A 140,117-nucleotide genomic window follows, 5' to 3' on the forward strand; every position below is an offset into this window, starting at 1 on the left:
TTCTATTGTTCAGATTCAAAGTCTTATTTCTTATTATTCAAAATCATATTATAACCAATAAGATTCAGTTCAGTAGTGAGAAAAATATAGGCAAGAAAAACCAAATACAGGAATAGAACAGGCTAAACAGCAGTAATTGTGAGAGGGATCTAAGATTCCTAGTCAGTGGATCACTGCTTAAGTAGAAGCCAGCAGTGTGTTGCAGCCACCAAGAAAGCCAATGCAGTCCTAGGCTGCATCCACAGAGGGTTAGTATCAAGATGATAGGAAGTGATAATATTACTCTTTCCATCTCAGAGTTTTGAAGGAGCTGGCAGATCTCAGAAACATTAAATCATATCTTTCAAAGTTCTTGGAGCATCAGGTAATTTCTAGAGGACTGGAAAAGAGCTGAGGGAGTCCTCCTAGATCCACAGCTATCGTTTGACCATCACTTGACGGCTGTGGCTAGGGGGGCATTCGCCCAGGTTCGCCTGGTGCGCCAGTTGCGACCCTACCTGAATCGGAAGGCACTCACAACAGTCACTCGGGCCCTTGTGACCTCTAGGCTGGAATACTGCAATGTGCTCTACATGGGGCTGCCCTTGAAGAGCATCCGGCGTCTTCAGCTGGTACAGAACGCGGCCGCGCGAGCGATTGTGGGTGCACCGCGGTTCACCCACATTACACCTATCCTCCGCGAGCTGCGCTGGCTACCTGTCGATTTCCGGATGCGCTTCAAGGTGCTATTAGTCACCCATAAAGCCCTGCATGGTAGTGGATCTGGATACTTGAGAGACCGCCTTCTGCCAATTACCTCCCTGAGACCAATTAGATCACACAGATTGGGCCTCCTCCGTATTCCATCGGCCAGCCAGTGTCGGCTGGCAACCACAAGGAGGAGGGCCTTCTCAGTAGTAGCCCCGACCCTTTGGAACGAACTCCCCGTGGAGATTCGTACCCTCACCACCGTCCAGGCCTTCCGCACAGCCTTGAAGAACTGGCTAGCCCGTCAGGCCTGGGGATAAAGATAGTTGCCCCTCCCGAATGATGAATGCATGTTGCCTATTGTTTTTATTATATGTGTCTATGTTACTGTTTGCACTTCCCCTTCCCTGATTTTATGTGAGCCGCCCTGAGTCCCCTCAGGGAAAAGGGCGGCCTACAAATTTCAATAAAATAAAAAAATAAATAAAAATAAATGATGTGGTTCCCATCTTCAAAAAAAGGAGGGGGAAACAGATCCAGGAAACTACAGACTGATCAGCATGACATCAATACCAGGGAAGATCTTGGAAAAGATAAATGTGGGCTAAGCAGCATCCCCACCACATGAATTTGTGACTGGCCGACAAACCATACTCAATGTGTAGTCATTAATCATGTGAAGTATTAATACCGCTTTATAAAGTCGTAATAAAGCCACACTTAGAACACTGCAGCCAGTTTTGCTCACCATATTATAAAAAATATATTGAGTCTCTGGAAAGAGTGCAGAAAAGAGCACAACAATGATTAGGGGCTGGAGACTAAAACATACTGTATGAAGAATGGTTGCAGGAATTGGGTACATCTAATCTGGTGAAAATAAGGGACTAGGGGAGACATGATGACAGTCTTCCAGTATTTGAGGGGCTGTCCCAAAGAAATGAGGGTCAACCTATTATCCAAAGCACCAGAAGTAAAGAAACAATGTATAGAAACTAATCAAGGAGAGAAGCAACCTAGAACTAAGGAGAAACTTCCTGACAGTGAGAACAACTAATCATTGCTTGCCTTCAGAAGTTGTGGGTGCTCCATCACTGGAGGTTTTTAAGAAGAGGCTGGACAGCCATTTGTCTGAAATGGTATAGATTCCCTGCCTGAGCAGGGGGGTGAATTAGAAAACCTAATCCAACCCCCTCCAAGGTCCCTTCCAGCTCTATTCTGTTACTCTGATAATTGCTTATCTCAATGACTCACCTGACAGTAGCAGGATTCAGTCCACGTTTGCTGCTGTGACATGAGGCAGAACTAAAATAGGACCTGTCACTTCTGAGGAGCTGCCTTTCAGCTAAGAGAAGGTTCTCCGGGTGGCATTTTCACTGCCGTTGCCACTTCAGATGCAATGTGGGAGAAAGCGCCCCTCCCGCCAGCTGCCTTGCTCAGCATCTCCCAAGAAGCTGTACAGCAAAATGACATTCATCTGCTTGGACAGCTTCTAAAAGCAGCTCTTGCTAATGTGGAAATGAGACTCCCACTCAGCAGAGTTCACGTTCTCTCTGCTGGGGAAGGGGAGGGGGCAAAAGAGGGAGGGAAAGGGAGCCATTCTTGGATCCATGTCAAATGTTGGGGATACATTGAATGTGTGTTAGCAGCAGGTTCCAGTCAGAGCCTGCCCGAGGGTAGAAGAAAATCTCTCATAGAAATACGCAACGTCAAATATACAGCTCGCTTCTTTAAAGCACAACAGCTAATGCGATCAAAAGGAGGGTGCAGAATCCCCGCACAAGGCAGGCAGGCATGCTTCTGAGATGCCACCCGCAGTCACAGATTGCTGCTTTGCACAGCGGAATGGGTGGTTCTGAGGACGATCACATTCCCCCCCCCCTCTCCAATGGCCACCAGGGGCCACTGAGGAGGGAGGAGGAGGAGGGAGCGGTAGCAGTTGTAGGACACCCTCAATTCCAATGGTCCCCTGGTCTTTTCTGCCTGACAGACGACTACATTCCCCCTCTGCCCATAGACCCTCGGCCTTACAGAAGGAACCCCCATTGGGTGTTGGCCCAGAGAGGAGGCCCAAGAGGAGAGCCCAGCCTAGAGCAGAGGCTACAAGCCTTGGGGATGAGTTCCGGAGGGGTTCAACTCCCATGTTCTTGAAGAGCCGAATCGGTTTAGAAAAGAAACCAACTGCTCCACAGCCAGTTGCAGCCGTGGACAGCAGCCCCAGGTTTCAGGCAGAGCTACCAGTGGCCACCTGGTTGAATCTCACCCTGGTTTCTCCTCCGGAGCTGGATTCCAGAATAGTTTGTCAGGGTTATTGTGGGGGGAGGGAGGGAGGTTGCTGGGCAAGGACTGCCTCAGAGACTCAGGGGCAGCTGGCCAGGATTTGGCTAGCCAGCATTCCTCAGCAACTGTTCTGGAACAGCCTGGCCAAAGGATGTGAAAGCGCCACTGCGCCACCCAGTGCTCAAAGAGGTCAGGTTCCACCCAGGATGTTGGCAGAAGTGTGACATCTATTTAGCAACGGGAGGTGTTGATGGTGGCATAAACCCCAGACCACTTCAAGCATTGCCAGGCCCTGGGATCTTCTGCTCCGCTTATTCCTCCTCTTTGAGCTTTTTCCAAAATCTCAGCATCTTTTTTGTAACGTGACGACCAAAACTGGATGCAGGATTCCAGATGTGGCCAAAGCTTCAAAAATGGTACCAATACTTCATGGGATTTTGATTCTATGCCTGTTTATACAATCAAGGATTGTATTGGCATTTTTGGCTGCTGCCGCCCATGGCTGGCTCGTCTTTAAGGGATCGGCCACCTGGACTCCAAGGTTCCCCTCACATGAGAAGGAAGTTGTCTCCACAGTGGAATAAGGAGCCCTCGGAGACACACACACACCTTTACATGTGTATATGTAGTTCTTTATAGGTTTTTTTCTATACTTTATTATTTGTAGTTTGCGTTAGTTTTTGTTTTCTAATTCTAATCTTTAATAAAAATTATATTTTTTTAGAGAAACTATTTTGATGGTGCAACTTTTTGTGCCCCTCCCCTTTTCAACCCTACCCCTCACTATGCCCATTTCCAACACACAGCCGGTTTTTATGATTTGATTGATTGATTGATTGATTGATTGATTTGATTGATTTGATTTATTTCATTTATATGCCGCCCTTTTCCCCGAAGGGGACTCAGGGCGGCTCACAATTCGGTCAGGGAAGGGGGTACAGACAGGAGATAAAAAGACGAACATAACAATACACAATTTAAAAACACACAACAACCATACCATTCGAGGAGGGGGGCAAAAGCTCTTTAGCCCCAGGCCTGTCGGAACAGCCAGGTTTTAAGGGCTTTGCAGAAGGCCTGGAGGGTGGTGAGGGTTCGAATCTCCACGGGGAGCTCGTTCCAGAGGGTCGGAGCAGCCACAGAGAAGGCTCTCCTCCGGGTAGTCGCCAGTCGGCATTGGCCGGCGGATGGAATTTGGAGGAGGCCTAATCTGTGGGATCTGATCGGTCTATTGGAGGCAATTGGCAGCAGGCAGTCTCTCAAGTACCCAGGTCCAATACCATGAAGGGCTTTATAAGTGACGACTAGCGCCTTGAAGCGTATCCGAAGACCAATAGGCAGCCAGTGCAGTTCGCGGAGGATAGATGTTACATGGGTGAACTGAGGTACACCCACGATCGCTCGCGCGGCTGCATTCTGGACAAGCTGAAGTCTCCGAATGCTCTTCAAGGGCTGCCCCATGTAGAGCACGTTGCAGTAGTCCAGTCTAGAGGTCACAAGGGCACGAGTGACTGTTGTGAGGGCCTCCCGGTTCAGGCAGGGACGCAACTGGTGCACCAGGCGAACCTGGGCAAATGCCCCCCGGTCACAGCCGACAGGTGGTGTTCGAAAGTCAGCTGTGGGTCCAGGAGGACTCCCAAATTGCGAACCCTGTCTGAAGGACGTACTGTTTGACCCCCCAGCCTGAGAGATGGAAAACTTGGCCAATTAGTAGGAGGGAAACACACCAGCCACTCGGTGTTATCCGGATTGAATACAAGCTTGTTAACCCCCATCCAGGCCCTAACAGCCTCGAGGCCCTGGCACATCACGTCAACCGCTTCACCGAGTTGGCACGGGGTGGACAGATACAACTGTGTATCGTCCGCATACTGGTGGTATTTTATCCCGTGCCGTCAAATGATCTCACCCAGCGGCTTCATGTAGATATTAAACAGGAGGGGGGACAGGACCGAACCCTGCAGCACCCCATAATTCAGGGGCCTAGGGGTCGATCTCTGCCCTCCGACCAACACCGACTGCGACCTGTCTGAGAGGTAAGAGGAGAACCACTGTAGAACAGTGCCTCCCACCCCCACCTCCCGCAGTCGTTGCAGAAGGATACCATGGTCGATGGTATCGAAGGCCGCTGAGAGGTCAAGGAGCATTAGGACGGAGGCATAACCTCCATCCCTGGCTCTCCAGAGATCATCGGTCAGCGCGACCAAAGCGGTTTCCGTGCTGTAGCCAGGCTTAAATCCCGACTGGAAGGGATCTAGATTTGCTAATCATTTTACTTCACTGCTTCTCCTCACCCCACCCCCAATGCCTGCCACAGCCCCCACCTCCAATTGCCTGGCCAGGCTTCCTTGGGCTCCATGGAAGAGCTGGAGGAGCCACAGCCGGGTGCTGGTCTGAAAGCCACCCCTAGCAGGGGGCCCAGGAGAGCAGCTCACTCGAGACCCTTCATGCACAAGGCAGACAGACAGACTCAGAGTTCCCACTCAAGACTGAAAACCTGACTATACTGTTTGAACTGTCCTGTCTCTTTCTTTGTTTAGGAGTCTCAAGTGACTAATAAATAATAATTCTAAATAACACAAAAGCAATAACATAAAATTGTGAGAATCAGAAGCCTACTATTACGTCCCAGCTCAGGGCTCTGCCAATGGATTCACCCACCACCATTACCATTACTGCCTTCCCAAGGCTGCCCCGGGGCCTCCCTGCAACCCACCTTCTGACGGCAGCAAACCCAAGTCTGACAAAAGAGGTTTTATTTCTAAGTCTTTCTTTCAAGTTAACAATCTTATTAAGCAAAAGGTGCTGTTCTCTAAACCCAGCACACTACTAAGAAAATACAAAGTATTTCTACATTCTCGACAATCTCATGAATGTAAATTCCATAGAAAAATACATATATAGGGAATTACTTTCTCTGTAATTACAGTAGATCAAATATTGTTTTCAATCATTTCGGCAGAGAGGTATTATTTGCAGTAAAGTCTCCACAAAAAGGTTTGGCATTAGATTATTCCTTTTGTTTTCCCTTGTATAAAAATAGATAAACTTAATATTTGTCCCATCACAAATTTTCATTTGGTCTTTTCCACACAGGATGATTGGAACGGTTCCTCTTTATTGCAAGATTGAAGCTTTCCTAAAATAGTCAATCATTTTAAATGCTTAAAAGAGGAATAGGAGTGTATTTTTAAATGGAATATTTTCTTGAACGTTTCCATTTCAGTTAACCAAGCCATAAATATAAATACATACATAGAGAGATAAAAAAATAGAATAATTTCTCTTCAAAATGACCACCAAAATTGTACTGGGTGTCCCAAGCAAAGTCTGACTCTGGTGAAACAGGTCTTCCGCCGTAAAGAGAGGTTTTGGGTCGTTGGCTCTTTGCCACTCGTGGTCTCTGAGGAAAGCAGCAGCGTTGTTTCCCTCTTCGCAACTGCCCATCCCGTGCCTGGATTCAGAACTGGAAGGGGAGCTTGTCATCTGCAGGAGGCCATGGAAGGGCAAGAGGGGACTCTGCCATCCCAGCTGCCCGCCTGGCTTTTCGGAGGCTGCTTCCCTGCAGTGGCCTCTCTCGGAGGCCCACGGTTCACGTCTGGAGGGGGCTTTCTCCTCCTCCTCCCGCTTCGCCCTCAAAACTTCAAAATGCACTTCAGCTTCCCCAAGAAAGAGGTGAGGAAGAGGCTTCCCTCCCCCCACCCCCGAAGGACCGGGGATGGGGAGAGAGGGGGGGGTTGCAGCCCCAAACCTGGCAGAGATGAAAACTCAAGAAAGAAGCTGATTCAGAAAGAAGCTGCAAACTAAGGTGCTGGCTTATAAGTTGTGAGGGAAAATAAAAGCGGAGCTCCTCAAGGGCCCAGGGAGCGTCTCCCTCCCTCCCTCCCAGATGGGGCCACAACGTTCCTTTGCCAGCTTTGGGGTGGAAGGAGCCTTCAGAGTGACTGGGGGGAGGGGGATTTGTTTGCAGCAGAAAGGGGCATCCAGGCCACAGGCAGCCCATGTGCTGGATGGCATGGCAGCTTCCCAGAGGAAGATCAACAGGCAGCCTCTTGTGGCCCTGGATGTCCGGGCCTCTGCTCCCCCAAAAGCTCCCCCTAAGCTTTTCTCAAAAGTCATGATTGGAGAACCTCCCAGCTCTCCTCACACTGATGCTTGCTATCCTACTACAAATGTTGAAGTCACAGTATAAGCAGATTCCCTGCCTTCAGTAGAAAAGGCTGTGGTTCTGCTATGCTATGCTCCACTCTGGACGTGGCTCTGGATGTTAGACAGCCACAGGGGGATCAGAGGTGGCTGAAGGAAACCAAACAGCTCTTAGAGGTCAACTGGAAGAAGAAGCCCGTATCCTACAGGAGGGCTTGCTATCTATGTGCAAAGAGGCCTGGGTGGGCTCTATCAGGAGCAATTTTGGAAGACACAAGGATTCTACCCGGAATGGTCTGGAGACCTGGCAGGGAGGAAGTGGTGGCCCCAGCTGCGTATTTGGGGGCCCTTCTCAATGCTGTCCAGCCTCCCGCAACCGGCATGCCACTGCAGCGATAAGGGCCGCCCCCTTCCCGCTGCCGTCCTCAGACTGGAGGAAGGACACCTCGCACTTCGGCGAAAGTTGCTTGACGGTTTCCTGCATCACCTTGGAGAAGCTGCAGAGAGAGCAGAAAGGAAGAGGAGGTCATCTGGCTTTCTCCCCCCCCCCCCCCCCCCCGGTTGGGCCTTTTTTTGCTTTCATTTTTCTTTCTTGGCCTTGCAAAAAAAATGCCAGCAGTCCTCCACTTTGAACTGTTTCTACAAATCACTTCTGGGTCTGCTTTAGAGATGTCTCCCCAAATATCTGAGTAAACAGAGATTCGGTAATCTCTTGTTATGGCAAATCACGTGCAATCACACTGCAGAACGACACAACACCAGGTTACACTGCGCAGGACCAAGTTTCCAAAGAGATAAAGGATGCCTCCGTGCAAATGGTGGAAGGCGCTGGGGCCAACTGGTGCAGCAGAAAGCCACCTTCTGCCCCCCATCCCGCCTTCTACCTTCCACCTCATGCAGTTCTTGTCTTAGGCCAGCGTTGCTCATCTTTGGCAACTTTAAGAAGCTTTAACTCCCAGGATTCCCCCGCTAGTATTCTGAGAACTGAAGTCTGCAGGTGCTGGCTGGGAAATTGGCCAATGCATCTTAAAGATGCCAAGTGTGAGAAATGCAGCTGTAGAGCACCAAACCAACCTCCCTCCCTCCCTCCCTCCCTCTCTCTCTCTCTCTCTCTCTCTCTCTCTCTCTCTCACACACACACACACACACACAAACAAACAAACACACACACACACCAAGCAAAGGGACCTACTGTGGATGCAGTTTGTAGAGGGTGCCATCCACACCAACGGTGACCTTAAGGGAGTCCAAATGTCGGTTCTCTCGGATCTTGTCTACCACCGCGGCCACTCCTGCCCCACAGAGCTGAGCGGCACGTCGAGCGATCACAGTGCACACCTCCTTCACAATGATGCTGTCGTCACAGGTGCTCTTCAGACCAAGGTCCTGGAGGATGTGACGGACCTGAAGCAGCGCCAGGCAATCACTGGGGGCACAAGATGGGGCACAGAGGTTTAGGAATTGGATGGGGAGAAGGAGAGGCGAGTCTTGCCTATCCTGCTGGAAAGCCAGAACGAGGACTTTGGTGGAGATGTGCAGGAGTCATCACCTAGAGATTGGACAACCATGTGTCTGAAGTGGTATAGGCAGGGTTTCCTGCCTAAGCAGGGGGTGGACTAGAAGACCTCCAAGGTCCCCTCCAACTCTGTTATTCTATTTTATAACCTGGACAGGTAAGAAGAGGCTGAATACACTTTCAGTTCCATTCAGTGAGAGAACATCTGGAAGGGGCTCAAACAGCTCCCTGATCCATAGGAATGGAAGAAGCGAGAAATGGCCCAGCACAAGCAGACTTGCAAAAGTGGTTTTGGTTTTCCTGTTCTGGCCTGCCTGGGCTCAGGCTCCCATCGTCATTCTGACACAAAACAACCCCTGGGTTCAGAAGGATCCTCTCCTGCCCTGGCTTCAACTCTCAGCTTGTGGCCAAAATGAAGCCCAATGGAAATGCCAAGGGTGACCAAGATGAGCGCAATCTTAGGTCACTTCACAGTTTCGAAAGTTTGAGCGGGGCGAAAGAAAGGGTGTATGGAGGGTCAAAGAGGTACATTGGGTTTCTATTTTGGGGGGTATTGTCGACAAGAGGAATGGCTGTGTTTAATGTTTAATGTTATATGGCCCCGGTTATGCACAGTATATATATGACTGTACGAAAATGAAATGGAAAATAAAAACACATTTACAGGGGAAAAAAATCCAATCACAGTTTCCAATTCACTGATGATGAACCTGAAAGCTCAGCATCTCAGCAGCCACTAAGGATATTGCATTGCCCATCCACCTGCCTTTCTTTCAAAGAACTGCTCTGACCTTCCACTTGGTCAATGACTTATTTCCACAGGAAATAATCCATTTGATGCTCTGGTAAAACATGTGTGTGTGATGCGTATATCTATGATATATATGTGCACTTATCTTTTTGTGTGTTTGCTTTACACTAAGAATATATAGCAGAAAAAAATCACTGCCTTTTCCACCTCATGTTGGAAGAAAATAGCAATAAGTATCATGCGTGTTCATTGCATGATTCAAATACTACATAACATAAAGGGAAGGGGGGAAAATACCCTTAGCTCTGCTACAATTCTACTCCAACTTTAGGACCAGAATACAACTGCTCCCATGGAAATATTGCACCAACCTTCTCCAACTTGGCTTGGTCAGATGTTATGGGATTTGTAGTCCTAGAAACTACCTGGTGATTGGGAAAGGCTGTAGAAGGGTAAGTAAACCTGGCCACTAGGAGGCAGCAGTCCCTCTGAAGGAAGCAGCTCACCCATCCTTTTGCTCATCCCATAATAAATAAGAATTTTGCCCCTCCAGGGAAACCCAAGGAAAATCCAAGAAGGGGAAGAGGCCACCAGCCATTTCCGCCACACTCGTCTCTGCTTGTGGCCAGTGGAGATTCTGGGCCCAGATCCCGATCAGGTCTGACTGGCTCTCACCTCTCAATCTGAGACAGGAACTTGGTCTTAAAGATCCCTTTGGTTTTTAGCCGTTCAGAGATTCTCCCACGGAAGAGAAGTCCTTTCTTGGTGAAATCAATCAGGATATTGCGGACAATTTCTCCCAGGTACATCCCACTGATCATCTTCTCAAATCTGAAATGTTGGGAGGGAGAATGAGCTTGTGAATGCTGAAGGACACCAACTCGCATGCTAAACTTCGGTTAATAAAACCTCATTACTGCTCAACACGTAAGGCTCAACTAAATAAACCACATTATAGCCTAGAATAGGACCCTGTTTGCATCATGCGCTCTGACAGTGGCTGCCCCCCCCCCCAAATGTGGAACCAACCAATCCTGTTTCAGTAGAATATAGACATCTTGTGGGAATCTAGCAAGGAAGGTCCAGGTAGATCAGGGAGAGTGGATCCCCTCCCTCATGCACTCCTTTGTGTGCCTGCTAAGCCTGGAGGAAAATAATGGCCCCAAGTTCACCCACCGTTGCTTCCCAGGGTTGAGGGAGTTCTCATCCACGGTGGCATCAAACTCTGTCCAGAGGTAATCCAGACAGCCGTTGTCCCCAAAGGCCCCCCACTCCATATTGACACACATCCTGCCTTGGTCCCCAGCCACCAGCTCCACGTTCCTCAGCTCCTCCATGTAGCAGGCATTGGTGCCAGTTCCTGGAAAAGCAACAGGAGAGAATCTCAGAGGCCAAAGGAACAGTTGCCGCTTTAGGACAAAGAGGTAGAAGGTAGAAAAGGTGACATGGACCATATGGCCAAATGTGCCAATGTGGCAGGGAATGCCCAGGTGCGAGGCTCCGTCACCAAGAAGAACTCCTATCCCTCCAAGCGTCAACCGCAGAGGTAGATCAGCTCAGCAAGAAGCCAAGCCCTTGCCCTCAGATGCCATGAACAGACAAGCTGCAAAGACCAGGAGCAGCTTCCCCAAGACACACGTTGCGCGAACTCTGGGTTAACTGGCATAGGATCTAATACAGGATCTCGAAAGCCAGACCATATTTCCCCTCCACTCCCCCTTATGCCAAAAGTAACAAAAGGGGAGCTTTTCTTTTGTTCACACGCCTCTGTTTTCCCAGGCTAACCTCAGGTTCTATTAATAGGTGCCACATATTTTGTATAAGGTCATCTCTGTACCAGAGGTGGGTTGCAAATCCCGGGGCTACTGGCTCGCTCATGCTCGCAATGCTTCTGTACATGCAGAGAAGTGTCCGGGCTGGTGGGCGGAGCCTCCCTGCGCCACCACCACCATTTTGCCTGATCTGAGTCGAACTGGGAGCAACCCACATCTGCTCTGTAGTCCTTTTTATAGGGCCACCAAGCAGCTTCAGAGAATTCCAGGAGGAGGGACTACTTAATATATTTTGTATTTTATGAAATATATTCCATTTTGAAATATTAACCCATTTGTGTTTCTTTACACTGGTATGGTTTTCTCTTGTTGTATGAAGCACATGACACATCCTAACCACACAGTTGAGGGTCTACAGTTCCTGGGAGGAAGGGAAAAATGAGGACAGGAGACTCCAAGGGGAGCATCTTCATCCCAGCCTTCAGCGGGCAACAACTCCAGCAAGTTTAGAATTCAGAGAGTTGGATTTTGTTCTATTGTTTGGTATATTCATTTGATTCTCCCTAAATGAGATGGCTCTGAAGCCTACGAACCCCTGGATCCAGGACCCAGAGCGGGGCCGAGCATGACCGCCAACCAGAGAAGAGCTCAGCCTCTCACCCACAGCCACTTTCATCCAAACGGAAGGACAAAATGGATCTCCATCTGGTTGGCTTCCTTCGTGAAGAAGGTGCCCATGGACGATGTTCTTGGTATGGAAGAGGGCAGAATCCCCTCCCTCAATTAAATCACTGCTTTAACAACCAAGGTTTGGTACTTACCAACAATGAGCCCCACTTCACAAAGAGGGTCTTCATACCCACAACTCATCATGGTGCCCACTGTATCATTCACCAAAGCTGCCACATCTAGTTCACACTCCTAAGGAGAATAAAGAAAAAGGGAGTCCGGAAGCTTTGAAGAAGCTTGTCAGAAATGACTGAGTAGGGGGCTGGACTAGATGTCCTATAAGGTCCCTTCCAATTCTGAAATTCTATGAAGGAACATGAAACTACCCTGATGTAAAAAGGAATTAGAAATCAAAATTAGTCAACCACATGAAGAATATTCCAAATATCACTCCTTTGGTTTTGTTTCTTTCCAAAATGGATCAATTTTGATCTAATGGATCTAAGAGAGCGTGCATAAGCACACCAGAGTGCCCCCCCTCCTTGTCCTACTGTCCCCGTTTATATGTAGTCTTTTTATGTGTTTATGGCTATGTTTTGCTTATTTATGTCCATTTATGTGTGCCATTTTTTCATGTTTCATACTTGTTTCCTTGTACTTGTTGACAAATAAATAAATAAATTTTGTGATTGGAAAGACCCATCTGGAGATGTACCTTTCTTCTGAGGATAGCTTCCTTCAGTAGCCCCACAACGTCTTCTCCTTCGCAGCCAGAAGCGCTGAAGCCCTTGGTCCATTGCAGGAGAATGCCCTGAGAGGGAGAGGGGGGGGAGAGAGAGAGGGAGAGAGGGAAAGGGAGAGTGGGAGAGGGAGAGAAATAAGGAGGCAAGGAACACAGAAATCAGCTCCCATCTCGAGATCATCTACCAACAACTTTATCTGCCTGGCCTCAGGTTAGGCTCAAATCTACCCAGCTGATTTTTAAGCTGCTCTAAACAGCTGCAACTGTAATAAGCAACCAAACTGGGCATGTTTCCAGCTGCTGCATCCAGAGGCTTCCCTGCTTGACTCAGCAGAGCTCCTGCACTGGCCAAAGGAGGCAGCCCATCCACACGTGCAAAGTCTCTCCTCTGGGTAATCCAGGTGTTTGGAAAGACGTAATACACAAGGTGGATGGAAAACATCCCTGCTCAGGGCCGGATCTCCCTCCTTGCTCCCGTCCCTCAGAAATCCAAGGCTTGCCTAAGACTGATCTACGGCCAGTTGACCAGACTGCCTTGGCCGGCTGGGCTAATGCTATCCTGAAATCCAACCAAAGAGCAGCCCCAGCCCCACCCTGCCCCATTCTCAACAGGCTCCTTCCCTGCTGGTTTTAGGAAAATTATGGAGAAAGGCTTCTTCCAACAGCCCTCAGGACTTTGGGTTCTCCTTCCCTCGGGCAACTGGGGGGGCCAGGGAGGTATCTGAATCAATTAACTAACTAACCTTCCTGGTCCTTTCTTGACCAATTCTAATGATCTTATTGATACTTTTTGCTTTCATTGCCTTTTAACCCAACTTAATACCTTGGGCTGCCTGGTCCTGTTTCGTCATTGGAGCTGCCCACAAGCAACACACAGACACACAGACACACACTTTGGAAGCAGCAGGAGAAGACGTACCTCATCCAGTCTCTTTTGCTGACAAGGGAAGGAGAAGGTAAATCCCAAGGGAAGGGAAGCCCCCTTCATCCCCATGTACTCCAGGAAGTCCGAAATGCAACTGACGATGTGATCGAAGAGCTGCCAGGAGAAACAAGGGGCAGAGCTGAGAGTTGCAGCTTTTTTGGCAGCAGCTTCTGCAGACAGCTGGCTCATTGAATTACCCACTAGGACTCCAAGATCCCCCTCAAAGTTACTGCTCTTGAACCAGGTTTAACCTAATCTGTAGCTGTAGCTTTGGCTTTTCTTGTCTATGTGCAAAATCTTTCTCACCACTGAACTTCATCCAATCATGTGGCCACAGGTAAGATGCTTTATAACCCTCTGCAAGAGTCAGGAGTGCTTTATCGATTGTAAAGCACCCTCCGAGGCCATCGTAATTTCCAACATTGCTTAAACCAAAGATCAAGAACTATTTGCTTGATTTTGGCAATGCCTCCCAGAGCGACCCCTGGCAGTAGGCTGCTTCTCCTAGTGCCTCCCAGCCCTTCCAGAGACCCTGAAGCCAAGATTCTTTGAGCTGCCAGGGAGGCCCCTCTGGACTTCTTCATCTGTTGAAACCCCCTCCCACTCTTCCAAGGATCCCATACTTCCTCTCCTGTGCCCTGCATAACATCTTCTGAAATTGTGTAGATCTTGTTGTGCATCTCCACGCTGCGCCGCATCCCATTTCGTATGCGCACCAGAAGCACCCGGAAGTTGGTGCCGCCCAGGTCCAAGGCCAGGAAGTCTCCTTTTTCTGAAACCAAAATCCAGGTCCTTTTACAACCATCACTGCTCCACCCAGACATTCCAAAACATCAGGAGAACTCCTAAGCCTCGTTCTGCAAAGCCCAAAAGTTGCCACAACAGTGGGAGGTGGAGGAGGAGACCCATGGCATCCTTAGATGTTGGTCTCCACGACGGCCTCCAGATGCACCGACAGCAGCACCTTGCAAAACTCTAAAAGAGGATGGCACTTGGGGCTGCTGCTGGGAATGAGACCTGGAAGGCACCTGTGTAGGCGGTGTACTTTGTTCCAGGTCATGCGCAAAACCATTCAGAGGGCAAGCGAGAAAACTCACTCCCTCCCGTCGGAAGGGCCACTAAGGGGCTCCAGCAGAGGCCAACACAGGTTGGCCTCTGCCCCAGCGATGCTTTGAGGGAACAAATAAAATCTGTTCCAAGGACACAGTCCACAAGGAAATCTCTGGCAAGAGCAGATATCCAGGAAGCCACGATGAGAGAGAGGAAGCAGCTTCAGTTCTTCAAACTTATCCAACAGGGTCACAGCATTCCGATAGCTGTGTAGGCTAAACCTGGCTTGGGTGGGGTTTTTTTTGTGATTTGTTACATGGGCACCTGGAGGCATCAGGAGGATCACGGCCTCATCATGGAAGTTAGGTGTGTCCTGCCATTTGCATCACTCACAAGCGGGCTATGGGATCCTGGCCATACCTCCCCCCTGCTCCAGCGGGACTCCCCGGGGCCTCCTTACCCGTCCCATCCGGAGTGGCACACACATAGGTGGGCAGCATCTTCACGGTGGCCTCGGTGTGCGTCTTCTGGGCAAGGCCCAGCTCCATCTCTCGCTGCATCCTCCTCTTCACCTCCAGCAGCTGCTGCTGGCTGAGCCGGAGAGGGTGGAGGATCTTCTGGCGGGCCTTATGCTGGGCAGCCAGCCGATACGCCACTGCCGTCACCATGGCGGCCCCCTTGCCACTGCCATCTTCTGACCGGACGAATCGGATTTCATGGCCAGACAGGAGGTGACGTACCACTTTGTGAAGGCGGCGGGCAAAACTGTGCGGGAGAAAGATGGAGAAGAGGGTTGTTGCAGCACTCCCTGCCGAAGCCTCCCCTTGCCACGGGCTGGAGCAAAGGGGAGATTTGACTTGGAGGGCGCCGTGAAGGCAGCTGCTGCTCAGGGAGACCCTTTCCAGTCTTGCACACTTGGGTTTAAAAGCAGACGGCCGCCTCTCTAAAACAGCCTCTCTAACAGGAACGTCAGCTACCCCCCAATGCAGACCAGAACAGCCCTGCAAACATCTGCCTTCTGGCTGCCACTTCTCTCCCAGGGCATCTTGGAGGGCACCAGGATCAGGGTGAGGATGGTGACGCTCCACTGCGGTCTCTGAGCTCACCCGAGATTGTGAGATATGGATATGACACCCATACCGTTCATTTCTGCCTGTAATTACATGGGTCACTTTGGCCCTCCAAACTCAGTAAGTGAGCCAAGGAACTACAGAGTCCAGGACAGGAGAAAAAGGAAAGGAAGGAAGGAAGGAATTTGGCTTGCTCCTTCAACAATACCCTCTCCCTCTGGACCTCAAATGGAGTCCCCAGCGAGGATGCTGCCTAGCTACGACCCGCTACCTTCACCCACTCGGAGTCTCCCCAGCTGGGTCTCCAGGGCCCACTTACTGGGGGTGCTTTTTGTAGACAGTGCCATCGACCCCGACGGTGGTGCGCAGCCAGTTGACCCCCCTGTTCTCCTTCAGGCGCTGGAGCACGGCGGCCAGAGCAGCCCCACAGAGGCTGGCCGAACGGGTGGAGACAATCTCGCAGACTCGCTGGGTGGCCACGCACTCCTCGTGGGAAGGCTCCAGGCCCAGCTGCTGCAGGATGGTGCGGGCTTTTGAGATGCCTTCTTTCTCCCTGAGAGGTCAGAGAAGGAACCGGGCTAAGTCCTGGCCAGCCCAAAAGGCCTCTCCCTGGCGCGCTGCCTGCCTCCGTCTCTGCCCAAATCCTCTCCTGGATGGCCAAATCCTGCAGCCCCCCCCCCCCCCCCCCGATCTATCCTTCATGACATTTTCAGCCCTGCTCGGCTAAAATGCTAGACAGACACCGGTCGGGATGAATGGGGGATTCCTGCCCTAAGTAGGGATGAGCTGCAGGGTCCTTCCTAACCCTCCTTTGGCACCCATGGAAGGGCCATCCATCTGCACTTCCTTTTCACAGCCACAGCTCCTTGGCATGTGAGGCTCAGAGAGCCCAGGGGATTCCTACCCATCTAGTTATTTGCCTGGAGGTGGGCTTCTATCCCGGCCTTCATTTAGGAATTCCAGGAAAGCTTACACAACACTCCTATCGCTTTGTTTTCCCCACAACAACCCTGTGAAGTAGGCCAGCCTGGGGAGGAACCATTGGCTTAATCCTCAGGGACCTTCAGGGCCTTAGCTCACCCCCTGAGCTCTGTGTGCCTGGGCCAAGGTCCAAACCTGCCGAAGACACGCAGGAGACCAAGCCGACAGGACGAATCCAAGGCTGCCTTCCATGCAGATCACCATTAAAATGCTGCTAGAAGAAAACCAGTGAGATACCAGCAGACCAGCCTCCTAACTAATATATTCTTATTTCATATCCTAAATAAGATATTTCACTGAGTGTTGCATCTCATGACTTGTGAAGACTTATGATCATGATTGATCACTTGCTGTTTGTTGCTGTTTGTTGTGTATGTACACTGACAGCTTCTGCACCGGAAACAAATTCCTTGTGTTCCCACTTGGCCAATAAAGACTATTCTTTCTCTTCCATACAAGAATCTCTCTCTTTGGATGGGGGGCGGTTGGTTGCCCTCAGGGTCTACAGCCAGGACGCTCAATGGTCTGGGCCTCATTTCCAGGCATTCCTGGGGTCAGCCAAGGACGTGCTTGCCTCAGCGCCTCCCTGTCTGATGGGTTCTTGGAGGACAAAGGGCTCCTGGCCCTGACTTTCCACTCACTTTTCGATGGCAGAGACGTATCTGGTCTCAAAGCAGCCTTTCTTCCTCAGATTGTCGGGGACCTTCCCATTGAAGAGCAGCTTCTCCTTGGCCATCTTCACCAGGATGAGCCTGACCAGCTCTCCCATGTAGAGGCCGCTGATCATCTTCTCAAACCTGTCATGAGAGAGGGAAGGAGCACAATCAGCCTCAAGGAGATTGGCAGGTTTCAGATGGCGGATCGCTCAGCATGTCACACATGGTGGAGCCTACTGGCCAGGCACGGAGAATCTGTGTGTAAATCATCATCTCCAGGGAAATGCAGTGAGAATCATCTTTCATAAAAACAGATGTTCCCATCCCATCCTAAAGAGTTCCAGGAAGGTGCAATCATACAATCTCCCAAGTTCCTTTTAATCACTGAGGGCCGCAGAAGGGAAACGGACCCTCCGTTTCAGCCTTGTAAGTCCATCTGGGGCCTGGAAAAGCTCACAAGGCCTGAGCTGCCTGGCCTCCTCAGACTGGAGGAGCCCCACATCTGGGAACACCTTCTGGCTGGGGCCAAGACCTTCCACTTACAGCTGCTTGCCAGGATTCAGGGAGCCCATGTCAATCTCTTGGTCAAACTCTGTCCGGATGTCCTTGAGGGATCCATCATCTCCGAAAGCTCCCCACTCCATGTTGATGCACATGCGGCCCTCATCGCCCTCCACCGTCTCTATGTGGCGCATCTCCTCCATGTAGCAAGCATTTGACCCGGTTCCTATGGGGGAGAAGGCAAGTCGGAAGACAAGAGGACTTCAGGGCCAGAGCGACGGGCAACAGAAAAGCTCTCGTCATAAAGCAGATGCCCGGAGCTGAGCAGATGAAGTCTAAGGGGGATTTGTTTATTACTTAGCATATAGCAAATACATGAACCTATAGTAGTTCAAATGTTAATGTCCAGTCCAGCCAGCCATTCAAGGACAGGGTGGTCTATGTTGCAAAAATCAGACACTGGGCCGGTAGAAGCTCTTGATGGACATTCGGACACATGTGGTGGATCTTTTGTCGAGAAGCACCAGTCACACTGATGGGTAGAGACAAGACCCCACTTAAACCAGGAGTCCTGGCAGACACCATGTGGGGTACGAATCTAAGGGGGAGGGAGCCTCTAATGGGGCCAAAATTGGTTTCTGCTTCTCGACTGGCACAGGCTTGCCACAGAAGTGGGAAAGGGGATCTGCTTGGCCTCCTTATGCCTAAATAGACTCCCTTACCAATAATAAGTCCAACTTCACAGTTCTGGTCGTCATAGCCACAGGTCATCATTGTCCCAACGGTGTCATTCACCACAGCTACAACATCAATTTCAAAGTCCTGTAACGCAGGAATTGGGAAAAGGAAGCGCTGAGTGAGAGCTACACAATCCAGTTGCCACCCAGGGCTCCTCCCAGGCCTTGGAAGCAGGAGCAGCACAAGATGGAGCAGGCCAGTGGGGCCCAGTTGGCTTTGTGCTGGGACTTAATGGTAAAGCAGCAAAGTTCTGGAGATCAAGGAGTCCGTGGCAGATGCTGTGGAAGGACCCTGCTCTCCTTCTCTCCGTGCAATAGCTGCCTTCCCTTCCAACCACTCCCAGGGGACTTTCCTTGCATGAAGCACAGGGCAGGTGCCGCTGCCGCTGCCGCTGCTGCTGCAGAGAGAGCTCCTGGCCACCCCCACATGCAGCCGATGCCAGGCCCCTTGCGGGCCTAAGCGACCTCGCAATCTCTGCGCAAATGGCAGAAAGCTGGAAGGGTTGAAGTGAATGCGTCGTTTCTTCATGGTGCACACAGAAACATTTTTGAGCTGGCTGTTATCATGGCATGAAGGGGTTTTGCACTCTTTTCCAAACAATTTTAAAGAAAACAGCATGCCCACTGACCGCCTATGGGAGGATTCCAGAAGCCCCCGTGACCCCGCTAACAGATCCCCAGGGAAATCTAGGGCCTCTCTAGAACCTCAAGCTGGGGAAAGATCGGATTTTAATTACCCCTCGCTTCTTTATAGCTGTCCGTAGAAGCGAAACCACATCCTTCCCTTCCACACCACTGCACTTGAATCCTTTGGTCCACGTATCCAAGATGCTCTGATTGAGAAAAGGGTAAAAGTGACAAGGAATTCCCCTTAACGTGACAGGGGCTCTGCTCCCCGTGTCCAAGAACAATCTGCTCTGACAAGATACCCCCATCCGAGAAGTGTTGATTTCAATTCCCAGAACGGCTCAGCCTGTACAGGTGCTATGGAGAAATCTTCCCCAAGGAAGTTGAAGTCCATGTATCTGGAGGAGGAGTTGTTATTTAAACCATGGTTTAAACCATGACTGAATGTTTCTGGTGGGCATTTGGGAGTCTTTATTAAATATTTCTTTTTTTATTTTAATTCTGCTGAATATCACCCAGACTCTGTAGATTGGAGCAGAATAAAAAAAATGTGAGAAAAAAATTGTTCCCACTTTCAAGTGGGACTTCATTTGGCTGCAGTCTCTCCGTCCCTCCTCCTGCGCCCCTTTCTGCCAGCACCCAAGTGGAATAAAGTGCAGCAAAGCCCAGCATCTCCAAGGGGCTGAATGCCAAGCGGCGATTTTCCTCCCTTTCCTGCACATTCCAAAGGCCCCAGGAGCCCTTGGGCCCTTCCCAGCACTCCTCCATTACGCTGTTTCAACTCTACGCTCTGCCTCTTGGGGCCACAGCAGCCCGAGGGAAGTGCAGTCTGATCAGCCTGGTGTATTGCACGGCTCCCACAGATCCCTGGCACAGCCCATCACCCGGCGGTGGAAGACAAGACTGATTGGGGAGCTCCGGTGAGGGGCCATGCCCACCTCAGTCCCAACCAGCCATAAGGACTCCCTCCCCCCATCTCACCCACTTCTTCCCCCCACTCCAACTGGGCATCTGATGTAAGAGGTGCTCCGGCATAATGGATTTTATACACCAGGCAGATGCTCTGAATGTGCCTCAAAGGAGGAAGCCCAACTGTGATGTCAGGACTAGCTATGGACAGATGAAGCCCTTCTCATTCACAGACTGGGCACGAGGGGACCCGGCAGGAAACGAGGCTGCCAGAGGATCTCTGGGCCAGAGCTGGACACATGTGGGAGAAGGTCTAACACATTTGTGTCTCAGAAACATAAATCTCACTTACCTCGTCCAGTTTGGTCTGGTGGCAGGGAAAGGAGAAGGTAAAGCCCAGGGGCAGCTTCCTGTCCTTTATTTGCAGCTGCTCCATGAAGTTAGCCAAACAGTCAGCAATGTAGTCAAAGAGCTGAAAAGGTAGAAATGCAACTTTAGAAAATCCAACCACCCAATGGTTTGGGTTTGCCAAAGCCTTTACTCCAATCTATGTAGAGCAAAGGCATCACAACCAGATCAAAATCAAAAGGCAAGTGACATTTATGTGCTGCCTCCAATACCAGAGACATGAACTGTATCCCAAAAAAAATCTACAGCCAGAAGAGAATATTTGTAGCTCAGGGTTGAAATGGGGGCTCCTTGGTGTTCTCCGAGCTTGACTGTTTTCTTGCAGACATTTCATACCAAACTAGGTAACATCATCAGTGCTAGAAGGGAGTAGGGCTTGCTCTAACCTACTCCCTTCTGGCACTGACGACATTACTCAGTTTGGTCATGAAAATGTTTTAAGGCCAATCTCTGGATTCACCCCAACCCAGTTACCCTGTTTGCAACCAAAGGAAACCCACCAGCCTTCTTCTCCCTTAGATACAGTTCATATTTGCAATCAGGCTTTCTCGGGTCTTGATTTAGACATCATTCCACTAAATATTATTGGCTTTTCAGTTTTGATCTGTACTGCTCTGTAAGTGTCATTGTATTGTTTAACTTTTCTATGGCCTTCAATACACTATAAATATTTACAATGTAAATTAAATAAATAAAAGTGGAATTACATGTTTTGAGATGGGGAAATTTACAGATACTCAAAGGAAACAAGAATTGTTTTTGGACCAGAAAAACAAGCTGGAGTTGCCATAAAGAGTATATCATTACATTTCCCATAGAATCCAGAGGTTCTCTGCCCGGGTAGCACATCAGCTGGACTAGGACGTAGAGAATGGCAAAATCGGAGAGTCAGAGAAAAACTACAGTACTCACCTGCATCCCACTGCCTCTCATCAGTTCTTCCGGAATATCATAGATCTGATTTTCCATCTCAACTTTCTTGCTGCCGTTATCTGCCACTTTGACTCTTAGCACCCGGAAATTTGTTCCACCAAGATCCAATGCTAAGAAGTCCCCTTCCTCTGTTGGAAGATGGGGTGGGGAGAGAGATGGAGCCCATTTCATTCATGTATGCAAGCAGGATTCAAAAAACCAAGGAGCTCTGAGCTCTTTAGAGATACACATTTGCTTGCCAATCCTCAGGGAAACCTGCAACTAACCATCTCGGCCTGTAGCTCACCACCATGAAGAGGAACGTCCAGGAGCTTCAGCTTTTTCCAGGTTGAAGAATACACTGGTTGAGATATGGGCCCCTGGGCACACTGGCAACAAAGGAGCAGGACCTTGCCCAGGGGAGATGCCCAGAGTATCACTCTTGATGCTTCTACCAAGGCTAATGATCACTGCTCAACAAATACTTTCTGGCATGTGGACAAGCATGGCCCTCAGCACAAAAAATAATACACCTCACCTAGGCATATAAGGGTATAATAAATCATACAAGACTCAAGTCTCCACAATGGCTGTCAAGTTGGTGAAAACTACTTCAGAAACATACTACAGCTTCTTACCCTAGAAAGGGGGGGTATTACAACTAAAACCCTTAGATGTATTAAAAGAGGAAAAGGTAATTCAAACATGGTTCCAGTATGGGCAGTTACAGGCCAGGTGGAAAATAGATCAAAAAATTGGTTTTATCCAAGTTGAGGATAATCTATTTAAACAAATAAGAGACCAAAGTTTAATACATATAAAGAGGATATATAATGTATTAGTACAGATGGATTCCGAAACAGAATTAGTTAAAGATTGTATGATAAAGTAGGCTCAAAATATTGAAGAACCAATAATGTTGGACACATGGGAAAGAATCTGGGTAAGAAATGTGAAATTTACACAAGCCCAAAATCTGAGAGAAAAATTTTACAAGATGTTCTATAGATGGCATTTAGATCCTAAAAAGTTGGCTTCTATGTATTCGAATTTACAACCCAAATGTTGGAGATGTGGTTCTCTTGATGCTACATATTTCCATATATGGTGGACTTGTCAAAAGGTTAAGGCATTTTGGATAAAAATATGGTGGATTATACAAAATATTCTTTAAAAAAGGATAAAGTTTACTCCTCAGTTATTATTGTTAGGTATAATTACTGACTGTACAGCGGTAGAGATTAACTTGATTTTGCACTTAATAACAGCAGCAAGTTTGTTGGTGGCGCAATACTGGAAGAAGGAAGACTTGCCTACAATCCAAGAATGGACATTGAAAGTCACAAATTTAGCCGAGATGGTTAAAATATCTGCATATCTTAAAGACCACTCAAATGAGAGATATAAACAAGACTGGAAAAAATAGATTGATTATATACAAAATAAATATGGGACTAAGAAATTCCAGATAGCCTATGCTTAAGATCAGGAATGATTTAAATTGTTTAAAGTTAGTTTAGCAAGGAGGAGCTAAGTTCAATGTAAAGATGTTTTTAATTTCTCATTCCTTTTTCCCCCCCAATATATCTTAGACTGTGTTTGTTAAAAATCTATACCGTGTACGGGTTCTGGGAAGCCGGGGGGGGGGGGTAGGTTGTGGGGGATATATATCAGGTTAGATGAGATGTGTTAGATTTCAATGTAATTTGACACCACATGTATACTGTTTCTTTTTTGTTTTTCTCTCTTTATTTTATATTCTTACTACTATTACTATTATTACTTTTTCTTTAAAAATAGGATAGGCTAAGCATATTGACATGTAGCGGAAATACACCAAGGAGAGGAGGAGTGGGAAAGAAGATGGGCAGAGAGGGATGGGAGAGAGGGGGGGGAGATGAGAAGGATGGGGAGGAGTGGATTGTGGAGAGAGGAGTGATAGAGGGGGAGGGGAAATAGAGTAGAGGGGGATGATGGAAGGAAGATAGAAAGTTGGAGGGTGGTAGAAGAAAGAGGTGTATGGACAGCAGAAGAGCTATAATGGGTTTCTATTTTGGGGGGCATTGTTGACAAAAGGAACTGATGTAATTATTATTTAATACTATATGATATGGGCTATGTATAGTATACATGTGAGTGTGTGCTATGAAAAGAAAATAAAATATTTCAAATGTAAAAAAAGAAAAAGAAACATACTACAGCATAAGCTCCAGAATTCAGAGAACACCGTTTTTGGAGGCCCATTTGTATAGGAAAGTTCCAAAAGTTTAAGAAATGTTCTCTAAAGATGCTCTAAACATTTGATCTAAGGAAGAACTGAACTTCTACGACCAAGAGGGCCCCTATTGTGGGGGAGCCGAGACTTCACCTGTTCCATCAGGAATGGACCTCACAAAAGTTGGCAGCATTTTCACAGAGGCTGTAGGGTTGGTATCTGCCCCCAGGCCCTTCTCCATTTCCTTCCGGAACCGTTCTGAGATGTCACGGAGGGTGTCATCCGAAAGCCGCAGGTGATAAAGGTACTTGTCCACCTGGAAACAGGAGAAAGATGGGTCAGGCCACTTTCAAAACACTTTCAGGAACTACAAGAGCCAATATGTAGGGCCATCCCAGCCAATCAGCATCTGGGAATCTCAGTTGGTCCTCACTGTGTGCAGGAAAAGGCTGAACTGAGAAGTTTAATCCTAAGCAGGCCAACAAATTGCCCACTGCACCAACATGGGAAAATGGATGGTGGAATTTTAAGATATGCCTTGGCACACTTGGGAACATCCAAAAGAAACACAGAATAGGCTGATTGCAGCCTATTTCATACAGAACTAGAAAGGCTTAAAAAACAAAACCCATGGAAATTATAAAACTAGCCATTTAGCAATAGCAGTAGACTTATATACCGCTTCATAGGGCTTTCAGCCCTCTCTAAGCGGTTTACAGAGAGTCAGCATATTGCCCCCAACAATCTGGGTCCTCATTTTACCCACCTCGGAAGGATGGAAGGCTGAGTCAACCCTGAGCCGGTGAGATTTGAACCGCTGAACTGCTGATCTAGCAGTAGCCTGCAGTGCTGCGTTTAACCACTGCGCCACCTCGGCTCTTTAAAAAAAAAATCCAGAAGAAATTGAGATACAGGTGTGTTGAGATGCCCAAAGCTGTGGCCAAAGTGAATTATTGAATGATAGCGCCCTCTCCACCTTGACCTCCCAGGGTCGCATCCTGCACCTGGGGTCAACCAGCAGCAGATCCGCTTTGCCCAGCTGGTCCTGCTGGCTGGAGGGAAGGTTCAGAATCCAGCCGGTCCAGGAAGGCTGCTTGCAAATACTGACTAGCAACCCCGCAACAGAGGTCCTCCAAAGGCAGAGCAGGGCAGGAATCCCACAGCTGCAGGCACAAGGGAGGCTTTTCATTTTCTGTGTTGCCGCCCAGGTTGCCTCATTAAAGGCCTGCCAGAGATCATCATTTGGGAACTGCTGATTTAATTACTCTGCTTTTACTTGATTAAAATGCAGTTGAAAAGAAGGGCCAATTTCTGGAGGGAGCTGGCCAGCCAGGCACCTTTGACTTAATGACTCTCCCCCACCCCCCTTCTCCTCCATTGCAGATCCTTCATCTCCTGATGGGGAAACCACTTCTGTGGTCAGAAATTGCTGCAGGTTCCAGAATTAAGTTCATTCATCACCTGACAAAGGTTCCCTAAAGTTTATGCACATTACCCAAGCAGGATTTCAAAGACGATGCAGTGGCTGGAGCTGAACAGAGCCACTTCTGCATTTCAGAATCTTATGACAACCGGCTGCAAGAGGAACCAGGGCTAAAAGTTTGTTAACACAGAAATGCCACAATGCCTTTATTTCCCAGCTAGAAAAACAATACTTAAAAGATTGCATTAGGGAGCAAATTAGGTGGTGCATCAGTTGCTCGTAACCACCATTCCTGTCCCCCAAGAGGGATTTTTGATTAATGTGACATCTTTCCCACCCATCTCCCAGCAGCCAGGAGGGTCCTAGGTGAGCCTAACCTTGTGATTTAACAGGGAGGGGGGAAGATTGCAGAAAGTGACAGGGACAATCAGCTTTCACAATCAGCTAAAAATAGGAAGCTGGAAATCTTTTAATACCCCCAAGGGAGGAGGGGGAAATGTGGGGTTAGGACTTTGATTTTGCCAGCAATCAATTTAATTCAGTGCCAGACAGAGAAATTCTCATTGATCCCCCCCCCTTATCTTTCACTTGATTTTGATGTTTCTTTTGAAGGGGAAGTGTGGTGCTTTCACCTGGTTGAATGTTGGGCGTGCCTTTCATTGCATTCACCCTCCCTGTGTAGGGGATCTGTAGCCACCTGGTCTTCCCACACCTTCCTTAACTCCCAAGAGATGTTTTCAAGAAATTCCTCCCTTGTGGCTTTGTTTATTTAGCCTCCTGCCTCTCTCAAACTCCTGGACATGGATTTCCCCTTTTACAGAAATCGGATGAAGTGATGTCCCACATTTCTGGGTTTCAGAGAATTCCAGGCTGCTTTTCTGGCAGTTCTACTATAGTTGAAATTGAATGGTTTAACTTAACCCTGTTGCCTGATGGCCATTCAGTGTATCATCAGTTGCCCAAGTAAAGCAGTTGCCTTGATGGATTTGTGTTATGCTACAAGGCACAATTGTAGTTTGCCGTCCCTGTTTCTAGCCAGAGTGCAGCCCCTTGGCTTCCTCCTGTGTCAATTGCTTCCGACCTCTGTAGTGGAACAGGAAGTGCCACTGAGAGCTTCTGAATTTTTTCTGTTCCACAAACAGAGACTGAAGCTTATTTGCTTTCCCAAGCAGGTGGCCACCAGGACAAGAGGGAGGGTGTGTCTGAATACACATTTCTTTTCAAAGGGAGTAAGGAGGCTGCCACTGTGAGCCCACAGCCTGCTTTAAGTCACATCGGCTGGCCAGGCTCATGCCATGCACTGGACACAGGAGGGAGAGTCCGTAGCCTGTCCTTGTTCTAGAACTACAGAGCTCTTTCAAACATTCCCAGAGTGGGGGACACTTTCCATTCCCACACATGGTAGTGAACTGAATGAGACAGTCTGGACTCCCAGAACTGCCTGACAAGCCCAGCCCACCCCCACATCCCCAGTTCTCTTGGCAGCAGTTTCAGGAGTGGCCTGTCCTGGCCTCCCTCTTCCTCCTGGGCCCAACAGAAGAGACTGGTCCAAGATCACCCAGCTGGATTTGTGCCTCAGGCAGGCGCTTTGGCATGACCTCCAAAGGCCCATTGATCAGAAAAGTTAGCCTGGGAATCGCCCCCTTCCTTGCCTGCTTCCAGGGAGCCCAGACGTCAATGAGCAGCATCAGCCCCAGCGGCTTCCGTCAGCCCAAGGAGCTTTGCTTGGGGAGTCCCTGGACATCCACACACCCTCCCCTCTCTGCCCAGGGCCAGAGCCCCCCACCCCACCCCCCAGAGGCTCCAGATCAAACCCTCCGCTTCCAGGCGGCCTTCGTGTGCCAAGGCCAAGTGCAGCAGAGCCAGCCACACACCCTGCCAAGCCATGGAATCCCTGGGTGGATTCTGGACAGAGGGACATGTGAACAAGGCTCACAAAGTTGAAAACAATCTGGCTTGCTCTCATGCCCGTGTCGGATCAGTCTTCGGCAGCTCCTGCATACTTGATTTCCCAACCTTATGTAACCTTACGTGAAAATAAATATGTTCTCAAAATTCTGACCCCATTCACACCAGGCTGCCTGCCCACAGCCCTCAACCAAGAAGAGTTTGGACAAGGAATGCTTTCCGGAATCTCCTTGGTGGGCGAATCTGTTCCTGGGCTGATCTCCTTCCGCCTCCCTCTCTCATGCCCAAAGCTGCTCTGATCTCAGGAGAGCCAGGCTCAGCACCAGAACCAGAGGTCAACCGTCCTCCAGCCCACAGCAGGGCAGTCCTTTATTCAGTCAGGGTCTACCATGAACCACAATGTGCTAAGGCAAGGCAAGGCAAGAAACAGCTGAGAGCTGAAGGCCTTCCCATTTCCCCGAAGGAAAGGAGTTCCCTCTGCCTGTGAGGTCAAAAGATTAACTTTCCTTCTTGACAGATTTCTCGCTCAGTCCCCAGTGAGTCAGCTTCCTGCTTGGCTGGTTCTTCCTTACTCATCTCAACCCTCGTTCTACACATTGCCTGTGCTTTACTCAGCCGCTGGATGGGAGACACACGTGGAAAGCGATTGCCAATTTAAGGTGCTTCTGTCCAAGCTGTGGGCAAGAAGGGCATATGCTGGAGGGCTCGAAAGGAAGCCCCTCTCCTTGCCTGACAGCCTTTCAGACCAGAAGGATCCCCCACCTTCCTTTTCAGCACAACAATTCTCCGGGGGTGGGGGTGGGCTGGCACCCATCAGCACAATCACACCAAGAGACTCAGATGGTAAACAATAACAAAGGCCAATAGCAGCTAATTGCTTTTTCTACCAAGAGAATAACAAATAGATGCCCATTTAGATGCAGAAGAGGAGAAGGTGACCCAGCCAAAGTTGTTTTGGAGGCTGTTTTGGCTATGAAGGTGTGTTGACCTGGTTGGGGGGGGGGGACACACCAGCACTAATTTCTGGGCTCTTCCCAAAGCAGCAGATTGCCTTGAGGTCAGCCCTTCAAGTTAATCCATGCAGGAAACCAAAACCATCAGTACTGGTATTTCTGCATCCAAATGGCATCTATTTGTTGTGTTCAACAGACATATTTTTAGAGAGCAGAAATACGTTAGTCTCATTTTAGTGTTAATTCCTTATTCCTAGAACTCCAACATACAAATTATATCTTATAATGATGCCTCAGTTATAGCAAGTCTAATTTATAACTCAACAACCGTAACGATGAAATAAACACTGAAGGTAAAACAGGGTGCGTTGCATTGTTACGGTTCTTAACAGTGATAGTCCAGGCCCAATGTTCCGGATTCTAATTCAAGGGCACTGGGGGAAATCAACCAATGGGGAAGAGAAGCAGAATGAAACTCTTTCCCTTCTCTCCACCTTCTGGATTTTGGGGGACGGAAGGAAGGGTGTTTCTCCCAAGGCAACCATAGAGGCCCTCCAGACTGCTCCTGAACTGCAGGTGGTGGCAATACCAGCAGGAGATGCATCAGAACCTGAAGGCTGAGTTCCAAACTGAACCCAAATAAAGTTGCACAACCTAACAGAGCAAAGGATGCTAAAATTCTGAAGCAATCCATCAAGGGAAATTAGGATTTTCTTTTCTCAAATACAATATTTTCTGAAGCCTGATTTATAAGAATAACTGGTAGATGGATATTTTCTCCTGCTCTGCTACAGATTACACACTCCGGCAGTCACAGTTTACATGTTTGAAGTGACTCGACCTTGGGTGAAATTTTATCGCCCTGCGGGTCATGCCTTTCTCCAAGGGCAGATTGCCCGCAGCCCTTCAAAGGAGAGCCCCTCCTACACCCTGGAGGGCAGCAGTTACAGGTTCTGCCTGCCTGGCAGCCGTACGAAATGTGCACTGCCCTTCCTGCCCCGAGTCTGGCCGCTCTGCAGCAAAATCAAGCAGGACATTGCCTGTGCAAAAGGAGATGGCCCTCCCTCCTCCATTGGGGGGGGGAGCATACCAGCACCTAGGTGTGCACTGCACAGACCCCCAGGGGGAAAGGGGCTCCAGGGCACAGCGGAAGGCGGAGGCTCCTCCCCTTGGCCAAAGGAGCTTGGCATAACTTCTTTTGGAGGTTACTGAGAGAGGTTTGTGGGCATTCCTGATGCCACCTCATCAGCAAGGGAGGCCTGTGCGAAAGAGGGACCAGACCCAGGTTGGAAAAACTAGTCCATGACATCTTCGCCAATCCCTCCACTGCCCCACCCCCATCACCCACACACAATGCACAATAAGTAGCACGGCTGGTTGATTCCTCTGGCTTTGCTGCCCTCCCTCCTTAGCTGGGGCAAAATGTCCACCAATCCTAGAGCTGCAGTAGGAAGAGGGCGGGTCCAGCCCCTCTGGGCCACTTCTGCCTCCCCCGCCCCGTCCCGTTGCCATGCCAGTGCAATTGAGTGGGGGGGAGGGGAGATGGCAAACACAGGGGCCCACTTTTCTTTAGGATTCCTTTCCCTTCCCTGCCTTTCTCCACATACTCCCCAACAGGGCTGCTGAGTCCCCAGATAACCTTTGAATCCCATTAACATCAAGGAAGGAGGAGATGCTTTTGGGAGGAGGAATTGGGAGGTTTTTAAAAGGTTTCCCATTGCTGGAACCCTCTGACTTCCTTCCAAGGAAATGGGGACCAGGGCCAGGAGATGCTGCCGCCCCAAGGAGGCCGCCGGGGATGCATCCCAATCAGGAGGAAATCTCAGTGAAGGAAGAGATGAGAAGAGATTCTAGGAAACCACTGCTGTCACAGAAGGAGTGACTGCAGTTGAGGGCAAGGCTGGGTGCGGCACCGAGTTGCCCAACAATGCTCTACTTTCCTTTATTGAGAGTATTTGTACGGCCTCGCGCTCTTACAAAACTCCGGATGGCTTACAACCTATGAATAAAGCCATCCTTACCACAAATAAATCCAACAATGGAAAAGTTGGCACCACAACCACATTTTCCTGATGCAACCCATAACTTTCTCCCCCCATTCGGACCTTAGAGAAGATGAAGCCGAGCCCTTAGGGGGTGGGGGGAGGGCACAGGAGCTCCCGAAGTTTCCTTGGAAGAGGCCCAGCATCTTGGCATTTCTGGGAAGGGCTCCGCGGGAAGGCCCCCTCCCCACCTTATGCCTCGACCAGCGCCCCCGCCCCAGCCCCTCCTGGCCTCCCCATCCTCCCCGTTTCAGGCCCCGCCCCTTCCCGGGCCTTGGGGGCCTCTACAGGGGAGGCGGGAAGTCCGCAACCTCTTTGGAGACAGCCGCGGCCGGCACTCGCGGACACCACTTTGCAGGAGAGCGAACTGAAGGCGGGCAGCGGGCGCCGCCCAGGCGAGCCTTTCGGGCCCCGCCACCGGGAAGCGCGGGGTGATCCCGGGGACCCTTCGGGGCCACGGCTGCCGCTCGGCATCTTTCGGGCAAGGGGAAAAGATGCCAGCGGCGTCCGGCCCGCCTCACTTCAGGCCCGGCCGGGGCCGTCCTCGCTAGGGCTGGGGGGCCAGCGGCCTGAGCGCGCCGGCTCCGGGAGAGGCTCCAGGCGCAAAGGGCTCCCCGGCCTTTCCTTAGGAAGTTTCTCCCCGCCGCTTCTTTAGACGAGCGAGGGAGCGACCCGACGGGCGAAACAGTCGCTTCCCGCGCCGTCTGCCCGCCCGGCCGCCACGCTTGCCTGATGCCCCGGCCGCTCGGAAACCCCCCAGCCAGGTCCCAGAGAAGTGGGGCTGCCGGGCGCCTTTCACGCCCCTTGACCCGCGCCGCTTCTTCAGCCACTGTCCTCGGGACGGAGGCCGCCTGCCTTTGGATCGCTGCCCGCCCTGCCCCAGACGCAGTCGCGGGAAAGCGCCGGCCCCCGCCAGACCTTTCCCCCCAGAGCCCCGGGAGCGCCTGTGCCGGCGAGGCGGGGTCCGGCGGCGCTGGCGGGGAGCAGAGGAAGCGCGCCCGGCCCAACCCACGTGCTGCCCGGCCTCACCCGCTGCGCCTGGTCGTGGTGGAGCTCAGTGAAGAGGTAGGCCAGCAAGTGCGAGGCGATCATGGTGCCGGTGCCGTCGACGGAGGCTCGGAGCCGCCCAGCCCGACGCGGAGGAGCCCGAAACAGCGAGCGGAGCGGAGTTGGGACGGCGCCGGCCGGACAAAGTGACTCGCGAGCCACGCCGGCTAATCAGGCATCCCGGCCGGCTTCCGCGTGACGCGCCCTGCCCGCCGCCGCCCATTGGCCCAGGGTGGAGGGTGTGTGCGGGGGGGGTGTGGAGGGAGCGGCTGTTCCGGGGGCCGGGCGGAGAGGCTCAACCCCCCCACCCCGAGGGCGCCTTGCCGCGTGTCTCACGGCACGTGCGAAGGGAGCCGAGCCGGGGCCTCCTGCCCGCCCTCTCGCTCCGCCAAGGCTCGGTGCATCCCTGCAGGACAGCACAACTCCGGGGCGCTGGCGAGGGCGGCTGCTCCTGCCCAGCGGAGAAGGCTCGGCCGGCGGGCGCCGCGAGGAGAGCCGCGCCTTTCGAACCTGCTTGCGTGGAAGCAAGCGCAGCCCGGGCAACGTCCGCGGCGTCTCCCGACCGGCCTCTCTGATCTGTCCCCACCGCCCCTTCTCCGCGTGCCTGGCTGATGGAGGCGGCCTCCCGCCCTCGATCCCAGCCGGTCGAGGCTCCACGCGGGAGCCAAAGGGCTTCCTTCTGGCTGAAAGCGAAAGCGAACCTTTGTCGTGGGCCGGAGCAGCTCTGCGCGCAGCTGAGCTCGTTTCCTTCCAGCACCGGTTCCAAACCGCCGAGCAGTTGAAGCTGGTTCACGCAGTTCACGTTGGGAAAGACGTTCCTGTATCTAATGCTAACTAAACCGAGTTTTATAATAATGTATGTATTCATAATTTGAAAAACTAACTCAGCCAAAAGAGAACTGCCTCTAAAACCTACGTGCAGGGCCTGGATTGGCAATCACAGGTCTCCTTCCCGCTTGGCAGAGTCGGTGGGACCTTGGAGAGAAAAGCTGGGAGTCCCATCTATAACTTAACTTCTGCACATGACTCACAGGGTGAACAAGAGCTTAAAGCCTGATTTATGCTCCAGAACTCAGCAGTTGTCTGACTTTTGAGATTTGAGAAAAGACCTGATGGGGGAATAGATTAAGTCTTCCAAAAACACATTCAAGATTGAAAAGGATCTTGACAGACTTGAATGTGCACAAATTAAGACCACATGAGTGATAACTCTTCAGCATCTCTCATGTTGGGTCCAGTTCTGGTCGCCACCATAGAAGGATGCTGAGGGCCGGGAAAAGGGAAGAGGGCTGAGTAAAGGGACATGAAAAACTGACTCTCCTCCCAGTGTCCATCCAAAATGGCAGCATGTGCTCAGGATCCTCCCTCCCTCCTCATTGGATTATAAGCGTGGATTTAGATGGGTGTCCTGCACTCTAAGGGGATGCCAACCTTGGCTGGAGGTAGAGAAGCCAGGGGGCTGAAGGGGGCAGCAACAGCAGCAGCACTTCTAGTCCCAGGGAACCTCCCAGGCACCCGCTACAACCCTTGCTCCTTTCGACCTTGCTCAACGCTTGTTCCTTTAGAGCAGCCCTGGGGCTTGCTTAATAACATCCTCCTCCTCCAGAGGACAGGATATTTGGGGCACAGAAGTCTTGGCACCCACCACAGGGCGGAAAGGGCTGCACAATCACTTCTTCACAGGAAGAGAAAGTATTTGGTAAGTGACTGAGAATTGCAAACTTCCTTTTCAGAGGGGAGGAGAAGGAAGGTGGTAAGACAGACAAATGTGCTGAAGGAAAAGAAAGTGCTAGAAGGGGAAAGAGGATTGCACCATTTCAATCAAACCAGATGCTATTTAACTCATTTCCCAAGGCAGAGTTACAATTTCCATACTTTACACTCATATGGCTGAGCATTATGGGAGATCACAGGTGTGGAAGGTGTCAGCATGTCTGTCTGTTATTACCACCTGGTTGACAAGATGCACACCCAGAGTAGAGGACAATTTTATGCCATTGAAAACCAGGAGCAAGAATTGGTGACGTAAATTTAATTATGAATGAATGAATTAGATAAGATTATATTGCAGGAAAAGTGATTTTTTTCATCATTTTGAATTACAAGCCTTTCAGATAATTAACAAATCTCCCATCATTGATGCCTACCTTTCTAACCTGCATAACTGATGGGAATTGTAGTCCAGCATGAGTTGGTCCAATTAACTCTCCTATCCAGCTCCAACAAAATGTTCCCTTTAAAACATTTATGTATTTAACCTATCCAGATTCCAGTTAACTCAATATAGCAATAGCAATAGCAGTAGACTTATATACCGCTTCATAGGCCTTTCAGGCCTCTCTAAGCGGTTTACAGATAGTCAGCATATTGCCCCCAACAATCTGGGTCCTCATTTTACCCACCTCGGAAGGATGGAAGGCTGACTCACAAAAACCCATGTTCGATGTTGCCCCATACGTTGTCATCAGGCTTTTGCAAGAATGTTTTTTTTGGGGAAAGGGTGTGGATGAGGCCCTACAGTATTTAATATCACATCTGTCGTAATCAGTACTGGGTTGTTTTCCACACACACACTGCGTATGCCTGATTGCAACATTTCTTCCATTGCCACTGCATATCGCAAAACTGAAATTTTTGTTACATAATTTTTCTGCGGAAAATTTTCAGGCGAACAGAAGTGCCAGATTGTGCAGTGCAGGGCGAGAAAACTGAGCCTGCCCTGGGGCCCCCCAGCCAACCCTATGGCCACAACCTCAGCTGGAAACCGAAGCCCCTCTGAGGAGTGACTTGAGGCTGACAGCTTCCCAGGAGCTCCAAGGCTGCCTCCCAAGGGGCCCAAAAGCCCCTCTGGATAGGCTAACCTGAATATCTGGGCTTCTCCTGCCCTCCAGGGACAACAGAGGGGCTCCCTGCACAGCCAGTCTTCAGCCCCCTCCAGACCTTTAGGCTCCCTGCAGGGCAATGAAAAATTCAAAACCATGGCAAAATATTCTCCACAATTTATATGAATGAGAACCTGGTAGACCCCCCCATCCCTGGCAGCCAAGGGAGCAGCAGCCAAGGAAGAGACCCTAGGAGCACCTGGGAGAGCAGCTGCCATGAAGGGCTCGGGAAAGAGATTCCCTCCCTGCAGAGATCAAGACCAGGCAAGTACTGGGATTCTCTATGGAGCCTCATTCATGAAAGCAAAAGTTGGACCTTGAAGAAGCAGGGGGAAGGGGAATAATATTGACCCTCTGCATTTCAGAAGACTCTTCTGAGAAGGCTGTGAAGGGCCAAGAGAGCCAACCAAAGCCATAGGACCAGAGGTTTCACTCAGGCCCCAATCACCTGGTTACATGGCCCTGCTTGATGTGAAGACCCAGCTCTCCAGAGAAGGCTCTGGGAAGGAGAAGAAGAGGACCAGCAGCAGCCAGGTGGAGGCTCTGTGGTGATGAGGCTCCCTCGTAAGACCCAGAAGAGAGTCGTTTAGGGATCCTCCCCGTAAAGAAAACCTTTCTATGTGGATGATAAGAGTCAAGACCAACTTGACAGCAGGTAAAAACAGTCATTGTAAGTGAGATTTTGAAGTTGAAGCCCAACTGATTGAGGAGAGGAGGAAGAGGAACAATTGCTTCTCTTCTTAAAACCCCAAACATGAAAACCTACCTGATCAAAGATGATCTGCTCCTCGGCCTCTTCCCTGCCCTCCATCCTCTCCAAGTTCTTGGCCACAGCTGCAGGTGATCTGGAGCTGCCCTGGAGTCCTGAAAGCTCAGCAGGACTTGAGCCTGGGAGGGCGGCTCCGGGAGCATTTATGGGGCAGCTGGCAGCGGTTGACTGAGGTCACCAGCTGGGTGAGGCTGAGCATGTTGCACAGGCAGATAGAATTGTGTGCCTTGAATCCAATGTCCGGGTAAGGAGAGGCTGTGCCCAGTTGCTGAAAAAGGACTTTGGACGCAATACCTCAGCCACAGCTCTTCCTCTTGGGCAGCCACTGCCGGGCTCCCTTCACTCAAGCATCCTCAGCACAATACAACCTAGGAACGGCAGGGCCTTTTGTTTTTTAAAAAAAGGAAGCTGATTTTCTTTTTCTTTTTTTATTACTGTGATGGATTGCATTTGAGTGGTTTTAGTGAAAGAGCAGCATGTCATCGTCAGAACACGAAGGAAGATTGTGGTTGTCGCTAACATTGGGCCACCTGCCAAGGAGTGCCCCTGTTTGGAGCCGCTTCCTGATTCTTTCCTCCTCGTTTTTTCCTTTCCTTCTGCTGAGAGCCAATGGGGAGGAAACGGGTTTGTCCCTCTGCTCTCTGCAGGCAGCCCTGGTTTTAAGCGTGGATCCCTGAGAAAGGACAGGCGCTCCAGCCTCTGGGCCACCTGAGCTCCTCCAGGTTAATAAGACTTAAAAGAAATCAGGGCTTAATACTTAAGCCTCAATAAGACTTAAGGAGAGTAAAACACTGTCCTGCCCAAAGAGAGCCCGGCTCTGTTTTTCTCGGCATCTGGTTTCTACTCTGGACAGTTCTGGGGAGGTTCCCAGCAGCCGCGCAGCCCTTGTTCCCAGCATGTGGCATTCAGAGGTAGACTGCCTCTGGGCATGGAGATCTGTAGGCATAGTTTCAGTTTACGCAGGCTGTCTGCAGGTTGCCCACTGGCAGCAGGGGGGCAAGTCTCTTGTGTATGCACCCAGGCCCTATATCAGCCTCACTCCAAGTACACCCACTTTATGTATTATGCATTTCTCAGAGGAGGAAAATGTTTGAGAAACCGACAAATGGATTTCGGCACAGAATTAGTTTGTGCATTGTAGCTAGCCAATCCTTTCAGTTGAAACAGAACAAGCCCCTTTAATATGGGATGTGTGAAGAGTGACCCAACCTTCATTTATGAAACACTCCTGTCCTGGGCCCCCATTCCTCTCCTTTGGAAGGAAACCCAGGGTGTCATTTTAGACTTTAAAAAAGAGAATGCTAATCTGTTAAGGATGAAGTGCAGGAATACGGACTCCTGGGAGTTTTCTCCACGCGATTTACAGTTTTTCCAACTTGCACAGAAGACTTGGTGCTTAGGCGGGGGGGCCTCAGCCAGGGGACACTTTGCGGTACTTGGATCGGCCCATCTGGCTTTCCCTGAACCCAGAGCCAGGCCCAGGGGAGGGATGCCTTTGCTGCCCATTCTGCTCCCAGCTCCAGGCCAGGTGAGACAGGAGCGCCTGGCCCTATGCTGGGCTCTCTCCTGCAGCCACCTCCTCTGGCAGCAGAAGCACCTGGGCACCTTTTGGCTGGCCGCTGTTTCAATAAACCTGATTTCAACCTTGGTGTGGAGTGGGTGGGAAGGGAGGCAGCAGCCAAGAAGAAGCAGGAAGCGGGCAAGAGGCAAGATTCCCACCCACCCCCCTGCTGAGTCAGTGCCCTAGACGTGACGTGACCTGAAGCACACGTGGGGCGGGGCTCCTGTGGCCTTCATGGAAGGAGCAGGGGAAAGAAAAGCGGTTTAAAGCGGAGCTGAGATGCTGCGCCGTTAATTCCCTCCTAGGGAGATTAGATGGTGGGGCAGAAGAGTGCGGGAAGGGAGGGAGGAAGACACTATCCTGACATGACCTCCCTGAAGGTAGGTGGGATCAGGCGACCTAGGAGCAGGCCAGGAGAGTTGCTCCATCAGCTGGAACCTCTCCTGCCCCCGACATGCTTTCCCTCGGCAGCAGAAATCCTACTTTGTGTGGTTGCTGGGAATAACAGAAGCCACAACAGGGGAGGGAGAGGACACTAAACCACACAGAATTGGATGGTTTGCACTGAAGAGGAGGGGCAGAATCACCAGGGGAAGCATGTTATAAGCATGCATTAAAATCATTTATTTTGGTACATTGGAAACCTGAAGTTTTTCTATTAGGAATTATGTCGGTGAAATACAAAAAAGAAATACAATATCTAATACTACATATACTTACAGCAGCAAGGATCACTTTTGCCCAGAAGTGGAAAAACAAACTAACCCCAAATGAAGATGAAATAATAAGAAAGATTATGGACTGTGCCGAAATGGATAAATTAAGAAAGAAATACAGGGAAAGGAAGAATCGGAATTCTACCAGATGGAGGAAAGAAACAAAAAGCAATGAATGAATATAATAACACTAAAAAATAATAGTTATAAGTAAAACAAGAGGGTCAAGATTGGTGAAATCAATTCAGGACGATAGCTGGCATATAGTCTGTAGAACAAGAGAAAAAAGGAAATGATATGAAACTATATGGGTTTGTGGAAATATCATCCCCAAGAAAACATAAACTGGGATTTGAAAAAGACACCTATAACAATACAAAAAGAAAGGGAGGGAAGAAGGAAGGAAAGGAGAGGAGGAAGGAAATAGAGAAGAGAGGGACAAAGGAAGGGAAAGCAGTGGAAGGTGGAATGGAGAGAAAGAGGAGAGATAGTAGGAAAGGAACAAAGAGTGGAGGAGAGGTAAGGAAAGAAGAAAGGTAAGGAGAGGTGGGCGGAAGGGAGAGAAAGAAGGAGAGGAGGGAGGAAGAGAGAGAAAGAAAGAGGGTAGGGAGAAGAAAGAGGGTAGGCGTAGGGGAGAGGTAAGGGAAGGAAGAAGGGAAAGTAGAGGAGGAAGGAAGTAGAGAAGGATGGGAGGGAGAAAAGAAAAGAAAGAGAAAATAAGGTGGTGATACAGCAGGTGCTAGGGATGGTAAACAAAGCAATCCAAACTATATCTTATAACCTTTTAAATGGAATAACAATAGTATAAGAATGGCAAAGAAAAAGAATAATTATGTGAATGTATACCTATAATTGTATGTAAGAGAATAAATGACAGTAAAAATATAAAGCACAATATAGGTAAATAATATTTGGTTATAAATAGCTGTATAAATAAATATAGAATTGTACATAAAAATGGATAATGAATAAGGAGATTATGAATGCAAGATAGAAGGGAAAACACTAACTGCAAAGAAACCGATAGGGAACTACTGTATGATATATGATGGAACTTATTGTTCCTAAGTTGTTTTAAGTTATGTGTCTGTTTCTGTTGATGTGTTTGTGTGTATAAAATAAAAATTTATATATAAAGAAAAGAAAATCATTTATTTTGGGATCCAAAAGTTTCTCAACCTTTCTAAGTGAGCAGCAGGCAAACCCCCTCCCCCGTCACTATTGCTTTTAATACTGTAGTGCTGGCAGATCTGGTTTCATTTTGCTTTTAGAGGTTTCCCTTTTGACTCTGTCATGCTTCAGCCTCACATCCTTGATGAGAAGTTCCAGGAAGCCTACCTGGAAGCCTTATCAAGGGACTCAGGCCAGCAGTTGATTCAGGCTTTACTTCCCTTTCCTGTTGCTGATAAATTACCGCTAGCTAGAAAGTTTTGCATGCTTAAGGGTGAGGAATGCAATAGTTTACTTGAAATTCAGCATTTGGCTGACCAATTCACACTTCGGCCAAGAATATTGTGACTATTTCTACTACTAGACTTTTCTTCCTGCAGAGTGTGCTCTGTGTGTGTGTGTGTAATGCGATTCAAGTGTAGCAAGCAAAACCCATTTCAAAAGGATGGCTGAGAGAGAGAAATCCACAGAGAGGACTGGGGATCCCAAGCAGAGGCAAAAGATTTTGGGGGGGGTGGGGTGAGGGTGGGGTTGAAGGGCTGTGTTTGCCCTGGGCCCCCAATGAGGAAGATGCCCTCCCTGCATCCACTTTCCTCTCCCCGCGCCCCCCCCCAACCCCATCAAAAGAGCTGCCTGTGCTGAGGGAGGAGACCAGAAGGCCCAGCTCCCCTCTGTCCCTGTCCTTTAGGCTGGGAGGGGAAACTTGTCTGCTGTACTCAGCCTCCCAGTCAGGCCCCTCAGAAAGGGACCACGGCTCAGAGAAGCAGCCCAATACGAGAGTTTCATCTTTGTCTTTAGAGGTTGTTTTTGTGGTGTTCCAAAATAGGTCATTTCGTTTACATTTGAAAGGTTCTTTTGAGAGTCTATGTGAAGTGGGGTTGGTATACACAAAATAGCCTCCCTGCATTTATGTGGGGCTTTCTGCACCAAGCAGCCTCCCCCCACCTTCGCTCCCTCCTTGGGCCGGTCGAAAGTGGCAGCATGGGAGCACCTGGCTGCCCAGGGACGTCTTCCAAAGCAGAGGTGATCCCAGCAGAAAAGGGGCCCACACACCACTTCACAAAGCAGAGTGCAGGGATGGGTCCTTCCAAAGGAGGCAGGCAGCCTTGCACCCAGCTGGATGCCCATGACAGCAAATGCTCACCGGTGGGTGCTGAAGTCTGGCAGGTAGCCCACCTGGCAGTCCTTGTGCCAGCAAGGTCAGAAAATGGCACTTTTGACCGAGATCAAAAAGAAGAACGGAGAGGCTGGGGACTAGGGGCACCTGCAGACGTCGTGCATCCATGTCCTCCATAAATGAAGGTTTGCGAGGCATCTTCGCACCAGAGCTAGAAGCTCGTGCAGAGGAGTCCAAGAGAGCCTGCCAAGACTTGGGTTGAGAAATCCTCAACTGGCTGCCTAAAGGGAGCAGCATTCAACAGCTGCCTCTGCAAGGGGTTAAGAGCTCTGACCAAAAGGAATCGGCCTTGAGGCCGTGGGATGCAACATCTTCCTAATGACCTAAAAAAGAGGCTGCGTGCCAGATTTGCAGGCAACACAAAACTAGGAGATCCGGCTAACCACGATGACGACAGAATGAGATTGTAGTCTTAATTTAGACTACAGATTGAGAAGATTAAGACTTGTTTCAACACATGTAAGGAATTCTATTTCAGGACACACAAACGATTTGGGGGATTTGTGGCCTGGAAGCACAACAGCAGACTTGGATGTGGACTCCGACAACCAGTCGAACGTGACTCTGTAGCGGGAGACACGCTAGAAGGGTGGATGCAGTTTTGGGCTGCGTTATCCCCTGGAAAAATGCCCCAAGTCCTCCTTCCCCTCCCCTCTACTCTGGGGAGACTCAGCCTGGAGCACCCTGCACGATTTGGGCAGCACATTTCCAGGATTCTGGCCGGCTTGAAGGGGCTTAGAAAAGGCGAGGAAGGTGAAGCAGGACCTGCCCTTGGAGGAGAGTCTGGAGGAATTGAAGATGCTCAATCTAGGGGAAAGAGGAAGGAGGGGAAAGTGGATACCAGGGTTCAGGCACTTCAAGGAAGCTACCATGAAAATAGTAAGACTTATTTTCCAGGCCCCAGATACCAGCACCAGAAGTAACAGGTATAAGATTCCATTCAGATACTGTATAGGGAAAATTTTCTGATGGGAAAGTCTGATCACCAGTAAAATGGTCTCCCTTGGAAGTTGCGCATTCTCTATCCCTGGAGGCCTTAAACAGATATTGGGCAGCTACATCTTGACAATGCTACAAATGGATTTTTCCACTCACTACATGATCCCTCTGGTGCCTTCCAGCATGCCTACTTACTCTCAGGTTTCAATTCTGTGTCACTTCCTCCACTTCTTCCACGTTCTTTTCCCAGCCTTGAAAGTCAGAGATATCTGCTCAGTGAGCGTGCAACAGATTTGTCTGGTTTAAGCACAGTCAGTTCTTCCATTAGCAACTTCAGCCATTATCGCAATTTTGCAGAAACAAAATGGAAAGTTTTGAAATGTCTAAACTATAGAATTATTGTGGTCATCAGGTTTCCTCTGCTGCGCCATGCAGAGATCCAGATTCAACTGTTGGGGAGGGCTTCCATACCCAGGACTTCCAATTCCACTAACTTAAATCCGTTATTCCACGTGTTGTTCTCTCTTCTCCTCCTATTCCATCTCACTTTCTTTTTCATTGTCTTCCGTTCAGCCAGGCCCAGTTCTTGGAAACCACCTGCAATTCTCTTGGCAAGGTATTCAGGGAGTGGTTTGCCACCTTCATAGGGGAGAGAGAAACTGAAAGAGGCTCAAGGTTAAGACTTAGGATGACTGGATAAGGGTAGTAGGTAAGTGTCATCTAATGAAGAAAAGGACTAGGGATAATATATGGTGGGACTCCCCCTCCTCCCTCAACACTTCCTCCACAACCCCAGAAATATACTGGTTAGGAAAAAAAGAAAGAAATTTGCCCAAAAGCTCCGCTTTGGCCCTCTAAAACAGCCTCAAGCAAGCCCCCTGAATGAGACTAATGTTCATGAATGGAAACAATCTTTCCTTCATAAAGCTGGACCTTCCCTATTCACTAGGAAAACGCAGCAGCAGCAGCAATCTCCAAATAGGCAAAACAACAGAAACAAGCCAAAACTGATTAAATCAAACTGATATGATTTGACTAAGGAAACAAATACTGAGGATTAACATTTGCCCCACCTTGGGCCAGTCAAAATCCTGAGTGGGCAAGAAATAACATTAATTAAATAATAAAAGACACACACACACAAACTCTGAAATTGCAAAACACCAAAAATATATAAAAACTCATCAACTCACGAAAGCAACTGGTCCGCTGTCCCAGAACCAATGGCTGTAGTTGGTCATCAATCAAGGGCACTTTCTTTTCAAGGGGCCTCTTCTCTCTTCATTTGTGGCCCTCTCATTTCTCTCTCCAGCCAACCCTTCCTACAAATACAAGGGCAGTCTTCCGGTAACTGAGTGGCTATCAGAGAGGACAGAGCAGAAATTGACTTTAGTCTTCAAAGCACCACAGGAGGACAGGATGAGCAGTAACCCCCATGGACGCTCATTAAACAGAGATGCAACCTGGAACAGAGGAGAAATTTCCTGATATTGAGAATAATTGATCAGTGGAAGGGATTCCCTCCAGAAGTTGTGGGTGCTCCATTACTGAAGGTTTTCAAGAGGAGATTGGACAGCCGTTTGCCCAGAATGGTATTGTCAGCATTCCAAATATCATGCAGAATTAAATCAGAGTCGAAGGCAAAACTATGCTTAAAATTCCAATTTAATAAGACAGGCATGTTGGCATCGTTCTGTGGGATTCCAACTCTGGAAGTTACATCAGAATCCCACCCAGTTAAAAGTTCATGATCTTGTCCCCACACCCACAGTTCATCTCATGGTCCAATCTTCTTCTTCCACGCTGGCATCCATGCCCAGCTTCTTCCGGTCAGGTGTACTGGTGCAGAGACAAAGGATGACCTTGCTTCTAGTAAAGAATGAAAAACAATACATTCCACAATCCTACTCCTTCTATTCCCCCCTCCCATTGACTATTCTTAAAGAAACAGCATAATAAAATAAGAGAAAGTATGGCAGGCCAAAATTCTAAAAGGAATATAAATGCAGGTGTCAACACTCCTTCATTGGATAATCAGGAAAGAAAACCACAAGACTCCATTGATAGAAATCAAGTGTATTTTTACTAATTATAAATGAACAGAAGCGTACCAAAGCGAAGACTGATTATTTAGGCGTGAAAGCAAATGTTATATAGAATAACCCATTCCCTTCCCCTTGGCATCCCAGTCACAGTCCAATCATAATTCTCCCAAGTGTCAAGTGCGAGATAACTTCGAAAGGCATCACCAAGATGGAATGTCGGTGCCGTTGGCCTTGGCGGGAAACCTCCTCCGCATGCGCAGTAAGACAGGCAGCAGAAACTCCAGAATCTTCCTCTAGCACAATTAGTAGTCCCCTCCCAAATACCATGCCCCCCCCTCCCCGTTTCAATGGCAGCAGCAAAGCAGAGGCTGACAGCAGGCCTGACAGATATAAGGGCTCCTCCTTCCCCAGGGACTTTCAAGGCCTCTTCCAACCCTTTTATTCTAAGCTCTAAAACCTGACCCTCTTCTTCCATAGTATCTTTTAGTCTCTCCACAGATGTGCATGTATCTGTTGACACCACTATTAATTGTTACTAATGTTAATATTTTCACAAATATCCTTCAAAACGTCCAATGTTAGAATATTTTGTATTTGTGCTCTTCAAATTTAATTGTAAACTTTAGTTTCCTCTAGTGTCCAATTTTTAAAATCTTTTTTTTAATCAAAACAAAATTATTTTTCCATGGGAAAATTCTTTATGAAAAAGATCCTTGAAAAAGTGCAGAGAAGAGCAGCAAAGATGATAAAAGTTCTGGAAAGTAAATTGAATGATGAATGGTTGAGGGATCTAGGAAAATCTAGCCCACAGAAGAAAAAGGATCTGGGGACATGATAGCTGTTGAAGGAAGTTATCACCCAGCCCTCTCCCAGAAAAAATGAAATATCCTAGGAAATATTGAAAAGGAAGAAACATATTTTAAAAGAAAGAATAGCTGCCTGCAACTTCCTGCCCATCCCCCTTTGTCAATGAACCATTAAAGCCTGAGCTAGTCCACTTTAAATAATAAAGAGTTCTCCCTTTCAGCTGCAGAGTGATGAGATTAACGCATGATAATATTGGCACTTTACCCAACTCACCACATGGCATCTGAGAACTCAACCAAACCTGGATTCAGCCTAGAGAGTTGCCCCTGCACGGCTCCATGGGAGTCTGACAACCAATCAGAATACAAGATCAAGATCAAGATCAAAGGCCAGAGAGGGCATAAAACCAGGGACTCAGCTTCTCTTCCTTCCTTGCCTTGCCTTGCCTTCTCTTCTCCACCAACATTGAAGAATGTGATCACCTTTTCTGTTCAGGACTCAAGCCATGTGGTCCTATCCACCATTAAAATCATCTCTCCAAGCAGCCTCCATGTCTCCAGTGTCTTTTTCCCCACTTGAAGCCAAACCCAGAAGGACATTTCTTCCAACAATGTCTTATAGTACTCGAGAGCAGTGATGTGCGGTGAGGGTTACCGTTGGTGAGGCAAGAGCGCAGCAGCGGTGAGAAGCAATGTCCCTGCCGCTGTGTCCGACAGGCGTCTCGCGTTTATGACGGACATAAACGCGAGACACCTGTCGGACACAGCGGCAGGGGTGTTGCTTCTCACCACTGCCACGCTCTGCCGCCTCGCCCCCCCCCCCGCCTCCTCCGTCCCCGCCGCAGGACTTTCCAAAAGACTCGGGCCACTGAAAGTCAGTGTCTGACTTTCTATGGAGAAAGGCACATGGAAATCCACAATTGCAACCCGACACATGCTACCGGCGGAGCAAGGACTCTGGGGAGCTTTTCCACCTTCCCCGATTGAGCTAGGGGAAAAAACCACGCAAAGAAATCGAAGGTGTTTCTCCTCCGCTGCCAGAACACCGCGCCCCGCTGACCCGGGAGTGCTGACAATAAAAGAGCAAATGTGAATATAATTGACTTCCTTGATAAGGAAGTCAACATGCCTAACCTCTTTTATTATCTGGTTAGCAAACTTCATTTCTCCCATCTCCAGAGTAGCACAAGTTGGGCTTTTCCAGAGAAAACTATTATCAGGCTCTGCTCACAATATACACAGAACCACAAATCAGCCCCAATCCTATTTGAGCCTCCCGTGTGGAGTTGTCACTTCTTGTGATGAGCAGTTCAAAATAGGATCATTCCCAGTTTTCTGGGTTGAGAAAAATCAGGTTAAGCCAGTAACACTGAGGAAGAGGGGCTGAAGAAAACCAGAGAGCAGGCAAGGGGGTCTTGAGTGAAAGCTCTGACCCATGGAAAGGCAGACTGTGCAGCAGTTGGCCAGGGAGAAATGGCCAATTGGGCAAGGCTGCCTTTTATGCTCTTGAGTGCAACAGGTAGTAATGGGGGGAGGTGGGCTGCATCCAAAGCTTGGCTGGCTGTGTGTGAAAGTGGCCTGGAGCCACTTGTGACAACCCCCCTCCCAACTCAGATAGTCCTTTTTTAGCTTTGCCACCACATTGGGTGACTCTCCTGTGCCCCTGGAGGGTCCCATCCATGTTTGTACCACCTGGCAAATCAAGGGATTAGTTTTGGGGGGCAGGTGAGGGCAAAGGGTAAAAGCAGCCTCGTTGCTGACACAAGCGGTGGGTTGGCTGGTTGCCAGAGAAGCCTGGGGGGGCCTTTCAGGGTTGACTCAGCCTTCCATCCTTCCGAGGTGGGTAAAATGAGGACCCAGATTGTTGGGGGCAATATGCTGACTCTCTGTAAACCGCTTAGAGAGGCCTGAAAGGCCTATGAAGCGGTATATAAGTCTACTGCTATTGCTATTGCTTTGGGAGTCTTATGCCCTGCCCCTCCCCCCTCCCCCCATGGCACTTGCAGGCCAATCCAGTAGCAGCTGGGCCTGGGGTGGGGGTCAGGCAGAACGCTGGGCCCAGGGGCCTCAACAGCCTCTTCCTCCGGGGGGGGGGAATCTTGGCACACACACAGCCTCCCCAACTCCCTCCTCCTCCCTCCTGAGTTCCGAGGGAAGAAAAATCTGCTCCCCACAGCAGCCCCCCCTTGCCAACTGGGACCATGAGCCCTCCAGCCAGTGGGGCTGATGCCACTGACCCCCCCCCAACTCTCCCCCCCCCCCTGAAGCCTCTAACCTCCTGCTGGCTTCAAGGGAAAGTTTCCCCTGAGGTCTCAAGAGCCAAGGTGGCGCAGTGGTTAAATGCAGCACTGCAGGCTACTGCTAGATCAGCAGGTCAGCGGTTCAAATCTCACCGGCTCAGGGTTGACTCAGCCTTCCATCCTTCCGAGGTGGGTAAAATGAGGACCCAGATTGTTGGGGGCAATATGCTGACTCTTTGTAAACCGCTTAGAGAGGCCTGAAAGGCCTATGAAGCGGTATATAAGTCTACTGCTATTGCTACTGCTATTATTCCAGAGAGAGAGAAGCCACCGGTGGGGAAAGCAGCAGAAAGACCCGGGGATCAGCAGCTCTGATGGGTCCAAATGGCCCAGGGGCCAAAGGGGCCTCACTGGGAAATCCAGCAGGCCAGACAGGCTGTGGATTATGGTCCAAACAGTGTTAGTTGCTCCATTGGGGTCGCCATCTTGACTTTTCTGATTGTGCTTGCTTTATCCTTAGCACACACTTACTTTGCTCCTTTAATTGGCTGGAGGCCAAACACCTGGCAGGCTGCTGATTTCAAGCAGGGGGGGGCAGTGGGGGGGGCGGCTTCAGTTCAGCCAAGATAATTGTGATGGATGCAGGGAGGGGCTGCAGCAGCTCCCAGCATTCCAGCAATGGCTTCAAGGTGAAATTAGGTCCAGAGGAGCCTTAAAGGCCCAACTCTGGGAATGGCCTCTGCTGGGGAGCTTGCAGGCCACTTGGCCCCCTCCCTTCCTCTTCCATCCCTTCCCCCTTAAGAAGCTCAAGGCAGCGGCAGCTGGGAGCCCTTTTTCCCCCACCTGTGCCTGGCTCCCATGATGAAGGGCTCTGCTTTGCAATATAGGGCAAGCATGGCCCAGGAAGCCTCTGGCGAGGACTCCCAGCAGCTGCCTCGCCTCTTCCTGGCCCCTCCAGCTGAAGCCCTGGGCGAGATCCTAAACAAGCAGTTTGGCCCCCTGCCTTTCATGGCTCCCATTACACGGATGAAGAGGAAGCCATCGGGCTACTATTACTCCACTGAGAACCGAGAGCAGGTCCTGGGCCGGAGACGGGCAGCTAATGCCAAAGAGCGAGAGAGGGTAAGCAGGCGTGGGGAAGGGCCCCACTGGCTCCCCTGGCCCACCTTCCTCCCAAGAAGAGGCCCTGGGTCAGGCCTCAAGACCCTTCTGTTCTCTGCTTGCAACTGGTTGATGGGGCTGAGGGTTGTCTAGACAGGCAGAAAGCAGATGCAAACTTGCCATGTGTCCCAGCATTCCCCAACCTGGCCTTTTCCAGATGTGTTGGGATGGCAAGCTGGCTGGCTGGCTGAGAAAGGCTGAGAATTGCAATCCCTACCCATCTGGAGCCTCCAAGGAGAGAGAAGGCTGAGTTTGAAATCCCTGCTCCCATCCCATGGGAAGAAAATCCCCAGCCCACCCCCACAGCTCCAGGCCAGCTGAACCCCTAGGAGGAGCCATGTCTGTAATCTGCCTCTGTTGCGCTGGAAAGAAAGAAGAATTGAAAGATTCAATGTGCTGCTCTTCCACACTTGCCCCCAAGGGTCAGGGTTGCCTTCTCCAAACACTGGTGCTTATCTGGCAACTGTGGCCCTAATGGAGGCAGAAGCTGTGTGGTAGGAGGGAAATGGCCATGTGTGTAATTGCATGGGGAGGCTCTTCAAAAAGCATCATGAATGCCTAGATTGTCCATCCTCTGAAAGTTCCTCAATAAATGATTTCTTCATTATGCCTCCAAAAACAGGCATTGCATTTGCACAAGGTGGGTACAATTTCCCCCCAAGTTCTTAATTCCCAAGAGCTGGGAAGAGATGGTCCCCCTGGAGGCTTGGAGAAGTCTTTCTTAAAGTTGGCCCCCAAGAACCTCTGAGTGGCCCTCCAAATCAAAATAATTTGTTAGATAGTGAAAATGTTTCCAAAAAATAAAACTTTTCTCATTATTTTTATTTGTTAAAGTTTTTTTCATGGAGAATATTTACGTTGATGCCTAATGGGTTTAATATTATTTTTACATGGTTCAAATATTTTACAAATGAATCATTTTAATTAAAGGTTGCAACAGTCATGTGGATGGACTTTTTGCCATGGTGGAGGTGATAGACACTGGAATCAGACCCCTGAGGGGGGGGCTTGGGGTCAGCCCAGTTCTCAAGAGAAAGGGGCAATAAACAGTTCTTGTTTGATCATGGTTTGTTTGTGATTTATCCAATAAGATGTAATTGGATAGAGTCACACAACCACTTATTTTTACTGTCATTATGTGCAAACCAACCAGCTCCTCTCCAACCCTGTTCAGCTGAAGACTCTAACCAAAGCAAGAGTTGTGAGGGAGACAATGTAAAAGAGACACTCATATGTCTTCAGCCTGACCTGATGCTTCATTACAAAAGCATTGAGAGAGACAGCCAACATTACCTATCCTTAAGAATCTTGTAAAACTATGTTTGGCATGTTTTTAAAACTGCCTTTTAAACTACAGAGCTAATGATTCTATTTGTCTCTTTTAATGAAATTGCCACAGGCCACATTTCTCTCTCCTCACACACAGACAAGTATCAACAAGACCGACAACTGACTCTCATCACCTCACCTCACCTCACCTTTTTTGTCTTGTTTAGATCAAGAATCTGAACAGTGGTTTTTCCAAGCTGAAATCAATTGTCCCATTGATTCCAAAAGACCGGAAACCAAGTAAGGTGGACATGCTTAAAGCCACAGCTGACTACATTCGCCTGTTGCGCTTGATTCTGAAAGAAACGGGAGGGCTGCAGGTAGGCCTGAAACTGCTATCTTGCTAAGATACCATCCGCTGAACTCCCTGTCTGATCCTGCCCTGGGGAATAGGTAAAGACTCTCTTTTGCCAAATTCCAAGCGACGGAGACTCTTTTTCATATATGCACTTTTATTTATTTTTAAATGTAGCTGAAAGTGCACTTTTTGCTGATTAAAAGCTTGAAATAAACATGATGACACAACAGTATCAAGCAGCAAAATCAGAGTGAAAGTGTGCCCAGTCAGCTTCCAGCCCTCCAACAACTCCCACCCCCAAGAACAGACTAATAGGAAGGGGAACTGTTAGATTGGGTAATGGAAAGGCATTGGTGGAAACCATTATAACAGTTGCTAGTATCTAACAGGAACAATCCGAGGCCCTGTGAATATGTGACTTTCCACCCCAAAACTGGACGTAACCCCTGTGACATTCCAAAAGTTGCTTCTGGATTATGTCCGGTAAAGCAAAAATGAGACCCAGATTGTTGGGGGCAAGAGCCTAACTCTATAAACCGTGTAGAGAGGGCTGTAAAAAGCACTATGAAGTGGTATATAAGTCTAAAGGCTATTGCTATTGTTATTTTGTCAGCTGCGAGAATCCAGTGTTCAGCAGAGTGATGGCATGAGAGAAGAAACTGTCCCTTTAGTCTCATTGCCGTGGCATGCAATGCCCCGTTGCACTGCCCCCTGTCAGACTCCTGGGCTGCACCTGGAATTCTCTCTTCTTCCTCCTCCACCCTCCTTGGGCTGATCAGCAACAGCCCACCCAAGATAAGGAAATGGCATTGACTGCACAGATTTAGAGGTTGGGAGCAACCGTCTCATTTCCCAAAGTAAATGGCGCCCCTCTGAAATGTTCAAATGGCATTTCCACACCAAGCCTGAATCTTGGAAGTCTGAATGCACTTCCCCCTCCTTCGCTTCATAAGAACGAGAGAGCATCTTTTCCATGATACAGACTCATGCTTTCTTCTCAGCTCCAGGCCCTCTTCTCTGCCCATCACCTTGGTGGCTGCTCTTCCTCCTGGCCCTCAAAGTCAGGTGGTCTTCCCTCTTGCAACGGTGTGCAGGAATGACCTTGGGAGCCAGCCAGGAGAAAGAGCTGCTGGCCGGACAACCAGTGTGTAAATCTGAGCTGTCACCCACCCACCCACCCACCCCTCCAGCAATCCTGAGCTGCTGAGAAAGGAACCGCCCGAAAGGCACCCTGGAGCTTCCCAGGGAGCATCTGCTAGCTCTTCCCTCTTGAGCTGGGAGTGGCCCTTCCAGCCAAGTGATCACCTTCCTGCTTTCCTTAGGGGGAAGAGGTTGCCAACGGTCCCCTTCCTGGGCCAGTGGCGGAGCCCTCAGAGAAGTGCTTACCAGGACGCATCCAATCCCAGCGGCCCAGCTGTTACATCAAGACCGAGAATGGCCTGGAGCTGGTGTGGACCAATCAGATGATGCAGGCCCCTGTGGGCACCTGGGGGGAGACCGTTCTGCCTGCTTACATGGGGATTGTAGAGCTTCACAAGAGTGAGTAAATTGGTAAGACTTCATCAGTGTTTTATCTCTAGATGGGTATGCAGAGAGTAACAGATTAGCAGAGTTGGAAGGGACTTTGCAGGTCATCTAGTCCAACCCCTTGCACAAGCAGGAGAGGAAAAGGTGTGTCCTATTGATTAGAGCTGTTAACTAGGTGAGCATGAGAACTAGTAACTTAGTTTTGCTCCATTAATTTTAGTGGTGCATTTTAATCTCTGCTTTTAGAGATGGCTTGGCACACCTTGTAAGCTGACAATAGTGTCCTGGACTTGACATCACTGGTTCTCCTGAAATATAAAGGCTCCTCCCCCCAGTCTTACAGATGATGGTCGGGTCCCTGACCACAACTAGGGCAGCCAGAAAGCCCCCCCCCATTTCTCATGACTGCAGCAGAGGAGGAGGGACCTTTAGGGATCCTCAAGTCTCTGATCACTAAACGGAGACCCTCTTTCCAGGCTGACTTTCTCCTTAGGCCCATTTCAGATGCTCAGCCCAGCCGTCAATGGACATCTCAGTTAGGCAGATGTCACAACTGTTTTCCTTTCAGTGACAAAGAAGGCAGCACGCTAGCCCAGGCATTGAAGCACCAGCCTAGTCTAGGGCTGGACACAGGATGGGGTGAGACCAAGGGCAGCCAGTTGGCATTCCTGGCCTCTCTTTGAGACCCTGTGGCAGGGGGGCATCTAAGTCCATCTTTGCCCAATGGGCACAGGTAGCAGGAGAACGGGCAGTGGTGGTACGTTGCTTTTCCTGTCCCTAATACCTTTATTTCCATTTATGTCTCTGAGGGGGGGGGGTGCATCAGTTCTGAGATTCAACATTTTAACCTACCGGTTCTGTGGGTGTGGCTTGGTGGGCATGGCAAGGGAAGGATACTGCAAAATCCCCATTCCCTCCCAATCAGCTGGGACTCTGGAGGCAGGGCCAGCCAGAGGTGGTATTTACCGGTTCTCCAAACTACTCAAAATTTCCATTCCCAGTTCTCCAGAACTGGTCAGAACCTGCTGAATCCCACCTCTGGTGTGCATGAATGTATTGAACGGGAGTGGGGATGTCAGCAGATCCAAAACTTTAAAATACTTGTAAGCAAAACCAGAACCATAAGAGGGGAACTTGTGACCCAGCAGGACGTTCCCTGCCAGTAGCCCCAGGCCCAGCCTCACCGGGCCCAGCCTCCTGAGCAGACGAGGGCCAAGAGGGTGTTCGGGAAACCTGCCTAGCCTGGACTGGAAGGCCAGAGCCTTCCCTTCTGCCCCTTCCCAACAATCATCTGCCTGGGATCAGAGGGCAACTCAAATTGGTCTTTATTACCGTAATTGCAAAGGAATGGTCCATAGAGTGCCAGGGCTGGGAGGCACTTTGCAGGCCTTCAACATCAAGGCCAGGACCAGCCCTCTGACCAGGGGACGAATCTTCAGCCCATCCCAGACAAAGACCGAGGGAGTAACAGCCCGTGCTCTGGAGAGCTCTCCTTATTTTGAGTACTGAGATCTTCCCTGTGACTTGTCCCACCGTCTGGCACCACAGAAAATCAATCCACATTCTCTCCCTCTGTGGCCTTTGAGAGCCTCCCTGACTGCAACCTCTCTGGGCTGCTATTCCCACAACTCCTGGGAACAGATTTCACGGCTTCACTACACACCGTGGGGAAAACTTACTATTTTTAGGGTGATCTTGAGATCCCAGATTGCGAGAAAGGGAGCAGAGCTTCTGTCAGCCTTTGCTGTCTCTTGACAGGCATGATTGTGATTGGCTGCCTTATGCCTCCCATCTGAACTCCAGGCCCAGTGCTGATGGGCTTTAAGGCAAACACCCCCCCACCCCCACCCCCGTGATTTGGTTGTTCCTTTTTGCACCATCATTCTGAGCTCTTTCATATCCTTCTTAGGATGACCACGTGTGGCCTCAGGAGATTAGAATAAGGGCATTGTTTCCCAAGACCGGCTGTAGGGGAAATTACTCTTTGCCTTGTAGATTCTTTTGGCAATTTTTAATCCAAGGCTTTTAAAGTGCAAATTTAAACATAGTTTTGACAACTTTGTGATTTAAAAAAAAATCTGTGCTGCTACTTATATGGTCCCTCCTTTATAGATAAAATAAAACTATTTACTTTATTCCATATTTTTTCTATTTTTACCTATCGTATATTTTATTTTAGTTTGCTCTGTAGAGTGGCCAGAATTTTTGTGTGATAGCGAGCTGTATCCAAAAAGATTAACCCATATATGTAAATTGTCTTTCAGAGACCCATTTATGAATGAACAGAAGATCTCTTCATCACACTGAGCACTTTTTCTTCTCTCTCTTTTATTTTCTTCTTCATCAGCACTTCTTTGGTTTAAAAGTTAATTAAAGAGACACACTAAGTATTCTTGTTTTATATTTATAGAATCACTGCAAAAAAAATCACTGAGGCTGGAAAAGCCTTCAATTTACTGAAATACCTATGAGTTCATTCCCTCATATCTTAAGAGCCTTTAAGAAGTCTTTAAAAAGTCCCAACATCTGCTGCCCTCTTGTGTTTACTGGCTGGTTAATTTTTTGGGAGGCAACAAAGTTTACCCAAATATCCAGCTTCACTTAATTAGGACCTCACGGTTAGCAGCAAGTCAGTGATTAGGGCAGCAAAGCTTAACCCAGTAGCCTATTTTCTGCCAGTCTTATCACAAGCAATGGGGGGAAATGACCCCTAATACTCCTTCCTCCCCCTATTTCCCTCATCACAAACCTGTGAGGCGGGTTAGCCAGGAGGAGGAGATGCTGGCTGGTAGACTGAGAAAGTGTGACTGGCTCAGAGTCACCCCGTTGGCTTTCATGCCTAAGGCAATAAGCACTTAGACTTTTACAGCACTGAGTCAGCATATGGCCTCCAACAGTCTGGGTCCTCATTTTACTGACCCTGGAAGGATGGAATGTCAACAAGGCAGGATTAAGGCAGGTCTAGAACTCCCAATTCCTAGGTTTCTAGCCTGGTGCCTTAGCCACTAAAACATGATGATGGCATTGAAGAATGCAATGCCCTTACTCTTGCTTCAAAAGCTAATTATTTTATTGCCCTCCAAATAATAAAATTGTAGAGTTGGAAAGGGGGCATTTAATGCAGGAATCCCAAATAGATGGCTGTCTACCCCCACCTGAACATTGGAGAGTCTGGAAATGTCTAGTTCTTCTGAGCTGCTGATCAGTGGTGGGATCATCTCGGTTTAACAACTGGTTTGGTGATTGCGCGATTTGCATGGACAGTTTGATGAAATCTTCTCTTCCGTGTTTCTTCGGAGGAACAATGCAGCTGAGTCACGTGGCAATCTGCTCTGCCGCACAAGTCAGCAGAGAAGACAAAGGTAGGAAAATAGCGCAGGTGGGCGGGTGGGCCCATCTGATTATCAGAGCGACCGGTTCATCTGAACCAATCTGAACTGGTAGAATCCCACCCCTTGAGTGAAACTGGCCAGGATAGCCATGTTGGAGAACAAAAGCTGGCCGAAAGAGAGATGACCCTGGAGGATGGGATCCTGAGAACTGAAAAGCCCTGGGATGCCAGCTTTCGAGCATCGGCCTTTCCTTGCTGGTTCCCGCTGGAAGTGCACAAATAGCAGGAGACGTTTGCAACAGGGCCTGTTTGGGCAGAGCACTCTGACTTCTCAAATGTATTTAATGTTGCAGGTATATTATTAGAAATACCAATTTGCAAATGAATTGTCTCCTGAGTTCCTTTCTGGAAATTTTAAAAAAGTAAACCAGTCCATAAATTTTATTGAATAGCTACCTGAATAGTACCTGAAATGTTCTGAAGGAGCTGGCAGATATAATCTCAGAACCACTGAATGAAATCTTTAGGCGCTCCTGGAGCACGGGAGGGGGGAATGCCAGAGAACTGGAAAAGAGCTGAATGGATCCAGGACATTGCAGACTCCAGAAGTTGTGGATGCTCCATGACTGGCTTTTCAAAAAGAGATTAGACAGCCAGAATATGTCCGGAATGGTCGTCTGCTCGAGCAGGAGGTTGGACTAGAAGACCTCCAAGATCCCTTGTTATTAGCCCTGCAGACCAGAAGGAAAATGTTAAATGCAAATGCCGCTACTGCCACCTACTGGTCATGTAAGGGAAAATAATAAAGACCTTGAAGCTGATTCATATTAGAGCAGTATTTCAAAATTACTTAAACTAATATGAAGGTTTAAATTGAATGAATTCTTATTTTTTGACATTATTGATCTTTTCAAAAGATGTTTTACCCCAAAAATTAAAAGGTAAACATAAGAAAAGCTAAAAGAATATTGAAAGGGAAGCAATATATTTAGAAGGAAGCCTAAAACTTTGCTCATTCGTAATAGGAGGGAATGAATATTCAGGAAACAAAATTGATCAGTTTCTGAAGTAATACTCTGAAATGTGGGCTAACAATTCCATCTTCCCAAAAACAAAAGGGGGGCTGAAAGGGAAAATAATTGTATTGCAAGTGTGTGTGGGTGTGACTTTTTTTACTCTCAGCTGAGATACATTTTTTTCCTTTTAAGCTGAGATTTTGTTTCACTTTAGACATTTTAGTCATCTGTCATTTTCAATACATGCTTCAATTACAACCTATGATATCAAGAGAGCAACATCAGATGAGCTACAGGAGGGATTAAAAAGAGAATTCGAGCTCCTTGAAGGAAGAGCCGGAAAGGCACACAGAGTCCCAGCCCGACACCTGAGCGGGGTCGAGCGGTACAAGCGGAGGCCGCTGAGCGGCATGGAAAGGGAGCCAGGTGGCCACAGACCAGCGGCCTCTCGGTCTGACGGCCTCGGCCGAATCTCTGCTCCCCACGGCCCACCTCAGCGGCTCCGCGAGTCGACTCCCCTGCCGCTCCACCGCCCGCAGGCTTCCCCAGTCCTCTGCCAGCCGGGCTTTCTGCGGGTCACAGCCGGGCAGGGCCCGCCGGCGCTGCTTTCCCCCCGCCTGGCGAGTCGGGGCACTTGACCAACCCGGCTGCCTCGTGCCGAGAACCGCGTCGCTCCGCCACGCGAGTCTTGGCGAGCCCGGCACGCGTGGCCGACCCGGAGTGCTCCCGGCCCGTTCCCTGGCGAGACAAAGCAGCGGCCGCTCCCCGGCCAAGCCCCTGAGAGCCACGGGCTGGGAACGCGCGGCCTCCGCCGGCCCGCAAGGGCTCGTCCTCGCCGGGAGCCGCAGGCCGAGCAGGTGCGCCTAGCGGGGCTTTGGCGGACGAGCAGCCGGTGAGGGCGGAGGGGGCTGGGCTGCCTGCGCAGGTGACTCCGTGGCCGCCGTCAAAGCGAGGCCGAGCCGCCCCTCTTCGCTCGCTCCGTCGGCTGCGCGGGTCCCTTGGGCTGTGAGCGTCGCCGCTTCTCCCTGCGGCGGCTCGGCTCGGCCGGCGGTGCAGCGGCGGGCGTGGCGGGGGTCGGGCGGGGGCGCCGCGCCGCCTGCGGTTGGGCCCGTCTGCCGCCGGGGGGCGCTCGTGGAAGCGCCCTTTTGTCGTCGCCGGCCTCGCGGCCCCGAGCCGGGTGCAGGTGGCGGCGACGGCGGCGGCTGCTGGTTTCTGCGGTGCGGGAGAGGAGCGCCGGCCGAGGCGTGGCGGAGGCTGCGGTAGCGGCAGCAAGGCGAGGGGGAGCCGGGCGCGGGATGCTGTGAGGGGCGCCTCGGCCGCCGGCCGCCTAGGAGGGGCTTAGCCGCGGCTGGCACCTGCCAGGACGGTCCCCGCGCGGCCGCTCCCTCGCCCCTTTCGCAGCGGCATCTCGGCAAATGTGCGGTAGGTTTTCTGGGGGGAGAGGGGGTTGGGGGGGCGGAATCGCCGGCCGCTTCCTTCCCTCTGCCCGGCAGAAGCGACTCGGGGACGCCTTTTCTCATAGGGCTCTGCGAGGGCTGAGACGCGCCGCTCCCTCCCGCGACAAAGCCGCAAAGCCGGCCGAGAGCCGGGCGCCTTCCGGCCGCTGCCCACCCTCACCCGCCCCGCCCTTGCCGGAGGAAGAGGACCGGGAGGGCGTTCGGGGGTCCCTGCAGCTTTCCAGAGAGCGGCTCCGCCCGATCCGGGGCTTGGCAGCCGAACGGGGTCTTTGCTGGGCAAAGGGGGCTGAAAACCCGTCAGTGCCATCCCAGGCTGTGTGTGCCCCCCCCCCCAGCAGCCCCCGGAGAAAGCGCGGAATGGGCCTTTCCTCCTTTTGTCTTTGAAATAAGGGGGGGGGGGCGCCGCCTTCTCCTTGCAGGGCTGGTGAGTCACCCTCCGCGGGGTTGGGCTGGGGGGGTCCCACCTGCCCCTCGGGCTCCTTTCCCATTCGGCAGCTTCTCTTCCAGGCCAGCGGAGGGGTGGCGCCCTTAGGGGAGATGCGCATCCCAAGCTGTTGTCTTGGGAGCCGCTCAGGATGCGCGAGGGGCAGCTGGGCCGGCGGCTGCGATCCCGGTTCCCCTGGCTCCGGCGGGGGCTGCTGGTTTTCAGGAGGGCCTTGCCCTTCTGCGGGGGGGGGGGTAAGGGGGGCCCTCGGCTTCTCCGGAGGAGGCCGCTGCTTCCTGGAAGCCGAGGATACCCCTGAGGGGGAGGGGATTTCTCTCTCCCTCCCCCTCTCCCTGAAGTGGCGGCCAGAGCTTATAGGCAGGCTGTTGCAGGGTTAATGGAATCATGGTTTATTCAATTAATTCAGTAGTCCAGCTTCAGCCTGAGCTATAGGATAGAATTACAGAATAACAGGATTGGAAGGGACCTTGGAGATCTTCTAGTCCAGCCCTCTGCTCAAGCAGGAGACTCTACGAATCCAATCAACTGCTGCTCCATTTTTTCTACCACTTTGTACATGGCTCTGGCATCTCTCTTCAGAGTGGGGACCCCTTCCTCCCTTGCAACTGGCAGGGATGGGGGCTTGGCTTTTGTACTCCAGGTTTCTCCCTGCCTTTCAATACCTCAGCCATGAAGCTTCAGAGAGGGGAGTGCTACAGGCACCATGCTGAACAGTTGAGCATTTATAATTCCACAAGAAGAACTACAGAGGCACCCCAGGGATCTGCAGCAGACCTCTTAACGTGAGATCCAGGAGATTTGTGTCTCATCTTTCTGCCATTGTCAGTAGAGCTTGACCACTGGAGTGTAAAACTCCTGGGGCTAATTTTGCCACCTCCTTGCTCTCTGGGCCACCTTCTTTCTCCCTGTTCCCCAATCCCTGCCCACGAAGGCCACAGGTGCCTAGTCAGCCTTCCACTTTGGCCTCCGTAGCTTCATTTCATGTCTTGCCGGCAGAAATGACCGCTTAGCCTTTCACATCACCCTGAAGGAAGGGTTGGCATTGCGCAATATGTCCTTGCCGTGATAGGTTCCAGCTGCCAGCACTCCCTGTGCCTTAGAGAAAGGTACTTCTCTGTTTCCATGGTTATGTTCAGCTTTAAATATTAGTTGATCCAAAATGCAACCAACACACATGCCGACTGATGGAGAGCCCCTGCTTGCAGCTGCTTTTGAAAGGAGAGACACTGCCCGGAGGTCCTTTCCTTGCCCTCATTCTGTTGAGTCATAATTATGGCTGTTCCTTTGGAGGAGTGGGATTTTTCCAAAAAGGAAACCCGATTTTTAATTCCATGAATGCTAGAAGGGAGTCATTCGGAGAACCTGAGCAGTTGGGAGGGCAGCATCAACAGCAGCAGCAGTGGCAGATGTGCCTGTAGATGTGAAAAGGGAGCCTTCCATGCACCCCTACCCCCCTTGCAGGTTGCAGCTTTGGAAGCTTCCTGGGGAGGGGAGGGAGTAGCTCTAGATTAGAAGATGGGGGCAAGAAGGGGGGTCTTTCTCACTTTGACTTTGCTTCCCACAGGAGAGGAAGCTCAGCTGGCAGGTGAGCTCCCTGCAGCCCCAAGGTTCCCTTCGGAGCTTGGCCCAGGGGCAGGGGTCATCGAGATCCAGGCTACTACTCAGATGCCTGGAATCAGACACCCACCTTGTGCAAAGTCGAAGTAGACTAGCCAGGGGAGGCAGGGTTTGGTTGCTGGTTTCAGGACTGAGCCAATGCCCAAGGCTGCGTGGCCCTTTGTTCTATGGGTGGGAATTACATGATTTACAGCATTTATGGAATTTTATCTTTCTGTGCAATACAAGAGCTAATTTTCCTCACAGAACCAACCCAAATTCTCCCAGGAAGCTCCCTAGCCTGGGAGCCCCCACCGCCAAACTGGCACTTTCACATCTGGGCCAGATTCTCATAGGAAAACCCACTTGACTTTGTTTGATTTGTTTGGTAAATTTACACGTTTTGCTCTCAAGAAACTCTAGGTAATTTGACCACTTAGCACCATCCTGATGGGGTGAGTTGGGCTGTGTGAATCCAGCCTCTTCACAATGGCTGCTCCATCTCCTTCCTCTTATGCCAGTTTCTCCCCCAAAGCTGTCCCAGTACGATTGACCTTCCCTGGGCAGCTGCCTGATGGTCCTTGCCTATTGCTGTCAGAGGAGATCTGGTTCATTCTCTTGCAGCCATGAAGTTAGGAAAGCCGAGGCTCAGAATGAACAAAGTCTTGCAACATATTTTAATAATAATAATAATAATAATAATAATAATAATAATAATAATAATAATAATAATAATAAAGTTTCTTTCAACATGTAAAAAAAAGTGAAGGAAACAACGGGTCCAATAATGGGAGAAGATGGCAAGGAAGTAACAGGCAGTAGAGAGAAAGCAGAGCTGCTGAATCCATTCTTTGCATCTTGTCTTCATAGAAAGTTTGAAAAATGGGTCAATAACTCAATGTCTCACTTAGCAACAGAAATTTTGGGCTCAATTGTCATATGGTGAGGACTACCTGTATCTGTCTGGATTTGCCCCTCCCTCCTTCCCTCTGATGCCCCAGGGAGAAGGGGGAGCCAGTAGCATCCTGCATCACTCTTGCTTCTTCAGGCCCCGGGGAGCTCCCAGAAGGGCCACCCCGTGGCCCCCCAGCAAGAGAACAATTGGCCCACGAAAAGCAGCACACACACACACTAACCCCTGCCTCTGCATTGGCCAGAAAGAAACCAAACTCTGGGTTCAGCTTCCTTGGGGCCATTGAGGGCCATAGCTAGAAATAGGGGGATATTCTCCAGGTCAGCCTTTGTAACCCGCAGGATTTTGTGAGGAGGAAAATCCAGCTCTGCTGGAAGCATGAAAGCTCCGGGGTCTTTTCCACCAGCCTTCGCCAGCATAGAGATGCCTCTTTCCCTGCAGCTGAAGCTTTTTGGTGGCTGATCCTGATGCCTGGTGGGGCCTCCATCTCTCACCCTTTAGAAGTTCGGCCTTTGGAGTTGGACTAAAACCATATCATTTGATGATTGCATTTTATTTTTTATTTTTAGCACTAGTTTAAAGGGCATTGAAAAAGTTATATGGAAAAAAGGAAATTACATGTTGTTGCTAGTCAATAAGTTGACTTTCAGCTCTGAAAATCCTGCCCTGGAGCTCTTTGGGCATGGCCCCAAAAGTGGACAATTTGCCCCTTCCAGGGCTATGGAAATGCATGGACAAAACGGCCTCTTCTGTTTGATCATTCTTTTGATCTTTGTCTCATCTCCTCTTCTCCTCCTTGAATGGCCAATGTAGGAGCAATCTTGTAATGCTGAGAACTTAACATTATTCTCTCTTTTAAACCAATCACAAATCTAGAATAGCTGGATTAGGAAGCAAAGAACATTATTTGGAGAATGAGAGTTTACTAGGTATTAAACTTGGGTTGCACAGTTGCTGAGGAAGAAATACGGGCCAGCCTATCTATTGGCACGTCAAGGACTGGAATTCCAAAACTATGCAGGCCCAGGTCAAAGATTAGTTAATAAAATGTATAATTGCTTTTAATTGTAATGTACAATTAAATATATTTAAATAAGATGACTTCCCTTTTTGTCACTTAAAAATAAAAATTAATTTATGGAGGGGTGTACAGCCACACTCTTAATATATGTGGTACTGATATTCCATGCTTACAATTTTATATAGTTTTAATTATGCTACATATTGTCGGACACATGGATTAATGGGTTGTGATAAGAAGCCAACTGCTGTCTATTCCTCCAGAAGCAGAAACATTTTTCCCTCAGGGCTCCTGGGAGCGAAGCCCCCAAAGGGGCCATTTGCCTTTAGGGGGCAGCATGGGAGGCTTGCTGGGGTCTCTCCTGGGAACTTTTGACCAGGAGAGCCAGAAATGTTTCTGGGGAGAAGCTGTGAGCTTCCACTGGCAGCGCCTCCGCACTCAAGAGCCGTGTATAATTATTGGGAGCGTGTGCTGAGATGGTTTCATTTGTTTCATTACTATTTTTACAGCTGAGAAAATGATCCTTGCATTCTATAAAAATATTAACTATTCTAGCTGTGTGACCTTTTCAGTCAACTGCGTTTCTTACTCATTTCTTGAGCAGAAGGCTGGTATTTCCAAGAAAACAATGTGGGCACGTCCATTCTAGAGTCAAGGTGAACCTGGGGGGGGGGGAAACGTTGTCTTTTTGCCTTCCCTACAGACCATAGCCTAGAGAAATTAGAATTTACTCTCAGGGGGAAGGGGGGGCTGTTTAGTGGCCCCAAAGCTTTGACATGGTGTCAGATGATGAATCTCCATCTAATAACCTGAGGATGGGCACCACGATGGGCAGCATTTCAAGCTGTTTTGGCTGCTGAAGAATGAGGAAAAGAAGATTGCTGGTTGGGTTCAGCCATTGTGCAGTTTAATATAGTTAATATGAACTTGGCTGAGTTGGTTTTATGACCCCATAAAACTCCTGCTACTGTAAATCGCGGTTTATGCTTAGCACAATGTGTGAATATAGCCAATTACGAAGAAGAAATCATGTTTAAGCAAACTACGTATATGTCTAATCCTACGTTCCTTGGCAAGATCAAGGAGAAAAGCTACACAGACTTTAGTAAGAGGTCTTCAATGCTAGTCTGGGTTAAATACAAGTAATTCTTGCTTAATAGCAGTAGATAGAAACTAATCTAGAGAGACGCAACCTAGAACTAAGGAGAAATTTCCTGACAGTGAGGACAATCCACTGGTAGAACAGTTTGCCTCCAAAAGTTGTGGGTGCTCCATCAATGGAGGTTTTTAAGAAGAGACTGGACACCCCATTTGTCTGGGATGGTATAGGGCCTCCTGTTTGAGCAGGGTGTTGGACTAGAAGAATGTAACTGATGAAAATGGTCTATTTTTTTTAGACTAGACAACAAGGAACGCCAGAGACGCTGGCTAATGTAGAAGAATCCAATGCAATACAACAAGCTCACTTTCCCAATTTACAACACGCAGAACATTTTGAGGAGCTGAAAAAGATTCCCCACATGTTCTTTGGGCAGGTTGTGTTGCAGAAACAAAATGCTGTTGAGCAAGGTGTTAGCGGTGCAAGTGCACATGGAATAACATCCATCATGATTGATCAGGTTGGACTTTAGATGCATTATTAAGTTAAATATGTGTTTTCAAAATACTGGTATACAAACCTTAATAGGCAGTTTATCAATGGGTAGAATGGGTTTTAACCACCAGATAGTTTGAGACAGGCTGATGCTGAACCCACATCCAGGTTTGTGACAGTGCAGCGGCAGCATTGCTTCAATTATTGTGGTGCCTTGTAAGTATTTGCAACAAATGCAGCACTTGGTTTAAAATGTGAATGTGGAGGCATGCCTTGCAGTGAAAGTGGGGGAAGGGTTGGAGTTGTTATGCATGTTTGATAGCCTTTATTACTACAGTTGTGGGCTTCACTTGGTGCTGTGTGTCTGTAGATGTAGCCCGCTGCACAGAAATTAAGTTAAGGATTTGTCAGGATTTCCATGGCTGCAGAACTTTGGAGGAAAGCATTTCACGGAATCCTAAAATTATGGAGTTGAAGGGGATTCACGGGCATCATCCAGTCCAACCTTTGGCGAATGAATCATGCAGGATGCTCCAGGCCGGGTCTCCCCAGAGCAGAGGGGAGGGGAAGGAGGACTTGGGGCATTTTTGCAGAGGATTCTTCTAAGGAAGCCCAAAACTGCATCCACCCTTCTAGCGTGTCTCCCGCTACCGAGTCACATTCAACTGGTTGTCAGAGTCCACACCCAAGTCTGCTGTTGTGCTTCCAGGCCATAAATCCCCCAAATCGTTTGCGTGTCCCGAAATAGAATTCCTTATGTTTCTCCCTGTTGAAGCTTCCAACCTGCTGGATTAGTCGGCAATCTTCCTCTGTCATTTTGGGTGTGGGCCAGACCTCCCAAGGCTCTATCAATCTGATAAGCAGCCACCAGACCTCCCGTTCAACTTGTAAATAAACTAGTCAAATAATGCTGAATAGTAGACAATCTCTGAGGTAGCTCAGGGCAAACCCCTGAGAAGGCTCTTGATGCCTGTCTCCTCTTGAGATTTCTTGCCTGGGCTTCCCTGGAGCACCGGCTCCTCTGCCACAGGAGATTCCCTGCCCCTCTCGCTCCCAGGAAAGCAGCCCTGTCCCTTTGCCCATCTCCAAAGCTGGGGTGAAAACACACGGATGCATGCACACATGCGCACACACCAGTTTGCACAGGATGAAAGCACAGTTTACTTGGCCCTGTTTAATAACATTTGGGGAATAAATTCCAGAATGATGTGTTGAACTGAGCAACATGTACCCAGTGAACGAGCCACAAAGCTCAGTGACAGGTAGACAGATTGAGCATCAAAAGAGATTTTATTTCCTTCTGCGCCTCTCTTGAAAGTTGCATTTCTCTTCCCCCTTTAAGGAGTCAGTCCAGTCTGGCAAAGGGGTGAATTTCTTTGCCTCTTTTTTCCCCATAGAATTTTTTTGGCAAATGGCAACCTTGTAGTTATTTTATGCAGCATCAGAAGCAGCGACAAGGCATTTTCATGGGGAAAATACACAGCCTGGATTCTGTGCAATTTGCTCTACCCTCCCCTCTCTCCTCTTTTGTCCCCGTATTGATTTTCTCCTCCCCTTCATGCTCAGCCTTTCAATCCCCATTAATCTGTTTTGATTACAGGAGGTCACAATCTAAAGTGCGCCCCCTTTCCCGAAGCTTTCATTAACTCCTCATACTTGCTACGTGACTGTGAGGAGGACCTAGGCATCCTAATGCAGCCATCCCCAAACTTTCCACCTTGGCGGCCCTGTCCCGGGGAAGGGGAGGATGTGTGAGTGCCACGCACACGCACACACACACACACACACATTGGTGTGAGCAGCGGACACATGTGCATGAATGGAGCTTCATGTGTTAGCAGCTGGCCCTTGCGTGAGTGTGTGAAACTTCACTGATATGAGTGGCGGGTACTTGCGCTCGCATGATAAGCTCCACTCCCACGACAGGAGGGCCCTTGAGGGGAGGGCACTTGTGCTCATGCAAAGCTCCACTTACGTGAGCAGAGGCTGCTCTCACCTGAAGCCCCGTTGATGCCAGTGGAGCTTCGTGCGTGAGCTCAAGCACCTGCGCTCAAGGGCCCTCCTCGTGGGAGTGGAGCTTCGTGCACGCACGATGGCCCCCCACTCAGAAGTCCAACTATGAAGAAAGCTAGAAAGCAAATTATTTATTCTCTCTTGTAATTGTGGGAAGTGATTCCTGAAGTGAATCTAAACTTAAAAATGCTTTTTTGTAAAATTTTAGTGACATGAATCCAGTTATTATACTTTTATTAGGAGCCACTTCAAATGCTTTTATGAATGGTAATATAGAAATAAATAAGCACATCTCTTCCATCTCGGGAAAAAATGTTTTTAAAGCATTCCAAAGTACGCATTATGTCTGATTGCAAAGGAAGCGATTTTACTATCAACATAATCCTTGTTGTGAAATAGAGCCTCGTTTTTGCTGCTAGCTGTTGAATTACACACACATATACAGTACATGTTTTAATTTACTGTCAGCTGTTAGGCTCAATTTCCCTTTGAGGCCAATTAAAAAGGAAGGTTCTGTTGTCAACAAATGCCATGTAATTAAAGGCAACCAAGATGCAGGGAGCTGAGTTTCCAGATGGTTGGGTTTAACTGCAGAGAGCCGATGGGCTCTGGGGCTCCAATCCACTCTCCTTGAGCAAGGCTCACTTAGAGTGGATCGGCTCCTGTACTCCAGCTCCTGTAAGCATACCAATAGGTAGCAAACCCTACCCTCCCTCATAACTGATGATGTTCTCTAGTTGTGTCATGAAATGTCAGCACACAACCAATCAATTTCACAGAACTCCATTGATCTCAATTGCCTCAGTTCTTTGGGAGATGAATGACAGAGATTAGGGGGCTGACCCATTTCCCTTTCAGAGCACAAGCTTTTGGGGAACCAAGTGCTGAGCTGGCTTCTGAATCTTGCTGAAGGCTCAAAACCACGAGAAATGATAAAACCGGTTTATGCTGCATCAGTGAGACCCCACTTAAAATGCTGCATCCAGTTCTGGTTGTCACAGTACAGAAAAGATGCTGAGACCCCAGGAAGATCAACAAAGATTATTTTATTTATTCAATTAGTTTGTCCCCAATCTCGTTGCTATAAAGGCTCTGGAGACTAAATCGTATGGTGACGAATGGTTGAGGGAACTAGGTATGTCTTTTTGAAGAGAAGGATTAGGGAGGAGGTACATAATAACTGTCTTCCAATGTCTGAGGGGCTGCCCCAAAGAAGACTCAATCTATTCTGCAGAGCATCTGAAGACAGGACAAGAAATAATGGATGGAAACTTATCAAAGAGAGATCCAATCTAGAAGAAATGTCCTGACACTGAGAACAATTTATCAGGCTTCCCGCCAGAAATGGTGGGTGCTCCATCACTGGAGCCATTTAAGAAGAGACTGGACAGCCATTTGTCCAGAATGATATCAGGTCTCCTGCTTGACCAGGGAGTTGGAGAAGGAAGCCTCGGAGGCCCCTTCTGCCCATGGGTTTCTATAGGTGACTTTTTAGAGCGGTGCTTTTCAAACATGGCAATTTTAAGATGTGTGGGCTTCCACTCCCAGAATTCTTTTTTAAGGTATGTCTCTTTAAAGTGAGTCTTGGGTAGTTAAAAAAGGTCAAGATGGCAGCCCCTTCTCCCCTGTGCTGTGCTTGGACATGTCCTGGCTGCCACCCTTAAGCTCCGGCAGCAGCCTAGCCTCCTCTCAGGTCTTCCAGGTGGAAAGAAAGGCCTCCCCACCCCTGGAAGAGCAGGTGGAGTCCTCTCTCCAGCAGGGTCCTTTCTTTGCCTGGCTGACAAGCCCTGCGGAGTCTTGGGGGGTCTGGCCACCCCATGTTTCTTCCCCTGGACACCCGGTTTAGGTCTGAAGAGTAGCTTTAGATACAAGCAGGTCAGGAGCGGATTGTATTGTGCCCTTCAGAAGAGGGGGCACCTTTCCACCCAGGTCCCCCCGTCAGCCCTCCGCCCTGATACCCTGCTGACTTCAAGGGAGGTAGGGCAAAGATGCAGCAGGATGTGCCCGAATGAGAGCCACCTGCCAGGCAAGGCAGCCCCTGGGAGGTTGGTTGTGAGGAGAAGTCGGATTGTCACCCTCTGCCAGTCCAGGAATACTGAGCTGGTTTTTGGACACTAAAGCGGGGGTCAGGTGAAATGCTTGCTTGCCTTTTTCTTCCTCTTAGCAAACAGGTGCATGCTAAGCAAAAGTTTTAATCCAGAAAAAAAGAAATGCTCACATGCCTCAGAAAATCTGAAGGATTTTCCAACTCACATAAAGTTTTGAATAAAAATCCTTAGTGGGGAAAGGGGCTCCCTGACTCCCCCTGATTTCTGCTGCCATGGAGTAATTTCTCTCTTCCCCTGCAAGGCCTCCACGTCCCTCGAGCATCACACAGTTTATCTCTGGTATTAATGGGGTGCCAGGATGAGGGCCGGTGTGCCTGAGATGATGGGCCTTAGAAGAGGCACATTCCGAATATAAATGATTGATTCAAGGTTAGAAATCCATTCCAGGCCCTGGGATTGGATGAGCTCTCTAGAGAGCTGCTCTTAAATCTACAGGCAGCCGTCCCACTGCCGCTTCTCCTCCATCTGAGGACTCTTTTAAATGCCAAGTTCAGTGCGGGGATGAAAAGCCATTTCTGCACAGAGCAATATCTCAAAAGTTAATTGTGCCTCTGGAGGCGTGAAACCCACAGACTTGCTTTATGCTCCAGGGCGTCTCGGAGCCAGGCAAAGGCAGCTCTTCTCTTGAAGGGCTGCTGCCCCATTTTCCTTCTCAGCCTTTTGGGGGTTGCTCCAGGCTCTGAATAAGAAAGAGGGGCAAAGAGGACAGTTATGCCTGTCTAGGGAATGCTGGAGACCTGTGCAATCAAGGATGCAAACAAGTTTAAAAAGTTGGATGTCGAAATAAAATTCTGTCTTGAGACATGCAGTTCAGATCTTTTCCAATATTTGCCTCAGTTCTGAGTCACCAGCAGCTGCCTGGACCAAGGGAATATTGGCTCCCCAGCAATTTCAGGCTATCGCCAGGGTCCCAAAGCTGGTCCAGCCACCTACTTCCCTGAGATGAAGGGCACTTGGCCAGATTTGCAGAAGAAGACAGCAGCAGCCGTGCAAGTTGGTCCAAGACAGGACTCCATTGCAACAGGAATCTGTTTGAAGCTGTCCAATGTACATTGAGGGGCCCTTCCTGTGCAGGAAATCTGAGTCACGAATGGGTATTAACACAGCCCTTTTGCCCTGGAGACTGAGGTAAATCTTGAGGCCACACCTCCATTCCTCCTTCTGACCTCCCAGATTAACCTCAGTCTCCAATCCAGAAGGAGTGTTTTCCTGACTCTCCTTCACTTCAAAGACACTTCTAGGTTTTTCTAAGATTTTTCTAAGATTTTTCCTTCCGGATTGAATCACCCCTCCTCATCCGTGCTCAACTGCTGCTAGCTCTAAAGCCTTGCTGCTTTGATAGTGCAGGGGGGGGAACCTACCTCGCCATGAGCCTGCGTGAAACAGCTGCAGAAGATCCAGGCATCGAGGGACCAAGGAGTCAGCAGAGATCATCTTCCAGCATTCCTGAGGTTCAGAGGAGATCGGTCCGCAGGCTCGATAGTCGCCATCTTGGATCGTGGCCATTTTGAAGCATGTGAGTGGAGCGCGTGGTCGGCATGCCTGACTATGGATGCCGCAAGCGCTCAAAAGCCACCACTGGAGCCAGAAGAGGGCTGCAGGGGCCTAAACTCTGCCGGCAATCTGAGAAGGGCCCAGATTTTGGCGGTGGGCCGGCATTTAAGCTGTGGATCAGCAGCACAGCGGGGCGCGCAGCCTTAAGGAAGACAGAGCGCACAGCCGAACAGAAGCCGGCAGGAAGGAGGAGGTGGTGAACAGTGTAACCGTGAGTACTATGGTGGCGACAGCAAGGAGTGGGGGTGCTGCGGGGCCTAGATCCCCAGGGGATTCGGACCCGGGTGAGGGGACCTCTAGGGGAGTCCCCACAGTCACCAGAGGGAGGTCTCCCGCCAAGAGAAGCACCCCCAGGCCCGCGAGGAAGGAGACCTCTGGCAAAGAGGTCCGGGTGGCCAGGGCCTCCAAGAGGAGAATCAGGGACATTATCAGCCCGTCCCCCTCCAGATCTCGCTCTCTCCACAGGCTTCCCACACTGGAGGAGGCCCAGCTTGAATCCCCAGGTTCCCCAAGGGGCTCGGGCAGAGGGCATAGTCCCCTATCACCCCCCCTATCTCCTCCCCATCCATTGGCACAGGCGGGGGGAACAAGAAGGGGCCCTTTCACAGGCCCCAGGTGGAGAAGGAGGAGATTCCTACTCCAGACCTGTTTTTAGAGGTGTTTAAGTCTCAGTGGGTTAAGCCAGGGTCATTTTCCAACCCAGGGGACAATGACCACAGATTTTATAACCTTAATGCTACCTTCACCCAAGCTCTACAGGTACCTCCAGTGGACACTCCGGTCGCTAGTGTGGCTTCATCTTCCGCGGTTGTGACTGGAGACATCTCTAACTGCCTCAAAGCAGAGGACAAGAGAGCAGAGATGGTAATGCGCAAGACATTTCAGGCAATAACATGGGCAATTAGGGCAACCGCCACCGCCTCCTTTTTTAACAGGTCCACCTTGCTATAGCTGGACAGGACCCCGGCTGCAGACATGAGACTGTTGCAGGATATCTCCAAAGTAATGGCAGCCACCCAGTTCTCAGCGGACGCCACCCTGGATGTGGTAAAGTATTCTTCTAGAGCTTTATCTTCCTCTGTAGCATCCAGGTGCTTGCTGTGGCTACGCCATTGGCAGGCAGAATCCTGGGCAAAATGGCACCTAGCAGGAGCAGACTACACCGAGGACAAGCTGTTCGGTTCATCTCTGGATCCCATTCTTGTGGAAGACAAGAACAAGCGTAAGGTCTTCCTGGTCACGACCAGGAGGTCAGAGCACCAACAGGCCCCTTACCCCAGGAAAGCATCCTATCGCCCACCTGAGTTGGAGTTCCAGCAACAGAGGTACATCGCACCCAGATTTCCCGGGCAAGGGGATAGGCAGTTCTCCAGGGACAGATTCAGAAGCCAGCCACAGGGCAAGTGGCCCTTTTGAGGAGGGAGTGGCCGTCCCTTCTGCAGGTTCAAGTGATTCGGCTCTGGATCACCCCATCGGCGGCCGCCTCTCCTTGTTCGCGGATTACTGGGATCGTGTCACCTCGGACGAGTGGGTCCCCCAGACTGTTAGGCTCGGGTTTCAGCTGGAGTTCCACTCACAGCCCCCGAATAGGTTCCGAACCTTTGCCTCCTCTAGAAATCTGGCCAAGCGGGCCCTCCTGGGCAAGGCCATCCAACACCTACTGGCCATCAGGGCAGTAGAGATGGTACCAGAGGGGGAGAAAGGTTCAGGATTTTATTCTAACCTGTTCCTAGTTCCCAAGAGTTCAGGAGGGTGGCGAGCCATCTTGGACCTCAAATTACTCAATTCCAGATTGGTTTACTGTAGGTTTAAGATGGCCTCTCTTAAGTCCCTCCTAGAGGGCATCCAACGGGGGGATTTGCTGGCCTCAATCAATCTCACGGAGGCCTATTTACACATCAGAATCGCCCCTGAGCACCATAGGTTCCTCAGGTTTTCTCACGAGGGCAGCCACTTCCAGTATAGGGCCCTTCCCTTTGGGCTGGCATCAGCTCCCAGAACCTTTACCAAGGTACTGGCTGAGGCCGCGGGTCAGCTTTGTTCCATCCCATTCTGGCTTCATTGTTACCGATGACATCCTCATACTAGCCAGGTCCCCAACTAGTGCTGAGCAGGACCTGGGCCTCACCATCGACACTCTGAGGTCCCTGGGGTTCTCGATTAACCTTGAGAAGAGCCACCTAGTTCCCTCTACCAGGCTCCAACACCTAGGGATCATCATAGATTCAGTGTCTGGAGAGGTTTTCCTCTCCTGGGAGCGTCGGGACAGCATTGTTCAACTGGTTCAGGAGATCTGTAAGTCACGTTCTTTCCCTGTAGTTCTTCTTTCCAGGGTTCTCGGGAAATTCATCTCATGCATAGGGATCGTGCCCTGGGCTCGTCTCCATGCCAGAGAACTTCAGTGGTTCCTGCTCCCCCACCAGAGCAGCAGGATGAGCAATGTGAGCTTCAAGGTTCTCGTGACACCCAAGGTGCTCCTCTCGCTCCGTTGGTGGCTGTCTCCAGCTCTAGACAAGGGGTCACTGTTCAGGAGCCAGCAAGGAAGATGCTCACGACAGACGCGAGCCTGTTCGGCTGGGGAGCGCACCTGGAATCCCAGATAGCCCAAGGCCGCTGGACTCCAAAAGACCTGTACAACAACGCAGACCATTCACCTGGCACTGCGTCACTTCAAGATTACAGTGTCCAAACACCATGTCCTGGTCCTGACAGACGTAGCAGCCAAGGCCCACGTGAACAAGCAGGGGGGCACACATTCCAAGGCCCTGCGCAACAAGGCCCTCCGGCTGGGGAACTGGGCGGAAAGGAACCTCCAATCGATCAGAGCAGAGCACATCTGTGGGATAGAGAACCAGCAGGCGGACTGGCTCAGCAGGGAGACAATCGACAACGGAGAGTAACAGCTCCATCCCAGCGTCTTCCAGCAGATCTGCAGGAGGTTTGGCCGCCCGACAGTGGATCTCTTCACCATGGACACAGATGCACTTCGCTGCAGATGACCGTCCGGTCTTCTCTACGCCTTTCCTCCCCTTCCCCTCATCCCCGGGGTTCTGAGGAAGCTAGTGATAGAGAGAGCAGAGATGGTTCTAGTGGCCCCCTTATGACCACGTCACCCCTGGCTAGCAGACCTGGTAGACCTGTCCACAGCTCCCCATTGGAGAATGCCGCAGGGAGAGGTGACTCTGCACCAGGGGTCTCTGGAGCACCCAGACCCGGAGTGGCTCCATCTGACCGTCTGGTGCTTGAGCAGGAACAACTAAGGGGGCCCATTTCTCTGCGAAAGTCATTAGGACCATCGAGGTCTCCAGGAGGCATTCCACCACTCGCATCTACAATGCCTCCTGGGTCGCCTTCACGGATTGGTGCCAGGCGAGGAGCCTTGACCTATCCTCGGCATCCATGCCCCAGGTTCTGGACTTCCTGCAGGAAGGTCTGGAAAAGGGGTTGGCCCCCAGCACCCTCAGGAAGCAGGTCTCTGCCCTTTCCACAGTCTTGGGGGGGGGGTAGACTCTCCGCCCTTATCCCAGCACCCAGTTCTAAGCACTTCCTCAAAGGAGCGGCGAATCTGAGACCCCCTGTGGTCCATCGATTCCCAACATGGGATCTGCCCACGGTACTCCAGTCCCTGACAGAGGCCCCCTTCGAACCTTTGAGGGAGGTGTCTTTCCAATTCCTGACTCTCAAGGTAGTATTCCTGGTTGCCATCATCTCAGCCAGGAGAGTATCTGAGCTTAACGCTCTCTCCAGCAGAGAGGATCTCTGCACTTTCCTAGACAACCGGGTTGTCCTCAGACTGGACCCCGCTTTCATGCCCAAGATCAACTCTCCCTTCCACAGGGCACTAAAAATAGTTCTGCCGGATTTCTGTCCGAAGCCCTCCAGGGATAGAGAAAGGTCCTGGCATTGACTGGACATCAGAAGAGCCCCGGGCATCTATCTGAAGTACACGGCGCCTTTCAGGCGCTCAGAGGCATTCTTCGTCTCCTTTCAGACTTCCACCTGGGAAGCCAAGGTCTTCCTGGCCACCATCAGCAAGTGGATCAGATTGGCCATTTCCAAGGCCTACGAGGCACGAAGACTCCAGGTCCCAGAGTGCATCACCGTGCATTCCACCAGAAGTGCTGCCACCTCAGCGGCTTGGGCCACTCAGGCTCCCATCAAGGAGATCTGCAGGGCTGCCGCCTGGTCCTCTTCCTCGCCCTTCATCAGGCACTACTGGCTAGAGGCATACGCCTCCGCGGAGGCGGCCTTCAGGAGGAGGGTCCTTCAGGGAGTCCTGGACTCTTGGGGGGCTCAGGCCTAGTGATTCCCTCCCAAGGACATCTAGCTTTGGTATGTCCCATTTGTGACTCCTCGCACACCTCACTTCGGAGACTATCAGTTGGTCTTAACTGCATGTCTCGGAGATGGTGTGGGAGTAGTCACTTCCCACCCATTAGGGCGCCCCGCGCTAGGGGCCTGAGCTAGTTCAGTTGGTCAATCAGGGCCAGGCAGGAAGGATGTGTGTGTGTTTTTTCTATCCCTTCCTTCCCAGGTTTTTCTGCAACAACCCATCGGTTAATCTGGGAGGTCTGAAGAAGGAATGGAGGTGTGGCCTCAAGATTTACCTCAGTCTCCAGGGCAAAAGGGCTGTGTTAATACCCATTCGTGACTATTCCCACGCCATCTTCGAGATATGCAGTTCAAGTAAGACCAACTGACATTTTCTGTGGTGTTTGAATGTTGATTTTTTTTTTATTGTGACGCAGTGGCCTAGAGAAGAAGACTCTGGCCTCCCACCTGGAAGGTTGAGAGTTCAATCTTAAGCAGTGACAGATATTTCACTATTGGGGTGCAAAGAGAAAATATCTGCTGTGAACACGTAGGTGTCAGGAAGGGCATCCAGCCAGGAAACACTCGTCCTAGTTGGCACATTCTAAAAAAGGAATTCCTGGTCCACAGATTTCATCAAGACTAAAACCGTATTAAAAGATCCAGAAGGCGGGGCTTAGCAGTGAGAAGATGGAGTTTTAGGCTACTCCTGAAATTCCTCTATACCAAAGGACTTTTTGGACGGGTTCTTTGAACCCCAGCTGTCCCGAAGACGACAGTGGAGGTGGGGAGGGACCCAGGACCCCAGAGATAATCGCAAATCTCTGGGGGAGGGTATTAACTCCCCGTGCCAATTCCTTTTGGATTAGCCGTGTGCTAACTGAAACTGCAGGTCGCCCCTAAGAATGGAAGAAGTGATATCATCTGGTAAGCTGATTTTATTATCCAAGAGAGACTGTTCCTGTTAAAAATTAAGCTAATTGGAAGCCAAACAATAAGAAGATCAGCGGCGAATTAGCTTTTCTAATGGTTATATGACTGGTGGTTACTTTACCTCTTAAATGCTTCAAGAAACTCCGCGATATCCTCCCCCCTCTGAATCTCCTTAAGTGGATCGTAAAACTTAATTCCTACTAACTAGCCCGTCACGACTCGACATTTTTATTACTTTACTATCCAGCTCTGTTTACAATCAGATAAGATTGACAGCCGGTAAGAGACTATATAAAAAAAAAAAGAGTGCTTCGAAGCCTCTGGGGGAAAAAAAAGAGAACTTTTATTTTAATTACGACACATCATGGCTTCCCAAGATACCCCCAAGACTTCATTTCAGACTCTTTTCTCTGCGTGTAAAGAACTTTTTCATTCTTATCAAAGATTGGAACGAAAACTGGATCAATTTGTTCTAAAATATGAAGCTAAAACTGAGAACGTTGAATGCTTAAATGTCCCTGAAACACAAACGGAAAATGTGAGAAATGGTGTCTGGTCTTTCTCAGAGGAAGAGAAGAAGGGGGAAGCCATAAAGACGTCTCATTTAAAGAGACAGTGTGCAGAAGGAATGAAGAATCCACCCTTGAGAATTAAAGTTAAATTGGGAAGATTTATAAACCAAGAACAACTTTATTACTTCATCACTGACATTCAGAATCCAAAGGTGCCGAAATATTTTTGTTTGGACTTGCTTATGGAAACATTTGGTAAATCTATTCAACGAATGGCTACTGGACGGAGGAAACTTTGTGGCTGGAGGGACACAGGCTGACAAAAAATTTAAAATTAGCTAGATCGGATTACTTTAATATGTAATAGATATAGCTGAATAATGACTGATATGGATAGCAATATATATAATCTGGAACTGGCTGATAGATTGTTGAATACAATTGAAAACTAGTTAAATCTAATTGCTTTTCTGTGTAACAAATATTGTTGAATAATAATTGATATTGATAGCAATGTATATAATGTGGAGTTGACATGATAATTAACAATTGGATATGAGAAAATACTTTTAGATTACACATAAAGAGTATTAACTATAATAATTAGCACTATTAAAAAAACTAAATAGAATCCATACAATCAAAAGTTAATTAATACTGGGAAAATGTTATGATATATGATATAATTGAATATTATGGATGTTTAGCTAAAATATCTAGATTGGATTACTTCAATTTGTAATAGATATAGCTGAACAATGATTGATATAGATAGCAATATATATAATTTGGAATTGGTTGATAGATTGATGAATATAACTGAAAATTAGCTAAATCTAATTGCTTTTTTGTGTAACAGATATAGTTGAATAATAATTGATATTAATAGTAATGTATATAATGTGGAGTCGATAGGATAACTAACAATTGGATATGAGAAAACACCTTTAGGGTATACATAAAGAGTATTAACTATAATAATTAGCACTATTTAAAAATTAAATAAAATCCATATAATTAAATGTTAATCAATATTGGGAAAATGTTAGGATATATGATATAACTGAATATTATGGATGTTTAGTTAAAATAGAACATGAGGATTTGATGATAATAGAGGATTTTACAAATAAGTAAATGAACTGCCAGCATGTGTCATGGACTAATTCCTTAGCATAACTAAGGATGAAGGATGTTTAAATAATTATAATAATTAAAACCGGAGGTATAATGATGTTGATATGGCAAATATTTGAGTTAAGATACTTGAATTATTAGGAGTCAATCGAAGAGAAGCACCAAAACATGTTGTAACCAGTTGATATACTTCTTATTTTTTCATAATAGATACCTGTGTTTTGTTTTGTTTTTCTGATTGTTGTCTTTGTTTTTTTTTCTGTATTATCTGTAATTGATTGATATATTAAGAAAGATGTTGTACCAGTTTTAAACTAAAACTTAAAAAACATTTAATTAAAAAAAAAAAAAAAAAAAAGATCCATCTAGGTACAGCAGAAGCAAAGTCAGTTCTGAGGTTTTCCCATGAAAACCGGCATAGGTTAAAAAAACCCTTTTCTTCCCTGGGCCACCCACAGTCCATTGTCCACCAATTGCATGCAGTGCTTTTATTTTGGGAACAGTTCAAGGAACTTGACCTGGGTGCTCATCTCTTCTCAGGCAGCAGAAGGCTCTCGTGCATCCCTTAGCCCACCCCCCTCCCTAGGAATTTTCCAATACACTCCTAGCAGGATTTTTGAAAGATACAGGACAATGGTTCTGTGTAACATCTGCCAACATCTCAGAACTCTGGGATGTAAACCATCAGGTCTTGGTGATTTATATTCTCTGGATCAGATAGGTCTTCTCTAATGATTGTGTGGATCACAACAAATAGTGGCAATTTCTGGAAGAGAAGGCAGTACCAGACCACCTTATTTGTCTCTTGAGAAATCTATATGCCGGTCAAGAAGCAACAGTGAGAACTGGACATGGAACCACTGAGTGGTTCAAAATTGGGACAGGAGTCTGGCAAGGCTGTATACCTTCACCCTGCCTGCTAACTTATATTCAGAGCCCATCATGAAAAAGAAGGGGGCTAGACGAATCAAAAATTGGAATTAGGATTGCTGGGAGAAATACCAACAACCTATGCAGATGATACCACTCTAATGGCAGAAAGTGAAGAGGAACTAAAGAGCCTCTTGATGCGGGTGAAGGAGGAAAGTGCAAAAGTTGGCTTGAAACACAACATTATGAAAACTAACATCATGGCATCTGGCCCTCTCAATTCCTGCCAAATAGATGGGGAAGAAATGGAGATAGTGACGGATTTTATTTTCCTGGGCTCCAAGATCACCTCATATGGGGACTGCAGCCAAGAAATTAAATATGCCTGCTCCTGGGGAGGAAAGTGATGGCAAATATAGACAGCATCCTAAAAAGCAGAGCCATCACCCTGCCAACAAAAGTGCGTATAGTCAAGACTATGGTTTTCCCAGTTGCAATGGATGGCTGTGAAAGCTGGACCATAAGGAAGGCTGAGTGCCAAAGAATGGAGGCCTTTGAACTCTGGTGCTGGAGAAGACTCCTGTGAGTCCCTTGGACTACAAGGAGATCCAACTGGTCAGTCCTAGAGGAGATCAACCTTGACTGCTCTTTAGAAGGCCAAATTCTGAAGAGGAAACTCAAGTACTTTGGCCACCTCATGAGAAGGAAGGACTCACTGGAGAAGAGCTTAATGCTGGGAATGATGGAGGGCAAAAGAAGAAGGGGATGACAGAGAATAAGGTGGCTGGATGGAGTCACTGAATCAGTCAACGTGAGGTTCAATGGACTCCAGAGAATGGCAGAGGACAGGAAGGCCTGGAGGAATCTTGTCCATGCGGTCACAATGGGTCGGACACAACTTCGCAATTAACAATAACAAATGCCATCACTTTGCTAAACAACTAATTCCCACAACACTGTCAAATTATTTGCTAAGACTGTATTACTATTATTCCTAGTACCTATCTCTCCCCACTTACAACTATAACCATGTTGCTTGTATTTTTACAATGTATATTGTTTTATTTGTTTCCTAGTATGATTTGATTGCTTATTAGTAACCTATGGCTATCACTAAGTGCTGTATCTTATGATTCTTGATGAATGTATTCTATTTTATTTTTTCTTTATGCACATGGAGAGCATATGCACCAAAGACAAATTCCTTGTGTGTCCAATCACACTTGGCCAATAAAGTATTCTATATTTTTCTTGCTTATTTTAATTTTTATTTCTAGCCTGTCTTTTACAGTTAGGTTTTTTGGCAGGTGGCTATGGTTTCTTTTTGTGTGAAAACTGATGGTACAAAGAATGAGTTAAGCAGCTCTGCTTTGTGAGGGGTCCACAGATATTTTCACATCCCTCTTTCTGTACAGATATCTGATGTGATTTTGGCTAGCTTCCACCTGCTGCTTCCTGTCTGTTAGAAAGCTTATGATTCCTTTGCAAGTGTGGTCAGGCACAGCTGGCTGAATCAGTTGAGGGAGAAGAATAGCTGGAATGATGGGACTGAATGTCGAGCTGAAGTCTACAAAAAGGACCCTTGCAAAGGTCCTCGGGGATTCAAGAGGTTGCAAGATGCAGTGCAGGGCCCTATTGACAGCATCATCTGCCGATCTGTTTGCACAGCAGGCAAACTGCAAATGGTTTAAGAGCTTAATGCTATTTTGAATTCCAGGCATCCAGGCTTTATAAGAGGAAGCCCAAGCATTTGTCAAGCATGGGGCCAAGGTTTCCAAGCTAAGCTACTCCCTGTGTGCAAGGATTGGTTGTCCCAGAGGCTGCTCCAGCATCCGTGTGCTTGTCTCAAGCCTGCAAGCTGGCAGCTTCTGCAGATCTGAATTGTGTCTCCTGCGGCTCCTGCTCCTCCTACGTCAGAGGAAAAGAAACCTTCCTTCAGCTGCCTCCCTCCAGAGACTTTGCAGCTGCCCCCGGTTGGAGAATTCTCAGCACATCTGAAGAGGCCAGATTGGGAGTGGGGTTGCCTTTGCATCTCTCTTGCTGAGGGGCACCACGATGTCTTCAGCAGATGCAGAGCAAGGAAGAGGAGGCCTCTGCTGCTTCCAGACCAGCCTGCTGCCCTGGGGAAATGGCTGCTACACAAAGGCTGGGCTGAGGGGATCCGGTGAGGATGCTTGGCAGATGGAAAGAGCTGAACTGTCTGTCTAAGAGCTTCTCTCTCTGTGACTTCACAGCCTTGTGTGAAATAACACCCCTTATCTTGAAGCCTTCAATGGTTTTGGTGTTGTAGAACTGAGCCCTTCATTATATCCCATTTTTCGCTTCCCAGATTGATAGGCAATCAGGATCCAAGCAGATGGCACTCTCTTTTCCTTGAATTCCTTGAAATTCACTTGCAATCCAAAGCCTCTGCAATAATAGCTCCAGTCACGTAAGCTCTGTTTTTTTTGCCTGAAGTGCCATTAAGAATCCGAGCGTCTCCATTTACAATAGATCAAGCGAGTAGAATGAATCAAAGCATACATTTGCTTTGAATTGCCACTAGCATGCAATCTTTAGATATTTGCAGCTAATTTTGCAACAGGAGAAAAGAAAAGGCAGAAGCTATCCAAGACCAGTAGACTTCTGGCTTGCAGGCTCTATTCCTCTTCCTTTATGGACTCTCCTTGGGCTCCCCAGCCAGAGCCTCAGGGAGACACTGCTCTGCCCAGTCCTCTGCCTAAAGTCCTAGACCCTGATCCACCCTCCTGGCCTGGGGATGGGCACAGAAGGGCTTGCAAAAAACATTCTTGTTGATTTCAGATGGGCAGCAGAAGCGGGATTTGTGGGGGCTTCATTTTGTCTGCTTGAATGCTCTGCTTCCCCAGAGGGCACCAAGTCACTCTTGAAGTTTAGGAAGAGACTGTATCAAAAGCCCTCCGGTGCTTTGGCTGAAGAGTTCAGGAGCCCTGCTTCACGGCATCAAAGATCATCTTCCAAAGACACGGGAAGTCCTGGCCTCCAGTCAAAGGAGAGCATTTTTTCAGCCTCAAAGGCACATCTGTTGAGGAGTGGATGTGCAACTGCACCGGAGACAGGCAGGCCAAAGCGGAGAAAGGGCCCATGGAGAAGTAAAATGTTTTTAAGACTGGACTGGATCTGACTGGAATGGGACATGGACTCCTGGAGTGGAAGGGACCCTTGAGGCCATCCAATCCAACCCAACTGCTGTTCAGCACAGGAACCTCAGTTCAAGTATTCCGGCCTCTCCTTAAACACCGGATGAGAGATCGGAGGAGGGGGAGACTGCAGAGGGAAGAGCAGCTTCCCCCTTGACTTTGCTTGTCAGAAGGTTTCAAAAGGGGAACGCATGACTCCAGAACATGACAACCGTCATAAATACGAGTCAGTTGCCAAGCATCCAAATTTTGATCGCATGACTTCTGGAATGCTGCAACAGTCATAAGTGTGAAAATGGTCATAAGTCACTTTTCCAGTCCCACTGAAACTTTGAATGGTCACTAAATGAATGGTCGTAAGGCAAAGACTACCTGTATGTTCAGGATTGCAATTACCAATATATTTTTTCCTGATTCAAATCTTTGGAGCACAAACCTGCATGCCTGAAATTCCAGGAAAGAGTCCCAGTCAGGGAATAAGACTTCAGGCACCAGGCCCCTAAAATCTATCCGTGGCATCTCACTGGGCCTTTTGCAAGGAAGTGCTAGTTATTTTAACCCCAGTTAAATTCAGAAGGCCTCTTTAATGCAGAATCGGAGCACATTTTATCTGGTGAGAGCCTCCATTATTCCGTGTTCTGGACTCTCTCTTCCTTAAGGCTCCTTGTCCATCCGTCTTTCTACCAAGCTTTGAGGTGGAGACATTCAAAGGCCCTTCGGAATGCCTCTGTGTCTGTCGTCTTAGTATTATTATTGTTGTTATTGTTATTGTTTTCTCATCCGGGCTTGGGACCGGCAACGGCGGAGTTGTTGTTGTTGTTGTTGTTGTTGTTATTATTATTATTATTATTATTATTATTATTATAGATGAAGAAGGTTGCTGAAGTGGAAGAGTTCACAACCCCCAGACTTTATGCGTCTGCTCAGTTGTGAAGAAGCAGTGAAACAATTATTCTGGGGGAGATGGCAGAAATGCCCCCCTTTTTCTGAGCCTTTGGGTTGCCTTTGGGTTGCTTTGGAGTTTTGTTACCTTGTACAATCAAATACTTTAAAAAACATTCCTGTTTTGGCCCTGGAAAGATTTTGTTTAAAAAAAAGGGTTGGGATCCGTTCTTCTCCTTTACTTTTAGAATAGAAGGGATGTTTTTTGCATACAGGACATATGCAAAGCAAAGTAAAATCTCCTAGTTTCTAGCAAATGAGGTTGAGTTGTTGCTTCTGCAGGAGAATTCCTTTTTTTAAACAGGGAGAGGTAATTCATCCTTAATTAATTAGACTTATCAGAACTCAGAAAATCTGTTGCTCTTGCAAATAACATTTTTTTCATGGTTATAAAATGCAAAAAATCCCGTCTAATGAGAGGAGTGGTGTCATGGGCTGCTTCACTCAGTAACCAAGAAAGAAACCACTCAACTCCATTTTGCAGAATTAAGAGTACTTTTACTGGTCATGAGTAGATAGTAGCTAAGCAAAGTGAGGTCTGAGGCAAAAGTGTGCATAATCATAGATATCAATATGTGACCCAACCCCCTCCCCCTGGTAACCTTAGCCCATAGTCCAATCAGTACACACCACAGGTGTCATGCGGGAGACATCTTCAAAAAACATCATCAGACTGGTATGCCGGACAGTTGGTCTGGGCGGCAATCCTTTATCTGCAGCATGTGCAGTAGATGGTGAGAACACCTCCCTTTATTCAGTCTCTCCAGTGCTGACACTTCACCACCCACATACAATGTCCCCCCTCCCAGTTTCAATGGCAGCCGAAAGAAAGCAGCAAAACAGAGGCTGACAAGAGGTCAATAAGTGTTAAAATTCCTACCGGCTCTTCTGGTTTCTTTGAGTGTGATTCAGAATGGTATAAAACGCTGGGCCCATGTTATCCAGGACTATGACAGCCTCCCGGGTGTCTGGCCTGGCCGTGGTTCACTCTGAAGTCCCGTGGCAATGTGGCCTCTTCTAAAGCTGCCCTCTTCCCCAGGGGAGACTCCGGGGCCTCTGAACCCAACAATGCCCTTCTCTCCCTATGGCATGCTCCCAAGGGCTGGCCCTTCTCCCCTGCCCAGCTCTTCCCAGGGAGATTCTCAGAGGGGTTTCCTCAAAGAGATGGGCACCTTTTCTGGCCTCAGTGAGTACCCACAGGCAGGCAGCACCACCTCCCCCCATTCTCTGGGACCCCCAATATTGGGCCAGCTGGATCATTAGAGTCTGATCCAGAATGGGAGCCTTGCAAATAGAAAGGGCCTGGGCATATAAGTATAATAATAAATACAAATTTCTCTGGGGTCAAGGGCCCCTCCAGGCCCATCCCCAGGCCTGCTCTTTTCTGGCAAACCACCTTCCAAAAGTGCTTAGAAAAAAGGCAAGTTTTAAAAGACATTCAATGCATTTAGGAGGCAGCAAATTCTCCTTGGCTGGAAGGAAGCCTTTTCTAGCTTCCGCCTTACTTTAATACCAGTGTTCATTTTTACATTGTTGGTACACCTGGGTAACTAGGCAACAGGCCCCGTGCCTCCATCTTTAGAGAGTGGGAGGGAGACAGCAGAAGCCGCTCTTGTACTGGAGGGGCAGGGAGAATGGAGCCCAAAATGTATGTTGTTACATGAGACATCTAAGGGAATTTTGCCCCATTTTACAACCGTTCTTGTTACGGTTGTTAGGTGAATGACTGCAGTTGTTAAGGTAGTGACACTGTTGCTAAGTGAATCTGGCTTCCCCATTGCTTGTCAGAAAGTCACAAAAGGTGGTCACATTGTTGCGTCCACCTGACGCAGCCGGCAGCCGAGCCATGCCTTGCAAGAGGCTGATTGGTCCCGGCGCGGCTGCCGGCCGGCGGGAGAATTGCGGCCACCCCATTGGCCGGCCGCCTGACAGCTATCAGTATAAATAGCTGTCAGGCGGCGCTGTCCAGCGCGCGTGTTCTGAACTTGCTGTCAGTTCTGTTGTAATAAAGGTTCCTGTTCAATTTACCTCAGCGCCTCCTCGTATCTAAAACACATGACCCTGGGATACCGCAACCGTCATAAGTATAAGATAGTTCCAAACATCGGAATTTTGATCATGTGACTCTGCGGATGCTGCAATGGTTGTAAGTTGCTTTTCCCAGTGCTGCTGCAACTTTGAAAGATCACTAAGTGAACGGTTGTAAGTTGAGAAAGGCCTTTTTCATAACCAAATAAATACTGGTTTCATTGCAAATGAGTTCTTTTCCAGCTACCAAAACTGTCAATCAATGGACACAGCTCCCACTCTCCGGGAATTGGTTGGGCAAAATTGAGGATTGAGCTCCAGATTTGAATTCCTCTGTAGAGGCCCCCTTGTGAGGGTTCTGCTTGGAGATTCTGTCATGCCCCTGAAGTGTGGCTTTTGGTGCTTCCTTGCAGCTCCCCAAAGTTGACTATGAGTTTAAAAATGAGTGACGAAACCATCCCCGAGGAGGTCTCCTCGCTCCCTGCTGAGAGCCAGCATTACTTTGACCGATTCTCGGAAGATGACCCCGAGTACCTGCGCATCAGGAACATGGCTGCGGACCTGCGCCAAGACTTCAACCTGATGGAGCAGAAGAAAAGAGTCACCATGATTCTGCAGAGCCCCGTGAGTAGATCCCCCCAGAGGGGTCACGAGCTGCGTGTGGAGGGTCAATGCAAGGGCAGAGGATCTCCACATGCTGGGAGGGGAGAACCTCCATGGAGGGCCACGTGGCCTGCCCTGAACTGGGCTGCCCTCACAGTTAGGATCCGAAGGTCCCTCTTCAGGCTGAATCCCCCAGTCCCTGCACTGGGCTCAGGAGCAGGGGAGGGGGGAGCCAAAGAGACGCCCTTTGCCCTCCTGGGCTGAATTGCCTGGGCCCAGGGGGGAAGTGGAGGGAACCCTGAGCCCTCGCTCAGCGCTTTGGGTCTCCAGAGCTACAGCTGGTTTCCAGAGCTGCATCCCGGGCTCTTTTTTCTTGCTCTGGGCTGATGGCAATGGCTCCAGGGCCTCGGCTAAGGGGGTCCAGCAGGAAGCAGAGAAGGGGATGGGAGGGAGGGAGGGAAGTGGAAATAACTGCTCTTCCTCTTCCTTGGCCCTTTTTGGCTGGTGCAGCTTTGCCCTACTTCCTTGAGGTTTTCTTCCAGTGATCTTTCACAGGATTCCGGGTGGTTGTGGGGAGCTTTTGGGTGCAGACATTGGATAAGATGCTGGGCAGGACTGCCAGCCTCGGGCTTGGCCCAGGGAACTGACAGCAGGTGCTGTGGAAGAGAGGAACTGCAGGGGGTGTAGAGCAGGGCTTGTTAGTAGATCTCCAGAAGGCCTGCAGTAAGATTTTCACAAGATTTTTATGGAAAATAAGAGATGAAATTTGGGAGGAGAGTTCTAGTGGAGAAGGATGTTTTTGGATCCCCATAAAATTCCATGCTGAAGGCACAGTGATTGCACAGTAAAGGCCATCACTGGGACGGACACACACACACACACACACACACACACACACACAGACACAAACACACACACAGGTAGAGGGGGGGTGTTTTAACAGTAAGAACAGAATGGTTTTCTGCGATTCCTTGCAACACCAGCCTGACCAAGAAAGCTTGAGAGAAAACTAGGAGTGAAGTTTGTGTGGAAGGATTTTGGACTCAGTTGGGCTCCTAGAGAGAACTTGAGGGGCATTGGTTCTCAAGGCAGTGAGTGGGGGACCCTAAAAGTGCAGTGTGGCATCTTAAAAAGACAAACATTCTCACAGCTGTACTTGAAGAGGAAGCCAGTGTCACAATTCAGCTGAACACTGACAGACTTCAGCTGCATCGAATTTCAGTGTTTGGCCTTCAAGAAAGGTCACTTCCTATCCCAGGGGAGCCTCCGAGAGCTTCTCCGCCTCGTTTCCAAAGGTCCACGTGACAAATGCACCTGTTGCAGCTGCCCCTTGGAAGCCACCTTGGGAGGCTACCTGGGATTTATTCTGTGGTGTCTTCAGTCTTTTAGGGAGGAGCTGGAGAGCCTCATCCAAGAGCAGATGAAGAAAGGAAACAACTCCAACATCTGGGCCCTTCAGCAGATAGCCGAGTTCATGGCCACCACGGCTCCCTCCGTCTTCCCTCCATCGCCCTTGAGTACGTTAGCCTCTCGTCCAGGGTCTTTGGGCCATGTTTCTGAGCAAGTGGGCCCTCTCCTCCCCCTCTGCCACCCTTTCTCCTGACGTTGGCTGAGCTCCTTGCCATTCCCCCACCTGGCCTCCCCTGCCCACCTTCCTGAGAATGGCTCTCTCTTCAGCTTGTGGGGACGTCTATGACTGGGCTGCTCTTCCTGGAGTTTAATTCTGCTAATTCCTGGATTTTATACCCAGATCTCCCCTGGGCCTCCAGGTTACAGAGGGAGGTACAGGGCTGCCATCCCCTCCCTTGGTGACTGTCTATTCTTTGAAGGTCCCTCTAGCAGATTGTGGGGCGCAGTGAGGCTGCCAGTCAACAGGGGACCCCACTCTGGGCCACACAACCCTCTACTGGCTTCTGCTGTAAGCGGCAGCCTCTCCTGATGCAGCTGCGTTCTTTGCATGCTGCTAATTGGGTTGGGTGATGGAAGCCAGTGTGCTCACCAGGGAATTCTGGGAGTTAGAAGTCCACACACTTTTAAAGTTGCCAAGATTGAGAAATGTTTCCTTACAGTATAAAGAAACATACAGTTTGAAAATTTATCTTCAACCACTGCATAAGCTCTGAACAACCCTGGTTTTGCAAGTGTCTGCAAAAGAGTTGGTTGCATCTCTGCTCTAAACTTTGAAGCCAGCACAGGAGGGGAAGAAGCAGGGAGGTGGGATTTTCTGAGCGACAGTGGAGGAAGAAACCCACTGAGTCAGTGGTCCGGCCCCAAAGCCTCCTCATGCTGCTCCGCTGGCAATTCCATCCCTGGTTTTCTTTTGCAGACCTTTCCACAGTGACCCCGATCAATGACCTCCATAGTATGGACTCTGTGTCCTTGGCCAAAGGGGAGCGGCTCATGCGCTGCAAAGTTGGCGGTGTCTATCGGTTGCTGGACCTTTATGGCTGGGCACAGCTCAGCGGCACCACAGTCACGGTGAGTCATGCCACCCTCCTCTCTCCTGGCCAGCCTTTGTTGCGGGTGGAAATAAAACTTCAGGTTTTTTTTTTTAACAAGATTGCACTTTGGGCTTAAAGGAAGCAATTGTCTTAGAAGGGCCTAAGATCCTCTTTAATCTGGGTCCTCATTTTACCCACCTCGGAAGGATGAAAGGCCGAGTCAACCTTGAGCCTGGTGAGATTCAAATTGCTGGCAATTGGCAGTCAGCAGAATTAGCCTGCAAAACTGCCTTCTAACCACTGTAGTGGAATGAAGAGATTGTTTGTTGGGGATCTTTCATGAGTCATTAGGCAGAGCCTGGAGAACCATCTTTGAACTACAGACCAGCCAGTGACTGAGCTGATGCTTTCCTTGGATATCCTTGAGGCAGGACTGTTGGGGGCAAGAGGCTGACTCTTATATACTGCTTAGAGAGGGCTGTAAAGCACTGGGAAGCGGCATCTAAGTCTAAGGGCTATGGCTATCAGGCTAGAGGGACAGAAGCCTGCAGTCACTTAACCATCATCAAAAGCAACTGGGAGAGGATTCTTCCTCCCTCGTGGTTCAGGCGATTGAAAGTGGTGAGTAGAAGCTTTATACTTTTAGACTTGTAAGATTCTGCTTATGCAGCTTTAGATAAAGTAGAATCTGTTGGCTTTAACTGGGAGGGCTGGCAAAGCCAGAGGCCTCCACTCCACCAAGCCATGCCAGAAAGGCAGAAACTGGTGGAGACGGGCAGCCTTTCAAACCACCAGCCATAAGGCTACTGAAGGGTGATGCTCAGCACCCCAATGGCCTCTGGAAGTCGTGGCCATCAGTGCCTGTTGCGAAGCCTCCCAGGCAGCTGGGCGTAAGAAGAAGTGCCCATTCATGTCCCAGCTGCTCCATTTTGAACCAGCTGTGGCTTTCGAACAGTCTTCAAGGGCAGCTCCATGTAGAGTGTGTTGCAGGAGTCATGAGGTTACCAGAGTCTGTTTGCATAATTAGTAATTATTACTCCTCTTCCACTCCCTTATTTACAGTTTTGATTTTAATTTTGTTATGTGGACATAATTGATTAATTATTATTAATTGATGACATATTTTTATTGGATTGTGAACCATTTTGAATCTTTGTTAGTTCTGCAGTATCAAAGTTAAAGTTAAAGTTTAATAAATTTATATGCTGCCCAATCCCGAAGGACTCTGGGCGGCTTACATAAAAACAATTTAAAAGAATACTAAAAAAATATAATAGAGAGACAAGGCAAGATAAAAAGACACAACATGCACTCAGCCTTAGTGGGGCTGGACCTCATACAAGAGGTCAACAGCCCCAGGCCTGCCGGAACAGCCAGGTCTTGGTAGACTTTCGGTAGGCCGAGACAGTGGGGAGGGTCCGGATCTCTGGTGGTAGATCATTCCATAGGGCCGGGGTAGCTACAGAGAAGGCCTTCCCCCGAGGAGCCGCCAGACGACATTGTCTAGTCGACGGCACCTGGAGAAGGCCCATCCTGTGCGATCTTATCGGACGCTGGGAGCTATGTGGCAGAAGACGGTCTCGTAGATATCGTAGATATCCAGTTCCTAAGCCATTAAAGGTAATAACCAGCACCTTGAAGCGCGTTCGGAGACCAGTGCAGCTCACGGAGGATGGATGTAACATGGGTGTATCTCGGTACACCCAGTATTGCTCACGCGGCTGCGTTCTGGACAAGTTGTAGTCTCCGAACACTTTTCAGGGCAGCCCCATGTAGAGCGCGTTACAGTAGTTGAGTCTTGAGGTGATGAGGGCGTGAGTGACCATTTCAAGTGCCTCCCGGTCCAGGTAGGGCCACAACTGGTGCACCAGGTGAACCTGGGCAAAAGCTCCCCTGGTCACAGCTGACAAATGGTGTTCTAGTGTCAGCTGCGGGTCCAGGAGGAGTGTGTAAGATTTGACCCCCCAGGCTTAGAGATGGAATATCTGGACTATCCTTGGGAGGCAACATCCATAGCCACTCGGTCTTGTCAGGGTTGAGTGCAAGCTTGTTCATTCCCATCCAGACCCTGACAGCTTCCAGGCACTGGCACATCACTTCCACCGCTTCACTGAGTTGGCACAGGGCGGACAGATACAACTGGGTATCATCCGCATACTGATGGTATTTAATCCCGTGCCTGCTAATGATCTCACCCAGCGGCTTCATGTAGATATTAAATAGGAGGGGGGACAGGACCAAGCCCTGCGGCACCCCATATTTAAGGGGCCTAGGGGTCGACCTCTGTCCTCTGACCAACACCGACTGCGACCTGCCAGAGAGGTAAGAGGAGAACCACTGCAAAACGGTGCCTCCCACCCCCACCTCTTCTAGCCGCCGCAGAAGGATACCATGGTCGATGGTATCAAAGGCCGCTGAGAGGTCAAGGAGCACCAGGATAGAGGAATGTCCTCTATCCCTGGCTCGCCAGAGATCATCGGTCAGCGCAACCAAAGTGATTTCGGTGCAGTAACCAGGCCTGAAACCAGACTGAAAGAGATCTAGATAATCCGCTTCATCCAAGGTCCGTCGGAGTTGGAAGGCCACCACCTTCTCAACAACCTTCCCTAAAAAAGGGAGGTTGGAGACTGGACGATAGTTTTTGAGGATAGCTGGGTCCAGAGAAGGCTTCTTAAGGAGGGGTCTCACCATCGCGTCCTTCAAAGGTGGTGGGAAAGATCCTTCCTGAAGAGAGATGTTCACGATCCTCTGGAGCCAGCCTCGTGTCACCTCCCTGCTAGTCGAAACCAACCAGGAGGGACACGGGTCCAGCAAACAGGTGGCGGCACTCATCACTCCCATGGCCTTGTCCACTTCCTCAGGAGTGACAAGCTGGAACTCACTCCACAAAGTTTGATCAAGGCCCTCCCTCGGCATCTCTACTGGCACTGTCCAAGTGGAGTCCAGGTCCGTCTGAATCTGAGTGACTTTGTCCAACAGAAACTGGGCAAATTCCTCAGCTCTTCCCTGTAAGGGTTCCCCGACATCCCTCCCTTTCAGGAGGGAGCGGGTTATACTAAACAGGGCAGCCGGGCGAGATTCTGCGGACGCAATAAGAGCGGAAAAATGAGTACATTTTGCCGCCCGTATTGCCACTAAATAAGTCCTAATAAAGGCTCTTAGTAGTGTTCGGTCGGATTCAGAGTTACTAGCCCTCCAGCGTCGCTCTAGGCGTCTCTTTTGGTGCTTCATCTCCCGGAGTTCCTTGGTAAACCAAGCTGCTCTCCTGGATCCACTGCCGCGGAGAGGCCGCAAAGGCGCAAGCCGATCTAATGCCTCAGCCGCCGCTGTATTCCAGGCAGCGACCAAGGACTCAGTCGGATTGTGGGCAAGGGAGTCAGGCACCTGGGGCGGAACCATTTAATCGGCCCCACCTCCCTGCAGTGGGGGAGCAGCTTCCGAAAATCAAGTCTCAGCAGGAAGTGATCTGACCATGACAAGGGCATCAAATTGAACACACACATTTCTTGGAATAAGCAGTTCCTTGAAGTTCTGGGGATTAATGGCTCTTAGCCTTGAGGGCAGGGGAGCCGCCTCCAGAGCCATCTGCTGGAAGATCGGTGGGCTTCCTTTGCCGATTGGCCAGCCAGTGTGACAACTGCTGGACAAAATGGTCCAGGGATCCCATCCAGCAGGGCGCTGCTTATGTTCTTAACCAATGAATGAAGGAGAAATTGACTTTTCCTTCCTTTCACAGCTGAGAGTCAGCAAAGAACAGGAGCATTTCCTGGTTTGTCCCGAAGGCCTCTCCTGTCATGAAGTTACAGCATCCAGCTTGGTGAGAATGCAAAACTCTTGGGTCAAGCTCTGTTCCCGCGACTGCAGGTTGGAGTTTTGCAACCAGCTGTATTTTTTCGCTCACAGCTGCCTTTAAAGAGCAGCCTGTCTGGAATGAAACTGCTCATCCTGAAAACAGGGACAGGTGACAAAATCCTCTCTAGAATTTCACTGACAGGTTGCCCCTTGGAAGACGGGTGCACAAGTGTACTATGTTAGCCTCGCGTGTAGGTGACTTCTCCCCCCTCCCTTCAGAGATCTTTTTTGGATGGCAGACTCTGTCCTGAGTAGATCTCCCATGCATGGACCAGGGGCAAAGAAGAGGGAACATTTGGGCCAATTCAAATTTTCCATCCTGGGGGCTGGGTAGGATATAACAAAGTTAAGATATAAAACACAGAGAAAATAATGGAAAGGGAGATGCCTGCTGAGGCGAGGAGAGGAGTCCTCTTCCTACAGAGGAGCCAGGAGGAGGGAGCCTAAGGGACATTATTCGGCAGTCGTATCTCTCTAACTGAGAGGGAGTGGGACAGACCCAGAGGGGCCGGGGTAGCCTCTGCTGAAGTAGAGGTGTTCCACTTTGCGTGGAGACATACGCTGGGTACACCAACAATCATTGAAGGTCAGCAAGCCCAGAGGGGAGGCACATCCAGAGAGGCCACAGGCTGGTTTTTCTGTAAGCTTGAGATGAGTTTAGGATCCCGGGATCTTCTCCCCACCTCAGACCTCCTTGCTTCTTTTCCCTCTGGCTGAAGGAAGCTTCTCTGTAGACGTCAGCCGAGGAAGGGGCCCGTCCTCTCATCAGATGTCCTCCCCCCTCCCCTTTTACTTCACAGATTAAAGTGAACATCCTGGGGAAGGTGGTGGAGCAAGGCAGCACCAGTTTTCCAGTCGACCCCCGAGGATTCAGCCTGCACTCGGCCATCTACGCGGCTCGGCCTGATGTGAGATGCATCATCCATCTGCACACACCAGCCACGACCGCAGTAAGGGCAGGGATGGGGGGAACGGGACGGGTGTCCATCTATCTAGCACAATGCTGAGACACAGCAAAGCTCCAGGTGTATGGATGGACAAGACAGGCATCTTCTCAGAGATGCCCTCCATCCCATTTCCCTTCACCCCTGGACTCCTCCAGCCAGATGCAACTCTCACAGTTGTATCATGCATTGCCGTGCCTTGTGTTACACTGTAGATCTGTTTTGTGTGGGTTGTGTGAGCCAGCCGGGATAGTGGGCAATCCAGAGGTAATGCAGTGTGTGAAGCTAGACGTTGATGTCGCCCCAGAGCTGGTATAGAAATGCTCTGTAGAGGGCAGAGCCCCACGCAGCCTCTGAAGGGAAAGGAGGAACCGGAGCACCTGGGACGTCACCAAGCAAGGAACCTGGAAGGGAGGCAGGGGTAACATCCGGAAGGGAGGAGAAAGCCTCTGGGAAGAAGCCCTTAAGGATGGGAATGTTGAAGGGACTTGACGGCCACTTGCTTTGCCCCTCCTTCCAACAGGAGGCCCTCATGGGGTGCTTAGAAAAGGAGGCCTCTCTCACTGGCCCATGTCTGTAGGACAACTTTTCTTCCTTAGCTGCCCTCCAGGTATGGAGGGCTTGCAACTCCAAGTCAGTTTGGTCAATGGTTCTGTTTGCATCTTGCAGGTATTTTAACGTAAAGAAAGGAGGAGAGTTTCATTCTGGATAGTTTTCTGTTTGATCTGGAAATGCATTTGAAGCATGTAGAGAGTTTTTTATGTGCAGCCAAAACAGGGAAATCTTTGTTTTCCTTCCCTCACAGGTCTCCGCAATGAAACAAGGCCTCTTGCCAATTTCCCATGATGCATTGCTGGCAGGTGACATGGTGTATTTTGACTTCAATGGTGAGATGGAGGGAGAGGCAGACAGAATTGAGTTGCAGAAATGCCTTGGACCCACCTGCAAGGTGAGGCCTGGGGGGGGGGGGGGCTTTGAGTTCTGATGCAATCTTGGATGTCAACTAAATCTCTGCCCAAACTGGGATTTATACTTCCTTGCATGAGAACGTGGGAGAGGTATGGAATTGAGAAGAACTTATTTGATTTGATTTATTTAGTTTGTATGCCACCCTATTCCCGAGAGACTCAGGGCAGCTAACAATCAGAAAGGGAAGGGGGTACAGAATAAAAAATAAAAAGACAGACACATTTAAAAACAACAACAGTCATAACCTCGGATGGGGCTGAAAAATTCAACAGCCCCAGGCCTGCCGGAACAGCCAGGTCTTAATTGCTTTGCGGAAAGCCGGAAGGGTGGTGAGGGTCCGGATCTCAACGGGGAGATCATTCCAGAGGGCCGGAGCAGCCACAGAGAAGGCCCTCCCCCAGGATACATATCGCAGATACATATTCATCTTCTTTAGCTGTTTGTATCAGAACCTGTTTCTTGCTATTTCTTTGGGCAGGTTTTAGTGCTCCGGAATCATGGCCTGGTGACCCTTGGAGACACAGTGGAAGAAGCCTTCTACAAGGTCTTCCATTTGCAGGCGGCCTGTGAAGTCCAGGTGAGCTCCAGAGCAACCAAACAAGGCGCTCGCCTCCTGCCTTGCTTTGCATCATAGAAGTAGACCGAAGGGAATGTTCTAATCAGAAGGAGATGCCTGCAAATATAATATACCTCAATGGAATTTTCTTCCTCTCTCCCTTCTTGTTAGCATGTCAAAGCACTATAATGACTACTTGCTTGGAGGGGGGGTTAGATTTGTGTCAATTACTTGTGGAAAACATTTTCCTAATATGCTATTTTTGGTGACATTCTAATCTTTTTTTTTATTGAAAATTTTAAAAAATCTCTTACAAATATTTACCTCCCCCCCCACCCGAACCCAACCCCCCCCCCAACCTTCCTCCCCCTGACTTCCCAGAATAAATTCAGGGTGTAAATCTTTAACAAACATATTCTAAAATAAACTTAAAGAAAGTTAGTATCTTTCATTTGAGCTTTAACTCCTATTTTATTACGCTAACTCTAAACAGATTATATTGTTCCTCGTTTTTTCAGTCATAAACTATCTGGAATTTCTTAGTCCCGTATTTATTTTGAATATAGTCAATCCATCTTCTCCACTCCAGTTTATATTTCTCATCTGAGTGGTCCTTAAGATATGCTGATATTTTAGCTATCTCTGCTAAGTTTGTTACTTTTAATGTCCATTCTTGAATAGTAGGCAAGTCTTCCTTCTTCCAGTATTGTGCCACCAACAGTCTTGCTGCCGTTATTAAGTACAAAATCAAATTAGTCTCTATAACAGTACAATCGGTAGTTATACCTAACAAGAATAACTGAGGGGTAAACTTTATCCTCTTTTTAAGAATATTTTGCATAATCCACCATATTTTTATCCAAAATGCTTTAACCTTTTTACAAGTCCACCATATATGGTAATATGTAGCATCAACACAATCAGATCTCCAGCATTTAGGTTGTAAATTCGGATACATGCAAGCCAGTTTTTTAGGATCTAAATGCCATCTATAAATCATCTTATAAAAGTTCTTTCTCAGATTTTGGGCTTGCGTGAATATTACATTTCTTACTCATATCTTTTCCCATGTATCCAACATTATTGGTTCTTCAAAATTTTGTGCCCACTTTATCATACAATCTTTGACTAGTTCTGTTTCTGAATCCATTTTATATTAATACATTATATAACCTTTTTATATGCATTTGACTTTGATCCCTAATTTGTTTTAGTAAATTATCCTCATTTTGCGTAATACCAATTTTCTGATCTTTTTTCCATCTGGACTGTAACTGTCCATACTGAAACCATGTTTGGATTACCTTTTCCTCTTTTAATACATTCAAGGGTTTTAGCTGTAATACACCTCTTTCTATAGTAAGAAGCTGTTTATATGTAGTTACATCCTGTTTTTGTGCTATACTTACATTCTCTATTGCATGTCTGGGAATTGCCCATATAGGTATCTTGTCGTTTAGTTTATGTTGGTATTTTTTCCAGACACGCAGTAGAGCATTTCCTTAAAATATGACTTCTAAAATTCTTATCCACCTTCTTGTCGTATAACAGATAAGCATGCCAACCATATACCAAATCATGCCCTTCGATGTTAAGTATTCTATCATCTGTTGAGTTAATCCAATCACTGATTAGTGATAAAACTACTGCTTCATAGTATAATTTCAAATTTGGCAATTTCAAACCTCCTCTCTCACATACATCTTGCATTATTTTAAGTTTTATTCTCGGCTTCTTCCCGGCCCACACAAATTTGTTAATACCCTTCTGCCATCCTAGCAAGTTTGCATCTTTTTTAAGTATTGGTATCATTTGAAAAAGAAATAGAAATTTAGGCAAGACATTCATTTTCACTGCTGCTATTCTTCCCAACAAAGATGATTGTAATTTTTCCCAATTTTTCATCTCTGCCTGTATACTATGCCATAGTGGCTCATAATTATACTTATATAGTTTCCCGTTTGAGGTTGAGATGTAAACTCCTAGATATTTAACCTTTTTAACTATTTCACATCCTGTCATTTTTTCTAAGTCTTCCCTTTGATTAGTGTTCATGTTTTTAACTAGCATCTTTGTTTTTCCTAGGTTTATTTTAAACCCAGATACTTGGCCATATTGATTAATCATATTCATTAAAACCTTGATAGATTTCTCTGGTTGGATTAGGGGGCAACCCTGTCTTGTACCTTTCTCGATTTTAAATGGTTCTGTTAAACTTCCATTGACTATAATTTGTGCTGTTTGTTCCTGATATATTGCTTTGATTGATTGTAGAAAATACTCTCCTATTTGCATCTTTTGCATTGTTTTCATTAAAAATTGCCAATTCACTCGATCAAAGGCTTTCTCGGCATCTAAAAATATAAGCGCTGCGGGGATTTGGTTATTCTTTCCCAAATATTCCAGTATATTAACAATTTGTCTTACATTACTTCTCATTTGTCTGCCTTGTATAAAACCGGTTTGATCATTATGAATCAATTGCTGAATAACTAACATTAAGCTATTTGCTAATATTTTTGTAAAAAATTTATAATCTATATTAAGTAATGATATAGGTCTATAATTTTTTGGTTGACTAAGATCTTGATCTTCTTTACGTATCAGGGATATGAAAGCTGTCTTCCAAGATGGAGGTACCTTCCCTTCCACTTGGATTTTATTAAATAATTCCTTAAGCGGTTCTACCATTTCTAATTGTAAATTTTTGTAATAAGCCACTGTCAAACCATCTGTGCCCGGTGCTTTCCCAGCCTTTAACTGTTTAATTACCTGGAGGATTTCCCCCGAGGTTAATGGTTGATTCAATCTTTCCCTCTGGTCCTCCTTAACTATAGGTATTTTTTCTTTGTCCAGGTATCTATCTATATCTAAACCTTGTATTTTGTCACTCATGTATAATTCTATAAAAAAATTCAAGGGCCTTTTGGATTATATCCTGTTGAAAATCTTCCTTCCCTTTATAATATATTTTTGGTATATTGCGAGATTTTTGTTTCTTCCTGGTCAAATATGCTAACCATCTGCCAGGTTACAGAAAGTATTATGTTTTGCATATAACAAATTAGTAGCCACCTGATCTGACATCAGCTTATAAAATTGTGCTCATAATAGGGTAATTGCTTCTTTAATCTTCTTATCTCCTGGGTTTAATATTAACTCCTGTTCTCTCTTCCTAATCTCTTCCTCTAGTTCATTTCTTTTTCCTCCCTGTTTACGTCTATGTAACCAATTTAAATTTATTAGGACTCCTTGCATGTACGCTTTATTTGCATTCCAAACCATTTCCATAGATGTGTCCTTATTCATATTAAAGACAAAATATTCTCTCAACAGTTTTTTACATTCATTAACATTTTTCTCATATCTAAATAAATTTTCATTTAATCTCCAAGACCTTCTAGATTCCTTCCCAAATCATTTGTTGTTAATATGAAGTCAATCCTGGAAAAAGATTTATGTCTATGAGAAAAGAATGTAAAGTCCTGTTCTCTTGCATTTCTTTCTCACCAGATATCCCTTAGCTCCATATCATCCATCATATCGAAAAAAGACTTAGGTAATTTCGCTTGCGTTTGGATGTTTTGCAGGAGACCCTTCTTGTCTTTCTTGGTATCTAGAACTCCATTCCAATCGCCCATTAATATGCAGGATCTACAGTCCCATTGTATTAGCTTAGTATGGAACATTTTGTAAAATTTGTCTTGTTGTTGATTGGGAGCATATATTCCCATTAAGAGCATCTTTTTCCCTTCTAATACCAGTTCTTGTCAGGTGCTACTTCATTTAATAATCAGGAAAGAAACCACTCAACTCCATTTGCTTGAAATTAAGTGTACTTTTACTAATTACAAATGAATAGTAGCGAAGCAAAGCTGAATCTGGTTAATTAGGTGCGAAAGCAAAGAATATCATGTATAGTTCAATCCCCTCCCCTTGGCACCTCAGTCATAGTCCAATTATAATTCACCCAACTGTCAGGTGGGAGATATCTTCAAAAAACATCACCAGGATAGAATGCTGGACAGTTAACCTTGGTGGGAAACTCCCTTCCTCCACATGCGCAGTGAGATGGTCAGGCCAGCATCTAGAATCTTCCTCCAGCACATAATGATTCCCTTCCCAAATACCATGCCCCCCCTCCCCGTTTCAATGGCAGCCGAAGCAGCAGCAAAGCAGAGGCTGACAGTTCTATTCCAATATATCTTCCTTGGGAATCTGCTTCAATTAATTCAGCTTCCATGTCCTTTCTTAGGTATATAACTATACCATTTTTCTTCTCCGAGGCAGAGGCTACAAAGTGTTGTCCAAGTCTTGCATTGATCAAATATTTCTGGTCAGTTAATCTAATATGTGTCCCTTGCAGGCAAATTATGTCATTCTTAAATTGTTTCAAATAATGATTTATTTTCTTCCTTTTCTGTGGTGAATTTAAGCCATTAACGTTCCAAGTTAAGAACTTAGTTGTCATCTTTAGCTCCCTGAAGTTTTTTAAGAGCCATCTGAAAATCCTGTAGTTTGGCTTTCAGCCTGGCTCCTCCCACCACTTCTCAACTAAAATCTGTGACTTCTTTAACCATTACATGCGTTGGTTTCAAAGCTTGTTGCTTTTTTAACTCTTGTTCCATACGCCTAGTGACCACGCAGGTTTGCCTTTCCTCCTTTGCTCCTTCTAGTTCCGGCAGAGGAAGTTGGTCCAGCAGTAATGATCCTTGGGTATCTTTCTGTCTGTTCTGTCCTTCTTGTTCTCTTTCTCTGGGGCCTGGAGGGGGGATGTTCAGCCTTCAGTATATTGCTATAAAAATCTTTAGCCTTCCATACTGAGTTAAGACAATATCTTTGTCCCTGGTAATTAACTGCTAACCCAGCTGGAGCTTCCCATCTAAACTGTAACTGACAGTTTTTGAGCTCATCCACTAAAAAGGCATAGTCTTTTCTTGATCTCAACATTTTGGGTGGTATTTCCTTCAAAACAGTCACCTCCTGACCCCCAATTTGCAACTTGGTTTTTAAGACTCTTGCAATATCAAATTCCTCGTATCCTTTGTGGCAAAATACACCACAATGTTCCTTGGGAGTTGTTTTTGTCTGGCAAACCATGAATTAACACGATATATCTTGTCAATTTGCCAGTCATAGTCCCCTCCTGGCCGTCCCATCAGTTGATCAAAAGCTTCTGAGAAGATCTCCTTCAGATTTTCTTGGTTTTTCTCTTTAAGGCCCCTTATCCTTAAAGCAAATTCCATCTGTCTATACTGCAACATTATAATTTCATTTTCTGCATCTTCAACCATGCATTGGGCTACATCCATTTTTGTTACCAGGTTAATATTGGAATCACTAAGATCTTCCAATTTATCCTCGATTCCTGATACGTAGCCAGATAAGCATTTAAAAGCCTCTAAAATATCATCTCTAATTCCTTGATTAAGAATCTGGACTGAACCCATAACTTCTTCCAACAACTCCTTAAAAGCAACAGAGATCTTTTCCTGTATTTTAATTTCCATCGCGGCAGCATGATCTTTTAAAGCATCATTTAATACTTTTTGCAGTATTTCTCAAGTCAAAGGTTCCCCAGCAGGAGTAGGAGGGGGTTGGGAGGGGAGTAATGACTGTAATTTAGATGCCAGAGCAGGTGAACTACCAGCGCTTTTAGATGTGTTAGTCGGTTTTTGCTTAGAAGCCATTTCCTCAGTTAATCTTATCTTGCACCCAGTTAATAAATCCAGGCAAGCCGCTTGTTCCAGTAATTACTCTGTAGTTTACTAATAAATCACTACTGATTTAATGATCTTTAGATGATCTTGAACTCTATAATACTTTGAGCTCTGTGAAAATCTGTAACATCACAGCACACCCACGCCTACAAAACTGTTTGGCGCCATCTTTGTCTTTCTGCCTCGTAGTTTATTAGAAGGAATTTTTAGAAAAATGGAGTTAAAGTCTGTAATACATACAATTAGAAGTTCTCCGGTATTTGTCTGCTCGTGTTGAAATCAGGTATAAATCAATCGTTGAGTTGGGGGTGGACGTATGGCTTTGTTCTGCAAAAAGGCAGAAAAAATCCCTGGTGCAGAGAATTCACTGGGTTATAGGGCGGCTCACACCTTCCACACCCAAGATTTATCTCCTGGAGGAGGTTGAAAGGAGCACTTCCCAAACTCAGTTTCTCACCTCTCCTTCTTTGCCCGAAGGAGAGGTAATCAATCTGTCAAACAGCTGATGGATGCTGTTTAGACAGCTTGGCTAAAAACGAAACAGCTCCCACAGACAACTCCCAGACCAGAAGCCCGGTGACATTCTAATCTTGATGATAACTTGCAATTCCTCCAGAATCGTCTCCTTGCTCAAGTGTGGATTTTCCTTATCATACATGACAAGATTGTCCGTCCGTCCTTCCTTCCTCCCTCCCTCCTTCCAACACATAACCTCAAACTATCCCAAATAAGAAATCTATATGGTGTTGGTTGAGCAGTGGTTGAATTGATAAGAGCCTCTCAGCTTCTCTTTTGTCACCTACCTCCTCCAGGTCGCTGCCTTGTCTAGCGCCGGTGGACCTGAGCATCTCATCCTCTTGGAGGGAGAGAAACAAAGGCCTCACGATGTGGGTCTGGTCCGGTGGGCTGGCAGCACCTTTGGGCCCATGCAGAAGAGCCGCCTGGGAGAGCATGAATTTGAAGCACTAATGAGGATGCTGGACAATCTAGTAGGTTTGCGAGCAGAGAAGCTCCCCCCAATACGTCCCCTGCCATTGTCATAAAATTGGCATTTCTGCAGGGAGATATTTGTAAACCAAAGTGAGTCTTTGGAGGGAAAGAGGCAAGCTTGAGCAGGTGGGTTTTGCAGGGCTTCTGCTGGCCCATCAGACAGGGACTGCTTAGAAAAAAGAGCTGAGCCATTGAGGGACCACACAATGTCCACACGAAGCACCCTTGGTGGATGATTGCTGTCTTCACTTCAAGGCTCCGTGTGGTCTTCCAGCATCTCCATGAAGTTCCAGAGCCCTCTTTCTTTCCAGAATCAAAAGAGCTTTGCAAGACAAAATAGGTATAGGTAGTCCTCATTCAGTGGCTTTAACTGGGACCTGCAGCTCTATCACTAAACAAACCAGTTGCTAAATAGGAAATCACATTCCTGCAAATGTGCTGGCTTTTGGAATGCGACCCTGGTGCTGGGATCATTAATAAGAAGGAAATTAATGTTTGTATTTACATTTGTAAAGGAAAGGAAGGGATGACAAGAGAGTAAGCAAGCACACAGTGGGAAATAGACATTGAAAGGAACATGCTTGTGGTGGCAGCTCAAAATTTCCCATTGTGCGCATGCTTACTCTCTTATAATCCCATCTTCTCCAATCTCTCTGCTTTGTAAGGCATAAGAAAGATTGCCTACAGAATTCCCCCCCCCCTTTGTAGAGTGGAGAAATTAGAAAAGAAGAGATTACAAGAGAATAAGCAAGCATACAATAGAGAATAACATTGGTCTGTTTGTGTGGCAAACTTGGGGCTGCCAGTGCCACCACCTTGCTTTCAAAATATATTCCCTATTGTGTGCTTGCTTAATCTTCTGTAATCCCTTCCACTAATCTCTCCATTCTGTTGGGGGAGGGGGGAAGCAGAATAGCAGGTCAGGCACAGGAACAAGGCGTACGGACTGTAAGGGTGATCCTGTGACTGAGGGACTCTGCAGAGGTGGTAAAAGTGGGCATTGGTCATAAAGTTATGTTTTCAGAAATGTCACCCGTGCAGGCAAACACACAGGTGGAGAATCCCAGCCCAAGAACGTTTACCAAACAGGAGGCATTTCAGGGTTTTGAGTTCTAATCCAGAGGCTGGAATTTGCATGAGCTGGGTCCCAGGCAGAGGTGCGGAAGGCAGGCAGGCTCTTGGTGGGAGCAGCGATGTGCAGTGTCTTCCTTCTCTCTCTCTCCCAGGGCTACCGGACTGGCTATGCGTACCGCTACCCATTTGTCCAGGAGAAGACGAAGCACAAGAGTGAGGTGGAGATCCCAGCCACTGTCACGGCCTTCGTCTTTGAGGAGGAGGCCGGGCCCATCTCCACCCTCCGGCAACACGCCCAGAAGCAACAGAAGGAAAAGACCCGCTGGCTGAACACGCCCAACACTTACCTGCGTGTGAAGGTGGCCGAGGACAGCCAAGGCGGCGCCAGCAGCCAGAGATCCAAAGCCACGGTTAGAAGAGAGGGGGCACCTTCTTGCCCTGCGCACAAAGTAGGGGAGGAGAGCCGAGGAGGGACGACCATCCTGTTGGTGACTGTAGAAATTGGGGGGAGACGGACTATGGATTCCCCTTGTGGGGAGTAGATTTAGGAGCAGTGCAGTAGAGCAGGAAGGCCAAAAGCCAGCATGGCTCCAATTGGCTGCGGGGAAGAAAGCTCAGGTCTTGGCAAAGTCATATTGAGAGCAAAGCCCCAGGGCAACTGGGGAAGTTCAGAGGTTGGATCTTCTGAGGCCTGGCAGAGAACTTTCCCTCTTGGTCTGGCAGTCACAGGCATCAGCTGTTTCCACAGAAGGAGACCCATTCCAGAGATCCAGAAGCCTCTTAGAAGGGACTCACCTCCCTTGGTTAATAAACGGCCTTTGCAAGATGGCTGCATGGCGCCTGCCTTCCAACGAAGCCCATCCCAGACAGTTGCAGCATCCGAGTCCAGGAGCCAGAAGAGGACTTGGTTGCCTGCCTTCCAGCTTGTGGGCTTCCAGAGGCCCTTGCTGGGTGCCAAATTAGATCATTTCCCCAGCTGGGAAGCCACAGGATGGGTTGAGATTTGGGGCCTTGGAAGGAAGAGCTAAAGCCAGGCAGGCAGGGTGGGATAGTGGGTGGAGAAGTTGGGCACAGGTGAGTCAGAGGCTGCTCCATGTGGGCTACAGAGGACTCCCCCCCCCCCGGGACCAGAGAAGCTGGACAGGAGGATAGGCTGGCAGTTCTTGCCTCGACTAAATGATGCAAAGTAAAAGGGGACATTTTCCTACTGCAGTTATGAATGCAGCCACAGGACCCACCTTCTTATCAAACGTTTAGCAAAACGTGTTTCTGACTAGATTTGACCCCATCTCCACCCTCTTGCCCGACCACCTAAAACAGCCCTGAGCCTTGTCTGGGTGGGTGAAGAAAGCCAGGTGCCCCTCTCCCTTCCTTCTCATGCTCCCCCACCCTCTCCGGCAGCAGGGTGGAGGCAGCCATTGAGGGTCCCTGAAGGGCCCAGGTGGAAGCTAACTCGCCCAGCTTGCTCTCCAACCTCCAGGCCCCTCCATGGAATCTCAGGGCTGCTCCAGGGAGACCCCTGGCCTTCCTTCAGTTAGCCTCTCTTTTGTTTCCCCCATGCTCTCCAGTGGATGAAAGCGGAGGACGTGGAGAAGTCCAGCAGTGGGATGTCCATCCGAATCGAGAACCCCAACCAATTTGTGCCTCTCTACACAGACCCTCAAGAAGTCCTGGAAATGAGGAACAAGGTACAGGACGGTTTGGCTCCTCCGGTCGCTGTCCGAAGTGGCCCCTTCCTCCTGGGGCCTGGTTTCAGCTGTCCCCAGGGCTTCCTAGAAAGAGCAGAGGCTCCGGGTGAGCGGGCAGGTCAGATGTTGGGGTTGCCATGGAGGCCATCAGGGGGTTGGATTCCTCTCGGGCTCCCTGGGACTTTGGTGGTTCTGAGGGAGAAAGAACCAACCAGCCTTTCTGAGCTCCTTCACCAATTGAGCTAATGGCCAGCCCGTCCAGAAGCGGCCTTGACTAAACAGGCTTTATGTTGACAAGCTGAATGTGCCACCCAGTTTTGGAATGTTTGTTAGGGCCAAGCGCGTCTCCTACTTCTGACGGGGGTTTGGGCCAGCAGCTCCCCAAGGCCCCTCCCAGCCCTGGGATTCGGTGTCCGGTTTTGCTGCTGGCAAAGGCATCTTTGAGCTGGGCTTTATTTTCTGCCCTCTGGCGTCGCAACCTCTGCCCAGCCTCTGTGAAAGGAGACAGGGGGGAACCATGCCCCGCACACACCCGACTGCAAACAACACTAAGGATGCCATGGGCATCAGGACACCAGGTTGCCACTGAGGCAGGTGAGATCATCGGAAGGATGGTGCCTGGCCTTCACACAGCGCCATGTATGGCTTCGCCGTTCGGGCAGCAGCTCTCGTTCCCTTGCAGTGATGGGAACCATCTGGCCCCCTCCCCTTCTTCTGGAGTTACTCTTCACCCCTCTGTCTTGGCCTCGGAAGGCCGCTAGGCAAGGGGCCAGAGAGACTGGCTGGTGGTTTGGAGGTGGTCTCTCCTGGGCCATCAGGCAGACCCATCCTCCCCATATCCCCCTTTCCTTGGCCCGAGTGGCTTTTCCTGTCTGGAGGACGGGCAGCGGCCTATTTCTGCCCACTGGGGACATCTGCCTCCCCCTCCCTTGCCTTTCACATAAGGGCTGTCCCTGCTCAGCTCCTCCCCCATGACAGGCATGTCTGTCTCCATGCAGATCCGAGAACAGAACCGCCAGGAGGTGAAATCGGCTGGACCCCAGTCCCAGCTGCTGGCCAGCGTGATCGCAGAGCAGAGCAGGAGCCCGGTAGGCATCACAGGCTGGCGCTGGCATCAGGAGCATCAGGCTTGGCAGTTCCTCCCAGCCTGTGCTACTCCCTCTCAGGCCTCTTCAGCCCCAGCCATGGGCAGCAGAAGCAGCAAATCCCAGGCGGGCTGGAGGGGTAGCTCTGCCCTCGGCTCTGGGTCCAAGAGGGGGAGGTGGCACCACGCACTTTCTTCCTCATGCCAGCTAGACAAGGCCGACTCTGGCTCGTGCTTTGCCAGGCAAATTTGTCTGTTGTGAGAAGAGCTCATTGCAAATATGCCCTTGAGCTGCTTTCCAACATTGCAAGTAGCAGAGGATTTTTAACAACCATGAAGAAGGATGCCATGGCAGGGAGCCTTTTTTCAAAGTTTCCAGGGAGTGTCACCCAACTGCTAGTGGGGAGGGCTTTGTGCACCAGCAGCCTATTTTCTTTTATTTGTGTATCAGGGGAAGAAGTGGGGCAGGCAGAAATGTGGAGTGGCTCCTAAAGTTCCCTGCCAACTTTCAGAAATTGAAATTGGCCAAAGCGAGGGAAGGTGGGGCCCAAGGCACTTGCTGCTTTCGGATGAATGGCAGAAGGAGGGTTGCAGGGGATGCCTTACAACCCTCAGCTCTTTCACGCGCACAGGCTGTGCCATGATACGTGGGCAAAAGGGAGAAAGGCTCCTCTGCACTGCTCATTTCATCGTTGTGTGCGCACAACCATCCAGCCACACGAACTCATCATGGATGCCGATAGGAAGTTGGTTTCAGACTCAGTTGTGGGGAGTTGTGGCATGAAAACTGCCAGGGGAGAGTCATGCGTGGCTTCTCTATTGTTTCAGTCTACCGAGAGTCATTTGGCCGATGGAGAGGTGAAGGATGACTCTGGCGTGGAGGCCTCTCTTGAGCCCGAGCCCCCCAATCCCTTCAGCCAGCTAACCGATCAGGAACTGGAGGAATACAAGAAGGAGGTGGAAAGGAAGAAGCTGGGCCTGGATGGTAAGTGTCCTGGGGCAATCATTGCTACTCAGGCTGCAGGCTTGAGAAGCCCCAAGGACTGCAGTGAAGGCAGGAAGGGACAGCTGAACTCACCATCGACTCAGAGAAACCAGGGAACGTTTTTAGGGGATCCAAAAAGTTGGTGGGTAGAAACTCAGGAGACACAACTTTTGCCCCACTGCCTTTGTTTCCAGTCTGAGTTGCCCGTTCTTCTTCTCTTCTGCCGTCTCCTTCCAGGGGAAAAGAAGGACAGTGGCCCAGAGGAGGAAGGGACATCCCCTGAAGAATCCACCCTCAGCGTTCCCGAAAAGAGCCCCACAAAGCCTGGGGCAATGAGCCCTGCCGGGTCTCCCTCCAAAGCTCCGGAAGGTAGGGCGCCTTTGCGGCCTAAACATCTGGGGGCCATCATGATCTCTAGAACGCCTGGACACCAGATGCGGGATGGACACCAGCTTGGATGGGATTTTTTAGAAACCCTAGAAAGAGATTGGCCTGAGCTGACTAGATGCAGAAGACAGGGAACCCCCGTCTGGCCACTGTGGCTAACCGAATGAGGCCTGAGGGGATCCCGTTTTCAAGATTGCTAGCTGGATCACCTGCCATAATAGATCATCAGAAATGATTGAGGGGGGATCTGCTTCTCAGTGTATCAGAAAAATCAAGGTGGGATTTTCAGTCCTGAGAAGAGTTGTGGCTCCCCCCTTGACTGTTTGGACATTTCTCTTTTTTATGACTAATGTTATTAAAATTTTACAACCAAACTAATGCAAGCATAAAAGTAAAATAAAAAATAGGAAAAATAGTGCAGAAAGTAAAAAATAAAAATACATAAATATATGTTATCCCCTCTCTTACCTCTTAACAAACATTCAAGGCCTTGTCATTCAGTCCTGGTCATCAAAAGTCCATCAAGGGTTACCAGAAATAACAACATATCTATTTGAACCTAGAACAAATAAACCAATTTTATATTTCTTCCTTTTACTTTTATCAATCTTGATTTCATTTTTTCTTTTTCAGAATTTTTTTTAAAGCTTTAACAAGCATCTATTGTAAATCCAATATAGGAAGATTATACAAATCACTCTTTTAGTTTGCTATTTGTATATTCATTTTACTTATTAAGACATCATCCAGTTTCTCTTGTATGTCTAGTGTAGCTTCTTTTTCCATGTCATTCGTAGTCTGTCATTTGTAAATCCACTTCCACATCTGTCTCCATCTTTTCTGAAGAAACTTATTCCTCTTCCATATTGTCTTCTAGACACGCTTTAGCTATACTGGCAGACATTTTTAAAATTCTTTAATCAAAACAAAAGCATTCCCCCAAGGGAAGGATTTTTTATAATTAATTCCCAAAAATTATTTCAAATTTATCTGGACCCTTGGTTTTTTTATAAAGTTCTAAAATCAAAATTCTTTTCATACATTTGTTGTTTGTTCCAAAAATAAAATATATTCTTAATTTCTTAAACTTGTAGTTAACTTGTAGTTAATAATTAGTTTCAGTAAGGATTGAAGGAAATTCACCTGGCACTCTCAAACTTGTTGATCCAAAGGTTAATAAAAGTTGAAAAGCAGTTAATGTAACTTCCAAAAGTGATTAGAAAACCAACTATGCGAATCTAGTATCCTTTCAAAAACCCTGACTGCAGTTTCTTCAGCAAGGAGATTATTTCCTCGTCTTCCAGAGCTCTAAACCTGCCAGAGACTGGCCTCTTGCAGTTTCCTTGCAAAGAGCCACTGTCTGGAGCACTTTGGGGCAATCTCAAGTCCTCCCCGTGTCCATATAGGATATTACAAAGAGCCAGTCCATTCATGGGCACTTCTGCAGTCATCTGCTCCATTTTTCACAGACTCATCTTCAGTCTGCTATTTCTCCCCCAGATGTTGTTTCTTGGACAGTTCTCCAAGGAACTTTACAAGAATTTCTATAAATTTAAATACATGCATAAAATTTTTCACTTCCTAAGAAAACAAAAGAAAATAGTATGCAAACAAGCCAAGGCTGAGATCAAAAGCTGCCAGGGAGCCATCTGTCCCGTTTGTAGCCCTCGTCTGCTGGGGGGCTTTTTCTGATGTGAGAAAGAAGCAAAACGCACACCACCTTGCAATCCTACATTAGCCTCTTCCTCCTCCTGGCGCAAAATATCAAGACTGTTGAGAACAATGAGGACAGTCTGCATTATAAAAAAATCGAGTTAATAATAGTCATTAGCTCTTTCCAGCAAATAGCTTCCCACCATCTTCCTTTGATTAGCTTGTTTTATCGCCAAGCTGCAGGATTTACGCATTGCTGTCAGCTATTGGAAGTTCATTTGCGTTGGTTTAACATAATATCAAGTCCAGGGTTTAGGCCAATGACCCAGATTGCAGCTCTGGATGTAGCAAAGATAACGGAGATCAAGCCTGGTTTTGGACAGAGCAGCTAATCCTGCTTTAAGTAATGGCTAGAAAAGTAAAAGATCCACATCTTTAAAAAGTCAAGTTTGAGGGTGGCCTGATCTGCACCATAATAGGTGTCTCATCATTGGTGACCACACTGGTGAAATGTGGCTTCACAATAGCAGTAGCTCTTAGACTTCTATGCCGCTTCACAGCCCTCTCTAAGCAGTTTACAGAGTCAGCCTCTGACCCCCAACTATCCAGATCCTCTTACTGACCTCCAAAGCCCACCTCAAGCTCTGTCAAAATCAAACTCCAGGCTCTGGGCAGAGTTTGTCTCCAATGCTGCATTCTGACCACTGAGGGCGCTGAATGCAACCAATCTAGTGTGGCTTATGCCAGCAACTCTGCATTCCATCTGTAAAACAGTGTTTCTCAGACTTGGCAACTTTAAGGTATGTGCACCTCCACCACAGAATTCCAGCTTGGGAATTCTGGGAGTTGAATTTGGCACATCTTAAAGATATCAGGTTTGAGAAACACTGTTTTAAATTGCTTCTCATTCCTGACTCCTGGGTCACTATGAGGAGGATTTCTTCAGCCTTTCCCAGGCACAGAGCTTCAGTGGAGGGAATTCCCTGGATAGCTTCCCTCCCTCAGGGATTTTTTTTTTGGGGGGGGGACACAGTTGCTTACTAGAGAAGCCTTCCACAAATGCCAAACCTGGCATCTGTCACCAAAGGAGTACAAGGGCCCCGCAAGGGAGGTTTGCCCAGTTATCTTGTCCTTCAAAAGAAATTTTGAAAACTAATTCCTTTCTCAGACTGAATTAGAACTGGCAGTAAAAGATGGAGAATTTTTCCGATGGTCATTGCTCATCCAAAGAAGGAAAGGTTGGGGAGGTCATTGGCCAGGGACTCTGTATTTCCCTCCTCTTGGGGTTGGACCTTTGACATTAGAAAGTCCTGGTCTATGTGGCTCCTTTAGGTGGGAGGAGGAGGTGTGCTAGTGTGTGTGTCTGTCTGTCTGTCTCTCCCTTTTTCTTTGCCATTGTCTCATTCTGCCCCATTGTGTTTGGCGTGTTTGTCTCCACAATGTCTCCCTTTCTCTTTTCATGTGTTGCTTTCATCCAAGGAGTTGCCTCTGGTTCTGAATACTTGTCACTTTAGTAAGTATAGAGAGGCTGCTTTCTCCCTTTCCAGCTACCTCCCTGGGGAGGGGAGGGGACGCGCTGGGCCGAGCAAGGCCATGGGTTGCTGGAGCAGTAAAGGCCCCATGGGAAGTCATAGATTGGGGGGCATGATGGTCACAGGAAGTGACAGCTGGCATGCAGGAAGCTTGCAAAAGGTTTAGGGGAGGACTGCCTTAGATGTTCTGGAGAACTACACAAGAGGAAGGAGTTACTACCAAATGAACTCCTGTCACATTCCCCAGCACAAATCCTCCAGGAGGCTGAGTGGGCAACTTCTAGAATTTCTAGTTAACCCGATTGAAGTTCTCAAACATCTGGAAGACAGCAGGTTAAGGAAAATTGACCTGACGGTCCCCTCTTACTGTAAGAATCTGTCACTTGATAGATGAACTGCCTGTAATTATGGGCGTTTTGTCCAGGTGTTTCTTTTCCTTTAAAAAAAGGGGCTTATGCAGTTCCATGACTATTAGTGGGAGGAGGAGCTGCCCAGTTCACAGACACCTGGCCCAGCAACTGTCCTGTTGTTCTGTCCTGGGCATCACCAAACCTCAGAGCCAGTTGAATGCCTTTCAAGACAGTTTCCTTCCTAAATTACGTCTGACATAGAGGGGGAGAGATGCATTCTCTCCTAATTCTGCAAGCTTCCTGAATATTTGCAGTGGGCATCATTGCTCTGTGGCCATCAATAGTCCATAGAACATGTCTGCAGTCCTAGATAGAAACCAGCTACTGTTCCATAGCTCCGAGGCTCCCAGTGTAGCACTCCCAGTTAAGATCTCCCATCTGCTGGCACCTGAGCAGGTGGTCCCAGGCAAGGTGGTCTTTCAGCCCTCATTAACAGTGGGATATTCACCTGCTAGTCAGGGATGTTGGTCCGGTGAGCCTACAGCAGCATATGCGCAGCTTGAGGACTCAATAATGTACCATGGCATTCCCCCCCCCCCAACCCACCGCCAAACTATGGGCATAGGAAAAATGGCTGTCTACTTGTAATGTTTCATGGCAGAATGAGATGTTTACGATGAAAGCTTTCACTGGATTTGATTTAAATCACATCTAGTTTGTGATCTAGGTGCTAATAAATTCATGGTCCTATACACCCATTTTGGAAATGCAGCCTCCCAACCAGCCCTGAAAACCAAATCCTGCCCTCCCCAGAGAGGAAGAGATTCCGTAAGCAGAAAAACCAGCTGTGTCTCTCCCAGGGCGGCTCCATAAACGGCAAGAATAAAGGGGGGGGCTAAGAAAGGGGCTCAGCCTCATCCACCAGAGGCCTCCGCAGCCTCAGGAGACAACCGGGGGGGGGGGGGCCTTCCACGGTGGATGAGTCTCCAGCAGGATTTCAGCCCCCAGAGGGGAGTTTGGCCCTTCTCTCCCGCCACACACAACTCCATTGGAACAGTTTGGGTTCTGGCTGACTTCTTGATTCTGCTCCTGCTATCCAGAAGCTTGGTTGATGCATCTCTTTGGCCCCCAGGCACCCCCCAACAGCCCCCCCTACCGTTATGCTGGGCTCTTTTCCCATCACCCGTTGAGTGGGAAGGGGGTTGTGCAGCCCATTCCAAGGGCGCCAGCTTGTGGGAGGCTGGTTTTGCATTTCATCCCCCTGCCTGCTCCTCCAGACCAGCGGTGCCCATGGGGGAGTGGGGAGAGCGGCCCCAGGATCGCAGGCCTGCGCCTTTTTACAGGTGTTTGTGCAGGCTGGACCCCATTGTGACTTTAAAAAACAAAGCAACCCACCCACCCACGTAGTTGTCCCTGCTGAAGGCCTAGCTTTTCCCGCCCCCCTTCCTTTCTTAGCCAGCCTGCCAGAGGCCCGGAGTGACACGGACCTGGTTGGCCTCTCCCGCCTCAGCCTTTGGGGCTTGCAGGGCTGGGTTCTCGGTGCTCAGCTCCTCGGGGTAAACACTCAGTACTCCTTTCTCTCTCTTTCCAAGACGGGAAGAAGCCGGGCAGCAGCCAGGGCCCTGCTGATGTTGCCGCAGCCGACAAAGCCGAGCTGGAGGCGGTGGAGGTCAACGGGAAAGAGGACGAGCAAACGGTGGAAGAGCACCTCAGCAAGGGGATCAGCCAGCTGAACACCAATGCAGACACCCCCGAGGGCCCAAAGGACAAAACCGAGTTGGTCACCAGTGGGCCCGTGAGCCCCGAAGGCTCACCTTCCAAATCTCCCTCCAAGAAGAAGAAGAAATTTCGGGCCCCCTCCTTTCTGAAGAAAAGCAAGAAGAAAGAGAAGGCAGAGTCCTGAGTCTTCCCTCTCCCCACACACACAGGCCGCCTCTTCTTCTCGCCTCTTCTCCCCTTCCTCCTCTTGCCTTCTGCTGCCCCCTCTGATCTTGCTGCGACATCATGAGGATAACAGGGGAAGCTTCCCCGGCAATGGTCCATCTTTTATCAATGCCCCCAAGAGGAGCCCGGCTTGGCATGGCGCTCCTCTCGAGGCTGTCTCGTGGAGCCTTTGGGGAAGACAAGAAGCACCCGTGGCATCTTCCCTCTTCCACCCGTGTCTGTGGAGCCACAGATGCAACCACGCCTGAGAGAAATCTGTGGGCATCTTAAGTTCCGTGTGGGAGGGAGTGGGTGCATTTCACATACCCATCAACCACTTCTAGCCTGCTGCTCTTGCACAAAGGAGGGAAGTCGTGGAATGCCGTCTAAGGGCTGCTTGAAGGCCCGTGGGTGGCCCTGAAGCAGGAGGGGGCTTGCACCCGTGTGGGCAGGGGTGCTTTTCACACTTGTTAAATGGCCACATCTTCCCTGATGAAAGTTGTTCTGAACTTCAGGAGCAGAAGGATGCTTGCACTGCAGCCGCAGCTGCCAGAGAAACCTAATATTTATTGTGGGATAATCTGACCAGGAGGCCTTCCAGCACCCCCAGCCTCCTTTACCTGCAACAGGATGGCCCCAAAGGCCTTAGGAGACTTAGGTGGGTACTGTGGGGCAGCACTCCCAGAGATGGGGGGGGGCAGCGAGCAGTTCCCATCCTGGATGGTCGCAGGAAGAGTGCCATCTCCCAGAGACCCCCTCTGAGCAGCCCCCCTGAAACCACGGACAGAAGCAAATCTGGGTGAGTGGATGAGGTGTGGAAAGGGAAGGCAGCGGGTTCCATGAGTGCTGGGGACCCACCACTTGCGTGTCTGCACCAGGTGTCTTGAGTTGGGGCAGATTCTGAGTTGCATCGATGAGCTTCCCAACTCCTCATCTGCAATGGGAAAAGAGGGCAGCTGTGATACAAAACCCTTAGAAGGTGCCAGATTAGGCTGCAGTTGGGCTGCAAGTTCCTTGCTGCCCGGCCCATTTTTGAGATCGAAAGGTTCCCTCTCAGGTAGACTGCTGAGTCTCTTTTGACACGCCATCCAAAGGGAACCATGAAACCCCCTTCTCGAGGGGTCTCAGGTGGGTCAGAAATCTGGAGTTCACCTCACCTGCATCGCATCCAGCTATTATTCCATGTCAGTCACCTAAGTTCTACTGTGTCCATTGGGAATATCAAGAGCAAAGAACACACATGCACGCACATAGTTGCACACACACACACACACACACACTGCCAATAATAACTTGTGCAATGAGTACTGCTGAAATTGCAATGGATTAAGCTTGTAGAAGTAATTTCTCACTGCACCGTTAAGGAATATTGTTATGCATAAATTATTTACTGAAGTGGCGATAAAGTTTTCTGCGATTGCATTCTGCTTTAAAGAATATGTATTCTGTGCAGAAATGGCCTTTTGCTTCTGCCAAGAGAAGTGATGTGGTGTCTAGCATGGCTCATAAACGCTCAGCTGGGATAGAGAGGCAGAGTTTTACTTCCTTTTGTATGTCTGGTGGTGCCAGCCAGCAGAACCAGCCTCTGGCCTTGAGGTGGCAGGAAGATCCTCCTTGAAAACGTCTCAAAATCTTTGTGTAGCCTTCATTTCCTTCGCCAACCTTTCTGTCCCAGCTGAGATTTCACAGAGTGGCAGTCAAGGTGGGTGGAACTGGTCAGTTGGTGAGCTTTTCTCTGCCAACTCTTGCCCATCCCCCCCTTAGGCCACTGTCTGTCATCCCAGCCTTCCTTGGTCTTCCCCACCTGCTTGGGCAGTGGGGCTCCGTCACAGACAAAGGCCCCTCCCCCACCATTTTCCTTCCCTTCTATTTCAAAAGGGCAAAGAGGCATCAAGATCTTGCAGGATCCCAAACCTGTGTGGCAGGAGGAAACCCACCTCCCATTTTGCTCTCTTCTCTCTCTCTTCCTCAAAAAACAAGGCGAAGGAGGGAGCCTGAGAGATTCATGGGCCTACTCCGTGCCATAAGCAGACTGCCTTCTTCAAATGGAGACTTTGGGGGGTCGAGCAGCCTTTGGAAGAAAAGTCAGATTGTTGCAGACCCTGATTGCTCCGGTTCCACCACAAAACCGTGGATGACAAAATCGCGGTCGACGAAAGCGCGTATGTGACATCATCACAGCGTGACGAAAAAGATCGAAAAATGTAAAAATAAAGCGAAAACCTTACCCTAACCCCCCCAAACCTAACCCTAAACCTAACCCTTAACCTAACCCTAAACCTAACCCTTAACCTAGCTAAAAACCTAACGCTAACCCTTAACCTAACGCTAAACGTAACGGTAACGCTCTAAAGCTAACCCTAATCCTTAACCTAACCCTAACCCTAACCCTTAACCTAACCCTTACCTTTATGTGAATCGGCTTGCTGTAATTTAATTTTTATTTCAATTTTTTGATCTTTTTCGTCGCGTTGTGATGACGTCACATACGCGATTTCGTCGACCGCGCTTTTGTGGATTGCTCCCACCCAGACTGGCTGCAGGAAGAAAACTCCACGGGTGAAATGGAAGGAAAGATTCCCCTCTACAGGGCCCTGGAAGCTGCATGGCTCTCATTTAAATTGGCCTGTTGGAAGCAGCTTTTCAATTCTTTAAAAAGAAGGCTTTCCCCCCTAGGAGTAACCTCCCCTCCCCTTGCTTGCAAGCACTTCTAACAAAGCTGCTGAACTATTTGCAGGCTAGGAGTAGTCTGTCATGCCGACAACTGCAGTTCCAGAACTGGTCCATCTCCTAGAACTGGTTCATGGCAGGAATTGAAATAACAGGCTGAAAACAAGGCAGCCAGCCTTCTGCCTGCAGATACCTTATTCCAAGGTGCTAAAACAATATAATAAAAACATTACAGTTTAGTGTAAAGTGGAAATTAGCATCATCTGGAGGGGAAAACTTTGCTCTATTGGAACAAATTGTGCCATTCCTGTTCTTGTAATAAAGAGCTTTAAATGTTTCCCACCAGAGCTTCTATTTCGCCAGAGAGAGTGGGGGACGAACAGCTCTCAGCAACATGAAGCAGGCCTTACCGAGCATCTTTTAGGCCTTGTGGTTGGAATAGCTGAAAGTTTAAAATGACCTAGAGAAAAGGAGGGTAGGGTGGATACAACAGATAGAGCTACTTTTGCAGCTTCCATTGCCACAGGATGAAGTCCAGGCAGCAGCAGACGGGAACCCACACCAAGCAATCTCCTGAGAGCCAAAGACAGAAAAGGGAGAAGCCAGCAGCTCCTTTGAGCCGGTCACGGGGCATTTAGCTGAGCGATGCTGCGAGTGAGAGCGCAGCCCACTTGAACCCAATTCAGCAAAACATTTTTCATATCTTCTCACAGGATGGGTTGACTTACCTAAAAACGTACACATTGCAAATTGCAGAGGGAGAGGATGTCCTGAGATCCACCCTGCAATAAAATACAGGGCAGCTTAGCTCTCGAGGTCAGGCTCTGCATCCCAGAAGGGAGCTAGTTCAAGTGGCAGATAATGATGTTGTGTTGCTGCTTTTGTGTACGTGCCTGTGGAAACGCATGCGAGGAGGCTTAATACCGCTTGGTGGTAAAACAGTCAAGTCCTCTTCTGCTTCAACTGGATGGAAAGGCAAGTTTTCTTTGTGCTTCGAAATTTAAATTGGTGCTTTGCAAAAAGCTGCTCATTTCTCTTGTAACAAGGACCAAATTCCCTTTTGTCAATAGGAAATTGAGAAGTAAATAATTCAGAATATGCAAAGTAAACTGCTGGAGATGTTTAGCAAAATATAAAAATACCTCTGTCTTTGGTGCTTCCACAGACCAGCCAATTATTTTAAGCCATTTAATAATGGGCATGTAGAGAGAATCCACCTGAGAAGGGGCCGAGGGGGATTTGAGTTGCCCCCCCCCCATGTTCCTTTCTGAGCTGTTGCTTCTGGCCAGCTATGCAGGTTGAAGAGCTGCTGCTTGGTCCACAAAGCAGTTTTGGCCCTGGGCTGTGGATCCCAGGAGTCAAACTCCATTAAAAGAAATGGGCATAAATGCAGAACTCATTACAGTTATTCAGCAGGTATTTAAATCAAACTGCAATTTCCTTCCTGATTTTGTTGCTTGAATGACATGCAAAAGGATGAAACAACGGAGGCAATTGATTCTGAGTGACAGTTTGTGTGTCAGCACAGCAGCTGGACAAATGCTATCAATGCTATCATTTCCACTACCAAGCAGTCCGATGAAGAATGGCCTTTTGAAATAGCAGAGAGAGAGAGAACACCAGACTAATCTAAACCTTAGGGATTCACTCTGGTCTTCTTGGGAAACCACCTAGGGCTCTGGCACAGTCTTTCAGCTGAACCAAAACAGTTCACTGAAAACAGAAAAACGGCACATAAATCAAGTAAATAAATGAAGTACTTGCTGAATTGTCCACTGGAAATTAGAGGGATCAAGACCTTTTGGGATTTTCTGACCTGGGCTTCACCGTCTCTTGGATCAATTCAGATCTGTACCTCTTGGCACCAGCAATCTATTCATGCTGCCCTTGAATTAACCCCACGAACAAGGAAGGCCTTTCTCAGCCAATATTCCATTATTAAGTGGGGGTAAAGTGGATGCTGCCAAAATGCAAAACCTTAAGATGCCATTTTTCCCTAAGAGCTGACCACAACAAACGTCCTGGCAATTGCTTGGCAACATAGTTGGCTCCGGTGGTGTTTGCAGAGGCCAATGGCGTCCAAGGCCCAGGGGTGAAGATTTTGCAGGAAGGAATTAAACCGAATGAGACTCTGAAAGCTCCTTGTCCTTTCAGAGTTCAAAATGGGGGGAGGGGAGGGGGAACTATGGTCCGAATGCTCTCAGCAGCTCTGCCAGCGGGTCCACTTCCCTGTAAGAGGGTTTGGGCAGCCAGGGCTGCCTGGGACCAATGGAACAGCTAAGTGCGGCTGGTGCTAGGGGAATCCAACCAACTGAGGGGAGGCTTGCTTTCTGTCTGATTAGGTAGCAGGCTTTTGCCCCACATGGGCTCTAAGAAACACAGGAGAAACTGAAAGATGGTGGGGAGATTAAAAGTTTAGAGATAATCACATTCTTATTCATAGGCAACTGGAAACTCCTCCCTGTGTAAAACGGAGATTACCTGTTTTAAACCTTGGATATTTCCCTTATTTTTAGCCAATGCTCTCTCATTTTATGTAGTCATTTTTCTCAACTATATGTTGGGTGTCAGTTCCATTTTTCGCATAATTTCTCAGCAAAAAAATCTGGCTAAATAGTCAAATGTTCCTTATAATATCTGATTTTTTTAAAAAAAAATCCTATTAGATACCCTTTTTCAAGCTTCACTAAATGGGTTCCTGATGGATTATAGCCCTTTGAAAATAATAAGCAAGTAAATGTGTAATTAAATACCAACCACCTCTCCTTTCGCTTTACAGGACTTGTAAGAGAGGTATTTAAGTTAGAGAAAAAGACTCCTCACCATATAATTACATGTCAATTTAGCAGTTATTCATTTATAAGTCTGTTCCCAGAAACATTTGTTTCCTGTTAGCTGTTCAAGTATGGACTTTTGAAATAACTTCAATTACTGCTGTACTGTGCAGATGATTGATGGCTTCCCTCCTAATCCAGAAACAGTGGGTGGTGTTTCTCCAGTTAAGCTGAGTAAGCCTTTTTCAAGGGGGTGGTCTAGAGAAGCTCATCTGAGCAAGGAATCCAAGGTGAAAAAGTTATGCATTTAAGTTTTTTTCGCACTGGCACTGAAATTAGGCCTGCCCATCTGTTGCTCATAGCCTGGCCTCTTCCATCTTCACATCTTCTGGCTCTCAAATGAGCTTGGTGCTGATGGGCCAAGGGTTTCACTGCTTATCTGGAAATGGGCAAAGAGGGGCAGGAAACACAGGCATACAAGATGGTCTCTCTATGGTCAGAAGTGATGCAGGATTTTCAGGGTGCAAGATATTGTACCCTAAATCACTTTTTATATCTGCAAAACAATGTGATTGCAGAACATACATAGCTTGAGATAAAGCTAATCATGTCAACAAGGATGTTGAGACAAAACAACAAATTGACATTTCTAAAACAAGGAAAAGGCAATGATAGCTTTGCTGAAATTATGATTGATATCTACCAAACATCAAACCAGAACTACTGATAGGTTTATCTTTGTGTAGCAGGCAGTTCATTCTTGGATCGTATTGGTTGCAAGCACTTCTAACAAAGCTCCTTTGGAGTATACCTCAACCGTTAAAGTGTAGCATACTGGTATTAAGAGATGGCTGGACTACATCTAGTCTCAAGTCCATGGATGTGGTCTTCCACAGAGGAGAAAAAGTGGCCCGGGGAGTTACGGGAGTTGATGGGCAACATATTCTAGATCCGAGAAGGGCAGGAAGGTCTTTCACCCACCCCCAGTTATCAGAGAGGCCCAGGTCAGCCAGAAGGAAATGTAATAATAATGCTATGTCTCAAGTGAGCTGCAAAAATTAAATGTCTGTGTCTGACAATCGTTGCTTTAAAGTGCTATTTAATGTTTCCCTCTGTAAATAAAGATATCTTCCACTTTGGCCTTTGATTGACATTGTAAAGTCTACCTTTGAATTTTGTTATCAGGCAATCACTTGTGCAACTCAAGATTCCTTTCTCAGTTAGTCCACAAAACCATGTATTTTTATTTCTGTACATTCATTTCTTGAGAAAATTAGACTGGCAACTTATTTCTTGTTCCTTGGCAATTTAATATTTTCCTTTTTATATTGTACTTTGTTTCCAAACACTGGAGTAGTTACTATCTTCAAAAGAATATAGTGAGTTAGCAGCTGAGGCCTTCCCAATGGTGCCGCTTTGCCATTCTGCTTTTTGCTGCTGCATGTTTCTCCTTAAAGTTGGCTGTTCATTCTCTTCTGCTTGACCATCTAATGGTAGTAAAATTGTACTCTTCTGCCAAGGCTGTGGTGGCCACCCCCAACACCAACTCCAAAAGTCTAGGCCAAACATTGCTAAATGTTAAGAAGAGACTTCCTTAAACAACTTTTTGTCTCATCTGATTGGTCTAAAAAGAAAAAAAAGCATATACCAATAAACTTTTACCAGAATATCAAACTGTTTTGGAAATGTCTTTTTTTTATATGAACCAGCACAAGGCACTTAGCCAAAAGCTAAATTCCTAGGCCCGGAAGTCTGTTTTGAAAGATTAAAGATAGAAATTCCATTTTCCAGATTATACTTTTCTCAGCAGTTGAATGTCAGGTGGGCTACATAGTAAATTAGATTCTATTAGTTATATTCCAGTTACAAAATGGACAACTATTTGGGGAGGGGAGGGAGCCCTTTTAAACTGGTAAATATTTTGGTAGCACTCTCTATTTGGAGGCATTATGTATTCTTGCCAGAAGTATTGTAACCGATGAACATGGCCTTACAACCTGCTGCACTTCTTGGCTGTTTGGTCAGCAACCTTTTGATCATTCCAGACCATGTGAGGTGACAACAGGAACTGAAACCATCTGAAAGTTGAACTCTGGCATTTGCCCTACAGCAGCTCGATAGGAATCTCCCGAGGCAACTTGAGGGTCTGTTCAGCCCCTGTCCACCTAAACATATAGAATAACAAGTTGGAAGGAATCTTGGAGATCTTCTAGTCCAACCCCCTGCTCGAGCAGGAGACCCTATACGATTTCAGACAAATGGCTTTTCTTAAAGACCTCCAGCGATGGAGCACCAAAGCTTTAAACTCCATTTCCACCAGCAGTGGACAATAAAAAGGTGTACAAGGGCCAAGGTGCAGACCAATGATCAAGAGTTCCTAGTGGCATTAAATTCCACCCAGGAAAATCCAGAAAAAGCAGCGCACCATCCTGGGAAAAGTAGTGTGGATAAAGCAGAATAAAATGTAAATTAAAATATAAAAACAAGACATGGCATAAGAGGTAAAAAGCTTGCTTGTAAGAAGACGGGGAAATGTCATCAGCCTTCACAGAAGTCCAGTAAATGTTCCAGTAAATGTCAAAAGCCCAAAACCACAAGCTAAAGTTCGCATAAAGACACGTAGTCAGTACCTATGGCCCAAGACAAAAGGAGAAGGAAGACCCTATCTACTTATAAGGTTTTTTCCTCAAGGTAACCAATAAGAAATGAGTTAAGTGTTTCTGTGTTGTGCCGCTTTTGAGAATGTTTAAGAACGTGTGCTTCGATAATGAAGGTGGTTCAGAACTTGCAATACTAGCCATGGGCTAGTGTTCTGAACCTGGCTGCCAAATAAACTTTTCCTGTATCCTGAGAAGTCTAAGTCTGCCATTTTCTGCAACATGAATGCTACAGTTCTCCTCCCAGGACATCCTTTGATTAAGGTGACCAGACATCCCACTTTCAGCGTGACAGGCACACTTTTGTACAATTTGTCCTGCACCCCACGCAGTTTTCAAAAAGTCCCGCTCCCCAGCCCATCAGCTGTTGCTTGCTCCCCCGCCCATCCACACGCTTTCAGTGGGGTGCATGCTGAGAGGAATCTCTCCTGCCCTCCCAGCACGCACACCGATTAAACTGCTCTCTTTTGCCCGCAGCAGAGATCGGGCGGGCCAGAGAAAGCGCTTTAGGCAGGGAGGCGCTTTAGGCAGGGAGGAGGAGAGATTCCTCCCAGCACGCACCCCACTGATTAAAGCGCTTTCAGTGGGATGCGTGCAGGGAGGAATCTCTCCTCTCCTCCCAGCTCCCTTTCGCCCACAGCAGAGATCGGGCGGGCCAGAGAAAGCACTTTAATCAGTGGGATGCGTGCAGGGAGGAGAGAAGATATTTGTCCCTGTGCGCAGCCCACTGATTAAAATACTTGCTTTCGCTCGCCTGAGCTCTGATGCCAGAGAAAGAAAAGTCCTTTCCTTCGCCTGAATCCCGCCCGAGCTCTGATGCGGGCATCAGTGGGGTGCGTGCAGGGAGGAGAGGAGAGATTCCTTTCTGCACAAGCCCCCCCCCATCCTCTTCTTTAGAAGAGCCGGAAGCATTAGGGAAGGGGGCTTTGTGCATCCCCCCTCCCCCGAAGCCCCGCACCTGCTTACAGCAGCCCCAGATCGCCAGTGGCATCGGACTCCAGCTCCCATCCCAGCCCTCTGCACAGGGTGATGCTTGCAAAGGAGAGATGCGAGAGGCGCTGGGATTGGTTAGAATCGGATGAAGCTTGGCTTTGGAAAGGTTGGGGGGGGGGGGGCAAGCGAAAGTGAAAGCCCCATAGAGTGATGCCACCAAGAAGAGTTTTGCAGTGTTCCACGGACCTCGCCCCTTGGGAAAGGAGGGTTGGGATCACAGGCACCTGACTCTATTCGCTTTGGGTGTGCATCATAATGTTGTAAGCCGCCCGGCGTTACCTGTGTGAGGTGGGCTGCCCTATGCATTTGCGTCTGTGCGTGGGAGAGAGAGAGAGTGAAAGAGAGGGAGAAATAATTATATTAATTAGATAGATCAGTGTTTCTCCACCTTGGAGACTTGAAAGGGTGTGGACTTCAACTCCCAGAATTCTGGGAGTTGAAGTCCACACACTTTCAAGTCTTCAAGGTGGAGAAACACTGAGATAGATGATAATGAGATGAGGGAGGGAGAGAGAGAGAGAGAGAGAAAGAGAGATACCATAACTAGATAGACAGATAGGCAGGCAGATAGACAGACAGAAGGAGAGAGACAGAGAGATACCATAACTAGATAGATAGGCAGGCAGATAGACAGACCGATGGATGGATAGAGAGAGAGGATATGTATAATTAAGGTGACCAGACGTCCCTAGCGAGGCCGCGGGCTGGCACTAATCGCCGCGGCCTAGCTTCCTCCTCCCCCCCCCTCCCCGGTCAATGGTGTCCCTCTTTACCAATCTGAAAATCTGGTCACCTTACCTTTGATCCTTTAATGGGAGCAAGCAGAAAGGGAGCAGCAGTTCTGTAAAACAAACTAGGTGTCAGCTGAAACCAGGAGCTGGTAGTGTTCTAGGCCTCTTTAAGGACGAGAGTTGCCGCAGGACTTAGGGCGCCTGCTTGTCTCTCAGCCAAATCCACCTCATAGGGTGGGGGGGGGGGGAAAGAGGAGGCAAGAATATTAGCCATCTTCATTGCTTTATAATACAGAGACCATATTTTATTGGGAAAGATTAAAAACAAACCTGAAAAATGAGGCAAACTGAACGAGTTTCAAAAGAATAAAAAAGTGCATCTGTTATAAACTTTTATTTTCAAATGAAAATTAAATATCAAAACTAAGATAAACGTCACAAAAACCGCACATTCTAATAGATTTTCTGAAATAAAGGACTGCCTTGATAATAAAGGACACGTGGCCACTGTAGTTATACGTTTAAAACTCGGGATGTAATCCTAAGGAGGATGGAGTATCAGCCATCCAAAAACGGCGCCCTCCGGGGACCTCAGGCCCACCCAGACCAGCCCAAAGCCACGCGCGATGCCTCCCCAGCCGGCGCCGCCCGATTTCTTCAGCGGAACTTCTGGCGCGGAAACCGTTTCTGCCCGGAGGTGCAAGGCAGGGGTGCGCGGGCCGTTGTCTCACCGGAAGTTCCGGGGAGCAAACGCCGGAAGCGCCTTTCGACTCGGCCGGGCGTCGGGAAGGAGTCCCGCGCGATGGGCCGCAGCCGCTCCCGGTCGCCTCCGCGGAGGGGTGAGCGGGGTGGCGGGTCCCGATTGCTCCGGCTGCCCTCGAGGTCTTTGACTTCCCGGCCACCTTCCCTCCGCCCAGGCCGTTCTGCTTAAGGCAGGCAGCCCCTCGGAAGCCTTTCCCCCTTTTCCTCTAGCCGTGGAGCTCGGAGCGCCTTTAGCGGGCGGCGGCTGCCTTGTGTCGTAGCGCAGAGCCCCCTCGGAAGGCCCCCCGGGAAGAGAGAGGAGGAACGGCCGGCCTCTCGGGGCTTCCGATTGCAGGGAGGGGGTGGGGGGGTACGTGGCCTTTTCCTTCCCTTCCCCTTTCCTCACCCTTGATTGAAGATTAAATGTTTAAGCCTGGTTGAAATGTCTTGAAGAAAGAGAAGGCGTTCTGCGCTGCTTTCCTTTTTAGACTAATCCCTGGAGGGCAATATCTTTTCTCCAGTATCCTCCAGTTCTATAATCCTTCATTTTTAAGGAAACATGGCAGGATGTAGAATGGTGGTTTAAATGATACGTGATAATTGATGGCAAAATACTTTTTGTGTTTTTCATTTGAGTATCTTGCTTATTGTAAGCCAGGAGAAATTGGAATTAACTCTATATGATATTGTAAGTTTCATGGAAGAAGAGTTGAATAAAAGCATAGAATGCAATTAAAAAAACAATATTGTTGAAATGTCTGCAAGAAAACACTGAGGATCCCTCAAAGTATTATTTAACATTGGAGCAGTCTGTAAAGCATCTGTGTCTGGAGGACCAAATTTGCTGAAGTTGTGACAATATTTCAGGTGTGATGTATTAGTTTAGGACACATATTCCTCTTCGATCGAGGGAACTTACTGCCTCTGTTGTTTTACTTTGTAAAAAAAGAACGCCGGCGTTCCAGATCCACCTCACGTGAAAGAGAGAGGAGGAGACGGGAGCGATCAAGATCTCGAGAGAGAGACAGAAGGAGAAGTCGTTCTCGTTCTCCACACAGACGAAGATCTAGGTGAGAAAGTAACAATATGTGGTATCAACTAACTCTTCCCCTAACAGTAACCTATTCCATAAAGAGTAGTCAGTTTAAATAAGAATAGACCTGCCAACTGCCATTGTTGTGGGAAATTATCACGCATCTCCTCCCACTAATGACTGCAGAACTGTAACTTTGTTGCTTGTATCCTTACAATTTATACTGATATTGTTTCCTGATTGCTTATTTGTACGCTGTGACTATCATTAAGTGCTGTACCTTATGATTCTTGATGAATGTATCTTGTCTTTTTATGTACACTTGAGAGCATAGACACCAAAGACAAATTCCTTGTGTGGCCAATCACACTTGACCATTGTGTGGCCAATCACAGTTGGCCATTGTGTGGCCAATCACACTATTCTATTCTATTCTAATGGAGCAGAATTATTTCCTTCATCTAATATAAATTTGGAAACATCAAAACTGTTTTCTAAATAAACACTAAAGAGACTTTAGGAATTGTGGAGTCCCACTCAAATTCTTTCACAAATTAGTTATTTCAAAAAGAAAAATGTTTTTCTAATATCTGTTCATTCTTTAAACTATAATCAAATTGAAGTTATTGCTCAGTGTCATGGCTACAAATTTATTGGACTGTTGATTATAAGGGTTTTTGTTAATCCTGCAGGCATAGCTAACTGATATTTATAATTGTATCCAAATAAATAATTTATGCCTGATAACCAAAACAAAAGAATTAGATAATTTACATCTAGACGATCATTTTAATATTAATAACATACAGCTCTACAAGGATGTTATATTCTCGCTAGTTATTTTTTCATATCATTTTATACATAAATATACTACATTTGCCTAGTGTTAGAAATATAATTTCATATAAAGCTGAAGAACACAACAAATGTATAGCTCTGTGTTATCAATTCAAATTTTATGTATTTTGCTTTAGCTATTAGGCTACGCTGTCAATACTGGAATGATTGTACATAACACTCCCCAAAAAGGACTCCATTCCTGTGGTAGGCAGACTGATCTAGCTCTGTTCTTTTTCCTGCCACTTTAATGTAGATTAAAGGAAAACAAAACAGTGATGATTGTCTGAGGATGCAGTTATGCTTCTAGGATGCATCCTTTGTTTCTGCTTTAATGCTCCTGTTCTAGTTATTTGAAAATAATACAAAACCCCCTTCATTTTGTCTCATAATACAAATACATAATTTTTTTTGCTGTTAAAGTGAAACCTGCGCTGGTTTGACATTCTAGATCTCCTCGGCGGCATAGATCCAATTCTGCTTCTCCTTCCCGGCAGAAAGAAAGGCGAGAGGATGAGAAGAAGGACAGCAAAGACAAAGAGCATCAAATCACAGGTAGCAACCCAGGTGGCACACCTTGCTGTGAGGTTCTGGTTTCCACTCTTTGCTTTGTGCATTGGACAACGTTTAATGGGAAGCCTTTGAACAATCAGCACTGGACTGTTTGGTCATTTCCTGGTCTTGGAGAGGACAAAGCCTCCCCACCACTTTATTGAGAGCTAACTTTTACGATAAGACAAGATAAGATAAAGATAAGCTTTGTTGTCACTTTCTTCTGTGAATACACTGGCACACATAAAAAAATGAAATTTTGATGCCCACTCTCTTAATGTCCTGTATTTAAACCTTAAAAGCTTTCCACATCATTATTGATCATTTCTAATAAAATGGTGCCTGTTTCCAATGCATAGTCCTCCCTGATTACAGTTGTGGTTTGGTCTATTTTTTGAGCACTTCTGACAATATTCTGTTCAAAATTGCAGGACTTCTCTATATAGGGTAAAAAAATTGCAACAGAAAAAATACAAATTAATAAAATGAGAAACAAAATAGCAATAAAACACATTGGACTTAATGCAATGACTTTTAAGTTTATGAGGTCTCTATCTGGGGATCAGTTTCTTGAGGAAAAGGAAAATGTGCTTGGGATGAGGCCAACAAATGTTTTTCTAGACCTTTCCCACAGTGGTGTTGAAAGACCCAGGAAATGGGCAGCACCTTTCAAATGAGGCCTTCTTCCCCATCCTTGAATAAGATGAGGGTGTGGTTTTTTTAAAATAAGACTTCCCATCGATTGTGAGGTTCAGGCCCAACTGCTCGTAGATCCCTTTCATGGAGAAGGCCACGGTGAGCTGGTGGCCTTCCAGCTGTACGTATACTTGGAGCTTAGATCTATTTCATGCCCAGTTACAATACAGGAAACGCTTTGGTTTCCCTGATTTCTGAGTCAAGGAATTTGCTGTTGTGTTAATGCTCCAGGATCATTTGTTACACTTGATATTAAATAATGCTCAGGTTGGGAATGAGATATTTTATCTCCCTGTCATGCCTTGTTTTCTTACGCAGAAGAAGACCTGGAAGGCAAAACAGAAGAAGAAATTGAAATGATGAAAATGATGGGATTTGGCTCATTTGACACCACAAAGGCAAGCAGATTTTTTTCCCCTTAAACGTTAAAACGTGTATGTAAGCTACATCTGCTGTTAAGGTGGCAAGCTGCAAGCAGAATGTGGAAGGATGTCTGCATTGTAAAGAAAAGTTACAAAACTGGTGAGTGCTGAATCCAACTTTTGAGAAACTCTGCTATGAGAGAGGGCACCTAAGGGCAGAAGAAGCAGCAACAGATGAAAGTTAGTCAGGGAGAGAAGCAACCTAGAACTAAGGAGAAATTTCCTGACAGTTAGAACAACTTGCCTCCAGAAGTTGTGAATGCTCCAACACTGGAAGTCTTTAAGAAGAGACTGGACTTCCACTTGTCTGAAATGGTATAGGATTTCCTGCCTGAGCAGGGGGTTGGATTAGAAGAACTCCAAGGTCCTTTCCAACTCTGTTCTGTTCTGTTCAGACATCACAAGCCAAAAGGTCTGGGGAGTACACTCCCATGTAGTTAAAGGCAGTACCACACACCCTGAAATTAATGTGCAAAATGTAAAGACAGGAGGACCAAGAAACACAACAAAGGAAAAGAAACTCTTCTTACCATATATGCATTTTCCCTATGGATAGAACCTGAAGTTCCTTAACAGAGATCTTCTTTAATCTAGACCTAACTAATGTAGAGAATGGCTTCTTTTGTGCAGCTTACGGTTTTCCCTTAGGCATGAAGTAAAATGAGCCTCCTATGATTAATGTGTGTCTTTCCATTTAAATAGAACAGGGCTGGAAGGGACCCTGAAGGGCCAAACCCAGTTCAAAGCAGGAGACATTACACTATTCCAAACAAATGGTTATCTAATCTCTTTGAAAACCTCCCGTGAAGGAGCACAAAAAATCTCGGGAGACAAAGCATTCCACTGATTATTCCTCCTTAGTTCTAAGTTGCAACTCTCTTTGATAACCTTCCAGCCGTTACTTCTTCTGAAAATGTATGAGACCATCCGGTTAAATTATTTTGAGAAAGCCATTTCTTTAGTAAACCTCCCAAGATGAGGGCTAACTCCCACTGTTCTTGGGAAGTCCTTAGCAGCTGACTTTTCCAAAGACCTTGAGCGATTGAAAGAGCAAGAAAGACGAACCCATGACTCGAGCAGAGGGAGCATCCCTGCCACAGGGGCACATGAGCCAAGTGGAGTGGACACATTTGCTGGCTGTAAAGTGAAGTGTGCCAGGTGAACCACGCCAAAGGGCTCCCAAGGTAGCTGCACTTGTGTTGGCACAAGCAGTAAATACATAGCAGATGGGATTTCTGCGATTTCTGGGTAGTCGGCAAACTTTCTGCTGAGTCTGGGAATAATGCAGAATGAAACATGTTGGACTGGCAGTGGAGGAGGAAATTGGTGAGAGGACCATTGCCATCCTTTCAGTTGTTTGAAAGTGATGGCTTTTTTCCTTTGTTTTGCAGGGCAAGAAAGTGGATGGGTCTGTAAACGCTTATGCTGTCAACGTGTCCCAGAAACGGAAATACAGGTTGGCATTTATTCCCTTGAAGAGATTGGCCCTTGAGCGTAGGAGCTGCCGGGACCTTCTGTGCTCAGCATCACTTGATCAACACAACCTTTGCAAAACTTGCTTTGGGTTCCTTCCTAACTTTTTAGAAGCAAAAAATACCTGGCTTTATGAGAGAGAATTCCTTATTCGCTTACTTAGCATGGGGCAATCGTTAAGGTGTTGGAGACCCAGAATCTTGTCTTTGCTCAGTTACTGAGGCTCCCTAGAGGGCTTGAGACGGTCATTGCATTCCACACAAACTTGCCTTACAGGACTGTTATTGTGGGAAGAAACACTTGGTGTGCTGCCTCCAGTACCTGAATTAGAGTCCAATAAATGTATCTGCTTAGTTGATTTAACCCATCTTCCCTAGATTCTGGAAAAAATATTCCATAATGAAAATTAATCTGTAAAGCAGGCCCAAACCCCTTTGTCAAGATAAGACGGGAAAATTCCTTTCCCCAAATCAAAGTTTATTCAGCCTGTGGCATATCATGTATGGACTAGCTGTGTGTGTGTGTGTGTGTGCTGGTCTTGTTGTATTTGGGTCTTTTCCCATGTAAGATTTTGCACGGGAATAGACCCGAATACAACAAGAGCAGCATACCTACACCCGTGAAAATCTACAAAAACAAATACCTACACACACACACAGAGTACTGTGCAAAAGTTGTAGGCAGGCGTGAAAAAATGCTGTAAACCTTCAGAAATATAAATAATGATTGCTTATTTTTGTCAATTTTCAAAATGCAAAGTGAGTGAACAAAAGAAAAATTTAAATCAAATCAAATTGCCTTCAAAACAGCAGCAATTCTTCTAGGTACACTTGCACACAGTTTTTGAAGGAACTCGGCTGGTAGGTTGTTCCAAACATCTTGGAGAACTAACCACAGATCTTCTGTGGATGTAGGCTTTCTCACATCCTTCTGTCTCTTCATGTAATCCCAAACACACTCGATGATGTTGAGATTAGGGCTCTGTGGGGGCCATGCCATCACTTCCAGTACTTCTTGTTCTTCTTTACGCTGAAGATAGTTCTTAATGACTTTGGCTGTATGCTTGGGGTCGTTGTCCTGCTGCAGAATAAATTTGGGGCCAATTATACACCTCCCTGATGGCACTGCATGATGGACAAGTATCTGCCTGTATTTCTCAGCATTGAGAACACCATTAATTCTGACCAAATCTCCAACTCCATTTGCAGAAATGCAGCCCCAAACGTTCAAGGAACCTCCACCATGCTTCACTGTTGCCTGCAAGACACTCATTATTGTACTGCTCTCCAGCCCTTCGATGAACAAACTGCCTTCTGCTACAGCCAAATATTTCAAATTTTGACTCCTCAGTCCAGAGCACCTGCTGCCATTTTTCTGCACCTCAGTTCCTATGTTTTCGTGCATATTTTAGTCACTTGGCCTTGTTCCCACGTCGGAGGTATGGCTTTTTGACTGCAACTCTTCCATGAAGACCACTTCTAGCCAGACTTCTCCAGTAGATGGGTGTACCTGGGTCCCACTGGTTTCTGCCAGTTCTGAGCTGATGGCACTGCTGGACATCTTCCAATTTTGAAGGGTAATAAGCTTGATGTGTCTTTCATCTGCTGCACTAAGTTTCCTTGGCCGACCACTGCGGCTACAATCCTCAAAGTTGCCCGTTTCTTTGTGCTTCTTCAAAAGAGCTTGAACAGCACATCTTGAAACCCCAGTCTGCTTTGAAATCTTTGTCTGGGAGAGACCTTGTTGATGCAGTATAACTACCTTGTGTCTTGTTGCTGTGCTCAATCTTGCCATGACATGTCTTTCACAACCTCATCTTGGTAGCAGAGTTTGGCTGTTCCTCACCCAGTTTTAAGCCTCCTACATAGCTGTTTCTGTTTCAGTTCATGACTGGGTTTCAACCGTGTGACATTGGTGATCATTAGCACCTGTTTGGTATAATTAGTTGATCATACACCTGGCTAATCCTGCAAAATCCCTGACTTTGTGCAAGTGTACCTATGAGAATAGATGCTGTTTTGACAGCAAAGGGTGGTCACACCAAATACTGATTTGATTTAGATTTTTCTTTTGTTCGCTCACTTTGCATTTTGAAAATTGACACAAATAAACGATCATTATTTATATGTCTGAAAGCATTCTTTGTTTACAGCATTTTTTCACGCCTGCTTACAACTTTTGCACAGTACTGTATATACACACACACACAAACATTTCACCTAGATTAGTAAAAGGCCATAAAATGTAAATATTAAAAAGTCCTATGTTCAAAAAATCAGTGTCAAGGCCATCTAACCATTGAAGCGCAGCATCATTTATATAAAGAAAATCAGATCCTGGACTGATATCTGCCCTCAGCTTACAGCCCCGTCACGATGTGAGCTACAGTTTGACGAGGGCCCCCAAAGTCACACTGAGGGAAGGATTCTATGCCATGCTATACAGAGTGTCCTGGCAGACGCCGTGTGAGCTGCAAGTCCTATTCAGGATTGTCCATCGCTGGCATGATAGTTCAAAGCCTGGCACCATTTTTATGGAATCATTTATATGTCTTCCTGTGTCTGGACAGTCTGTGTCCTACTTGGTCAAAGTCTCTAATATCTCAGGATAATCAAGATGTTTTGGCTCTTAAGCACAGAAAATCCTCCAAGCTCCTTTAGCCAGCCTTTTGTTGACCTGCCTCAATCCATGGCTCCCTTTTATTTGGTACATTAGATCTGTGGCTTGCACTTCTGGCAGAAGCATCCACAAACAGAAGGACAGCCGCACTGTGGTGTGAGCTGTGCCTCTTCTGTAAGTGCATCATAACATCACACCTGGGTGTCCGCAGGGTATGGTCAAAAAGTCAAGAGAGTTGCCATGACAATGTGTTTGAAGCTTTACTTCTATATAAGATATATGTAAAAAATAAGCCGAGGTTTGAGGAGACTTCTTACTTTTTTTTTATCAGACCCTGCATACACATGTACAAAAGGGACAGAGTTCGTGTTACAGTAGCACAATGCTGTTTTTTGTCCTTTTGATGAGAAAGCCTTCCATCCCACAGATACTTCTGTATTGTGATGACTGGGAGCATGCAGAAGACCCACCAGAATTTCTTCCATTCATGCTTCCCTGTTCTCGGTTTTCCATCCGATGGGTGAATAGTTAATACGGCCACTAGCCATCTTGGAGTCTTTACCTGGTTACTTGGAAGTGGAGTTGTCTCCTTGATCTATTTTTATGTTTCCTCCAATTTAATATTTACCCAAACCTACCGGTATACTTGTCCCATACACTGTGGTGCTGTTTCAGATTTTGCTTAGTGTGTATATGAGAGAGATAGACAGACAGATAGCTAGCTTTTTGTGGTTTAGGGTTTTTTTTTAAGTACAATAAGTAAGTATATCAGGCTTAATATACCTATTTTATTTCTATCTGGGTATATTGACATAGACATTTAAAAATGCATGCTTTACTATGGTAATATATTAGCAGTGCCTATTGAGATTTTAGAAATATGGGAGAGAGATTGTGGAAAATTTTGCTCACATTTATTTCCCTTGTTGCAGGCAGTACATGAACAGAAAAGGTGGATTCAATAGGCCCCTGGACTTTATTGCCTGATGTGTCTGCAGCTGTTACCGATAAAAAAACTCCACCGAAGTCTCATCTGTCTGGCTAAGAGGTTCTATCTTCTCACCCAAAAAGAGTTAGGGTCTTTGTGAATAATTCTTTGAAGTTACATTTCCTAGGTTGAAATGGTATTTCCCCCCCTCTCAAATGTATCTTTTGCACAGAGTGGTTTTTCTGATGTTGTTATTCCACGTTTATAGGTTTCCTCTTTTAAATATTGTCAATTAAATTAAAAAGAAACATCTTGTCTCCTTGAGTAAAATTGAACTAGAGTAGACCAACTTTTCCAAAAGACAGAATCAAAAATTGATTGGTAATGCTTGGTTCCTGAAATACGTTGTTTACATAACTTAATTTTTCCATTGCTGAATTCCTTTTTAAACTGTACCCAGAAGACAATTGGTTCTTAGCACAATGGGATTTAATTCCCTTATTCCTTTGCTGCTTCAGCCACATAATGTATTTTAGATCCCTGCTCTCTGTCCAGCAGGGGGCACTTAAACCAGCAAAATGGTTCCCTTGTTTGCTTGCATTATACCCTTGAATTCTTCCAGATTCACTGGCATTGTTTGGGATATTTGATTTGCATAATTACATCACCTGTGTGCTCAGTGCAGAATTTAAGAACAATTATCAAAATCCAGCAGCACTGCTGTTACCCTAAAAGGTTTATAACTGGGGTGGGAATGGGCTGGGGTGATTTGCAAACCACTATTTAGCTTATGGTATACAATATCAGGGAAATCCACACCTGCTAGACACACAATGTAGTCCTTGGTGCACCACATGGGGCAAAGTAGCTTACACCAGCTGATTTGCAGGTTATGGACTCCGGGTGTAGTGCATACCACTATATTTCAATCCAGACAGAAGCTATGCAGAAGAACTTCCCAGTGCTTGTGTCATGGTGAGGGATCTGGGTGTGTTGTTGACAAGAGAATATGGATGTATTTTTTTCTTCAAAGGCATAATCAAAATTTATCCTTGATGCTGCAGTTGCAAGCATACTCAGTAGGGAGTATCGAACAGGATGGGGTTTCTTTGTTGTGCTGTTATTGAATAGTATGTTTGCTTCACTAATTAATTCAGCAGAGGTATAATCCAGATTAAAATAAAATGCTTAGCTTCCTTTGACCTAGAATGGTAATGGGATTTATTCCACCCAAAATTAAGTTCAGACAAACCTAGAAGCCAACAGATGTAAGGGTTATGAACAGACAGTTGCTACATAAGACGTTCAGGGTGCTGTTTCGGTTACTGGAATGTGAAATATTACTAAAGGGTATTTTGTACAGATCCTTTTGTTTAAATTAAAACCTTTTAGTTTTGTTCTTACCTTGTGTTGTGTCCTAAAAATAAAGCAGAGAGGTGAGAATCACATTTTAAAATGAGATGAGCTTGCAGTGAAACCACCTTGAGAAAACCTGGGAACCGATAAACTGGAACTTCCAGTTGTGTAATTATCTTAACACCCATGGAGTTATATATTTATAATATATGAATGATACATCGATGTAAATATGATGCACTTTCTCAATATATTGTTTTGGGGTTTTACATTCTGCTTTTAGCAGTGGTGGCCTCAATCGCAGATTGGTTCCCTCCTTTTGGGGGGAGGGGAGCCCCCCCAGGCCCAGGCCCATCCAGGCACCCTTCTTTCAGGCTTGCACACAGTGTGGCCTGTGCACCTCCAGCGGGCCTACTTTCCTACCAAGCAGGCAGGGTAGAGATATTCTGCTGAAAAGGCTTCCCTGGGATGAGAATGGCGCTTCTGGGCTGTTTTAGGACAAGGGTTGACAAATTTAAGGTGTGTGGATTAAAACTGCCAGAATTCCTGCGTTTTAATATGTGTGACTTGGGGATTGTGGGAGTTGAAGTCCTGCAACTGGATCGCACCGGGGGCTCTCTTGTTGCCTCGAGGCCCGGGAACCAACTGCAAGAGGCACCCGGGCTTTGCAGGCCATCCGCCCTGCAGGTGGAAGAGGTGAGCAATGCGCATGCTCCCCTCTGGCTCGATGTTGACTGCCTTCTGGTTGGGCGGGACCATAGAACAAACGCGTGGCCGGGGGCGGGGCCGAGCACAGAAACCAACACAATAAACAGGGCGGTGCGCCCGGGGGAGTTGGCCAATGCGAAGCCGAATGGAGTTACGGGAACCGTGCGGACCTATGAGAGCCGCCACAGAATGTCGCTCCGCCGAGGCTGACCAATGAGGCCTCCCTTTCAAACATAGCAGACTAGCGACGGAACCGTCGAAGGAAACGTCATCCTGGGGCTCGCCCAATCAACCACTACGACTATCGTGGCGAAGGGCCTCCCAGCTCCCGAGCCAATTCCTGGACCCAATGAGGGGGCGGAGCTGGTTGGTGTTTTCTGTTCCACGAAGGGCCAATCAGAGGGACGGAGGAGCGGAAGCAGCGCCTGCCGGCCAATCACGGCCGCGCTGGGCGGGTAGCGGGTTGGGCTGCGGTCGCAAGGGGCGGGCTTGGCTGCGCCGAGTCTGTCAGGCTGAGGTGGGGTAAACACAGACCGGCGGTCGGGCAGCGGTGGCGGCCTTGCGGGGAAGCGAAAGGACGAGCCGGGCAGCCCGGCAAAATGGCGGCCGCCGCGCAGGTGTGTGAGAACATCCAGATGCTGCTGGAGGCGGCCGAGTTCCTGGAGCGCCGCGAGCGAGGTAGGCCGACCCGGAGCCCCCCCGCCCCCCGGCAACAAAGCGCCTCCGGCAGGGAGACCTTCGAGTGGCCCTTCTCCCCACGGGGACACGGGGGGAGGTCACACCGCTGCTCCCCTCGCCCGGGCACCCCGACGGCCCCGATCGGCCCCTTTGCTGGCTGGCTGGCTGGGCCCGGGCGCAACGGCAGCTCTGCCGCACGCGAGGCCCCGAGACAAAGGCGAGGCGAGGGGCGGGCGGGCCTGCCTAAGTGCCGTTTTCCCCCCCGCAGAAGCCGAGCACGGCTACGCTTCCATGCTGCCCTACAGCGCCAAGGAGAGGGAGGCCCTGAAGAGGAGGAGCAGGCCCAAGAAAGGCGGCGGCGGCGGCAGCAGGTAAGGGAGGCGGAGGGCCGGTCGGGTTGCTGCGTTCCCGTGAGGTGAACCTACCCCCCCAACCCCCGGGGCAGAGGGAGAAAGGCCGGCCCAGAGTCGCCCGGCTGGCTAGGGGCCCGAGGCGGGGCGATAATCGGCCTCTAAGCCCCGCTCCAGGCTGGCTGTGACTGGGCTCTGACTGGGGGTGGCTACGTGGACGAGTCCCCGCCGTTTCCCCGGCAGCGTTTCCGAAGCTTCCTCCTCCCTGGGCCTGGCCCAGCTGTCTTCCCTGCCTGCCTGCCTGCCTTCAAGAGGCCTGGAAGCCGCGCTCTGCTGGTTGTAGCCGGGCTCCTTCTTCCTCTCTCTACTCCGGGGAGTCCCCGAGATCAGAGCCGCTATGAAAGCTTCAACTGAAGGCCAGCCTCTGTGCGGGCGATGGGAGGGCCGAGGCCTCTTTCTCTTTCCCTTTCCTCTCGGCTGCCTCTTCGCCAGGGATGGGCGGATGGGCTGAGAAAAGTGGATCCCCGCAGAGCCTGACTTCCTCCTCCTCCTCCTCCCTGCGGTGCTTTGAGTAGGCTGAGGCGGGGGTCCCCTGTGGGGCTTCTTGAGAGACATTCCAGAAAAGTCTTGAATGGACGGTCGTGAGGCCACAGGTGTTTGTTGGAAATAAAACATCATTACACACATTGTTTAATATTTAGCTTCTCGGAAGTCTAGTTTTACAAAGTACTTGGACCCTCCTTTCTAGTCAATTCTGAATTTATTAAGACATTGAAAAAAGGAAGATTTACTTTTGGGGGGGAAATGCTTGGGATTGTAGTACATCTTTGGTATCTTCTATCCTGTGCCTCGTACTACTTGAGTGAATTTTAACAACACATTAAATTCAGGGTAACAAAACCCAATTGTTCTAATGTAACATGCCATGCTCAAACAAATTGAAGTATATTAGAGCCTCACTGTGATACACCCATTAGTACAAAGGACAGAGTTTGTGTGAGATGCTAAACTCCAAAGCACTCGACCAATACATGGCCTAATTTAGTGTCATGTAAACCAATGTTGCCATCTAATTTAGTGCTAGGATGATGTAGTTCAGTGACCTTATTTGCCTTCAGAGTTATTCCTACTTGTCTGTTCTCCAACTAGTCAGCCATCTGCTAAGCAGGAAGGAAGCAACTGAGAAACTGTGATCTTGCTAGAAAAGATTTTAACTTCCACTTTCAGTCATTCCTGAGATGGCTTTTTCCTTATTAATAAAATCCATTAACAAATAATGATCAAGGATGACATCAGTTTTTGTGGTACCACCCATGAGAGACAAGGCTTCTAATAAAAAGACTGAGAATTCCTATAACTCATGTTCATAGCTTGCAAGATACATTTGTATCCTGTACTTTTTGTTTTAAGTCCTCAAAGTACTCTAAATAGGGCTGCCATGTATCAACTGCAGAAATATGGACACTTACTAGAGACAACACAGAATTAAATTATTTAACTGTTCCCTTCCATCTACTAAGTGGCTGGCCCAGGCATGATATTCAGTACATGGATTCTGGGTGAGGTACATAATACTACAGTTAATCATTACAATACAAAGTAACAAAACCTTTTTTGGTACTAATGACTCCATGCTAATCAGTCCCCTGTCCTGTTTAAAAGCCTTATGCAACATTCTCCCTAGATGTTAGCAATAGCACATAGACTTATATACTGATTCACAGATCTTTACCACCCTCTAAGCTGTTTACAGAGTCAGCATATTGCCCCCAACAATCTGGGCTCTCGTTTTACTGACCTTGGATGGCTGAGTTAACTTTGAGCTGATGAGATTTGAACTGCTGGCAGTCAGCAGAATTAGCCTGCAATATTGCCTTCTAACCACTGCGCCACCACAGCTCTTGATGCTTATTGGCTTAGAGTTAATGTTTTGAGGCAACTGCAAATCTCTGGAATTTTTTTAAGCAGAGCAAAAGGCTAAAGTTTAATTACTTCAAATCAGTTCAGTAAACTAAGAAGCACATTTAGGTTTGGTTGAGGGTTTGTTGTCTTTTAGAGATCACAAACTAACAGTTAAAGCTAGTTTTGGTATTTTAGTACCATTTGAAATACTGAGGATAAGCTTCATTCAGGCTGCCTCTGTTTTGTAACATAGCTAAAGAATGGCAAAGTAACTTATCTTTAGTCATCCTTGATGTCAGTGGTTAGTGGCTTCAAGATGAATACATAATGTTTTCTGTCATTTGAGAATGGCCCCAGAAGTGAAAAATGAAATTTCAGGGTTAACCCTCTGTCTTCTGTTTCTCTTTCCCCTTATCTCACTCTTACTTGAAACATGTTTCAGACACAGTTTTTCAAAGAAGTGCATCCCTCTATTTTATGTGTGAAGATGTATGGGCCGGGACTAATATGTCCTAGTCCTGGAATCCTTTGATAAACTATTTGGATTTTTTTCAAAATTCCAACCAACCAGCACAGCCAATGACCTAGCATTATGGAGAACAGGTTGCTTCTATTCCTCAGAGACTTTAGGAAATTCAGGGAGTTCTTCAGCTGGCCTTGAAAAAATGTTTTTCTACATAATTACCCAGTCACCATTCAGCAGCAGCACAGATAAAATCTTCAGAGGCATTTAGTATAGTGAGGTAATTTCTGCAGTATGCTTCAGTGATATGTTAGTAGCATATCTTTATTCATAATAGTAATTAGCAAAAGTTATTTAAGGAAAAATGGTTTAAATGTTCATGAGATGGATTTTCAATTAATATTGGGAGGCTATAGATTGGTTCAGTCCGACTGACAATTTAAGATAGCAAGAAAAGTGCACTTAATTTGTTATTTGAAATATTGTAAATTCAGAAACTACAACTCTTGCTACGTTTATCCTTTTTGTACAAGTACTAAATCAAGTAATATGGGATTGCAATTAAATGGGGTGGTGTTAGTGGTAATATAGCTGGAGTACCCAATGTGATCCTTCACAGTTATAAGATTTTGCAGGAGCAATAAGACCACTGTGATATAATCTTAAGAAATGGGACTAGCCCCAGTGTGATCCTCTCTTTCAGTGGATCAGTGGGTCTCTCTCCCTCAGCCCATCTTCCTTATCTAGTGATTCTTTTAGGGAGATGAGGGAGAGAAAAGGGCCATCATCAGCTCCTGATCAAAAGTCAAGTTATAAATAAATATTAGCAATGACAATTTAGTAGAAATTGTTGTGTATATTTAATTTTTATCAATGCATGTTTATTCCATAGTTGCTAACTAATTGATGCTTTTTTTGTCTTTAAGATCAACACATAATGAAATGGAGAAGAATAGGTAAGTGTTCAGAAACAGTTTATATTTAAATTCTAGAAGCATCCTGAAATTATAGCATACCGTGTTGAAGCAAATTACAACAGTGCAAATCTAGTTTTTCTGGCTGATGATCTCCATTAAGTAGAATTGACAAATGTTTATGTCTGGTGCCATAATCCTTTGGAATATTGATTGTTACTTCTTTTTAAAGGGGCCATTTATGCTGCGTGTTCTGTAACTGGAAATCGAAATAATGGAACCAAACTCTTTCAGTTTTCACTATTCTGACAGTATTAAGAGAAGAGAAGGAGCTAGTAGCAATTAATGCTAGCCTTGATCTCATGAATAGTATTCGATGCTAAAGTGACATTTTGAGAATTTCAGTATGTGCTTCCAGTTGACGTATTACTATAGGAAAGAGTTTGTTGTTTGACTATTCTTGTTACTCAAAGAAAGTGACATTCAAAACAATGATGGGCTATTTAGGTTTGAAACCTTGTATGGCTGTTAGTGTTTAAGTAAAATAACTTGACATGAAAAAATTTACGCTTCCCTCTTGTCTTTTAATATTTAGAATTTAAAATTGCTGCGTCTTGATGTTATAGAACCCAGTGTCTCTATAGTGAGATGAACAGCATACAAATTTTATAAATAAATACTTAGGTGGAATTATGAAGTGGCTTAGGCCATTATAACAGCTTGGATAAACTACTACTAGTTAGCTTGCCTAGAAGAACAGAGGCAAAGCTGATTTGAATAATACTACGGTAAATGGAATGAGATGGTAAAGAAAAGTCCACAGTGGAGAAAGACAAGACCCCCACCTCTTCCCTGTGTGCAGCTTGTTCCCTTCCTTCCCATCTTTGTCGATTTTTAACCAATTTTAATGTTGCTATTTATTGTTTTCATTCATATTGTGCTTTTATTGATTGCAAGCTGTTTAGAGTCAATCTCTAGGGAAGATGGACGGCATATAAGTTTAATAAATAAATAAATTTCTAGAAAGCATGCTTAAACATTGAACCACTTTTAACTTCAACTTTCCAAATGTTAAAAGTGGTTCAATGTTTAAGCATCGTCACATTTAATCTTAGAGAACCGAGATTCTGAAGCAGAGCTTGTGTTAGCAATAGCATAGCACTTAGATTTATAAAGTGCTTTACCAGCCCTCTTTCAGCGGTTTACAGAGTCAGCACATTGCATCCCAACAATCTGGGTTCTCATTTTACCTAATTCAGTATTGCTGAATAAATGAAAACAGGTTATCAGTGACAAATATTTCAGCTACTAAGTGTCATTCTGCTGCATCTGATAGTAGCAGCAATTTGATAAATGGGCAACTTTGTATCTGGTTGCAGACTGTGCCTGCTCCTAATTGCAACCTGGCTCCCCTGTGCATCTTGAAAGCAGCTCCGTCTGGTGGTTCCACCTGTATGATCTTTATGGTCCCATCTCTTTCCCTGTGGCTTCCCTTCATAGATGCTACATAGGATCTTATTTTCCTCTCCTCCTCCTCCTCCCTTCTCAGTGAATACAATGTGTAACATAAGCTTTTGTAGATGTCAATCAGGCAGCAAGATACCTTTGTTAGTAGTATATTGTGCTGGCGTTTTTTTCTTGAATATATTAAATGCCTTTAAAAACATATAAAATACCCAACCTATGGCCACAATTGAGCCCAAACTCTCCACTGCTAAGTGAGATTTGCCCCATTTTACAACCTTTCTTGCCATAGTTAAGTCAATGAATGTGCTTGTTAAGTTAGTAACATGGTTTTAAGCGGATCTGGCTTCCTGTTTGTTTGCCAGAAGGTTTCAAGGAGTAATTGCGTCACCCAGGGACATTGCAACCATCATAATAAATACATGCCAGTTGCTCAGCTTCCAGATTCTGATCCCACAATTGCAGAGATGCTGCAACGCAACCGTTGTAAGTGCAAAAACCGGTTATAAGTCCCTTTTTGCATCCTGATTGTAAATCGAGGACTATCTGCAATGCTCTTCTTTCTCATTTTCCTACCCCTCTCTTCTCCAAACTAAAGAAGTAGCTGTGTAGCATACCTTCTTCACCACACACACCCGTCTTCTCGCTTTTAATACTAACTGTGAAAAACCCCCCTCCCTCATAAGGGTGATCGCACCCAGAAACATCCAGTCCTCTTCTGCACCAGGTTATATTTCATGAGGGACCATTTTCCCTTTAAGTCTCCCCACAGTCTGAGTTAACTCTTTGCATTGATTACCACAAGGCCTTTTCCCTTTTCAATTTAGTAGCAACATTTGCATTAAGATGTGGATATTATTTATTTCAAGTAAAGAAAGCAGCCATTCAAAGGAGGGACTTACGGCTCCCATAAAGAGACCACATGGTCAATCTTTTGCATCTTTAGTTAAGAAAATATCAGATAATCAAAGACACAGAGGGAGAGTCTCACTTGACATGTTGGAAAGTAGCAGTGGCTCGTTGGAATTGCTGAGGGAATAGCGTTTTTCCTGATTGGCCAATTTTGTTTTCATTGCAAACACACAATAATTTTACTAAAATAGATTTAAAATAACAATTTGAGAAAATGTTTAAATGCATTTGTAAAACTATATATCCTTCTGCAGTAACATACAGTGAGGTGGACAGCAACATGTGGATAGTTTATATTAGGTTACCTCCATCAAAAATGTACAGGATTTTTTTTAAAAGAAATATTTCCACCTTTAATTGCAAACTAAACTTTGGCTTTATTTAACAGATAGTATTCTGGGTATTAAACAGATAATTTCAAGTGAGCTTCTCTGCTACATGCAACAATCTCTATGCAAATGTATATCTTTAGTCTTTACTTGCTCTAATTCAAATGCATGCACTGGTTATCCCCTGCATGATTGGATGAGATAGACCTGAGGTTTAGGGACATTAATTAAAATGTGAATTTATGTCCTGGTCTGTAGTTACAGTAGAACATTGGTTACGGTCCCTTGATGTATGGAAAGTCTTAAGATTGAATTTGTGGCTTTACTTATGTCAGAGTACATCTGAACAGTTTATATGCCTGAATTTATTGTCCTTGTTCAAAACTTGGAATGGGATGAAATAACTACATCTGTAACTGGATTTTGTCCAGAGCCAAGGTGGCGCAGTGGTTAAATGCAGCACTGCAGGCTACTGCTAGATCAGCAGGTCAGCGGTTCAAATCTCACCGGCTCAGGGTTGACTCAGCCTTCCATCCTTCCGAGGTGGGTAAAATGAGGACCCAGATTGTTGGGGGCAATATGCTGACTCTCTGTAAACCGCTTAGAGAGGCCTGAAAGGCCTATGAAGCGGTATATAAGTCTACTGCTATTGCTATTGCTATTGTCCATCGTAGATAATGTATTAAGACATTATCTTTCTGACAATATTAACATTCATCATTTTGATTAACAGGCGCGCTCATCTGCGATTGTGTCTGGAGAAGCTGAAAGGGCTGGTGCCTCTTGGGCCAGAATCCAGTAGACATACTACACTGAGTTTACTAACAAAAGCTAAATTGCACATAAAGGTGAGTTAAAGCTATCTTGCTTATAATGGAGAAGGAAAATAAAATGTTTTGTTTGACTTTTCTGTTAAAATTAATATTGCACATGACTTTAAGCCTTGGAGTACATTTTTAAGTAATCATGACAAGCTGATGCAAAAGATTACACCTTACAGTGTACTTCAAAACAGATGTGAAAACAACAGTGGGTAAAATGGAAAGAGAGGCAGGGATAACGGCTAAAACTAGTTAGCTGCCCTCAAACCGGTTCCATCCTCTGATGAAAGAAAGCAGCACGGAACGTTCCACCTTCAGGGACCCACCTTTCACCTTCAGGGACCCATCGTTGCCTCTTCCACCTTCAGGGACCCATCGTTGCCTCTTTTCTTCCCCAGAAACTTGAAGATTACGACAGGAAAGCAATACACCAAATAGATCAGTTGCAGCGAGAACAGCGGCATCTGAAAAGGCAGCTGGAGAAACTGGGCATTGAGCGCATACGAATGGACAGTATAGGCTCGACAGTTTCTTCCGAACGGTCAGATTCGGACAGAGGTGAGGAGGCGCTAATCAGCAGCCGTGTGCGTGTGCACGCTCTCAGGTTCCAATATGAATTGCTTCATATTGAAGCAATTCAATATGAGTTTGTTTGCTCCCTTGCTTATATTTAAGGTTTCTCAGCCGCCCCTCTGCTTCCTTCCCAGAGGCCCCTGGGCTGTCTGACTGGCTGTTTTCTCTTGCAGAAGAAATGGAGGTGGACGTGGAGAGCACAGACTATCTCGTCGGGGACCTGGATTGGAGCAGCAGCAGCAGCAGCCCCCCCAGCGATTCCGACGAGAGAGGCAGCTTGCAGAGCGCCTGCAGCGACGAGGGCTATTCGAGTGCCGGCATTAAGAGAATAAAGCCGCAGAACCACCTGAAGGCCTGCCTTAGTCTATAAGGAGCCGGTAGCGCCCCCTCCCTCGCCCCATCCACTGCTCTTTCCTTCTTGGATTTCGCTAGGTAGTATGTTGTTGGACCGCTCCACAATTCTCTTGCACGTAAACTTCTTGCACCATTAACGTTACCAAAACCTGCTTTGCCTAAGTCTGAAAACAGTGCATAGTGTTGTGGGTTACAAGTTCCTCCCTGGCGCACGCCTCTGGTGGCATCTGCTAGCCTCTCTTTCCTCTCCGTACCTTCATCTCTGGGGGACCGAACATTCCAGGCGGGATTCTTAGCCCCTGCAATAGTGTTGCAGGAACAGCCACTGGGTGTGTTGGGCCTGGGCTGCAGCTGCTTAATGTTCTGCTTAATGTTCTGGGTGAAGATCTTCACCCAGAGGCAGCAGGGCTGAAGGGGATAGGTGCTGTTTGGAAACCAAAGCCAGACGAACCTCCAGGGGCAGCCATTGTAAAAGAGACCCTCCTTTTTTTGACCTTCATGGCATCACAGCGGCAGGCAGAAGTTGAAAACGACAGGCTTGAAAGAACATAAGCTTGTTAGGGAATTGTGCAGTGAATCTTTCCAGTCACTGTTAAAAAAAAAAATTCTGAAATGTTCCAAGTCATTATAGTAATAAAGTAGCCAACCCAGAGGTTGGGAATAGGATTGAGAAGGGTAACTAAAAGGCTGAACTAAGTTTGGCAGAATAAGAGCCGGCCTGGTGGAATTGTCCCGGAGGCTCTGAATGGGAGTTGGGGATGGTTTTCTCTTTGAGCTGCCTGGCCCTATAGGATCTCCATAGTTTCACGTCAGATGACCAAATACGACACTTGTGCAATCTTGATTATATCATCTTTGCATTGACAGCTGCACGTTCTTTTTATTGCTAGCAGCTCTTTGGGCTGCCGAGTGTTTTTGCTTTTTGTCTCTGGGACAATTATTTCTACCTCAGAGAGATGAACAAAGCTGATCTCAACCCCTTTAGCACAAATGAAGTAGGATGCCTCGTTTGCATACTTGGTACCAACCAGTCCGACCTGTTTCCTTAAAAATTCAGCAATAACTGAGTGACAAAGTTAGCTGCGCTAGCTTTCAATTAATGACTGAGGAGATGGCCTCAGAGTAATTATTCCACGGTTGCCCTCTTGGCATTCTAGCACTTCTTTTACCAGGTGGAATTCTTTGGGAGAAGAATCCCAATGTGCCGTGTGTGGTTTTGGTTTGGATGTTGGACGACTTCTCGGCCCCCTTTTCGCACTCCTGACATCTGCAGCGTTTCTCATTTAAGCTAAGTAGAACACATGCAAATGTACATAATGTGGTCTATAAATAGTATTTATTCATTTTTATATCAACCTAATGTACTATTCTTATGATTTTGTGCTTTTATAGATGATTAGGAAACTTTGTATGTCAAAGTCTAATGAACCTTCTTTTTCCCCTTCTTTTTGCTTTGAACTGCCCACTTTATTGGCTGCCAGTGACTTTTAACAAAGATTCTTTGTATGCAGCTAGTTCTTGCCCAGCACTTACAGACTGTCAGAGCGACAGTCAAGCAACTTCCTGCCACTTTACTCTCAAAGGGCTATGTGGCAAGTGTGCTTTACTACATATCCCAGGTTTGCTTATATCCACTAGCAGATACCCAAGCAAATACTATGAAAATAGATTTGCTTTAAGAAAGTCAGTTTTTGAGATGGGAAGTGGGGCTAGTGAATGGCTAAAGATCTCCATATCAATTTCTTGGCACGGTCTTGAGTCAAGACAAGATAGTAGGAAGAAGAGCTGGAATTCTCCGTGGTCTCTTCCTTGCTGGAGACTTTCCTGCATCACCCTAGCAGCTGACTGGCATCTAGGAGTCCCTGCTGAAAACCCTTCAGAGACTGAGCTCCCAGTCTGCAGTTTGCACCCCCTTGATTTGGATAGGTTTCTTGCTAGAGGCCTTTGAGTTTCTCTCTTTGTTAAGGAGTAGCATAAAATTGCCCCTCACATTCAATTCCATGTTGTCATCTTAAAGTTCAAAGTAGCCTTTGATTTGGAAGGCACTTGATAGGGTAAAATTAGTATGTTTTTCTTTATAAGTAACAACACTTACTGTGGGTTTTTTATTGATGTTGTTGTTGTTGTGCCTTTTGTGAATTACTGGGCACAGTTTACTTCAGACTCCTCCTGGCCAGGAGGACTCCCCCTCTGAATAAATGGAAGCTGCGGATATATCCATAGTGCACTTGAGAAAATAGATTTTGGAGGGTGCAAACATTCTGTTCTTTAGTAAAGTACTTTGGAGTTTTGTTTTGTTGTCCTTCTTGAGAGCCAGTAATTGAGCTTTGCACTTTCTGGATGTGCTCCTTTCAAAATGTGGGTGGTACAGAAAATAATTATAACTCCATAAAGGATGCACTAATTTCAGAAGCTAGACTAAAGCAATCTGTGATGTTTCAAAAACATCTAAATGAATAGATGAATCCTCCTAGAGGCCTTTAGGGCCCCTCCCAGTGTCTTGGTGAGGACTGGTCTTGGCTGCTCCATGCATCTGGGGGCCTTTGGTCGGTCCCTCCCTGAGACAGTTGCCCCATTGCAAGCAGGCTCCGTAATGTCTGAACCTTGCCCAAGCATTCGGGAGGGTTGTGTAGCACTGTGCCATGTTTTTCAATAGAGGTGTAGCTGTGGGTGAACGGCCACACCAGTTGCCTTGTTGAGGGAGAGGAGCTGAAGTTTCCTAGTCTGCCAGGGTGCCCTCGAACGATCGTGGAGGCAGCAGGGACCGCGTGGTCTGTTAGCGTGTGGACTGGGCTCTCTAAATGCGACATTCTGGTGTGGCCAGCCTTTCTGCCGTATTCACTGATCCACCAGCATTATTATGTAATAAGCTGCAGAAAATTAATTTTGTAGATCCTTAATGGGGAGCTGCGTTTCTGTATCTGTGTTTA

The 140,117-nt window shown here is 47.6% G+C and overlaps 5 protein-coding genes across 12 annotated transcripts; 4 read left to right on the top strand and 1 right to left on the bottom strand.

Moving 5' to 3' along the window:
* Positions 1-5,706: 5,706 nt before the first annotated feature.
* LOC106541043 (hexokinase-2) lies at positions 5,707-35,294 on the bottom strand. 2 transcript variants are annotated; one of them, XM_087705971.1, is made up of 18 exons: positions 34,576-35,294; positions 23,708-23,870; positions 21,340-21,488; positions 20,372-20,491; positions 19,221-19,316; positions 18,469-18,568; positions 17,789-17,972; positions 17,231-17,386; positions 15,928-16,161; positions 14,999-15,303; positions 14,112-14,260; positions 13,483-13,602; positions 12,537-12,632; positions 11,974-12,073; positions 10,557-10,740; positions 10,056-10,211; positions 8,306-8,539; positions 5,707-7,610 (listed from the first exon to the last, which is right to left on the bottom strand). In XM_087705971.1, the coding sequence occupies exons 1-18, from the start codon at positions 34,618-34,620 to the stop codon at positions 7,466-7,468; spliced, it is 2,736 nt and encodes a 911-aa protein (XP_087562097.1). In that variant the 5' UTR covers positions 34,621-35,294; the 3' UTR covers positions 5,707-7,465. The 2 variants fall into 2 exon arrangements, with proteins under 2 accessions (XP_087562097.1, XP_087562096.1); XM_087705970.1 differs by lacking the exon at positions 34,576-35,294 and adding an exon at positions 30,910-31,103.
* FIGLA (folliculogenesis specific bHLH transcription factor) lies at positions 31,180-51,937 on the top strand. 2 transcript variants are annotated; one of them, XM_087705972.1, is made up of 4 exons: positions 31,180-32,626; positions 47,890-48,042; positions 49,343-49,559; positions 51,812-51,937. In XM_087705972.1, the coding sequence occupies exons 1-4, from the start codon at positions 32,327-32,329 to the stop codon at positions 51,823-51,825; spliced, it is 684 nt and encodes a 227-aa protein (XP_087562098.1). In that variant the 5' UTR covers positions 31,180-32,326; the 3' UTR covers positions 51,826-51,937. The 2 variants fall into 2 exon arrangements, with proteins under 2 accessions (XP_087562098.1, XP_013911858.1); XM_014056383.2 differs by lacking the exon at positions 31,180-32,626 and adding an exon at positions 46,127-46,354 and having other exon boundaries at positions 49,343-49,571.
* Positions 51,938-55,062: 3,125 nt separating this feature from the next.
* Positions 55,063-108,643, top strand: ADD2 (adducin 2). Of its 4 annotated transcripts, XM_087705974.1 has the most exons (16): positions 55,063-55,316; positions 80,900-81,110; positions 82,471-82,606; positions 83,416-83,567; positions 87,267-87,347; positions 88,183-88,332; positions 89,132-89,275; positions 89,774-89,872; positions 96,384-96,560; positions 97,788-98,045; positions 99,204-99,323; positions 100,322-100,411; positions 101,236-101,392; positions 101,630-101,761; positions 104,912-104,945; positions 106,907-107,023. In XM_087705974.1, coding segments are annotated over exons 2-16 (1,926 nt in total). In that variant the 5' UTR covers positions 55,063-55,316; positions 80,900-80,915; the 3' UTR covers positions 106,908-107,023. The 4 variants fall into 4 exon arrangements, with proteins under 4 accessions (XP_087562100.1, XP_013911844.2, XP_013911843.2 ...); XM_014056368.2 differs by lacking the exon at positions 104,912-104,945 and having other exon boundaries at positions 55,065-55,316; positions 106,907-108,643; XM_014056369.2 differs by lacking the exons at positions 101,630-101,761; positions 104,912-104,945 and having other exon boundaries at positions 106,907-108,643.
* Positions 108,644-117,794: 9,151 nt separating this feature from the next.
* Positions 117,795-126,673, top strand: SNRNP27 (small nuclear ribonucleoprotein U4/U6.U5 subunit 27). Of its 2 annotated transcripts, none has more exons than XM_014056371.2 (6): positions 117,795-117,901; positions 118,753-118,873; positions 120,125-120,228; positions 121,240-121,319; positions 122,735-122,799; positions 126,368-126,673. In XM_014056371.2, exons 1-6 carry the CDS (start codon positions 117,865-117,867, stop codon positions 126,420-126,422), a joined length of 462 nt encoding a protein of 153 aa, XP_013911846.1. In that variant the 5' UTR covers positions 117,795-117,864; the 3' UTR covers positions 126,423-126,673. The 2 variants fall into 2 exon arrangements, with proteins under 2 accessions (XP_013911846.1, XP_087562103.1); XM_087705977.1 differs by lacking the exon at positions 126,368-126,673 and adding an exon at positions 124,025-124,942.
* Positions 126,674-128,939: 2,266 nt separating this feature from the next.
* Positions 128,940-137,558, top strand: MXD1 (MAX dimerization protein 1). Of its 2 annotated transcripts, none has more exons than XM_014056372.2 (6): positions 128,940-129,105; positions 129,374-129,476; positions 132,747-132,776; positions 136,173-136,287; positions 136,659-136,818; positions 137,007-137,558. In XM_014056372.2, the coding sequence occupies exons 1-6, from the start codon at positions 129,027-129,029 to the stop codon at positions 137,201-137,203; spliced, it is 684 nt and encodes a 227-aa protein (XP_013911847.2). In that variant the 5' UTR covers positions 128,940-129,026; the 3' UTR covers positions 137,204-137,558. The 2 variants fall into 2 exon arrangements, with proteins under 2 accessions (XP_013911847.2, XP_087562102.1); XM_087705976.1 differs by having other exon boundaries at positions 137,010-137,558.
* Positions 137,559-140,117: the final 2,559 nt, after the last annotated feature.

The sequence above is a fragment of the Thamnophis sirtalis genome, unplaced genomic scaffold (assembly GCF_051295495.1).
Source record: "Thamnophis sirtalis isolate CommonGarterSnake01/CBP01778 unplaced genomic scaffold, rThaSir2_p1.2 scaffold_2, whole genome shotgun sequence".
Classification (NCBI taxonomy): domain Eukaryota; kingdom Metazoa; phylum Chordata; class Lepidosauria; order Squamata; family Natricidae; genus Thamnophis; species Thamnophis sirtalis.

What these genes read in the sequence shown, in the direction of transcription:
- LOC106541043 (XM_087705970.1), bottom strand. Translation starts at nt 30,972, where the DNA reads ATGATCGCCTCGCACTTGCTGGCCTACCTCTTCACTGAGCTCCACCAC. An exon ending in TGAAGTTGGACTTATTATTG is followed by an intron (nt 17,973 to 18,468) that starts GTAAGGGAGTCT and finishes TCTCCCCCATAG; the next exon opens with GAACCGGGTCAAATGCTTGC. An exon ending in TGCAGGGCACAGGAGAGGAA is followed by an intron (nt 13,603 to 14,111) that starts GTATGGGATCCT and finishes TTCTCCTGGCAG; the next exon opens with CTCTTCGATCACATCGTCAG.
- FIGLA (XM_087705972.1), top strand. Translation starts at nt 32,327, where the DNA reads ATGGGTGTCCTGCACTCTAAGGGGATGCCAACCTTGGCTGGAGGTAGA. An exon ending in ACAGGAAGAGAAAGTATTTG is followed by an intron (nt 32,627 to 47,889) that starts GTAAGTGACTGA and finishes TGTCTTGTTTAG; the next exon opens with ATCAAGAATCTGAACAGTGG. An exon ending in AAGAAACGGGAGGGCTGCAG is followed by an intron (nt 48,043 to 49,342) that starts GTAGGCCTGAAA and finishes TGCTTTCCTTAG; the next exon opens with GGGGAAGAGGTTGCCAACGG.
- ADD2 (XM_014056368.2), top strand. Translation starts at nt 80,916, where the DNA reads ATGAGTTTAAAAATGAGTGACGAAACCATCCCCGAGGAGGTCTCCTCG. An exon ending in TCAGCGGCACCACAGTCACG is followed by an intron (nt 83,568 to 87,266) that starts GTGAGTCATGCC and finishes TTCCTTTCACAG; the next exon opens with CTGAGAGTCAGCAAAGAACA. An exon ending in TGAGGATGCTGGACAATCTA is followed by an intron (nt 96,561 to 97,787) that starts GTAGGTTTGCGA and finishes TCTCTCTCCCAG; the next exon opens with GGCTACCGGACTGGCTATGC.
- SNRNP27 (XM_087705977.1), top strand. Translation starts at nt 117,865, where the DNA reads ATGGGCCGCAGCCGCTCCCGGTCGCCTCCGCGGAGGG. An exon ending in CCGGTCGCCTCCGCGGAGGG is followed by an intron (nt 117,902 to 118,752) that starts GTGAGCGGGGTG and finishes TTGTAAAAAAAG; the next exon opens with AACGCCGGCGTTCCAGATCC. An exon ending in TCCCAGAAACGGAAATACAG is followed by an intron (nt 122,800 to 124,024) that starts GTTGGCATTTAT and finishes CTCCATTTGCAG; the next exon opens with AAATGCAGCCCCAAACGTTC.
- MXD1 (XM_014056372.2), top strand. Translation starts at nt 129,027, where the DNA reads ATGGCGGCCGCCGCGCAGGTGTGTGAGAACATCCAGATGCTGCTGGAG. An exon ending in GGCGGCGGCGGCGGCAGCAG is followed by an intron (nt 129,477 to 132,746) that starts GTAAGGGAGGCG and finishes TTTGTCTTTAAG; the next exon opens with ATCAACACATAATGAAATGG. An exon ending in ACGGTCAGATTCGGACAGAG is followed by an intron (nt 136,819 to 137,006) that starts GTGAGGAGGCGC and finishes TTTCTCTTGCAG; the next exon opens with AAGAAATGGAGGTGGACGTG.